We start from the raw sequence: 144,179 nt of genomic DNA on the forward strand, positions 1-144,179 counted from the left end.
TAATGCAGAATGAAACAGTGATCAAGTTGCGCATCTAGTTCCCATCTTTGGTCACGTTGGAGATATATAGACATAAATATCTCATAGACTTTCTAACATGGTTGTTCCATAGTCCAAACCATAAAAATAAAATAATATAGTTCCCCCCCAAAGTATAGCTTTCTTGTTACTCTGCTTTGTTAAGTCTTGCCCAGTGATCAAAACCAATATCAATACATTTCTCTTTTTTTTTCCCAAGTAGAATTTAATTCATATTTTTAATTTGTTTTTTCTGTTGCAGGTTTACAATAATGACTGATTTTTTTAAAATAAAACTTGATTGTTTTTAAATCACTGTTGTTGAGTGTGTGTCTGGTTTCTAGATCTTTGTAACATTCTTCTATTTATACTCAAGAGTGAAACTAATACTGCAAGCATGAAAGCTGTATTATGAAAGAAAATAATTTCTTGTTTACCTTTAAAAAAAATCTTTACTTCTAACTTTTTAAATTTTTAAAAATTTTGAACCTCAACATCTATCTGAGCCTGACTTTGGATATTGGTTTTGCTAATCTTATATTTCCTAGTTTTCTGACCTTAGACTGGTTTTTGGGCATGGTATTCTGTCTTTCTTGTATCTTATGCCACAGTTCTCTACCTTATCAATTTTTATCCCAGGTTCTGTCATTTCTTTAAGACCTACTCTTGTATAACTACTGATATTAGGTGAAAATGCATTCTGTTCTCATGTACATTTTCTCATGTACAGGATAACACTGATTATTTATGTGAATCGTTACTATCAAATTTTTAGATAAACAAACTTATTAGAATCCCATCTCCCACTTCTACAATTGATTCCTATTTATGTGCTTAGTATAATATGAGACAATTTTTTAAACTTAAACATCCAAGTTTTCTGCAACTGACGACAGTATGTTTCTTTTTTTAACATTGTGAAATAACACAGTCAAGCTAATTAACATATCCATCACTTCACATAGTTATCTTTGTGTGTGTGTGTGTGTGTGCATGTGCACACATGCACAGACATGCTGAGAACACTTAGGATTTATTCTTTCAGCAAATTTCAAGTATAGAATACAGTATTGTTACATGTAGACAGCATGCCGTACATTAAATCTCCAGGACTTACTCATCTTGAAAAACTGAAACTTTGTACCCTTTGACTAACATTTTCTTCTTTTAGTTCTTCTATTTTTTTCCTATGGAGGAAAAATAATCTATTTCACTTCTGTGAAGAAGTTATTAAATTTTTTTCTTTTCTATTTCCTCTAAAGAATAATTTATATATGAAAAAAAGAATTTAAGTGTTTATTTAAATTAATTGTTACAGTTTTATACACCCGTATAACTACTACTCAGAACAAGATTATCCCCAGAAAGTTCTCACATGCCTCCTTCTAGTCATTATCCCCAACTCTATTGAAGGCAATTATTTCCTAATTTCTATCACCATAGTTTTGCCTGCGCATGACCTTCATATAAAAAGAATCACACAGTATGAATTTTTTTGTGTTTGACTTCTTCTACTTGGTAATTTTTTTTTACTGTGGTAAAAATATATGAGATCTACCTTCTGAACAAATTTTAAGTGTACAATACAGGATTGTTAACTATATGCATTGTTGTATAACACATGACGAGAACTTCTTTATCTTGCATATACCCATTGAACAGAAACTCACCATTTCGACATTCCCTCCCACCTCCCAGTCCCTGGAAACCACTTTTCTGTTTTCTGTTTCTATTAGTCTGGCTACATTAGATACCTCTTATTGGTGGAATCATGCAGGGTTTGTTCTTCTGTGATTGGCTTATTTCACTTTCCCTGCTGTCTCCCAAGTTCATCCATGTTGCCGAATATGGTAGACTTTCCTTCTTTCTAAAGGCTGAATAATATTTCATTGTATTTTTCTTTATAGATTCATCCAGAGATTAACATATAGGTTATTTCTACCTCTTGGCTATTGAGAATAATGCTGTAATTAACACGGGAGTGCAAATATTTCTTTAAGATCCTGTTTCAATACTTTTGTATAAATACCCAGAACTGGGATTTTTGGATCATATGGTAGTTCTAGCTTTAATTTTTTGAGGAAACTTTAAACTGTTTTCTATTGCAGTTTTACCATTTACATTCCCAGCAACAGTGTACAATGATTTTGATTTATCCATATCCTCACCAATGCATGTCATTTTCTTTTTTTGTTTATTCATAATGGCCATCCTAACAGGTATGAGGTGATAACTTTTTGTGGTTTTAGTAAGTATTTATGCATAGGGTTGTTGAATATCTTTTCGTATACCTATTGGTCATTTGCATGTCTTATTTGGAGAAATATCTATTCGAGGCCCTTGCCCATTTTTAATCAGGTTAGTTGGTTTGTTTGCTATTGAGTTGTAGCAATTAATTATATATTAACCTTCATCAGATATATTATTTGCAAATATTTTCTCTCATTCTGTAGGCTATCTTTGCAGTCTGTGGCTTGTTTCCTTTACTGTGCTGAAACTTTAATTTGATGTAGTCCCACTTTTCTAATTTTGCTTTTGTTGCTTGTGCTTTTTATGTAATATCCAAGAAATTTCCAAAACCAATGTCATGAAACTTTCTCCCTATGCTTTCTTGTGGATTTATAGTTTCAGGTCTTACATTTAAGTCTTTAATAAATTTTAGGTTAATTTTTGTGTATGGTGTAAGATATGGGGCCACTTTCATATTTCGCAGGTTGGATATCCAGTTTTCTCAACATTTGTAGAAGAGGCAATCTTTTCCACACTGTTTAAATTGGCACCCCTGTTGAAGGTCACTTGACTGTATGTGAATGATTTTATTTCTGGGTTCTCTATCAGTTCTGCTGGGCTGTATGTCTGCCTTTATGCCAGCTTTTCTTTCTCAAAAATATTTTGGCTATGCTGGGTTATTTGTGGTTCTATATAAATTTTGCATTTTTTAAATTTCTGCAAAAAAATCAAAATTTTAACAGAATTTATTGAATCTTAGATTGCTCTGAGTAGTGTGAACATTTTAACAGTAATGCATCTTTCAGTTAATAAACACGGGATGGCTTTCCATTTATTTCCATCTTTAATTTCTTTCAGCAATGTTTTAAAGTTTTTGGTGTACTTTTTTGCCTTCTTGGATAAGTTTATTTTTAAGTATTCTATTATTTTTATGTTATTGTAAGTGAGATTGTTTTCTTAATTTCCCCTTCAGAGTGTTCATTATTAGTGTATAGAAACACAACTGATTTTTGTCTGTTAATTTTGTATCCTGCAATTTGCTAATTGTTTTTATTAGTCCTAATAGATTTTTGGTGGAATCTTTAGCATTCTCTACATATAAGATGATGTCCTCTGTGAACAGAAATAATTTTAGCTCACAAACCCTCATTGGTCACCCAAAGGCTCTGATGGAGATGTACAAGGTTAATGTTGTTTTCATGTCTTCAAATACAACATCCATTCTGCTGCCTTGGATGAAGTAATAATTTTTACTTTCAAGTCTTCTTATTTATTTTTTTAAGAAATACATTGCATAAGGCTATAGCTGCCACAGATTGTGATTCTTCTGCTGAATCTTGGCAAAGTGTAGAAAAAATTCACCATTTTAGATGCCATTAGGAACATTTATGATTCATGGGAGGAAGTCAAAATATCAACATTAGCAAGAGTTTGGAAGAGTTAAATTCAACATAACCCTTCTAAACTTTACTTTGAGGGTTTGAAAACTTCAGTGGAGAAAGTCACTACAGATGTTGTGGAAATAGCAAGAGGAATAGAAGTGGAGCTTGAATATGTGATTGAATTGCGGCAATCTCATGATACAACTTGGATGGATAAAACTTGGATAAAGTGCTTTATGGATGAAGCAATAAAGTTCTTTTTAAAAAAAATCTATTCATCGTTGGGTACAGTGGCTCACACCTGTAATCCCAGCACTTTGGGAGGCCGAGGCAGGTAGATCATGAGGTCAAGAGTTCGAGACCCTCCTGGCCAACATGGTGAAACACCTTCTCTACTAAAAATACAAAAATTAGCTGGGCGTGGAGGTGTGCGCCTGTAATCGCAGCTACTTGGGAGGCTGAGGCAGGAGAATTGCTTGAATGCGGGAGGCAGAGGTTGCAGTGAGCCAAGATCATGCCATTGCACTCCAGCCTGGGCGACAGGGTGAGACCCTGTCTCAAAAAAAAAAAAAAAAAAAATCCATTCATCCACTGATGAACACTTAGGTTGATTCTATATCTTGGCTATTATGAATATTCTTGTAATAAATATGAGACTTCAGATCTCTCTTCGATATATTATTCAGACATAAAAAGAATAAAATACTGTCACTTGCAGCATCACAGATAGAACTGGAGTTCATTATGCTTAGCGAAATAAGCCAGACCCAGAAAGACAAATATCACCTGTTTTAACTCGTATGTGGGAGCTAAAAAAGTGTGGCTCTCATGGTGATAGAGAGTGGTGGTTATCAGAGGCTGGGAAGGAAACAGGGGAATGAAGGATGAGGAGAATTTGGTTAATGGATACAAAAATAGAGTCAGAAGAAATAAATTCTAGTGTTTGATAGTGCAGTTGGGAAATTATAGTTAACAGTAATTTATTGTATATTTCAAAATAGCTAGAAGAGAAAAATTTTTATGTTCCTAACATAAAGGAAAAATAAATGCTTGAGGTGATGGATATCCCATTACTCTGATTTGATCATTACACATCATGAACATGTATCAAACTTCACATGAACCCCCAAAATATATACAACTATTATATATCAAAAAAATTAAAAATTAACAAGAAGAAGAAGAATGGTTTTTTTTGAGATGGAATTTACTGCTGGTAAAGATGTTATGAACTTTGTTGAAATAACAACAAATCATTTAGAATATGACATAGACTTAGTTGATTGAACAGTGGCAGGGTTTGAGAGAATTGACTCCAATTTTAAAAGAAATTCTACTGTGGGTAAATGCTATCAAATGGCACTACATGCTACAAAGAAATCTTTTGTGAAAGAGTCAATTGATGAAGCAAACTTCATTATAATTTTATTTTAAGAAATTGCCACAGGCCTCCCCAGCCTTCAGCATCTACCACTCTGAGCATTCCACAGTCATCAACATTAAGGCAAGACCCTCCATGAACAAAAAGTTTATGACTCACTGAAGGTTGAGATGATCATTAGCATTTTTTAGCAATAAAGTATTTTAAGGTAAGCATGTATTTTTTTAGACAATGTTAGTGCACACTTAATAGACTCTAGTATAGTGTAAACAAATTTTATGCACACCGGGAAAACAAAATTAGGGTGACTTGCTTTATTGTGACACTTGCTGTATTGCAGAGGTGTGGAACTTAACCCATAATGTCTCTGAGATATGCCTGTAGCATATATTCCACAAATACTGTAGCATATATTCCACAAATACGAATTTCTCTTTATTTATTTATACTTATTTTTATTTTGTATTTATTTTTGGAGACAGAGTCTTATTCTGTCACCCAGGCTGTGGTGCAGTGGCATGATCTCGGCTCAGTGCAACCTCTGTCTCCTGGGTTCAAGCGATTCTCTCTTGCCTCAGCCTCTAAGGTAGCTGTAACTACAGGTGCACACCACCACGCTCCGCTAATTTTTTGTAGAGATGGGGGTTTCACCATGTTACCCAAGCTGGTCTTGAACTCCTGACCTCAGGCAATCCGACCGCCTCACCCTCTCAAAGTTCCAGGATTACAGTCGTGAACCACCACGCATGGCCAATTTATTTATACTTATTTATTCAATCTATAGGTTTTCCCTTAGTATTAAATAATGATTGTAACCATAAAACCATTTTAATTAATATGATGTCTACTTCTTTCTCAAACAGTTAATTCTTAATACTACATTATTAAGCAGAAGAATCATTGAATAGGTTTACTTTGCCTAATGGAACTGGAACTGGAATTTTAATTAAAGGAACATTAGTCAACTTTCAGTCCAGAAGTAACAAAAATCTTTTGTAAAGAACAGAAAGATCTTTTCAATTTAGTTTGCTTTTCCTTTCAAATTGACTTTATAATAATTTTTTTCCATATGCAATGTCGATGTCCTTGAATCAAATGACAAACTGATGAATTTTTTTCACAAAATAGGGAAATGAGTATTTATATTAATTAGGATTATGCACAACAAGTAATCAGGTGACTTCAGGATCTCAAGTGTTACATAAGGAATCCAGTTTAGAACTACAATATGATAGAATTCCTAACTATAATATTAATTTTAAAGTTAAACAGAAAGAAGAGGTCACAGAGATTTGTTTTTTCCAAAAAGAGATGAATAACGAAAGAAGGAACCTCTATTAAAACTTGACTTTAAAATGTTTGAAGCCCACCTAAAATGAAGTAGACTTCATTGGGAACGTGTTTTTGTTTTAATTATAGTAATATTTTTTCCTTTTTATACTTTACACACATCTATATAAAATTTTCCTGCATCAAATAAATGTTAAGACGGATAGGATAGCAATATCCAAAGCAATAGTTGAACTCTAGAAAATATTTTGCTCTATGGAGTTACATATATTTAGGTCGAACACATAGTGTATTTTGCAATTAGTTCTAGAGTAGCAATTAATAAGTTATTTTTGGGCTCTTCTGACACTCAGTTTTTACCACAGGAAAGCATGTTGCAGTTCTCTGATAGTTTATTGCAACTTGTTTAATTCTTTTTTTTCTTGAATGGAAATTACATTCAAGAAGATAAGCCATGCTGAATATACTGTTGTGATATATTTTCAGTGCACATTCTAGCAATTTACCATGAGATCCTAAAGAAGCAGGCTCCTGATTTGTGACAAGAATGTAAGTGAGCTGATCCTCTAAAGCATTTGGGGGGAAATTTTTCCTTTTCCTACTGTTTTGTTCTATATGTGAGTATGTGGTTGTATTTACCTAAACAACTTGTCATAGCTATGGTAATTAACCAATTTTGATTGACAATGTTCTCTTAGAGATGATTAAAGGTTTCTATAGTTCATAGGCTTGTAATTTATATTTTAATTTTGGGGGGCTATCAAGCTACTTGGTTTCTCAGAATAGATCTTATGATTTTCATTCTTTGGCCCAAGCTACAAAAAAAAAAAAGTTTTTTATTTTATGCATGAAAACAAATGCAATTATGCAATTCATCAAACTTCTGAACATGGCTCCTGAATGACAGTATTATGTTTTAGTTGGGTGGATTATTTTAAAAGGTAGCTATAGCAAAAATAAAAATTATTTGTGTAGAAATAGCCTGATATTGCAAATATCTGGCAGTGCCCACCCTATGTAAATTAATGATGTTCATCAAATAGGTTTTTATTTGAGAAGTTTTCCAAAATTTATCTTATGAAGGAAAATATTCTAAAGCTTCTAATTTTCAGCAGAAAGTAAGGAAAAAAGACAGTGTTAATTTTGCATTTATCAAATACCTGATAAAAGACAGATGCATTTTAGGTTACTTTTACTTAGGGATTGCAAGAAATGAAAGAAAAACCTTTTCTCACTAAAATTTTATTGTTTAGTAGGAAAAATGAGGTATATATAAGTAATTAAAGGAATAATTTAGGACAGAATGTTATAAGTGCTATAAAACATGTATATCATAACTAGGAAGAAGAAAGTACATTTGGAAGAGAGAGATCAGGAAAAGCTCTACAGTGGAGATTACACTTCAAGTGGGTTTTAAAAAGGAAGTAGAGTTTCAAAAAAATAGCATTGTCTCTTAAGTATCAGTCCTTCACAGTCAGGATATTCTTTTTTCTTTTTAAATGATAAAATCCCAACAAAAACTTAGGACACCAAATAACTTATTTGCTTTTATGACTATAAGATTTATGACTATTTACCTAGCTTCAGACATTGCTGGAATTTAAGGGATCAGAAGATGTCATTAGGCCATCTCAATTTTTTTTCCCCTGCATTTCTTTATGTAACCATAATTTTCAGGCAAGTGGCTCAGGGAGCTTTAGATTTACATCATAACAGCTTTCTACCTCCAGAAGAAAGGGAGGATAAAACTTTCAACAATCTCAGTATAAGTAGCAGGATGAAATTTCGCTGGTCTGGATTAGATCATGTGCACATAAATAAACAAGCCACTGTGGCCAGAGGCGTGCAATGCTCTGATTAGCTACACCTGTGTTATATGCTACACCTTGGGGCTGAAAGTAGACGTGGAAACATCATCGGTTAAACCATACTGAAAATCTATTACTAGAAGAAAGAGTACTGAAAACATAGTAGAGAAATAAAAGTCAGTACATAGTGGGATATTGGACAAGTTACATAACACTTCTGAACTCTAGTTTTCTTATCTGCAAAAGGAAATGATAAAATTAACTTCATGAAGTTATTATTAGAATGAAATCTGATGTTGTGTATAAAGTTTGTGGCACTTAGTATGTAGTGATCGATGTTAGTCTCCCCCTTCAGCATTCTAGGATTCTGGTTTGGTTTAATATTAATGTGGGCAAATGCACACACAAGAGGCCCACACCTGTACATACAAAAACATAACAATACACATAGAGATCTCTCTGGATGATGTGGTGGTACATGGAGGTAGTGCTATAATAGATGGCTAAGAAGTTTTATCTCAGGCAATTATATGAGCCATTTCCTTAATACTTAATCAAATTGAGGCAAAATGGATAGTCTCAGTCTCAAAAATCTCAGCTTTAGGAACTGCTACTGGTTTAACACCAAAAAACTTACAAAACTGTTAGCAATTCTCAAGTTACTCTTAAAATTGAAATTGATTCCATAAAAATAGTTTCATCTGCTATGATTAGGGACAATACTATTTTAACCTATAATATAGAAACCATGGAAAGGCATATTAAGCCTGAGAATCTCTGTACATTAGGTGCTAAAAAGAGGAGAATGCATACTGAATCTTCATTTAGGAGGGTATAATCAAAATTGAATGGATACTAGACAGAGTAGAAATATCTATTCCTGTTTCCTCCTGGGATCTGTTGAGGTAAGACCAATGCATTTCTACATTTAATGTAGCAGGGCATGTAGTTAAGAAACTTATAAATGGAAAGTGACCTCACAAATTACACTGAAACAACAGCAAATTATTCAAATCCTATCAGAATTTGAGTAGAAATTTTTCACAAAATCTTATATGTCAGGCACAGATGCATTCCAAAGTATGATTAGGAACAATATTGGAACCAATGATCTTCGGTGACCTATCACACTGTGTATCACACTCTACAGGTAGCTTTTGACTGTGCTTCTGTTTAGGACATGTCTCGTTAGTGAATCCCCAGGACTGCCAACTAAACAGGCAGCCAGGTACAGAGAAACAGGTATTTTAATGTAAAATCTGCTCAATCAAGCACAAAACATAAATGAGGAAAAACAGTCAAAATAGCGTATAAAGAAATGACAATAATAAAAAGATTACAAAAATAAGTCATCAGTAAATATATCACTGATTATGATAAATATGAATTGGTTAATGTCACATGTTAAAAAACAAATACTCTCCAGTTGGTATAAAACAAACAACAACCAGTAACATGCTGTTTACAAGTAACATACTTAAAATAGGATGGTTGAAAATGACAGCATAAAAAATACCTGGCAGGCAAATCTTAACAAAAGGAAAGCAAGTATACTAATATTAATAAGAAACAAAATAGAATTCACAGCAAAATAATTAAGAGTAATTAAGTGCAGCAAGCTATAAAACATTTACAAGATCTTATGAGTCCCTACCAATAATAACTAACCAATTAAACAAATAAACAACCAGATAAGGAGAGCAAGGGTTCTTGCTTACAGCAGAATGGCAAGAGCTGGAAAATGTGGAGGGAGTACTGGAAAAACACTATTTCTCAACCATTAGAGTAAATATTGGAGCAGATAAGACTCATCAAATAATGGTAAATTCAGGAAAAAAAGTTCATGGTGAGCAGGATATTTCTGTGGTCTTAAAGTCTCTGTCCACAGACTTATTAATTAAGGAAAACATAGTAACTATACAATGGAGAAATTGCGCAATATTTTGACTGGGTGATCAAAATTAATATCAAAATTACATCACCAGTGAGGGGCAGATCAACATTGTGTGCATCCAGATGTGATCCCTGGCTAGTACATAGCATCAACTATGTGGTGTTTTGATTGAGAATGCATAACTGGAATTGAATCATTAGCAAACATCAGACAAACTCAACATGGGCATCATTCTATTAAAACAAACAGTAAAAACAAAAAAACAACAGGTAGAGTGAGTGGGGACTGTATTCCTCAAAAATGTTGATGTCAGAAAAAAGTAAGAAAAGATATTCCAGATTAAAGAAAACCAAAGAGACATAGCAGCTAAATGTAATACCTAACCCTAGACTGGTACCTTATTGGGTCAATTGACAAAACTGGATACGAATGTTAAATTGAAGGAGTATATCAATGTTAAATGTGCTGAGTTGACAATTGTACTGTTGTTATGTCAAGGACCAGGATATATGTAAGTTATCCTAAACTGATTTCAAAAAGAAATACACAAACACATGTGTGTTGTGTGTGTATGTGTATAAAGAGAGACAGTATAAAAGCACATGGATGTTTATGAATTATTCTTATTCTTGCAAGATATGTGTAAAGTTGAACTTATTTTCTTAAAAATTTTTAAAATTAAAAAGTGATAAAGAACAAGGTTATACGTGTAAAAGACATAATGCAAGACAAAGATACAAAACACATGAATCTTCATGTAACTTATGAAATAATATTGAGATATGAAGTTACCACTATTTTCAGGTCAAAAAAGAATTATTGACATGAAATTATTGTAAATGTTATATTGTTCAACTTAATGCATTAAGTGAAAAACATGTATTTTCTATTCTTATTTCCACATTAGCGACTTTTGCTAGATACACACTTCTGGCAGATTGCTTACTTCTTTCCACAGAAAGTGGAATAAAGAGAGTTTGGAATAATAATCATCATGCTTAGTCTCTCTGTCTGTCTCTGTCCCTTTCTCTTGTCTTTGTGAGCTATATTTTCTTTATACAAACACAAGTGTTCTAATCCGTCCTGACGCATAGTGGGGATTCGCCCTTGCCAGTGTGACATACAGTTGTCAAGCTGCGCCTCAGACTGGGTGGAAAATGTGTCTAAAGCAGAGACAAGATATTACAAAAATCACTTGGCTGAGGGTCTAAAGCCACATTCTCCTATCAGTTCTTTCAGTAATAATCATTTCGATCTTCATGTTAATGACTTGTGACTGTCTCTTAATTGGTTCTAAACTCAGGCAGGAAAGGTGGGGTTTTGTTTGTTTATTTATTCCCTGAAATACCAAATATATAACACAGCATATGAAACAAAAGCTTCAGAAGAAATGGATCCATACAGAGTTATAGTTGGATCTATTAACCTTTGTTCAGACAGCAACTGCCAAGTAGGCAAAGAAAAATGAAGTATATAGTGTTTGAATTAAATAACCAATAAACTTTAAATTTAATTGGACAATTTATTTTCTTTTCAAACAAAATGGAACACTTTTTAAAAAAGGATCATCTGCTAAACTTTTCTTAACATTATGAAATTGAAGAGGTATAGGCATTTCCTTTCTCTAATCCTTTGTAATTACCACATATTAGATGAAGCCCATTACATGCTTCTTCCCCAAGTTTGACAATATGGAGAAAGTGAATGAAAGGTGCTGGGAGAGTTGTAGATTGTGTAAAGCCACTTTACTGGAGTTTAGAATCCAGAGATGGTGGTGGGGAGTGTTGAATTGTGGCAGACCCAGGGACGTGACTGAAAGTGCCCAAGTGTTTCCACCTGCTTCCTGTTGTTCTTGTCTGTTGTCTAAGCATTGCTCTCTAGACTTCCCACTGTATAGGCTCCATGATATCCTCATGATCAATTAATTTTCTTCTTAAATAAGGCAGAATTGATTTTTGGTTTTACCAACTAAAAGCTTGCTTGGTATACCATTAAATGGCAAATAAAAAGATATGAAGATAACCAGATCACCTTACAACAATAATGTGAGAGATAGTGGAATAAAACTCTAGGGAAAATTGACTTGTAAGGATGGATGGAAACAGTCTAAATAAATGTATGCAGCTCAAACCTAAAGGTGATTTAAAAGAATAATGTAGCCGGGCTTGGTGGCTCACGCCTGTAATCCCAGCACTTTGGGAGGCTGAGGCGGGCGGAGCACGAGGTCAGGAGATCAAGACCATCCTGGCCAACATGGTGAAACCCCGTCTCTACTAAAAAAAAACACAAAAAATTAGCCGGGCTTGGTGGTAGTCCCAGCTACTCGGGAGGCTGAGGCAGGAGAATGGTGTGAACCCGGGTGGTGGAGCTTGCAGAGAGCCGAGATCGCGCCACTGCACTCCAGCCTAGGCGACAGAGCGAGACTCCGTCTCAAAAAAAAAAAAAGAATAATGTAAAACAACTATATCATAGAATCCTGTGTTTCCTATATATTTTGATATGAGCTACTGAAGCAATGTAATTCATTATGTTAACAGATTAGAAAATAAAAATCATATGACCATCTTAATATGTGTTGTTGAAGAAAATAGTTGAAAAAATCCATTCCTCATTTACTACAAAATACTATAATCAAAGAATAAAACAGAATATCGTTAACTTGAAAAATAATATCTAAAAAATGCTAGAACAAACACCATTGAAACAAACCAACAAAACCCATAAAAACCCAAACATTAAGGAAAAAAACTGTGTTAAAAATTATTGAGTCAAAAAGAAAAAAAAACCTGAAATTATAGAAAATTCAGAGAATAATAATAGAATTGCATATAAGATCCTAATAAAGCTATACTTAGAAGAAACGTTATAGCATTAAACACTATTATTGATAAATGAACAATATTAAAAATACATTAATTAAATATTCAACTCAAGAAATTAGGGGGAAAGCAGTAATGTAAACTCAAAGAGACCATATAGCGTAGTGGATAGGAACACAGAGCTGACTTCGTATCCTAGTTGGTTCTACCATTCATTCCACTAACTGCATGGCCTTAGACAAGTCACTTAACCTCTCAGTGTTTCTTTCCCAGTCTGTAAAATGAGGAATGTCAACCTGTAAAATGGGGATACAAGTAATATCTACCTTCTAGAGTTGTTATAAGGATTATATGTATTAATATAAGTATACTATTAAAAGCATTTGGCTTAGTTATTACTAATATCAGAGGAGCAGAAACAAGAAATTAATGAAGATAAAAGCTAGTATTGATGAATCAGAAAACAGAAAAAATAGTGAAACTAATGACTAAATCCAAAAGCTTTTCCTTTAGAAATAATTAGAAAATAAATAAACCAGCAGCTAATCTAATCAACAAGATTGGGAAAAAATACAAACAATTAGAACTGGAAAAAGAGAAAATTATCACAGATTCAGAAAAATGCAAAATAATTAGATATGATGATGACATTGCTCAACCTTGTGCAAATAAATTTAAAAATCTGGATAAAATACATAATTTTTAATGAAAATATAATAACCATAAATAGCCTCCAGATGAGATTTTAAAAAAACTAAATAAACCAACTGCCATTAAAAAAATCTAGTCTTATTGAAGAACTGTGCCCTTTCTCCAAAATAAGCATCAGTTTCAAATAGATTTACAATGTAATTTCTCTTAAACTTCCAAGAAATAAATCATTCTGAAAGTATTCAAACTGTTCCTCATAATAGAAAGAGGAAGGTCCTAAACTCTTCTTATAAAGCCAGCAATAACATTGACATCAAATCTTACAAAGACATCTTCAAAAAGAAAACTAAAATTTGATCTCACTTATGTATGTACACGTAAGAATCCTAAAGTAAATATTGGCAATTAGAATCTATATGTAAAGAATAATACACCAAGATGATTTGGGTTTCTTTCTAGGAATTCAATAGTGTTTAATATTAGGAAACATTAATATAATTTATCACATTAATAGGTATGGCAAATAATGTATAATTTGGTCCTATTTTGTTGATCTCATTTGCACAGACATGTACAATTTCTAGAAAGATACAACATAAACAGTGAGACTGAGAAATCAGTGCCAGGTGAGGGAAGCAGGATATGCTAATTTTTACATTAAAAAGACATGTTTAACAATGTACTTCTTCTATTGTCAAGGTTTGCTCCTTTCTGTACTTCCATTGGAGACCTTAGGCTTTTTTACTTTTACTAGCCATTTGTGAGAAAACACGAGCAGTGTGACTTGAGCAACAGGTAAAAAATTACTGCAAAAATGTCACCCCAGTTCCTCCTGCAGTTTGTGCCTTAAAGTCCATTATTAGAGATTGATTTGTTCATCTCATATGCTCCTTAGCTCTGTCTTATAAAATGCAAATACTTTGGGGAAATATAATATGCTAAGCCAATTGACAAAATGATGTCAGTAATAATAGAGTGTTAAATGAGCATTGGGAGTGGAGTTGAGTGGTTAAGGGATGGGAGTTCATAGTAAACAGATTTAAATCTTGCCTAACACTCACTAGCTGTTTGCCCTCTTCGAGCCAAATGAAAATAAAAATTGTTAATCTGCCTACTTCATGAAATTGCTGACGTATTAATGAAACAATGCAAGTATTTAGAACAATGCTTTGCATACATTAAGCTTTTGGTAGATATGTGATAAGTATAAACTATTATTAGAAATGAAAAAAATTAAGAAATATTCCTTGAACACACTGTGTGAAATAGGCAGGGTGCAGAATACACAGGCATATAGGATATGTTCTCTGTTTTCAAGGAGCTTATGATAACAGCAGATCTGTTTTTCTCCTAATTGTAAACTCAGAGCATAGAAAGACATGCTAAACACTGGCAGAGAGAAGAACTACTAAAAGTGGGAGACAGCATGCAGAGAATAAAAATGGGGAGTCCAAAAAGACATTTCAGTCCTGCCTCATACATGAAGTTAAAACTTAACTCAAAAAAAGAGCCAGGTATTAGAGAGGAATGAAAGTATATAGAGTTCTGATTTCTTTGTCCATTTTTTTTAAATGAAAGACAGCAAGGTGGGTTAGAGATAGCAAGACATGATTCCAGCTCACAACTTCCACAACATCAGTATCATTGCAATACAAATCTGTGACTTTTTTTCAGAGCTTACTTCTCATAGTCTTTATCTAAAGCTGTTAGCATTTAGAAGCAGATTATTCAGTTTCTTCCCTCTCAGTATGCAAAGTATTTCATATGGCAATTCCATCATCTCTACTGTGAGAAAATATGGTGTTCCTAATAATTATCTTTTAAACTTACAGACTAATATAAATTATAAATGTCTAATTTACACTGTGTGCCATTTGATATGGATTTATCTTTTCACTGATGATGAAGAACAAAGGTTTGCTTTAACAATATAGACAGGAACAGGTTTTTCTGCTTATAATTCTTTGCTCCCATTTAAGCCTTTTAATATTTTTATGTCAAGGCATGTGGCACCATCAATACATCAGTTTTACAGAAAGGTAGAAGAATATCTATGACCCATTTTTAATGTACTTGCACATACTCTCAGCTAGACACTGATCAGATGTGTACATAAGAAATGAAAATGATGGAGATGGAGTTATCTGTAATCGGAATACTAAATCCAATGCTAAGAATTATTTTCAGATGCTGAGATGGTGAGAATGGGGATGCTTCTGCTACTATTAACTCAGTACTTGTAACAGTACTATGCCTAAACATAGAACCCATCAGTGAGGCCAGTTTCAGGGACTAAGGGAAGACAAAGGCAGGGGAAAGTAGGAAGTTGCACAGTAAACGTTACCTCCTTTAGAAAGATTTCCCTCCTCCTCATAACCATATGTGAGCCCTATATCCTCTGAATCCCCATAAAATTGTGTTTATATAGCTAGATAGCAACTCTGATTACAAATTATGTGCCATTCGCTGAACTATGCATCATATGCTTTATCTAAATTAAGCCTCTTAACAATAAGATAAGTACCACTTCTATTCCCACTTTGCAGATGGAGAAATTGAGGCTTAGAGCAGATTAGTAACTAGCCTACCCCTTCCACAAACTAAGAAATTACAAAGTGAGGGTTATGAATCCAAATCTGCCTATAGAGTTAGTACTTTTAACTCCTACAGCATAAGCTGCTTCCCAAAGTTAGTCAACTTGACCTTACACTACGTTTGTGTGTTTATTAGTTCCCTTCTTACAGGATTGTAAACACTTAGGGCAAGGATTATCATCAGACCTATTTATACTGTGAAGCTGGCTGGGAACTTTAAATACATTTAGGCCTTTATTAAAACATGGCATTTAGCGTAAATCCCTGAAAAGCAAGAATTATATCTCTTCATAGATTCAAATGAATACATATTCTTTGAATGACTGAGTGAATGAAAACATTGGATAGTCAGCTAGTCTCAGCAAGAAAGCAGAAGTACAATGCTATACTGGCCAGTCGTCATAGCATTATGGGAAACTGGAATCAAATCAGCTTTCCCTCACCATTTGTTTTTTATTTCAGCCTAAAAATAAAACCAAATTGATTGTATTATGGAATTAATTTGTGCTAAAATAGGTCAGTAGGATGAACAATGAGAAAAACTTTAAAAAACAATTTATTTAGAGAGCAATGAGCTAAAATTGAGGTAAAGAATTTAGCTTATTTTAAATTTTTTACTAATGCACCAACCAATATATGTGTTGTCTCTTTTTTTAAAAAATATATACTTTATTTTATTATTTTTAATTTCAATAATTTGGGGGGTACAGATTTTTTTTGTTACATGGATAAGTTATTTAATGATTTCTGAGATTTTGGTGCACCCGTCACCCAAATAGTGTACACTGTACCCAATATGTAGTCTTTTATCCTTCTCCCCCTTCCTATTCTTCCTCCCAAGTCCTCAAAGTCCATTATATCATTCTTATGACCTTGCGTCCTCATAGCTTAGCTCCCACTTATAAGTGAGAACATATGACATTTGGTTTTCTATTCTGGAGTTACTTCACTTAGAATAATGGCCTCTGACTCCATCCAAGTTGCCGCAAAGGCCATTATTTCATTCCATTTTATGGCTGAGTAGTATTCCATGTTGTACATATACCACATTTTCTTCATCCACTTGTTGGCTGATGGACATTTAGGTTGGTTTCATACTTTTGCAATTGTGAATTGTGCTGGTATAAAAGTGTGTGCATGTGTCTTTTTCATATAATGACTTCTTTTCATATAGGTAGATGCCCAGTAGTGGGATTGCTGGATCAAATGACAGTTCTACTTTTAGTTCTTTAGGGAATCTCCATACTGCTTTCCATAGTGGATGTACTAATTTACCTTACCAGAAGCAGCGTAAAAGTGTTTTTTTAAATTACATTCATGCCAACATCTATGTTTTTTTGACTTTTTAATTATGGTCATTGTTGTTGGAGTAAGGTGGTATCTCATTGTGGTTTTAATTTGCACTTCCCTGAAAGTTAGTGATGTTGAGCATTTTTTCATGTGTTTGTTGGCTGTTTGTATATCTTCTTTTGAGAATTGTCTATTCATGTACTTTGCCCACTTTTTGATGGGATTATTATTTTTTTTATTTTTCTTGTAGATTCTGGATATTAGTCATTGGTTAGATGTGTAGTTTGTGAATATTTTCCCCCATTCTGTGGGTTGTCTTTACTCTGCTTATTATTTCTTTTTCTGTGTGAAGATTTTTCGTTTAATTAGGTTCCATTTGTTTAGTTTTTGTTGCATCTGTTTTTAGTTTCTTGGTCATGAAATTTTGCCTAAGCCAATGTCTGGAAGAGTTTTTCCAATGACGTCTTCTAGAATTTTTATGGTTTCAGGTCTTAGATATAAGTCTTTGATCCATCTTGAGTTGATTTTTGCATAAGATGAGAGATGAGGATCCAATTTCATTCTTCTACATGTGGCTTGCCAGTTTTCTCAGCACCATTTATTGAATAGGGTGTTTTTCCCCACTTTATGTTCCTGTACACTGTGTCAAAGATTAGTTGGCTGTAAGAATGTGGCTTTATTTCTGGGTCCTCTATTCTGTTCCATTGATCTACATGCACATTTTTATACCACTACCATGTTTTTTTGGTAACTATAGCTTTGTAGTATAATTTGAAGTCAGGTAATGTGATGTCTCCAGATTTGTTATTTTTGCTTAGTCTTGCTTTGGCTATGTGGGCTATTTTTGGTTCCATATGAATTTTAAGATTGCTTTTTCTAGTTCTGTGAAGAATGATGATGATATTTTGATAGAAATTGCATTGAATGTGTATATTGCTTTGGGCAGTATGGTCATTTTCACAATAATGATTCTACTCTTCCATGAGCATGGAATGTGTTTTCATTTGTTTGTGTCATCTATGACTTCTTTCATTAGTGTTTTGTAGTTTTCCTTATACAGATCTTTCACCTCTTTGGATACATATATTCCTAAGTATTTTATTTTTTTGCAGCTGTTGTAAAAAGAACTGAGCTCTTGATTTGATTCTCAGCTTGGTTGTTGTTGATGTATAGTGGTGCTACTTATCTGTGTGCACTGATTTTGTATCCTAAGACATTACTGAATTTATTTATCAGGTCCAGGAGCTTTTTAGATGAGTCTTTAGGGTTTCCCAGGTATATGATCATATCATTGGTGAACAAGGGCAGTTTGACTTTCTCTTTTCCAATTTGGATGCCCTATATTTCTTTCTCTTGTCTGAGTGCTCTGGCTAGGATTTCCAGTACTATGTTGAATAGAAATGGTGAAAATAGGCATTCTTGTCTTGTTCCAGTTCTCAGAGGGAATATTTTCAACTTTTCTCCACTCAGTATTATGTTGATTGTGGGTTTGTCATAGATGGCATTTATTAGAGCAGTTTTAGGTAAACAGCAACTAGAGTGAAAAGTACAGATTTCCCATCTATCCCCTGCTCCCACATACACAGAGCCTCCCCAGTAACAAAATTCTCCAGCAGAATGGTACATTGTCACAATGAGCCTACATTGACACATCATTATCACCCAAAATCCATAGCTCACAGGGTTTGCTCTTGGTATTGTACATTCCATGGATTTTCATAAATGTATAATGACATGTGCCCACCATTATAGTATCATACAGAGTAGTTTCACTGCCCTAATAATCCTTTTTGTTCCACCTATTTATTACTCCCACTCCCATAACCTCTGGAAAATGCTAATCTTTTTACTCTCTTCATACTGTTGTCTTTTCCAAAATATCATATACTTGATATCAGATAGTATGTAGCCTTTTCAGATTGGCTTCTTTCACTTAGTAATATGCATATACGGTTTATCCATGTCATTTCCTGGCTTGATAGCTTGTTTCTTTCTAGCCACTGAATAACGTTCCTTTGTCTGAATGTATCACAGTTTTTTTATCCATTTAACCCCTGAAGGACGTCTTGGTTGCTTCCAGGTTTTGGTGATTATGTATAAAGCTGCTATAAAAACTTGTGTATAGGCTTTTGTGTGGACATAAATTTTCAACTCAAGCATGAAGGAACTCAATTGCTGAATTATATGGTATGAGTATGTTTAGTTTTGTTAGAAACTGCTAGACTGTCTTCCAAAATGGCTGTACCATTTTGTATTCCCCACCAACAATGAATGAGAGTTTCTATTGCTCCCCATCCTTACCAGCATTTGGAGTTGTCAGTGTTTGGGATTTTGGCCATTTTAATAGGACTGTAGTGGTATTTTATTGCTGTTTTAATTTGCAATTCCCTAATGGCATATGATGTTGAACATCCTTTCATATGCTATTTGCTATCTGTATATTTTCTTTTGTGAGGTGTATATTAAGGTCTTTGGCCCATTTTTAAAATTCAGGGTTTTTTTTTGTGCTCTTACTGCTGAATTTTAAGAGTCTTAGCATATTTTGAATAACAATCTTTTATCAGATATGATTTCCACAAATATTTTCTCCAAGTTTGTGTCTTGTCTTCTCATTATTTTGACATTGCTTTTTTGCTGAGAAGTTTTTCATTTTAATGAAGTCTAGTTTATCAATTATTTCTGTCACAGATCTTGCCTTTGGTGTTGCATCTAAAAAGTAGTCATTATACCAGTGGTTGCCTAAATTTTATTTTATGTTACCTTGTAGGAATTTTACAGTTTTGAATTTTGCATTTAGGTCTATGATCCATTTTGAATTAATTCTTGTGAAAGGTATAAATTCTGTGTCTAGATTCACTTTTTGCTTTGGCATGTGTATTTCCAATTGTTCCAGCAAAATTTGTTGAAAAAATCATCTTTTCTCCATTTTACCGCCTTTGCCGCTTTGTCAAAGATCGGTTGACTATATTTATGTGGTTCTATTTCTGGGCTGCCTATTTCATTAGTCTAATTGTTTATTATTTTGCCAATACCACACTTTCTTGATCACTGTAGTTTATAGTAAGTCTTGAAGTTGGATGGTGTCAGTCTTCTACTTTGTTCTTTCCTTTCAATATTGTGTTGGCTATTCCAGATATTTTGACACTCCACATAAACTTTAGAATTTATTTGCTGATATCCACAAAATAACTTGCTGGAATTTTGATTGCGATCAAATTGAATCAATATATCAAGTTGGGAAGAACTGACATCTTGATAATACTGAGTCTTCCTATCCATCAACATGGAATATCCTCATTTTTTAGTTCTTGGATTTCTTTCATCGGAGATTTGTATTTTTCCTAATATAAATCTTGTATATGTTTTGTTGGATTTATGCCTATGTATTTGAGTTTTTTGGGCACTAAGGTAACTGGTATTGTGTTTTCAATTTTAAATTCCACTTGTTTTCTCCTGGTATATAGGAAAGTGATTTTTTTATATCTTAACCTTGGATCCTGCAACTTGCTATAATTGCTTATTACTTCTAGGTGGATTATTGTCAATTTTTTGGGGTTTTCTACAAAGACAATCATGTCATCTGTGGAAAAAAAAATGGTTTGATTTTATCATTCCCAATGTGTATAACTTTTATTCTCTGTCTCATCTCATTGCATTAGTACAGATTTTCAGTATAATGTTTAAAGAGAATGGTGAGAAGAGACATCCTTGCTTCTTTTCTGACCTTAGTGTTTCTAGTTACTCACCATTAAGCATAATTTTAGCTATAGTATTTTTGGAGGTATTTATTATCAGGTTGAGGAAGTTCTCTTCTACTCCTAGTTTTCTGAGTGTTTTTTTATCCCAAATGGGTGCTGGATTTTGTCAAATGCTTTCTCTGCATCTAATTATATGATCATGTAATTTTTCTTCCTTAGTTTGTTGATCTGATGGGTTGGTTATATTAATTACTTTTCAAATGTTGAAACTGCCTTGTATAACTTGGATAAATCCCACTTGGTCATGGAGTATAATTCTTTTTATAAATTGTTGGATTTGATTTGCTAATATTTTTCTGATGATTTTTGCATCCACATTTATAGAGACAATGGTCTGTAATTTTCTTTCCTTGTAATGACATTGTCTGGTTTTGGTATTTAGGTAATGCTGGCCTCATCAAATGAGTTAGCAGTATTTCCCTCTGCTTCTATCTCTGAAAGAGATGGTAGAGAATTGGTATGATTTAGTCCTTAAGTATTTGGTAGAATTTCCCAGTGACCACAACTGGGCCTGGTGCTTTCTGTTTATGAAGATTATTATTCATGGGTTCAGTTTGTTTAATAGATATAGGTCCATTCAGATGGTCTATTTACTTTTGCATGAGTTATGAAAGATTGTGTCTTTCAAGGAATTGATCCATTTCATCAAAGTTATCAAATTTGTGGCCATATAGTTCTTCATCATGTTTCTTTATTAGCTTTTTAATGTTCATGGGATCTATACTAATGTCTCCTGTTCCATTTCTGACATTAATAATTTGTGTCTTCTCTCTTTTATTCTCAGCTCTCCAGCCTAGAGGATTAAGGACTTTATGATCTTTTCAAAGAACCAGCTTTTGGGTTTATTGATTTTCTCTACTGATTTCCTGTTTTCAATTTCATTCATTTCTGCTTTTATTTTTATTATTATTTTTCTTTTGCTTATTTTGAATTCAATTTGTTTTTTTGTTTCATACATTATAAGCTTATATTATTGATTCTAGATTTCTTTTTTCTAATATATGCATTTAATGTTATAAATTTCTCTGTAAGCACTGATTTTATTGTGTTCCACATATTTTGATGAGGTGTAGTTTCATTTTCATTTAGTTGAAAATATTTTTGAAATTTCTTCTTTGACTCATGTACTATTTAGAAGTCTGTTGTCTAATTTTCAAGTGTTCAAGGGATTTTTAGCTATCTTTTTGTTTTTGATTTCTAGTTAAATTCCATTGTGGTCTGAGTGCAGGCGTTATATAATTTCTATTCTTTTACATGTGTTGAGATATATTTTATGGGCCAGAATGTGTTGTATTTTGGTAAAGGTTCAAATGAACTTAAGAAGAATGGGTACTCTGTTGCTGTTGAACGAACAAGTCAATAGACGTGTTATATCCAGTTAATTGACAGTGTTATTGAGTTCAACTATGTCTTTACTGATTTTCTCCTTGCTGGATCTGTCCATTTTTGATAGAGGGGTGTTGCAATCTTCAACACTAGTATTGAATTCATCTATGTCTCCTATAGTTTTATTAGGTTTGCATCACGTATTTTGATGCTCTGTTGTTAGGCACATATACATTAAGGATTGTTATGTCTTATTAAGAATTGACCCCTTTATCATGATGTAATGTTCCCCTTATCCTGGATAAAGTTCCTTGTTCTGAAGTCTGCTTTTTCTGAAATTAATATAATACTCCTGTTATTTGTAAAAATTGTGGGTGGCATAGTATATCTTTCTATATCCCTTTACTTTTAATCCATATGTGTTTTTATATTTAAAGGGGGTTTGTTGTAGACAATATAAAGTTGGATCTTATATTTTAATGTACTGTAACAATTTCTGTTTTTTAATTGGTGAATTTAGACCATTGAAATTTAATGTGATTATTAATATACTTGAATTAATATCTACTAGAATGATTACTGCTTTCTATGTATTATCCTTCATCTTTATTCCTGTTTTTCTTCTACTCTTTTCTGTCTTTTTTAATTTTAATTGAACATTTTATATAATTTCATTTTATTTTCTTTCTTAGCATATCAGTTATACTTCATTTTTTCACTTTTGTAGTGGTTGTCCTATAATTAGCATAAAACACAATTAATCAAATTCAACTTTCAAATAACACCATTACACAGGTAGTAAAAGTACCTTACAATAACAAAATAATTCTGATTCCTTTCTCCCATCCTTCGTATTGTTGCTATCATTCGTTTCACTTATGCATAAGCATATATGTCCCTCTACCTATTTTTTTATATGCATACCTCATTAATACAACATTGCTGTTATTATTTTTGAACAAACTATCTGTTGTATCAATTAAGAGTAACAAAAATAAATGTTTTAATTTTACCTTTAGTTATTCCTTCTCTTTATGTAGATCCAAGTTTCTGACCTTCTCTCTGAAGAATTTCTTTTAACATTTGTTGCAAGCCTGGTGTACTGGCAACAAATTTCCTATCATTTGTCTGTATGAGAAAAGCTTTACTCACTTTCATAGGATAATTTAAGTCTACAGAAATCTAGGTTGGTGTTTTTTTCCCCTCAACAGTTTAAATATCTTACTCCATTTTCTTCTTGTTTAAATAATTTCTGAGGAGCAGTCAGATATAATCCTTATGTCTGCTGCTCTATGAATAAGGTGTTTTATTCCTCTGATCTCTTTCAAAAATTTTTCTCTGTCTTAGTTTTCTGAAGTTTGAATATAATAGGCCTAGGTGTATTTACTTGCTTGGTTTCCTCTGACCTTCTTGGATTTGTCATTTAGTGTCTGTGTTAGTCCATTCTCACATTGCTATAAACAACTACCTGAGACTGAGTAATACATGAAGAAAAGAGGTCTAATTAACTCACAATTCTGCAGGTTTAATGGGAAGCATGACTGGTAGGCCTCAGGACAGTTACAATCATGGTGGAAGGCAAAGGGGAAGCAAGCACCTTCTTCACATGGCAGCAGGAGAGAAAGCAAGCGAGGTGGGGAAGTGCTACATACTTTTAAACCATCAGATCTTATGATAACTCACTCACTGTCATGAGAAAAACATGGACAAATCCACCCCTGTAATCCAATCACCTCCCACAGGCTCCCCACTCCAGCATTGGGAATTACAATTCAACATTAGATTTGGGTGGGGACACACAGCCAACCCGTATTATTCCCAAATCTCATGTCCTTCTCACATTTCAAAACACAATCATGCCTTCCCAGCAGTCCCCCAAAGTCTTAGCTCAATTTCAGCATTAACCCAAAAGTCCAAGTCCAAAGTCTCGTCTGACACAAGGCAAGCCCATTCTGCCTATGAGCCTGTAAAATAAAAAACAAATTAGTTATTTCCAAGATACAGTGGGGACACAGGAATTGGGTAAATGCTCCCATTCCAAAAGAGAGAAGTTGGCCAAAACAAAGGGTCTACAGGCCCCATGCAAGTATGAATCCTGGAAGGTCAGTCATTAAATCTTAAAGCTCCAAAATGATCTCCTTTAACTCCATGGCTCACATTGAGGCCACACAGACACAAAGGATGGGAACCCAAGGCCTTGGGAAGCTCTTTCCCTGTGGCTCTGTAGGGTACAGCCCCTGCAGCTGCTTTCATGAGCTGGCATTGAGTGCATGTGGGTTTTCCAGATGCATAAGCTGTCAGCGGTTCTACATTCTGAGATCTGGAGGACAGTGGCCCTCTTCTCACGACTCCACTAGGCTGTGCCTCAGTGGGGACTCTGTGTGGGGGCTCCAACCCCACGTTTCTCCTTTGCATTGCCCTAGTAGAGGTTCTCTCTGAGAGCTCTGTTCCTGCAGCAGCCTTCTGCCTGGACATCTGGGCATTTTCATACATCCTGTGAAACTTAGGCAGAGGTTCCCAAACCTCAACTTTTGCCTTCTGTGCACCCGCAGGCCCAACACTACGTGGAAGCTGCCAATGCTTGGGGCTTGAACCATCTGAAGCAATGGCTTGAGCTGCACTTTGGCCCCTTTTAGCCACAGCTGGAGGTAGAGCAGCTGGGACCCAGGGCACCATGTCCCAGTGCTGCACAGAACAGCTGGGCACTGGGGCTGGCCCATGAAACCATTTTTCCATCCTAGGCCTTTGGGCTTGTGATGGGAGGGGCTGCTGTGAAGGTCTATGAAATGCCTTGAAGACATTTTCCTCATTGTCTTGGCTATTAACATTTGGCTTCTCTTTACTTATACATAGTTCTACAGCCTTGAATTCCTCCCTAGAAAAAAAGGTTTTCTTTTCTACCACATGGTCAGGCTGTAAATTTTCCAAACTTTTATGTTCTGCTTCCCTTTTAAACATAAGTTATCTTTGTTTATGCAAATGAGCATAGGCTTGTAGAAGCCAGGCCACATCTTGAATGCTTTACTGTTTAGAAATTTCTTCCAATAAATACCCTAAATCATCTCCCTCAAGTTCAAAGTTCCACACATCTCTAGGGCAGGGGCAAAATGCTACCAGTCTCTTTTGTGCATTGATTTTGTATCCGAAAAACTTTACTGAAGTTGTTTATCTGTTCTAGGAGACTTTCTCTTGAGTCCTTAAGATTTTCTAGGTATAGAATCATATCATTATCAAAGAGAGTGTATTAGTCTGCTCTTGCATTGCTATAAAGAAATACCTGAGACTGGGTAATTTATAAAGACAAGAAGTTTAATTGGCTCACAGCTCTGCAGTCTGTACAGGAAACATGTTGCTGGTATCTGCTAGCCTTCTGGGGAGGCCTCAGGAAACTTACAATCATGGCAGAAGGGAAAGGGGGAGAAGGCATATTACATGGCTGAAGCATGAGCAGAAGAAAGGGAAGGGAGAGGTGTTACACACTTTTACATTATCAGATCTCATGAGAACTCACCCACTGTCATAAGAACAGCACCAAGAAAATGGTGTTAAAACATTTATGGAAAATCCAGCCCCATGTTTCAACCACCTCCTACCAGGCCCCACCTCAAACACTGGGGATTATAATTCAACATGAGATTTGGTGGGGATCCAGATCCAAACCGTATCAGAGAGATAGTTTGACTTCTTTTCTCATTTGGATGCATTTTATTTCTTTTCTTGCCTGATCACTCTGGCTACAGCTTCTAGTACTATGTTGAACAGGAATGGTGGGAGTGAGTGTTCTTGTCTTTTTCTGCTTCTCAAGGGTAATGCTTCTAGCTTTTGTCTGTTCAGTATTACATTGGTTGTTCATTTTTCATAGATGGCTCTTATTATTTTGAGGTATGCTCCATTGATGCCTAGTCTATTGAGAGTCTTTATTATGAAATTATGTTGGATTTTATGAAAAATATTTTCTGCATCTATTGAAATGATCAAATGTTTTTTTGCTCTTAATTCTGTTTATGTGGTGAATCACATTTGTTCATTTATATATGTTGAACCAGCCTTGCATCCCAGGAATAAAGCCTACTTGATTGTGGTGTATTAACTTTTTGATGTACTGCTGAATTTTTTTGCTAGTATTTTGTCAAGGATTTTTGCATCTTTGTTAATGAAGAATATTGGTGTGTATTTTACTTTGGCAATTGTTTCTGCCAGATTTTGCTGTCTGGCTGTTGTAGAATGAGTTAGCAAGGAGCCCTTCCTCCTCAATTTTTTGGAATTGTTTCAGTAAGGTTGGTACCAGTTATTTGTACATCTGGTAGAATTTGGCTGTGAATCTATCTGGTTTAGGGCTTTTTTAGTTTGGTAAATTAATTTCTAAATTACTGATTCAATTTCAGAACTTGCTATTGATCTTTACAAGTTTCCATTTTCTTCCTGGTTAAATCTGGGGAGTTTGTGTTTCTAGGAATTTACTACTTCTACATTTTCTAATTTTTGTCTATAGAGGTGTCCATAATAAGGCTCTGAGGATCTTTTTAATTTTTGTGGGTAACTTGTAGTGTTATTTTTGTAATTCTGAGTGTAGTTATTTGAATCTTCTCTCTTTTGTTCTTGGTTAGTCTAGCCAACAAACAATCTTATTTATTCTTCTGAATAAGAAACTCTTTGTTTCATGTATATAAGGATTTTTGCATCTGAATTTCACTCAATTCTTTTCTAATTTTAGTTATTTATTTTCCTCTGCTAGCTTTGGGATTGGTTTGTTCTTTTTTTCTAGTTCTCCTAGGTGCAAAGTTAGATTGTTAGTTTGAGATATAACTTCTTGATGAGGGTGTCTAGTGCTATAAACTTTCCTCTTAACACTGCTTTAGCTGCATCCCAAGGATTTTGGTAAGCTGTGCCTGTGTTTTCATTAATTTCAAATAATTTTGGGATTTCTGCCTTAATTTCATTGTGCACCCAAGAGTTATTCAGAAGGAAGTTGTTTAATTTAGCATGTATTATGGATTTGTGGAGTTTTGAGAGATCTTCTTGATATTTATTTCTCATTTTATTGTACTGTGGTCCAAGAGTGTGCTTGGGATGATTTTGATTTTTAAAAAATTTAATGAGACCTGCTTTATGACTGACTGTGTTCGATTTTAGAATATGTTCCATCTGCAAATGAGATAAACGCATAATCTATAGTTTTGGATTGGAGACTCCTGTCTGTTAGTTGCCATTGATTAGCTGTCCAGTTTAAGTCCAGAATTTCTTTGTTTTTAAAGATCAATTGTTTTAAAAATCAAAATAAGCTGGAAAATGTCAGCTTACTTTCCAGTTATTAAAACACAAACTACGCTTTTGGATGTTTTGCCAAACTTCAACTAAAAATTGGCTGACTTAAAAAAATGAAAATTTTTCTGGTTGCCAGGTAGTTATTTTTCGATGTGAAATACTGTCTTCAGGGGACATTTTGAATTAACAGAGTTGTTTAAACAAAATAGTCACTAAGCATAGCCAGTAATTACTTATCACGATTTTATTTCCATTTCTTTTACAATCCTGACTTCCTGTGCAATTTAATCTGGAGTTGCCATCATGTTAACTATCTCACAATTTATTCAATGAAAGTCTTCAAGGACCCCAATATGATGCCATTATAATGAGAGATTAGAATGCATAAGGATACAAGTCCAAAAAGGATCTATTATGATGCCAATTTGATGTCTCAATGAATATGATGGCAGAACTATTACAACACTATCTTTGAAGAACCCACATTGAGGGATAGGATTATAAAGAGATGACAGACATATTATAATACATATTTGAGAGTTATGTCAAGTTATGAAAAAGTCAATCATGACTCCTATATTAATTCATGAAACACAGAGATGCCAAGGCCAGCCTCTTTCTAATGGTGTTAGTAAGCATCACTGAAGAATGATATGCTCAACAGAGAGTGGTATGTGAGCTGATCAACAGTGCTACCGATGTCAGTTAGTCATTAACATAATGGCTGGTATATCCTTTATAGTGGCGTATCTCTATGCAACACGGATAGCCTGTGGAAAGCAGTGTCCTTTTCTTCACTGTTAAAGATCAAGAAATCATTTCAACATACAGTTCTTGAAGTAGTTCCCCTGTTTTACTGTTTTCTATAAATTTCTCAACCTGTCAGTTCCTTCTATTTTCTAGGTATGGATAATTTACAAGTCAATTTTTAAAAACTGAATATTTTATTTAAATATTTTAAATTAGGCTGAAGTGGGAGTATGGAATAATATTGAGGTTCACAATCTGGAGTTAAAATCTTATATTTTAAAAGGTTCATGAACTTCCTGAAATTGTGTACTGAATTGTGTGTAGAAATACAGCTAGACATTTGGAGTGATGGTGCAATTCTCAAAGGGTTTCTGATTCTAAAGGTTTACAGCAATGGTGCATGAGAACTTGTCTATTATTTTACAAAGTAAGCAATAAAACTCCTGGATATCTAGAGCAATAAATACTCTCATTAACTATGTGCTCATATCTAAAAGGAGGGGAAATTGTAAGATTAGTGTGAATGCTAGGGTAGGAGCACATTTAAATAACAACATGCCATTTTTTTATGAACACTATTTCAAGGTTTTTTTTTTTTTTAAATATGGAGTATGAATTACCTTACAAATACCTCTTGATTTGTGATATGGTTTGGCTGTGCCCCCACCCAAATCTCAATTTGAATTGTATCTACCAGAGTTCCCACATGTTGTGAGAAGGGCCCAGAGGGGAGGTAATTGAATCATGGGGTCCAGTCTTTCCCATGTTATTCTCATGATAGTGAATAAGTCTCACAAGGTCTGATGGCTTTATCAGGGGTTTTTGCTTTTTCTTCTTCCTCATTTTATCTTGCCACCTCCATGTAAGAAGTGCTTTTCATCTCCTGCCATGATTATGAGGCCTCCCCAGCCATGTGGAACTGTAAGTCCAATTACACCTCTTTTTCTTCCCAGTCTCAGGTATGTCATTATCAGCAACATGAAAATGGACTAATACAGTAAATTAATACCAGTAGAGTGGGGCACTGCTGAAAAGATACCCAAAAATGAGGAAGCAAATTTGGAACTGAGTAACAGGCAGAGTTTGGAACAGTTTGGAGGGCTCAGAAGAAGGCAGGAAAGTTTGGATCCTCCCAGAGACTTGTTGAATAAATTTGACAAAAATGCTGATAGAAATATGAACAATAAGGCCCAGGTGAGGTGGTCTCAGATGGAGATAAGAAACTTGTTGGGAACTGGAGCAAAGGTGACTCTTGTAATGTTTTAGCAAAGAGACTGGCAGCATTTTGTCCCTGCCTTAGAGATTTGTGGAACTTTGAACTTGACAGAGATGATTTAGGGTATCTGGTCAAAAATTTCTAAGCAGCAAAGCATTCAAAAGGTGGCTTAAGTGTTGTTAAAGCATTGTTTTAAAAGAGAAATAGAGCATAAAAGTTCAGAAAATTTGCAGCCTGACACTGTAGTAGAAAAGAAAAACCCCTTTTCTCAGGAGGAACTCAAGCCAGCTGAAGAAATTTACATAAATAGCAAGGAGCCTAATGTTAATCTCCAAGACCATGGGGGAAATGTCTCCAGGCCATGTCAGAGACCTTCACGGCAGCCCCTCTGATCACAGGCCCAGAGGCCCAGGAGGAAAAAGTGGTTTTGTGGGCTGGTCCCAGGTGCAGTGTGCAGCCTAGGGACTTGGTACTCTGTGTCCCAGCTGCTCCAGCTGTGGCTGAAAGAGGCCAATGTACAGCTTGGGCTGCAGCTTCAGGGGGTGGATGCTCCAAGCCTTGGCCACTTACACATGATGTTGAGCCTGCAAGTGCACAGAATTCAAGAATTGAGATTTGGGAACCTCCGCCTAGATTTCAGAAGATGCATGGAAATGACTGGATGCCCAGGCAAGTGTTCTCCTCATGGAGAATCTCTGATAGGGCTGTGTGGAAGGGAAATGTGGGTTCAGAGCCCCCACACAGAGTCTCTACTTGGGCACTGCCTAGTGGAGCTGTGAGAAGAGGGCCACTGTGCTCCAGACCCCAGAATGGTAGATCCACTGGCAGTTTGCACTGTGTTCCTAGAAAAGCCAGAAACATTCAATGCCAGTCTGTGAAAGCAGCTGGGAGGAAGGCTGTACCCTGCAAAGCCACAGGGGCGGAGCTTCCCAAGATCATGGGAACCCACCTTTTGCATCAGTGTGACCTGGATTGTGAGACATGGAGTCAAAGGAGATCATTATGGAACTTTAAAATTTGACTGTCCTGCTGGATTTTGGACTTGCATGGGCCCTGTAACCCCTTTGTTTTGGCCAATTTCTCCCATTTGGAATGGCTGTATTTACCCAATACCTGTACCTCCATTGTATCTAGGAAGTAACTAGCTTTCTTTTGATTTTACAGAGTCATAGGCAGAAGGGACCTGCCTTGTCTCAGATGAAACTTTGGACTGTGGACATTTGGGTTTATGCTGAAATGAATTAAGACTTTGGGGGACTGTTGGGAAGCCATGATTGGTTTTAAAATGTTAGGACATGAGACACTTTCTTGTTATGTCCTCAAAAGGGTTTTCCTTGGTGTGTAAACATGGAGAGAGAGAGAAAGAGACAACTCCCTCTTCTTACAAGGCCACTAATCTCATCATTAGGGTCTTACCCTCAAGACTTTATCTAACTCTAATTATCTCCAAAGGCCCCATCTTCAAATTCCATCACCTTGGGGATAGCACTTCAATATATGAATTTCAGAGGGGACACAATTCAGTCCAAAACAGAGGCCCAAGTTCATGTAGCTAGTAAGGGAGACTTCCATCCTCAGTTATCTCTCTTTCTGCTTTAACTCTTTACTTCTATCATCTATCTCTATAGGGTCTTTGTTTTAATAAAAATCCTCCTTATTAATGTTTCTCCTAATTTTGTTGGATCCTACTGCTATATTTATATTTGAAGTTGTTGATGCTTTTATTATTCAGTCAGTATCTGCAATAGAACAAATGTTTGTGTCCTTGCACTCCCAAATTCATATGTTGAATTCTATCCTCAAGGTGATGGTATTAGGTGTGACTTTTGGGAAGTGATTAGGACATGAGGGTGGAGCCCTCATGGTAAAAGATCAGTGCCCTTATAAAAGAGACCCCAGAAAGTTCTCTCCTCCTCTTTCTACCACATGATGACATAGGAAGTTGGCAGTCCACAACCTAGAAAGGGGCCCTCACCAGAACTCAATCATATGTAGTCCCCTGCTCTTGGGCTTCCAGATTCTAGAAGTGTGAGAAATAAGCTTTTATTGTTTATAAGCCACCCAGTCTATGATGCTTTGCTATAGCTGCCTGAATTAAGACAGTATCCTTTTAACATGTGCCAAACCTTAGGCTACATTTGTTAAAGTTACCCAAATGAATGAGACACAGTTCTTACCAACAAAGTGGGGGGTGGATGGGGAGGAAGGAAATAAGAAAACTGGAAGAAATTGGGTACAATGTTTAAAGGGTGCATTCCCTCTGATCAAGGAGCTCATTGTATTGCAAATGAAGTGCAGCGATTGACTCACGTTTATGAGATTCCTGGTCTTATTTCATTTACCACTACCCTGAAGCAGCTAAGCTGATAGAACAAAGGAATGACCCTTTGAAGATTCAATTATGATACCATCTGGATAGTAATACTCTGTGAAGTAAGAATAGCACTCTCCAGTATGTAAATTATGTGCTACATCAGTGACCAATACATGGTCTTGTTTTTCCCATAGCCAAAATTAACTGGTCCAAAAAACAAATTACTTCTAGTAATTTACTAGCAAAGATATTACTTATGTTCTTATCATTTTGGAGTCTATTTGAAGTTTGTAGTCTACCAAATGTGCAATGGCATTATGTCTAAAAAATAAATACATATTTTAATTTAAAAATATTTTATTGTGAAAACCACTAACAATCATCTGAGCCTTCAGTGAGTCACAATCTTTTTGCTGACTGAGGGTCTTGCCACCCTGTTGACGGCTGCTGACTGATCAGGATGGTTGTTGCTGAAGGTGTGGGTAGCTGTGTCAATTTTTTAAAGTAAGACTACAGTGAAGTTTGCCACATTGATTGACTTTTTTTCAGAAAAGATTTTCTCTGTAGCATGCAATGTTGTTTTACAGTATTTTACACACAGTAGAATTTCTTTCAAAATTGAAGTGAATTCTCTCAAACCTTGCCACTGCTTTATCAACTATGTTTATTTCATAGTCTAAATCCTTCAAACTTCAAAGCATCTTCACCAGGAGTAGATTTCATCTCAAGAAACCAACCACTTTGCTTACCCATAAGAAGTGACTCATTCAAGTTTTATTATGAGATTGCAGCAATTCAGTCACATCTTTGGGCTCCACTTCCAACTCTAGTTCTCTTGCTGTTTCTACTACATCTTTCTCCACTAAAGCCTTGAATCTTTCAAAGTCGTCTATTATGATTGAAATCACCTTTTCCAAACTGCAGTCAATGTTAATATTTTGACATCCTCCCATGAATAACAAATATTCTTAATGGCATTTAGAATGGTGAAGCCTATCCAGAAGTATTTACAAATGATAGTGGAATAATGTGCTATTGGTTTTTTTTTTTTTTTTTTTTTTTTTTGACGGAGTCTCGGTCTGTCACCAGGTTGGAGTGCAGTGGCACGATCTTGGCTCACTGCAACCTCCGCCTCCCTGGTTCAAGCAATTCTCCTGCCTCAGCCTCCCGAGTAGCCGGGACTACTGGTGTGCACCACCATGCCCAGCTAATTTTTGTATTTTTAGTAGAGACGGGGTTTCACCACGCTGGCCAGGATGCTCTCAATCTCTTGACCTCGTGATCTGCCCTCCTCAGCCTCCCAAAGTGTTGGAATTATAGGCATGAGCCTCCGTGCCCAACCTATTGTTTCCATATGAAAGACAAATATTGTTAACAGAGATGCCTATGGATGCCAAATTGACAAGGGTCAGATTTTGGTGATTTTGTATTGTATAAAGGAAAACCTTTATTATATTATGTGTCGGCTCTAAGTTAGAATTGGCCTCTTGGCAAATTTTGGGAGATTTTCAAGGTGGAAATGAAGCAGCAGCCATTATGCTTTAAAGATTTGTGTAGGTATTGTGGTCCAGGAATCATTGCAGTTCATGAACATCATCACTGAGCTATTGATTTGTCAGCTTAAAGCAGCAGCCGGGCACATAGGTTCTCCAGCTCCTACCAGTTATCTTTCAGCTTCTCTAAGTTCTGAGCTAGGCATATGTTCAGCTCCACGGCAAAAGTTACCATCTTTTTCTGGAGGTCACCTACACTGATGGAGACAAAAGCTGTGATAGACAAGCATGGGTTCTAGTTGGTCATCTTGGATTTTGGTTTGTCCCTGTGGGTTACAGTCTACCCTGTCTCTCTTCTGCTTCAGGTCATAGTTTTCTTCTCTAATATTGATCCTGCTGACCCTTAGTGACTTTAGACTCATCACCTGGTGCAGAGGCAACAGCTTTTCAGTCTTCTTCATTGGCTACCACAATTGCATAAGATCCAACACCTATAAGTTTTTATATTTCATGTCACTCAGAGAGGTTCCAGTTCTCTGATAAAATCCTAATTGATATACTCTGCTTGGCTTCTCAGCCTCCTCATAGCCACTTTCTGCTAGGCATCTATACCTGTGCCATTTATTATTTGGTGACTACCTCGAGAGGAAAACCTGCTTGAACTCTCAGGTTTACTCCTCTGCTCTTCAGTTTTCTTTGGGATCTTTGTTAGTCACCTATAGGCTCCTTTGGTAGCTGTGAACTTCATTTTTTGTTTTTTTCTTTCAGTTTCATGAAACTGACAAAAAGCTCTGCTCAACCTCTCTGACTCTTAGCAACCATTTCTACACAGCTGTTTAGCTTATCAGCCTCTCTGTTTAAGCCACATATGAGTCAGCAAATCCCTTTAGGGAAATGTATATTAAAATGTTTGCCAGATGCAGAGTACATTTTCTCTTTTCTGTTAAAGCTTGGTTCCTCCAGTCCTGTCTTCTTCAATAGCTCTCTGATACTTTTAACAAGGCTTTTGTGGGTTTATTTGTATTTTTCAGTGTTTCTAGTTGTTCTCTTTCTCCATTTTTCAAGATTTTGAACAAATAGCATTTCCGCTATCAAACTCTCCTTAACAACTTCCTTTCCAAGACTACAGGCAAACAGCGGTTCCATTATTTATATATCAACAACACTTTGTACGCAGCTCTGTTGGCACTTACTCTAACGTTATTATCAGTTAACATTTCTATATACCCTACTAGAATGTGTGTTGCTTGCAGGTGAAAACTATTAATCCACACTCTGTATCTTATGCACAGTATCTGGCGCATTGAGGGACTCATTGTTTACTGAAGGAACGGGTAAATTATGTATAAATGCTCTATAAATGCTTACTCGCTTATTCCAGAAGTTCAAATTTTTTGTCCTTTTTGATATTTATGATTGTTCTTGATAATATACAGTTTTTAAATACAGTGATGCTTGAGGGAGGCAGTATTTAAAATTACTTACTTTTATCTATCTATTAATACCTATTGATTCTTTGGTAGTTTACACAGTTTTGCAGTTAACCAACACAACGTTTATTCCAAAAAAAAAAAAAATAGGATTTCAAGAAGTAAACAATAATGTTAATGCTTCATTATTCTTTTAATGATATCACAAAAAGGACAGCAATCAACTTTGAGAATTGTTGAGAATAAAATAATCATCTAACCACTCCTTCCTCTATGAAGTCTCATGATCCATCTTCTATCTTCTGACTGTCTGCCTCCCCAGAGTGCCAGATGGAGTAATCTATTCACGTTAACTGTGAAGGTGAGCAATTCAGTCAATCATTTGAAATCTTTGTCTAACCAACACAAAGCATCTGGATATTTAGAAACCTCTAGATGACTGACTACATTTTTCACTTTACATCCAGATGTTTTGGTGTCATGAAGACACAGTCTATCGCTCAGAAAAATGGAATTGTGGTAAAAGCATTAACACACGGTCTTTTCTCAAACAGTTCTGATTTACATTACTCATTTTCTTATGACTAAATTTCAATTTATGCATGTTTCTAACATTGGCCAAATATTAGTAAACCGAAACCACACTATGTACAGAAAATAACAACTTTCTGAATATATAACCAGGAAAGAAAATTTTGTTTCCTTAGACACTTTTATAAATCAGACTACATATGTCTTTGCCACATATACATTGTCATATATTGAACTTACCCAAAATATAGAAAATAACACAGTAGGGATACATTTACTACAAAGAAGAAATCATCCAATGGGTGCAACATGCCTACAACCTCAAACAGAAAGGACCTGTAAGAATCTCAAGTTCATGGGAAAATGAGTTAATGCATTCTGGAAACATTATACTACTATAGTTCAACTTATCAATGGAAAAGAGTTAAATATCATTGAAGGAATAGCTTTAAGGTATTCATGAGGTCAAACACTTTCACAAACTAGCATGTTGTCTGTGCCTAATTCATGTACATTTTTAAAAGCAAGATCCTTTCCAATTTATTTTTTAGATCTTCAAAGCAGAAACATAATTTGTGATAACTCTGATTTCCAACTTTGTAACCTTTCCTTGGATTGACTTCCTGTTAAAGTACTTACAGTAAGGCTGACCAAATCTGTCATGTAGGCAGTAGTAATAGCTGTATATAATGAAGTTCACTCATTCAAGTGTCTAGGTATATAAATTCATCTTTAATCATATGAAAAATGATCTCATAATTTACAGTGTTTGCAGCATACCGTTTTAGATTAATTTCATAATTTTATATTGTTTAAAGGTCTTTTGTTCTCAGTGATTATGTATCTACCTAGCAAAATCTATAACATACGACTTTGTTCTACAAACCATTAATTTATAATCATTTTGCATAAGTCAGTTCTGATAATTATGGTGCTGTACAATCTGTATGAGTTGACAGTATTTTGGCAGAAGCAGCCAGTTTTTTTTTTTTTTTTTTTTTTTGAGACGGAGTCTTGCTCTGTCGCCCAGGCTGGAGTGCAGTGGCGCAATCTCGGCTCACTGCAAGCTCCGCCTCCCGGGTTCACACCATTCTCCTGCCTCAGCCTCTCCGAGTAGCTGGGACTACAGGCGCCCGCCACCACGCCCGGCTAATTTTTTTTGTATTTTTAGTAGAGACGGGGTTTCACCGTGGTCTCGATCTCCTGACCTTGTGATCTGCCCGCCTCGGCCTCCCAAAGTGCTGGGATTACAAGCGTGAGCCACCGCGCCCGGCCCCCAGTTTTTATTATTATTATTTACATGGCAATTTCAGCTCTGTTTGAATTTTCATTGCATTTACAATTATCCTTCTGGGTTATTTTCATACCACTGAATAAAAATGGCTACCCTTTCTTGATCTGTTTCAATACCAGTGACTCTAATATCCTTTAACAATTAACTTTGTACATTTAAAATATTATTTTTTCACTGACTGGGAAGTTTTGTTGAATTCATATAAACTACTTAATATTGCATTATACTATTTAACCGCCTTTGGCCATCCTCCTTTAAATTACATTTTGTCAGGATCTCCCTATTAGAAATTTCACTGCAAACGCTCAGTGAAGTTAGGTTTTGAGATGCAAATGAGAATAAGGAAAAGACAAGCAAAACAAGCTGTTTGTCTTATTATTTTTCTACAAGTTCACATTCTGCTGATGAAATAATTCATGCATTTTAATGTTCATCATTACCTGAAGCATATTTTTATGTATTAGGTTATTACTGATTATTATTTATATAACACAGTTTACTAGATTCAAGCAGAAGTAGAAGACATTATAAATTGAATACATAATTATTTTTGGTTAGAAAGATGATGGATTATTTTATATGCATAGTTGTCATATGCAATAGTGAAAATTAAATATGAGTTGACTAACTCTTCCAAGGGTGAGAGCTTCCTGTAAGTCCTCCAAACTTAGACTGTAATGTTGAAGGGCAAGTAGGCTGGGTGTGGTTTCTTCCTTGTAGGAAAAGGTGAACTCTTGACAGCTTCAAATTCACAAAAACTAATAGAATTTCAAAATTGGCTCTCAGAACAATCAAATCAAGAGGAAAACCACAAGAGTCAGTCTAGTTATTTGTTATCAAGCAAACAAAATATTTGGGATTGTAAAGGCACTTCTTGGATCACATGTTCCAGAGGATTCTGCTGTTCTGCTGTCAGGAATTATGTCTTAAACACACACACACACACGCCTATCTGACCATTACTTATAGACACACTGAACAGTGTGCTCAAGACTAGGGATGTCAAATAGTGGCTGTCTCCAATTCCTATGTTTTACTGCTAGATCTAAAGCTGATGTACTGTGCTGCCACAGTAGAACGTTTATCATGATCCAGCCCACAGACATCTTGGTTACACTAGTGGTTAGCAAAGTACTTCATGATCTTTATGCCTAAATGATGCCCGACAGTCAGGTTTCACTATCATTGCAGGAAGCAACTTCTTCCTACTTTTTTCATGACCTTGGATGATAAAAGGACATAAAGGGGAGTCTAACAACCTTCTTCATCTAAAAGGAAATGACATCTTTAAAAATGATCTCATCTCTTTCTGCAGAAAATAGAGTTATTATCCTCCCTTCTCCTCCCTTCAGCTGCAGCCATTTTCTGCCCTCTAATATGTGAGGCCACCCATGACATGTAAAATTTAGTGAAGGTAAATTCAACTCACTTGGAGAATGACAAAAAGAAAAGAGAAGAAAAGAAAAGAAAAAAAAAAGAAAAGAAAAGAAAAGAAAAGAGGCTGAACAAGCCCACTGACTGCTGGTGCACTGAAGCTTATACAGCCAGGAGAAAGGACATCAAGCAGAGTGCATTTCCACACAAGTGACAGTGAGGAGTGAGACCTGCCAGTGGGCAGAGGGGAGAGGAAAAAGTGAGGCAATTTGGACTTCCAACCAGGGAAATGTGGCCATTAAAGCTAACTGTTGGATAAACAAAGGAAATGGAAATTTACTTCTAGATTAATCTGAATTAATTTAATTTGACAGCATGCATGGTTGAGGGGATAGAGCACTTGTCTAGTAGTCAGGAGCCTTGGATTTGCAGCTCTGCTACCAACTCTAGTAAATTGCTTTGCCATCCTTCACAGAGATAATGGCAACTGTCCTTTGCTTTGTTTTCAAGATGTGCAATAACGTCCATAGAGTGTTTGAAGCTCTATAGAGCAAAGCTCCACGTATAAGCATTTGATCCATTTGAAATTAAGTATATATTTTGCAAGTATTTTTGAGCTGTTACTAAGTATACAGTACTGTGCTAGGTGTGGGGAAATAGGAATGAATAAGTCTAAATTCTAAATTCATGTATTCATGGAGCTAACAATTGAGTAGCAGGACCACTCACAAATACAAGTAACTTAGGCAATATGGAGCATATGCAATAAAAAGAGATAAGAATAGAATTCTGGGGGCCTGTGTAAAGTAATAATCACTTCCTGCCAAAGGGAAACAGGGAAGACATTTCAGAGAAAGGGAACTTTATGTGAAACATGAACGCTGTCTAGGCTATTGAAAAACAAAGATGTGAGAGGGGCCTTTTCATAGGGGAAGAAAGCATAGGTAGAAAAATAGTGCCTGATTTGAGTAATGCCAAGTAGCCTAGTTTGGCTATAGCAGAATGTGTATGCAGGAAAGTAGCTGGGGATGAAGTTAGAAAATCTAAGTTCGGATGAGACTACAAGAACTTCCATACCAGGATAAGAAATTTGTGTTTCATTTATGGTAAGGGAAAGCCACATAGGGTATCTCATTGTACTGAGCAAAATGGCTGGAGCTTTATTTTGTAACTGAACAGATTGGAGTGGGGACACATTAGAAGTTCAAGCATCTAAGGTATTGGAATAAGTCCAAATGTGAGATATTAGAAAGCTGAATAAGATAGTTGCAGTGAGAATGAAAATAAGAAATCAGAAAGGAGTAAGTAGAGAAAGGAGGGGTGGGGGAGAGAGAGAAGGAGAAAGAGAGAGAATGACAGAGAGAGAGAGATTTGTTTTACAGATTGAATTGATAATAAATTCTGACTAATTGCATGGTTTGAGGGGAAATGAGTATTTAAAGATGACTCCTATATTTATGAATCAAGGGGATTTGTAATATGTAAATAAGCAGAACATTTCTGAAAATAACAATAATGGGTAAAATTCTGAATGTGTTAAGTTTCAGATATCAGTACTTATCTAGGTGAAAATATTTAAATATTAATTCAACATTTGAAACTGTAGTCCTGGGAGCCAAGGAGGGAAGTTGTTTCTGAAGATACAGATTAGGAAAAATCATTTGAACAGAAATGATATTTGAAATCATACATATGAATAAAACCACTGTAGTGGAGATTATTAAAAGAGAATTGAAGACAACAAAAGACAGAATCTCAGGTAATACTTACAATATAGAAAACAGAAAAAATAAATTAGGCCAGCAGAAAAGACAAAGACAAATGATCATATAGTAGGACTATCCAAAAGGCTGAGGAATCATGCAAGCCAAGATGGCAGACCATTTCAATAGAGAGAGGTCAGTATAATGAATTGTGTTAAATGTTATGGAGAGGTCAAGCAGAGTGATGGCTATGAAAAAGCTGAAATTTAGCAGTTAAGAGGGTCATTAGTGACCTTCAAAAAACAGTTTCAATAGAGGAGTGGGGAGAAGCTGCTTGACTGCAAGTGGGTCAAAAAGTGGGTGGTGATAAGTACGAGGTGACTGCAGACAATAATTCTGGAATGGTTGGTGGTGAAAGAAAGGCTAGATATATGCCATAATCTTCAGTGAATAGCTGTTCACAGAAAAAAATTATTAGTTTAATTATTTGTCTTCCTTTTGGTGTCTCCTAGAGCAGAGTATGTTAATGGGCATAAGGAAACATTAGAGATGCAAGAGAGATGGGGCTAATGGATGAAATAATCATACCAAAAGAGAGGAGAAGAAGACAAAGGTATTAGCTTTGGAAAAGAGGAGGGACATATTTTTCTCACAGACAAAAGAAGGAAAAGATAATGAAGAGAAAAACAGAGAAACTTTGAGATGGATAGAAGGTAAGTCAAGGGAGTTCATGCAGGGTAGTCTTTTACTCGACAAAATAAGAAATTAAGTTATTTACTGAACACAGAGAATTTTGGCTGAAAGCTTAAGGAGAGTGGAAATGATTTAGAATAACTATTGTAGAGATTACAGAATGGCCCCAAGAAAATATAAATTAAAGAATTGCTGAGCAGCAGCAAAGGACCAAATGAAGGTAAACTTAATCAGTACAGTTTCTTGATTTTCATCAGCAATATTCAGCAGCCTGTATAAGAGTGTGGAGAAAACAGACATTGGGAATTTATTCAGGATTTAGGACTGGATGTGGAAAAAAGCCAAAGAGGCTAAGAATTCTAAGAGGCTATGAAAAAAATCACAATTAAATATTTGACCATGGCTTTTAGACTAGGGATAGTAGCAATTAAAACCAGTCATAATGATGATAACTGTTGGTTTCGTAAATATGTGGAAGTTAAACATAAGGCGGTATTAATATAAAAGGGAGAATTTCAGAGATAAGCACTTAGAGGTCACAGCATTCTAAATCATGACTGATAACGAATTTTACTGACTTGATGAATAGCTTACCAGTCATGAATTATATATGTATCATTATTATTACCCCTTAAAACATAGAATTATTGAGACATAAGTCCAAAGTTAGCATTTTATAAACAATGACATAAATCTAGTGGTATGGAAGTCAGAAAGAAATCATTTATGGAAGGCTCATGATATACCAAGCACTATGCTAGTATTATATATATATATATATATATATATATATATACACACACACACACGCATATATATGTGTGTGTATATGTATATATATGTGTGTGTGTGTATATATATATATATATATATATATATATATATATATGTATATAATGGGCATAAGAAAACATTAGAGATGCAAGAGAGATGGGGTTAATGGATGAAATAATGGTACCAAAAAAGAGCAGAAGGTATTAGCCTTGGAAAGAAGGAGGGACACATTTTCCTCACAGACAAAAAAAGGAAAAGATAATGAGGAGAAATTCAGAGAAACTTTGAGTTCATGCAGAATAGTCTTTTACTCAACAAAGGAAGAAGTTAAGTTATTTACTGAACATGGAGGTAGAATTTTAGCCAAAGGCTTAAGGAGAGTGAAAATGATTTAGAGTAACAATTGTAGAGATTACAGAATGACTCCAAGGGAAAACAAATATATATATATAAAATCCCTTTTACTCTTTCACATACTCCTATGAGATTGTTATTTCATGATTTTCCCAATCCTGCCCCCTTTTGAAAATTAATGAACTTAATTTCATTAATTATAGCTGTTGAGTGGACAATGAAGAGCCAAAATAGTTTTGAGCAAGAACAAAGATGGCGACATCACACTTTCTGATTTCAAAATGCATTACAAAGTGAAAGTAATAAAAACAGTGTGGCACTGTCATAAAAGTAGACACATAGGACAATAGAACAGAATAGAGGTATAAACCCACAGATATACAGTCAAGAATATACAGTGGGAAAAGGATAGTCTCTTCAATAAATGGTATTGGAAAAACTGGATATCTACACCCAAAAGAATGAAATTAGACCCTTATCTTACACCATACACAAAAATTAACCCAAAATGCATTAAAGACTTAAATGTAAGTTCTGGAACCATAAAACTCCTGAAAGAAAACAATGGGGAAAAGCTTATTGGCATTGGTCTCAGCAAGGAGTTCTTGATTATGGTACACACACACAAAAAAACACAGGCATAAAACTCAGTAGTAAACAAATAAATAAAAACAAAAACACCTAATAATCAGATTTTATACAATTGCAAAGTACCTGAATAGACATTTCTCTAAAGAAAATATACAAACGGCCAACAGACATACAAAAAGATGTTCAATGCTAATCATTAAGGAAATGCAAATCAAAACCACAATGAGATGTCATCTCTCACACCTGTTATGATAGCCATTATCAAAATAACCCCCAAAATGCAAACAAACAAACAAAACAAAAAATAACAAGTGCTGGGAGGTTTTGAAAAAATTGGAATCCTTGTACACTGTTGGTAGAAGTGTAAAACGATGCAGCCACTATGGATAAGAGTATACAATTTTCTCAAAAAATTAAAAATAGAACTAACATATGACCCAGCAATCTCACTTCTGGCTATATATCTAAAACAATTGAAATTTGTATGTCAAAGGGATATCTGCACTCCCATGTTCATAGCAGCACTATTCACAACAGCTAAGATATGGAAACAACTTAAATACCCATGGACAGATGAATGGATAAAGAAAATGTAGTATCTACATACAAGGAACATTGTGTATACATAGAAGGAAATGACGGAAATCCTACCATTTGTGACAACATGGCTGGACCTGAAAGATTATGCTAAGTGAAATGTCAGCAACAGAAGGATAAATACTACATGCTTCATTTTATATGAGGCATCTAAAATATCAAATATATAGAAGGAGAAAATAGAATGATGGCTAACGGGAGATAAGGAATGGAAATAGGAGGAGTTGTTGTTCAATGGGCAAAAGTTAGTTATATAAAATGAATAAGTTCCAGAAGTCTTCTGTAAAATATAGTGCTTATAGTTAAAAATAAGGCATTGTGCAATTAAACATTTATTAAAAGGATAGAACTTGTGGTAAGTATATTTAACACACACACACAACCACACACACACACACACACACGCACCAAACAAACAGAACCCAAAGAAACACAAGAAAATTTTGGAGATGATGGATATGTATATTACCTTGATTGCGGTGATGGTAAAAAGAGTGTATACATATGTTCAAACTCATCAAATTATGTGAAGTTTTTATATGTTAATTATACCTCAAAAAAGCTGGGAAAAAGATAGGCAGAAATTAAAAATTAAATAAATAATGAAGATAAGTAACTTAACCAAAGTCCTATAGCTATTGAGTGGACAATGCGATTTGAGGTCAGGTTGGAATTTATGTCATTTTCTGGTCACTAGGTTATGTTTTCTCCAAGAATTTACCTTGGCATATAGTGGTTATAAATAGTCTAATGAGACCATTATGGTTTCTCTTCCCAATGTACTGGTTTATACAGTAGCTGAAGGATCTATGGTCAGTATTTCATTTCCTTGCCTCACTAGGAGACATATGATAACCTAATGTAACCTGTAAATATGAGCTTTACTATGCTTGCAGGTCATGGAGAGGGATACTAGTGAATTGAACTTGGCAAATAAGTGATTCTCCAGAGAATTACTTTGAACTTTGAAAGTGGATTTAGATTATGACTTAGGTAGATGCTCATTTTCATTCTTTGTCTCACCCTATTTAAATTTATCCTGCATCTACACAGCCCCAGAGACAAGAGAAATCTGAAAAGTTGTCCAAACACAGTATTCTGTAAACCAAGCAGCTCAGTTCCTCAGCATGTTAGCATGGCAGAAAAAGCAAATATTTCTGGATTTTCAGCTGATCTTGCACTAAGACAGAAGGCCATGCTGATTGATTTGACAAAAGGATATGATCAAAAATCCTAAACCTACAATGCTTCATTGTCACATGAACAGTCACAGATTTAAATTCATAGAACTGCATTAATTTTCACCTGACGTGGTCTCAATGACATGTCAGATTTTAATGCAATTGACATATATATATATTATATATATACACATATGTATGTATGGTCACAAAAATGGTTCAATGTTAGCCATGTTTTATTTTATCGGAAAGCATTATACTAGGTCGACTCTATCTTGTGCTTTCAGAGCAACATCTCTGATTCAACTGGTCAATTCAACTATTCCATCATTACAGTAAAATTATTGGCTTAAAGATGTTTTCTTTCCCCATTTAACTGACTTGTTATTTGACTGGAGTCATTAAATCGATTGGTATTTCAACATTGGTTGGACAAATTTGTGATGATTATCTAGGCAGAGCAAGAAAACTACCCTGATATTTATGTAAAAATGTTATTTATCAAAAGCAGCTAAATAAATGCTAAATAAATCCCTTAAATGTATCATTGTAGGAATAACCTTTGTTTCAGTTTATACTATTTAAATTCATTACCACTTTTAACTTTGATAACTTTACATTTTTCAACTATATATTTGGCAGCCAGAAGAAGTGTCATATTTTATGAGCATTTACACAGTCATAAATTATGGGCATTAAACACATGCAATGATGCCAAATTGTAGAAAGTCAACACCACAATTGGCATATTTATCTGAAGTTTTTGCACCAATAGTAAAAAGTAAAGTTATTTGCACACATGAAAAATTTATCTTAAAGTTAGGAATACACCAGTGCTTTTACTCATTCTGGTGACTGTTCCATTCATTAAATGCCTTCTAAATGGTCTGTGTTTCTGGTTGCAAAGTCATCGTGTACCATTAAGCATTATGAAAAATGTCAGCATGCAATGATTCAACAACATTAAAAATGCTAAAAACAAGGACAAGTAGAAAGATAAAATTTGAAAGAAAGCATGTGGTATACATTTGAGATTCTAACTTTAATTAACTTTAACCAAATGATATGAAGAAGATTTAGGTTTGTGGGCACTATGTTGAAATTCCAGTCTCTGAGAAAATGTAGTGATTCTTCCTGGATTTGACCAATTTAAATGGCTTCTTGAATAACAGAATGTTGAGATAATAGCATTCTTCATTCACAATGCCAGATACAGGTTTTGTGGCTTATCTAACTTCCAGATCTTTGGTTCCTTTCAGACTTTGTTGTTGACATGTATTATCTATCCAACTCAAATTGCCCCTGAACCAGAAATGGACTTGTGAGCATTACAGAGCTGTCTTTGAAGTCCTCCTTTATTGCTTTGTATTTTATCTTTTTCCTCTTTTTGGTGTTCTTTTCTCTCTAGAACTGCACTGTGCAGTACAGTAGTGACTAGCTACATGGGACTATTTAAAGTAAAATTAATTAAATTGAAATAAAAGTAAAAATTCAGTTCCTCAAATGCACTAGCCATGTTACTATTATTACAAAAGTTCTACTAGAACTATTATTACGAAAGTTCTACTAGTGTTGCCCTAGAATCTTTATGTTGCATGTGCATTGTTCAGGGCTGCTATATTCTCTACTAAGGTGGAAACGGGGTATGTTAACATATTATTTGCATCCAGATATATTTGCACCATCACTAAAAAGCTACTGAAATGCCAAATGGTCTTTATACGTAAAATAAATTTGGATTGCAAATAGTGGCAATTCAGATCCTAACCAAAGTAGGTGAGAGAATTATTTTAGGGAAGAGATTTCTTCTAACACCATTCAAATCATATCATCATATCATAACAAAGGTAGCCTTGCAGTCACTGATTCACTGATAGATATGTGGAACTGTTTGTTTGTTTATTCATTCCGTCATTTTTTTTCCATTTGATTCATTCCATTTACTGTGTGACTGTCCCTTTCTGTGTGCTGAGTATACAGTATGATCAAAACAGATATGCTTCTATTCTCCATGGGTTTATACTCTAGTAAGGGATAGCAACAATTAAAGAGGTAATTGTATTCTATGGTAAGTGCCATGACAGCAATAGTAAAAGGAACACATAAATGCAACCAGCACGGACTTGGAGCAACAGGATATGAAGGCAGCCAGTGAAGGATGTTGTCTTGTTGCTGTTGTTACTGTTGTCATTGTTGTCATTCTTTGAAAGTGAAACCTAATCTGAGACTTGAAGGATGTGCAAGAGTTAGTAATGGCAGAAGAGAAATGGTGTTTTAGACAGAGTATATACAAAGTCTTAGAGGCAAGGCGACACTCAATCTATCAGTTTGTGGCTAAGTTGTGTTGGGAAAGTTCACTGGGAATATGGGGGAAAAGGCACCAGATATTGCTTTATTTCATTCTATTTGATGGTAAGGTGACATGTCCCTTTCCGTTTATTTTGACATCTAGGAATACTGTGTCTAGCAGACTTCAGAGTCATAGATTTATTATTTATCTCTAATGTATGTATTATGCCTATAATGGTCCTATATTATCTATTATAGAAATTGCTTCTAAGAGCTGACTGCTGAAAGTTGGGACTTTTTAAAAGTTTGAAGAACCTTGGAATAATCTGCCACCAGCTCTTTCTCCTTACATATTGAGATGTTGCCATTTCCCCATTTCCTGACCTGATCAAATCTAAGAAGGTGTTTCCTTTTCTTCATATTTTCTGTCTTTTCATGCCCTTTGAATATATTTTTGTTTTATGAAATAAGCCAAACACATGATTTCATCATAAGCCACTTCAGAGTTCTTTTTTTGTGATGCCATTAAATAAAGAAAAAATAAATTTTCTTTCTTCATGAAGTTACCAGAAGAAAAGTTATGGGGTTGCAAATTATTTCGGAGACTTTAAATATCGTTTTCTCACTCTACTTGCATTTCTCTCCTGCCTAGAACGTCTATTCTACTCCTAGCTTCTCCACATTGGAGTCCTGCTACACCTGTCCTCCTAGACCATGCCAACATTTTTCAAACTTGCCTGATGCCTTTTCCCTTCCTAGTCAAAATTTGCTATTATTTTGTCTTGTTTTTTCACGGCAACTTTGTGAACAGTCAAATAATGCAATTATGGATACAGGGATTGAAAATAGCCTAGTTGATTATGCTTCTAATATAATGTATGCTTCTAAAAGTGTACCTGTGTTGTAGACTGAAGAGGGACTCATAAAATGGGATTTTATGCAAATCATCTTTATAACAGACTAGATAAGTGATTTTCAAGCAGTGTTTCATAAAACTTAGGGTCAGTGGAGGTGCCAATGGGCATTCTGAGATGAATGGGGGAAAGTGTATATGGTTTAATGTTCTCTCATTACCTGTTTAACTAGAGATGGTCCCCTTTTTTTCTGTTTCTGATCAGGAGTCTATGCGAGATTTTATGAAATTCACAAACCCCCGGACCATAACACTCTTAAGTGTACAGAATTTTGTTTATATTATGTTCTTTCCATGCTAGCACAGTCCCTTGAGCATTGCAAGTACTTAAGGAACATATATTTAAAGAGTGATTGAATGAGTAAATGAATAAAGTAAATGTATAAGAATTTCAGTTTCCTTCCTGCTTATTTCAAGCACTGGATTCCCACTATAGTTTCTATGAACTTTAGGCAACATATTTCTTCTTTGATTTCATTTTCTTGAGTTTTTTTCTATCAACATTTTAGCGACTTTAATTTATTTTTCTGTACCATTTCAGATCTTAATAAATTTGGAGATAATCAATTTCATTATCATACATTTTAATTTATCATTAGTAGTCTTTCTACTCATACATTAATAACAAAATATTATTGAATGCTTATTTTACACATTCTACCTCAAATTATTTTCATCAGAAATCAATTGGGTCATGGATATGTCCATTTTATAAAGAAAAAATAAAGATCAAATAATATGCCCCAAGGTACCCATAGCTAGTAAGAGAAGGAACTGGGATACACACCCAGATTGATGTAATTCCAAATTGCATGCTTTAAACTATTGCAGTAAACTAGCAGTCTTCCTCTAAACTTTTTAGATTTCCTCATGTCTCTGCTTAAATAAACTGGCATAATCAATAACGATATTCACAAAGCTTTTTGTGTAAGAGGAAATCTACACTCCCTGACCTCGTGGTCTCTGCCTTGCTGAATCATAATGCCTATTATTATAGGCAAAAGAAAAGCTTCTTCAGTTCTAAATGACTGCATTTCTTAACCGCAAGTTTCATTTCGGCAAGGTTGGCTGAGTACCACTTTAAGTAAGACAAAGGTGGGAATGATGAAAGTTCATAGTTAAGTAAGTTTATCAGGTAATGCCATATACAGCCATGGGTGCTACAATTTTGATGCTAAAATATCTAACAGTTCCTTCATAGTTTCACCTTCTGATAATTGGTTAAATTCTTTCAAAAAACAAGTTGTGTGCTTTTTCAGGTGGACTATGCACTTGCATGGCATAAGATGATCCAAAACTGACAATGGAAGCCATTTATTCACCTGTAAACTGAATCTAGTATGACTGTGTGTATGCTGTAGATAGTGAAGGTTAGGTCAGGACACTTTAAATAAAACATTAGCAGTAGCTTCAGTCAACTAAGATATTGCAAAGGGTAGTCTGTAAACTTAGAAATCAAACCTGTATTATATAAAGAAGCTCTAGACAAATGGGGAGCTGGATAAGCTCAAATAAAAGAATCACTAATAAGGCAAAATATACCAAAACAAGAAGCAAAATTCTAAGAAGAGAAAGTGACCAGAATGCTAAATATTAACTTGAACCACGAGACACTATCATTTTTTAAGTATAAACTAGTTTAACATCAGCAATTTCATATGGCTCAACATAATCACAGTTTCGTCAGAGATAGATAAAGAAGAAGAAAATAAACACAGTGGAACCTAGAAAGGCTTCAAAATGTGAAACTGAAGATTACAAGAGGGAAGGAGAACAAAGAGTGTGTAATTTGTTTTCTGACCCTTAGACCTACTCTAAACATTATACACTTTTCCTGAGAAAAATATCCTGGTGGTTTCTGAAAAAAGAATCTCTTCTTTTGGTCTCTGTGGTCAGAGAATTGTATATAGTTGATTGGAATGGAAAGCGGATAAAGCAAATTGTTCCTGGATGAATTCAGTCACTGTCAGATTTTTCTGAAAGTCATTTTGATTTTGCTTAGCTATACTATGTGTGTGGTCTGTGTCGTGTTTTAATATGGGATCTACAAATGTTTTATGTAGAAGGCCAGATAGTAAATATTTTAGATTTTGTGGGCCATGTATGGTCTTTGTCACATTTTTTTAAACAACTCTTTAAAAATTTATAAACTATTTGTAGCTCAAGGGCTGTACAAAAACAAGCTACAGGCTGAATTTGGTTAGTAGATTGCAGTTTGTTGAGCCCTGTCTCAGATTTTTAAATTTGTACATATTAAGTTTTTTTTCTGATTCACAATTTCCCTTTGTTTTCCCATTTTTCATTCTACTTCTGTCTCTCTTTGTCATTTTTCACATTTCATGCTATTTTCTAACCTTATCTCTGCTAACAAAAACTGAAAGAACCTGGGTAAGTCAATTCTGTAGACAGGACATCTTCATCCGGAAAATAGTTTGGACTCTCTGATCGCTAAGGTTTTTTCCCAGCTCTGACACCCTTTGATTATATTTTCAGCCAATGATGGAAAAAATAAACATAAACATTGTGGAGACTTCTCCTGGGACAGCCAAAGTTTCTAAAGGGGAAAATAGATGATTTTACCAAAGATTTAACCCCTCTATTGTATTTCTTTCCTCACACATGGGATTCGAAAATATTTGCTCTGCTAAAGCAAAAAGGAAGACAATATATTACTTTATTCTTTAAATAGACTACAACATATACCCTTATCTTAAGCATGTTGCGTTCTTTCAATATTTAGTGGAAGTCTTCCAGTTGGACTCCTTCCATTTTCCATTTACCATGACATCCAAAAAGAAAGAGAAAATTAGGTCATATGTCTCTCTCCTCCATCTGAAAGCAAAACAAAAATGCACTTCTAATGATTTTGGACAGATATCCCAACATCCATTTTTTGCATTTGGAACTATGTTACTTGATCAGAATGTAAAATTAGATCCTATTTAATCAGTCGTATCTTCAGTTATCCTTGAAGCAATTACTTCTTTCTATTTGGCTTCTAGGCTATTGTTCCCAGTTTTAATCATATCACTAGTTGATTTCTGCAATATTTGACTTCAAAAGTGGTTATATCCTATACTGTAGAATAAATTATGAAGACATTGATAAGATAGAACGAAGAAACAGACATTTCCTTTCCTTTTACTGACCCTCTGATCACTGACAAATCCCATATGGTGGTAACTTCACATGTAGTCCCATGGAATATTAAAACTGAAAAGTATTTAACTCCAGTTTCTTAATTTTGAGACAATACTAAAGTCCAAATGTGAAACCACTTGTTCTAATTAACTAGCTATTTAGGGTCTGAGCCAAGAATAAAATCCAGTCCTTCTAACTTTTAGTCTGAGCTCTTCCCATCGTACAATACCTCATGACCACTTAAAGTAATTTAATAATGTTTCTAAAAGACCCATAAGTCTGTAGCTGTGAGTAGCAAAGAGCCTATCTATGTTTATCACTTGGGCTTTAATAGAGGTGAAGAAATCTGCTTCAAAGATTGTGGGGTTATATACACAGGGTGAAACTGCCTTTTCAGGCAATCAGCCCTAGGCCTCCACAAAAATATACTTCTCTTATTTTTTGATTATGGCAATTCTTTCAGGACTAAGGTGGTATTGCATATGCTGAAAAGGGAACACAGCTGGTGGGAATGTAAAATAGTACAACCACTGTGGAAAACAGTATGGAAACTTCTTAAAGAAATAAAAATAGAACTACCATTTGATCCCGCAATCTCACTACTTGGTATCTACCCAGAGGAAAAGAAATCATTATATGAGAAAGGTACTTGCACATGTCTATTTATAGCAACACAATTAGCAATTGCAAAAATATGGAACCAGCCCAAATGCCCATCAATCAATGAGTGGATAAAGAAATTGTGGTATCTATATATACCGTGGAACACTATTCAGCCATAAAAAGAAATAATGGCATTCGCTGCAACCTGGATGGAATTGGAGATCATTACTCTAAGTGAAGTAACTCAGGAATGGAAAACCAAACATCGTATGTTCTCATTCATAAGTGGGATCTAAGCTATGAGGATGCCAAGGCATAAGAATGATACAATGGACTTTGGGGACTTAGGAGAAAGGGTGGGAAGGGTGTGAGGGATAAAAAACTATAGTGTATGCTGCTTGGGTGATGGATGCACCAAAATCTTACAAATCACCACTAAAGAACTTACTCATGTAACCAAACACCACCTGTTCCCCAAAAACCTATGGAAATAAATGAAGGACTTCTCTTAGCTGCTGATGCTAACCAGAAACAATGTATAGAATTTCTAGTTCAAGCTTCAGATGCTTAGATACTTATGCAACTAGTTAGCAGAAGAAAGGCACAAAGAGTGCACTTAGCACTTCTCCAGTGTCTCCTGCCCAGCCCAGCATGTAAAGAGAAACTTCAATTACCAATCCTTGAGGGAGACAGATAGAACTTCATGATCTGATTTTGCTGTTTTAAGCACTCTGCTGTATCATCTGAATTGAAGGAAGATGTAAACTGGCAGAAGCAGGGACCACATCTATTTATTTAATTTGTATTGTATAGTACTTAGCATGGCGCCATGTATATATGGGTACTTGATAAACATCACTGGAGGAGAAATGCGTTCCAAATGTATTTGTTGGCAATAAGCTTAGTTTTCATCCCCTTACGTGTTGGGGATCTAAATGTCACATTTTTCTCACTTTATGCTTCTTTAACAAAGACTTCATTCTTCCCCTTGGTAAAAGAGAAATTTTTAAATAAGAGTAGACCAGACTTCCAAGTGAGAGACCCTCACAAACGGGCAGAATGAGAATAAATCCTAAAAAATCTGTCTCAACTACAGACCACCCAAAACAGAAGAAAGATTTAGAGACCCTAGCTAAGATCTGTGAGGATAACATTTTCTTCCTACTTTCTCAACAAGACACTTTCCCAGTTTCAACGTATAGAACATGACTTAATGAATCAAATTTTATTCTCAAAGGAGAGATTTACCAATTCTACTGAGCTCCTTTCTTTCTTTGTCTTAGATACCTACATCTATGAGTTTGAATGGGAACTCTGAATTGTAAGCAAGTACAGAATAGGTTATATAAGTGAATAAAAATCTTTTCATGATAGTTTATTCTTAAAGCTCAACAAGTCAGTGTGGATCAGTATGAAGAGACCAAAACGTAATGGCATCATACTAAATGGGCCCTGAAATCTAAAAAGAAAAAGTAAAATGAATAATTAATCTCATTTCATTATTCAACCCCAAAAGAGAACAAAATAGTCACAAGTTATTTTGATTTAAAGCACACCTGCCCTAGTAATATAGGCAGGAACACTTTTAAATATAGGCTTTTCATCTTATTTGTATCTGTTTAAGTAGCTTTCGAAAAAAATAAGTGAAATAACTTTATCAATTTTGAACAAATAGTTTTTTTTTTTTTTTTTTTTTGAGACGGAGTCTCGCTCTGTCGCCCAGGCTGGAGTGCAGTGGCACAATCTCGGCTCACTGCAAGCTCTGCCTCCCGGGTTCACGCCATTCAAACAAATAGTTCTTAATCCCAAGCCAATGCTTGCAGAGGCAAGTCATGCCTTCCATTACATTCATAGGAGTAATCTAGATATATACAACATTATATTGTTCTCTGTAATATTTATTTATTTATTATTAATTTAAAGTTCTTTTGCAATCAGTAGCTGACACAAAAATTATCTTACATAGAATATAAATCAGTAGCCCCATGTGTTGGTTAGACATACAGTTCAACAAGCATTACGGATGATGTACCAAAGAAGTTTAGAGGTAGAGAAGAGCAGAGGACAAGCTTACCCATGGGAGAATTTCTCATTCTAAGAGTCTGTAGAATGGAGAGGCAGTTTTCAAAGCCTTTTGCCCAGAGTCATCTATTCCCCAGTATATATTAGGTATAAAACACATTCTAATAGCCTATTTTATAAATGAACCAACCTCACTCATTGCATGGCTAGAAATGAAACCACAAGGGTGATGCTATTTATCAAAGCCTTTTTTTCTTCTAGGAATAAATAGTAGGTCCCCCTTGCAACTCATGGGGGAAAATTAATCGTAAAAGGATGCATGTGCCAGTGAACAGACTGAAGAAAACTGTGAAATGTGTCAAAAATCCAAAAGGAAAAGTATAAAAGTTAAGTCTACTTTAGCTGAGTGCACAGCTTTAATTGGCAATTTGAGCCAAATATTGTCCATTAAGAATATATTTAAAGTATCTCAGCAGTATGGCATGGTACACAATCATGGGATGTGTTCTTTAAGACATATTTCCAGCTTTGTGAATTTCTGCATTTGCAGTGCAGGATGCTCCTTTCATCTCTGGGCTGAAGTTTCCAAATCCCATGCAATAAAGCTTAGAAAGCTGCAGTTCCAAAAAGCCAACTCGGGAGGCAATGTTTGAGAATCAGACACAGGGAAAATAGTACCTGGCTGTATCTCACCAGTAGAAAATTTACTAGAATAATTAATAGAGTGCCTCCCTGACATCCCTGTCTGTCAGAGGTACAACTGACATCCTATTCGTTACTAAGACTCAGAACCATGATCTAACTCTGTCTCTATTTCATCTTTCCTACTGAGGTTATTTAACAATTTCCGTTGATTTTTTTTTTATTTTTTTTTCCTGAAATTTTTTTTCTTATTTCCACTAACACTTTAATCCAGAGTCTTGCTATCTTATGCCTGGATTACAAAAAAAGATTTTATCTTCCTTCTCTGACTAAACTTTCCCCACCACTGTTTCAATTTAACTGTGTCCCTTACTATTCATCCTATATCTCACTGGTAGACAGAATTTTCTAAAACACTGCTGTTCACCATGACATTCCCCCACTCAAAAAAAAATTTCTTTTTGATGCTCAAAATGTTTTTATTATTATACTTTAAGTTCTAGGGTACATGTGAACAACGTCAGGTTTGTTAGATATGTATACATGTGCCATGTTGGTTTGCTGCACCCATTAACTCGTCATTTACATTAGGTATTTCTCCTAAAGCTATCCCTCTCCCATACCCCCACCCCACAACAGGCCCCAGAGTTTGATGTTCCCCACCCTGTGTCCAAGTGTTCTCATTGTTCAGTTCCCACCTATGAGTGAGAACATGTGGTGTTTGGTTTTCTGTCCTTGTGATAGTTTGCTCAGAATGATGGTTTCCAGCTTCATCCATGTCTCTACAAAGGACATGAACTCATCCTTTTTTATGGCTGCATAGTATTCCATGGTGTATATGTGCCACATTTTCTTAATCCAGTCTATCATTGATGGACATTTGGGTTGGTTCCAAGTCTTTGCTATTGTGAATAGTGCCGCAATCAAAATTTTTTTTTTGCCAAATGGTTGACCCAAACCTCTCTGCATAACTTTTAAGGTCCTTGATAGTATGTTTCTGTAAAACTTTATTCTCAGTAGTGTATATATGGTGCATCTAGTCAGGCTTACATTCATAGTTAAGAAAAATATGTAACTTCATTTCATTTCAGGTCCTAGGCCAAGCTTTCACTTCAGCTCCTAATAGGTCCTGGGCCAAGGTGAGTAGCCCCTGTGAATCATCACTTCCTCTCCTGATTAGTCCCGGGTCAAGGTCCCGGACCAAGCTGAGTCACAGTTTCTCCAAGATAGCCCACAGACTAAGCACATTCCTTCCCCTTCCAAGTCCATAAAAACCGCAGACCCTAGCCTCACAGTGGGCAACACATTCAGCACCCCCCTGCCACCGGCACCTCAGCTGCAGAGAGCTTTCTTTTTTTGCTTATTAAACTTTTGCTCCATCCTCACCCTTGTGTCCATGCTCCTTAATTCTCTTGGATGTGAGACAAAGAACTCTGGGTACTATCTCAGAAAATGAGAGACTACTACATTTTGGTGCATTGGCAGGACTACAACACTACCTAAGGTAATAATACAATTTATTAATGGCTAATAAATTATGTGTAGCTAATTTAATAGTGTGTCTTCTATTGTTATTACAAAAAGTCCTTGTTGCTATTTTTGTAAAATTCTCAGTTAAAGAGATTTTGGTGAAAAAAAGAATAACTGAATCAGGTAGACTCAACTGATAGGGGCACCCTAGATTCTAGTACCCTAAGGAGTCCATCTAGGTAAGCAGTATACCTCAAGAATAGTGCCTAAAGACAGCTTGTTTCTCTTGGATGAGCCATAAGTGACATTTCCACAGGATCATTCCCTATCTTATATCTTTAGAGTAACAAAGAAATCAGTTTTACTCTATCTTAGATATTTGATCTGTGACGAAAGCAAAATATGCCTATTTCTCATTAAAAAGTATATGTCAGGCTGGGGGTTAGCATAAAGGCAAGCAGATTGAAAAGGCTCAGTCATGTGCTGCCTGCTTGTTTTAATACTTTTGCTCCAAATAAGCTCATGCATTTCCACAGTATAAAATTCCACATGTGTCTTTGGATGGGTGTTTTCCTCAAGAAAAAATCAAATAGAATCAGAAAGAATGTACCCCACACACACACATGCACATGTATTACTCCTTTTTTAGTCTCAGTTGTATACTATGGCTATTACTGGATGGCTGCCAGTATTCATATTGGTGAGATGCAATGTTTGAAAAAAAATTGAAAAGATATTTCTCCATATTGCTAGAGGAAATAAATGATCTAATGATAAGCAATGGGTAAAGATCTTTCCAGGAGTATATATACCAACTTATAAAACATTAGGCACCCCATATCTATAACAAACATGACCTCACACTGAGACAAAGAGGGAGAGTTGCAGGAGTTTAAGTCCTAATATAGTCCTTGTCATGCTTATGTCTCCACACCAGGTCACTGTTGGGAATCATTTTCCCTTTTGTGATCATGATTGGGTAGTGATTTTCTGTCTTATATCAATTTTTTTTTGTCTTATATCAAATTTTTTTTGTCTTATATCAGAAAACTCAATAAGCCATTCTGCTATTCAAAAGGGGGCTTCAGAGAAAGCAGTTATTTCCTCACCAAAAGTTAATAGGAGTCATTTAAGAATATTATTGACTAGACTTTGATAACAAATTACACTTAGGATAAGTTTCAAATATGTCCAAAACATAAATGTTAGAAAACTGAACCATTCAATTTTATACACAAGAACCACAATCCATCCACAGAAGTGGCCTGCTCAAGTAATTTTCTCAGGAGATATAGCAGACAAGAAATTTCTTAGTTAAATTTCATTTCTAGTCTATAAATCTTTTATATAAATATAGGTAGTACATTAATCTTTGGCATAGTCTTGGGTATTTAAGAAGGCCCCACCTAGAAATAAATATAGTACTTCTTCACGTTTGGTCTATTTACATGCCTGGAGAGTTTATGTTATGGTGGACCGGGCTCAGCCTTTTTCTGAACACCAAGAAATTTCAGTACCATTATAAAAACAAGTTGCTCATCTCTGGGCTCAGCTTTATGATTATCATGTTTATTTATATGCTGCTTTTCTGCCAAATATATGTAAGAAGGTATGCACAAATATGAGCAGTGCAATAAGATTTTCATTAAGTAAGTAAAAAAATCATGGTGAAGAATTAGAAAGGTTAGTAAAATAAGATTAATCCAAAGGTGAATATCAAAAAAATTACGTGCTATGAGGTACAGAATGAAATGTAACATGTAACATTAGCTGCAGCACATAATATTTTTAAAATTTTCAAGAGAATTAAAATTATTTTCAGAAACACAACCAGAGAGAAATTTCTATTGCAATTCCTTGTATATTGTAGTGAATAATATCTTCAACAACTTGAAGTGTATAATGTAGTCAATAATATTTTCAACAACTTTATAGAAAACAACCAACATCTTAAGGCTGTTTTACAATATCGGTCAATGTATGTCAATGGTATTATGCCATTATGACTAATCTTAGTGCCATTAAAGAAATTTTACATGTGTTTAGGACCAGATGAGGTGTGTCATGCAGCAAGCTAGGTCTGGCTTAAACCAAAGTCAAACTGAAGATTATCTAGAGGAATAAATTTTCTTTAGGTATTTCAGGTAATCTTCCAGAGATAATCTCTCACCTAAATTTTGATATGTATTTTGTGGCAGACTTTTAAGTAATACTCTTTATCAAATCTGGGAGTGCAGCTAATCCATATTGCTTCTTAGGTGTAGACAGATGTACTTTAATAAGCGGATCACGAGGTCAGGAGCTCAAGACCAGCCTGGCCGACATGGTGAAACCCCATCTCTACTAAACATACAAAAAATAGCCAGGCGTGGTGGCAGGTGGCTGTAATCCCAGCTACTCAGGAGGCTAAGGCAGGAGAATTGCTTGAACCTGGGAGGTGGAGGTTGCAGTAAGTCGAGATCATGCCACTGCACTGCAGCCTGGGCAACAGAGCAAGACTCATCTTGAGAAAACAAACAAACAAACAAAAACTGAAATAAGATTGAGTCTATGCCTTCTTAGTAAAATTGAGGACACTTACCTAAGGAGGTGTTCACTGAATTTATTTATGAAAATGAGCCAAGAGACTACCTGCAGAAAGGAGCAAGATTTATCACCCAAATAGTTAAAGTCAGCTTCATCTCATAAATGAACAAGAATTCAAGTTCCCAGAGTTTTGTATCATAATGTATTTCCTCATAATTTTTAACTCAGATTATTTTTAACAGAATATAATCAAATATCCTACTTATCTTTAAAATAAAACTAATTAAAAACACTCATAAAACTCAAGCAATGTAATTCTCTAGTGATCCCTCTACGACTAGCTGCTTGAAAAACATAATCCTAGTTAACTGAAGAAATCTGCCAGTTGTGTAGGGTGATTATCAATATACTAGTCAAATATTGCAAAATGCCTACCAAAAATTATGACTTTTGCAATAGTGGATCTTAAGCCACCTTTTCTGGAAGTAATTGGATAGTAAGACTAGTCATTAATTACAGCCACAATTATATTATTACATTAAAACTCTTTAATCTGCATACTAGAGCACATTTATCAGCTTGGCCTCTTTAGGGTTAAGAGGGTATACATTTAAGCATTATGAGCAAGTATAATTTGTATGCCTAACATAGTACTTTGATTGTCATATGCATGAAATGTCATAGATGATTAAATAATTTTTTGAGATAATCTACTTCCATAAAAGATTTAGTTCCCCATTTTGGGCCATGTTATCTGTAAATCTATCATAGGGGTTGGCTCCCTTAGGTCCTTATTACCTAGGGAAAGAGAATACCATATGACTGTAGTTCACAGACTGTATTTTGAGTTAAGATTTCCTAGAGCACATTACAAAGGCAGATTCTGTACCACATTCTCAGATCTTCTGCTTTAGAAATTCTTGGGTTAGACCCAGGGAGTTCCATTTTAACAATAACCTTAGAGATAATTCTGATGCAAAGTATCAGCAGATCTCACTGTGAGAAACACTCCTTAGGACATTATCCTCTAGCACCATAATTAAGGGGATTATTTGATGGCCATACCCTGAAATAATAGGACACAGAACACCCCTAGAGTATGAGAGTAGTGAACACTCACAACAGATATGGAAAGGTGCAAATGGTATCATCTACTTGGTAATGTAGCTCAGGGCCATCCCTGGTTGCCTGCCCATCCAAGGTTTTACCATTACCAAGAACTATAGGAATTTGAAGCATAGTCTTTCTGGGAATTTCCATACACTTTGAAATTAAAGAGCACAGGCATAAATAGAATAGTAGCATCAAAAATTAAAGACCAGAAATTTCTGTACTTCACAATAAGCAGTGCTGTAAGAAAGAGTTGGTCATGATAGTGATTTCTAAAAAAGTATCTTTTCCCCCTTACCTTCTAGAATGCAAATCAGTTCACTTATCCCTTAATCAGAGGATAGTCTTATGTTTTCATTTTCTTCAGTGTAGTAAAAATATTTAATGACATATCCTATTAGATGTTTCTTTTGGAATTCACATGACAGAAATCAATGCAGCTAAAATATTGTCTCAGCAGGTCTATCTACAACACGTATTCACTCTTTAATCCTTGGACTATGATGTGAGACATAAATACACAATAAAAGAGAGGAGTGGCATTATCGTTTGTCACAGCAAAAACACATTTAGCGATCAAGTAGTTGGTGTAATATACCTAGTGATTCGGAAAATTAGATGTTAAAAAAGAATAGAGTATAATAGAAAGAAGAGAGAAAGAATTCTTAGATGTTTTCAGATAAAGTGCATTTTAACAGGAACAAAGACTACATAGAAGCAGATGCACATTTGACAAGATCAGAATCCTTAGGCTATAGCATCTCGGGGAGAACCGAAGAAAGAGAAAACACAAAACATAAGTAATAATAATAAAAATGAACAATAATTTCTTTAAACAATTACCAAGTTACTACTCTTTTTCAGGTGCAGCCATAGGTCCTAGGGTTACAATAAACAAAGAAACAAACAAACAGGACTTTTGCTGCCAAACAGCACACAATCCAGTGGAAGAGACAAAAAGCTGGCAAATAATCACAGTACAGTGAATTTAGTACAATAATAGATATTCAGAACTTGTTTAAGAGCTCAGAATGGGGAGATAATAATCTTGTCTGTGAAGGGAGAGGTTAAGGAAGACTTCATGGAGCACCTGGCTTTTCAATGTTGAACAGGAATTTTTAAAGTGTACAATATTCCCCTGTAGCATTATAATGGAGAATAAATGAAGAATAGGACACAGAACACTCGTAGATTTTGATAAAAAATGAGCACTTGTAGGTTAAATGAGAAAGTGCAAATGGCATCACCTACTTCATAAAGTGGCCCAGGCTTACAGTATTCAGAGACTTTATCACATTGCCAAAAGAAGCTGTATTATTATTTTTTAGAGTTAGTACATATTATATAGCTTCCCAGAAGTAGTAAATGACTAAATCTAGATTTCCACCACCCCAAAGCATCAGTTTTTAACTTGATAACAGTGTGTGTGTGTGTGTGTGTGTGTTGAAAGGCTTTTTATTCTTCTATTTTCTGGATAGAATATTCTATTCTTCTATACTCTTGGAATTCCTTTCTGTACTCTGTAGGAGCCTTGTGTTTTATCTTCTCTGACATTACCATAATCCTCTTTATAATATTTTTTCCATGTCCTTCCTTTTTTCCTTAATTGTCCATCTCCAGCCAAATTAATTCTCCCTGAGGAAACTTCCAAAAGTCTCTGCCTTTCCAAAAATCACAAGAACATCAGCAATGGAGGAGGATAATAGGCTTTTTTGAGTGGGGAAAGGTAGGAAGCAGGGCAGGCTGGCTAGGATAAGGGGGAAGATTCCATTAGAATGGGTTCTAAGGGGCTGAGTGGGAAAAAGGTTCTCAAGGGAATTCATGCAGCAAGTACATCCAGAGCATACCAGATTATTTCACCAATGCAGCAAAGGGATGCTCTCTTAGTGGTGTCTATTATCACTAAATTAAATCCTTTAGATACCTGGTGTTTTCCTCTCTATGGGGAAAAATCTTTTATATGAAATATCCCTGCCTCTCTCCAAATGCTCTTCTTCTCCTCCTCTACACTCCAAATATTGACCATTGACCACTTTCCATTCATTTTTCTGTCTTGATTTAATCCAGTTACAAACTTTTCTTACCTACTTAATTTGCTGGCCCTCAAATAATCAAGAAACATTGTAAAAACTTCACATAATCTTTAGAAGGACAGATGCTTTAATTCTTATCCTGGTATTGCATGTGCCTAGAGGAAACAGGAAAATGCTTAAAATGGTTCCAGCTAATTTCAAAGAGAAAGGCGCAAACTGCTGCCTGAAGCAGAAGGCTGGAGAAGACTGCCTATGTCATCACAAGCAGCTGTTCTTATCCCAAACAGGGGAATGAGGAAGGACTTGGATACCAGCTGGGTAACGGAAGTGGAGAGAGATGAAATACATAATTTTGATTAAAATCTGTCTTCTGTAACTTTCACACATATTTCTGCATAAACATTTTCCTTTTTTAGCCCCAAATAAGAGTCAATGTGGCTCAGTGAGGAAACACATACATATATACACACACATAATAACTGAGACTATGGGTTTTAGCCTCATGCAAGATTCTTCTTATGACCTTGGACAAGCATCTTCACCTCCATGTGTTACATTATTCTCATTTGAAAAAACATTGTAAGACAAATTCTGAATAAATTGTGGAATTGCTTTGTGAAAGAAAAAATATGATTTTCATTATTCTGATAAAGGTGGGTTTTATAAATTCATAAAGAATATTATACTTTTACTTTTAGATAAACATGGACTATTAACTAAAAGTAGAGCAGTAGCATGTGACATTTAACAGATTAGAAATGATATAATTAGGGAGTGGCCAAGATGGCCAACTAGAAGAAGCTAGGTTGTGTTGCTCTCATGGAGAGGAATGGAAGGGGTGAGTAAAAACAGCAACTTCAACAGAAACAACCAGGTACTGGCACTGGGGACCAATTGAGGAGAATGTACTGGCATTGGGACCAATCAAGAAAACAATGCAACCCACAGAGAATGGAGAAAAGCAAGGCAGGACAATGGCTCACCCAGGAGTGACACAGAGCCAAGAGAACCTTCCCTACCCAGGGAAGCAGTGAGTAAATGTGCAACCCTGGGAAACCATGGTTCTCCCACAGATCTTTGCAACTCTTGAGTCAAGAGATTCCCTCATGAACTTACTCCACCAGGGCCTTCAGTCTGACACACAGAGCTATGAGAAATCTCAGCAAAACAGCCACTCAGGCATGTGCAGAGACCTGGGAGCTTTAGATACTCCATCTCTGGGCTTCCTGTCAAATGTAACTGTAACTCCAGCAAAGTGGGATATTAGACCCCCATACATATCCCTAGGAAAGAGGCTGAATCTAGGGGGTCAAGTAGCCATGGTCTGTAGGCCCCACTTCCATGAAACCTCACAGAATAAGACTCACTGGCTTAGAATTCCAGCCAGTCACCTGTAGAAATGTTGCAACTACCTGGGCCGGAGCTCCCGTGAGAAGAGGAAGGCTGTCATCTTTGTGGTTTGTACATTTAAACCAGTCCAGTCTGTGGACTTTGGAGAATCCAAACCAACCAGGGGTGGAAGGAATTCCCCAGTGCAGCATAGCTGGTCTACCAAAACATGGCCAGACTACTGCTTTAAGTCAGTCTCTGGTCTGTTCCTCCTCACTGAGTGGGACCTCCAAATGAGGGCCTCCAGCCACCCCTGCCAGTGTTGTTCAGCCTGCAGAGATTTGAAAACTTCTTGGGATGGAACACCCAGACACAGGGGCAGACAGCTATCTTTGCTGTTTGGATGACTTAGCAGTTCCAGCCTTTGAGATTTGGGGAGCCCAAGCCAACCAGGGGTGGAAGTGGTACACATGCACAGCACAGCAGCCCTACAGAAAATGTGGCCAGACTGCCACATTTTTTAAGCAGGTCCCTGACCACATTCCCCATCACTGGGTGGAGCCTCCCAACCAGCGTCTGGCCACCTTCATTAGTGATCTTTGACTGACAGAGGTTTCAGGTCTTCCTGAGATGGAGCTCCTAAGAGGAGGGGTGGTCCACCATCTTTGCTATTTGGGCAACTTAGCCACTCTGGCCTTTGGGCTTTGGAGTGTCTGAGGCAACCAGGGGCTAAAGTGGACCCCTAGTACAGCACAGCTGCACTACAAAAACATGGCCAAACTACTTTTTTAAGTGGGTCCCTGATCCTGTTCCTCCTTACTGGGCAAAACCTCCCATCCAGGGACTCCAGCCACCTCCTACAGATGCGTTTGGACCAACAACATGTCTGTATCACCCTGTCATGGAGCTACCAGAGGAAGGGGCAGGCTGCCATCTTTGTTGTTTTTCAGCCTTCACTGGTGAATACCTCCAAGTACTGGAAAATCTGAGGTGACTAGGGACTGGAGCAGACCCCCAGCATACCACAGCAGCTCTATGGAAAAGTAGCCAGGCTGTTAAAAAAAAATGCAAAAGTCAGCACCCTCAAAGATTGAAGGTAGATAAGCCCATAAAGATGAGAAATAATCACCACAAGAATGCTGTAAACTCAAAAAGCCAGAATGTCCTCTTTCCTCCAAATGACAGCATCACCTATCCAGCAAGAGTTCGAAGCCAGGCTGAGGCTAAAATGCCTGAAATGACTGAAGTAGAATTCAGAATATGGATAGATAAAAGTTTACTGAGCTAAAGGAATACATTGTAACCCAATTCAAGGAAGCTAAAAATCAAGATAAACCATTGCAGGAGCTGACAGACAAAATAGCTACTTTAGAGGAGAATGTAACCAACCTGATACAGCTGAAAAACACACTATGAGGATTTCATAAGGCAATCACAAGTATTAATAGCAGAATAGACCAAGTGGATGATAGAATCTAAGATTCTGAAGATGGAATTTATTAAATAGGACAGGCAGAAAAGAATACAGAAAAAAATGCAAAGGAATAAACAAAATATAGAATTATATAAAGAGACTAAATCTGAGAAATATGGGATCATGTAAAGAAAATGAATCTATGACTGATTGCTGTATCTGAAAGAGATGGGGAGAATGGAATCAATTTAGAAAACATCGACAGGATATCATCCATGAGAACTTGCCCAACCTAGCTAGAGAGGCCAACATACAAATTCAGGAAATGCAGAGAACCTCAGTAAGATACTGCATGAGAAGATAATCCCAAAGACACATAGTCATCAGATTCTCCAAGGTTGAAATGAAAGAAAAATTGTTAAAGTCAGCAAGAGAGAAAGGCCAGATCACCTACAAAGGGAAGCACATCAGACTAACACTGGATCTCTCAGAAGAAAACCTACAAGCCAGAAGAGATTGGGGGCCAATATACAACAATCTTAAAAGAAATTCCAACCCAGAATTTCATATCTAGTCAAACTAAGCTTCATAAGCAAAGAAGAAATAGGATCTTTTTCAGACAAGCAAATGCTGAGGAAATTTTTACCACCTGACTTGCCTTACACGTGCTCTTGAAGGAAGTGCTAAATATGAAAAGGAAAGACCATTACAAGCCACTACAAAAACATACTGAAGTTCACAGACCAGTGATGCTGTAAAGCAACCACGTAAACAAGTCTGCAAAATAGCCAGCTAACATTATGATGACAGGCTCAAATACACACATATCAATACTAACCTTACATGTAAATGAGCTAAATGCCCCAGTTGAAAGACACAAAGTGGCAAGCTGGATAAAGAACCATGACCACTGGTATGCTGTCTTCAGGGACCCATAGCACATGCAATGACACACATAGGTTCAAAATAAAGGGATGGAAGAAACTGTACCAAACAAATAGAACATAGAAAAATGCAGGGTTTGTAATCCCAGTTTCTGACAAAACAGGCTTTAAACCAACAAAGATAAAATAAGACAAAGTAGGTCATTATATAATGGTAAAGAGTTCAATTCAACGAGAAGATTTAACTGTTATAAATATATATACACCTAACTCAGGAGCACCAAAATTCATAAAGCAAGTTCTTAGAGACCTTCAAAGAGACTTAGACTCCCACACAATAATAGTGGAAGACTTTAACACCCCAGTGACAATATTAAACAGATCATCAAGACAGAAAATTTAAAAGGATATTTAGGTCCTGAACTTAGCACTGGATAAAATGGACCTGATAAATATCTACAGATCTCCCCACCCCTCAAAAACAGAATATACATTCTTCTCATTGCTGCATGGCACATACTCCAAAATCAATCATATAATCAGAAGTAAAACACTCTTCAGCAAATGCAAAATAATTGAAATAATAACAATCTCTCAGACCACAGTGCAATCAAATTAGAAACAAAGACTAAGAAATTCACTCAAAACCATACATGACTTTTGGGTAAATAATGAAATTAAAGCAGAAATCAAGAAATTATTTAAAACTAATGGGAATAAAGATACAATGTACCAGAATCTATGGGACATAGCTAAGATAGCAATAAGAGGAAAATTTATAGCACTAAATGCCCACATCAAAAAGTTTAAAAGATCTCCAGTTATCAACCTACTGTCACAACTAAAAGAACTAGAGAACCAAGAGGAAACAAATCCCACAGCTAGCAGAAGACAATAAGTAACCAAAATCAGAGTTGAACTGAGGGAGAAAGAGACATGAAAAACCATTCAAAAGATCAACAAATCCAGAGGGTTTTTTTTTGAAAATAATAAAATAGCTAGCTACACTAATAAAGAAGAAAAGAGGGAAGATTCAAATAAACACAATCAGAAATCACAAGGGGAATATCACCACTGACCTCCACAGAAATACAAACAGCCATCAGAAAATATTATGCAAATAAACTAGAAAATCTAGAGGAAACGGATAAATTCCTGGGCACATACACCCTTCCAAGACTGAATCAGGAAATAGTTGAATCTCTGAACAGACCAATAATGAGTTCTGACATTGAGGCAGTAATAAATGGCCTATCAACCAAAAACAGGCCAAGACCCGACAAATTCACAGCTGAATTCTATAGATGTACAAAGAGGAGTTGAGGAGGAGGGACACCTCTCCAACTCATTCTGTTAGGCCAGAATCATCCTGATACCAAAACCTGGCAGAGATACAACAAAAAAAGAAAACTTCAGGCCAATGTCCTTGATGACCACTGATGCAAAAATTCTGAACAAAATACTGGCAACCAAGTCCAGCAACACATTATAAAGCTCACCCCACAGTATCAAGTAGGCTTCATCAGTGGGATGCAAATTTGGCTTCACATATACAAATCAATAAATGTGATTCATCACATAAACAAACCTGAAGACAAAAACCACATCATTATTTCAATATATGAAGAAAAGGCTTTTGATAAAATTCAAAATCCATTCATGTTAAAAACTCTCAATAAACTAGGTATTGAAAGAATATTGCTCAAAATAATAACGGCCCTATATGACAAACCCACAGTCAACATCATACTGAGTGGACAAAAGCTGTAGACATTCCCCTTGAAAACCAGCACAAGAGAAGGATGCCCTCTCTCACCACTCCAATTCATCATAGCATTGGAAGTCTTGGCCGGGGCAATCAGGAAAGAGAAAGAAAAAAACGGCATCCAAATATGAAGACAGAAAGTGAAACTATCCCTTCTTGCAAATGACATAATTATATATCTAGAAAACCACATAGTCTTAGCCCAAAAGCTTTGTAAGCTGAAAAACAACTTCAGTAAAGTCTCAAGATACAAAATTAATATGCAAAAATCACCAGCATTCCTATACACCAACAACAGTCAAGCCACAAGCCAAATCAGGAACGAACTCCCATTCACAAATGCCACCAAAAGAATAAAAACCTAGGAATACAACTTACTAGGCAGGTGAATGATCACTACAAGGATAACTACAAACCACTGCTCGAAGAAATCAGAGACGACACAAACAAGTGGAAAAACATTCCATGCTTATTGATTGGAAGAATCAATATTGTGATAATGGCCATACTGCCCAAAGCAAGTCATACATTCAATCACATTCCCGTTAAAATAACATTGACATTTCTTTACAGAGCTAGATAAAGAATATTTTAAAATTCACACGAAACTAAAAAGGAGCCTGAATAGCCAACGCAATCCTAAACAAAGAGAACAAAGCTGGAGGCATCATGCTACCCAACTTCAAACTATTCTACAGGGCTACCATAACCAAAAGAGCATGGTACTGGTACAAAAACAGACATATAGACCAATGGAACAGTATAGAGAACCCAGAAATAAGACTGCATACCTACAACTATCTGAACTTTGGCAAACCTGACAAAAAGAAGCAACAGAGAAAGGATTTCCTATTCAATAAATGATGCTGGGATTACTGGCTAGCCACCTGCAGAAAATTGAAACTGGACATCTTCCTTCCACCATATACAAAAATTCACTCAAGATGGATTAAAGACTTAAATGTAAAACCCCAAACTATGAAAACCTGGAAGACAACCTAGGCAATACCACTCAGGACATAGGCATGGACAAACATTTTATGATGAAGATGCCAAAAGGAGTAGCTACAAAAGCAAAAATTGACAAAGGGGATCTAATTAAACTAAAGGGTTTCTGCGCAGCAAAAGAAACTATCAACAGAGTAAGCAGATAACCTAGAGAATAGGAGAAACTTTTTGCAAACTATGCATTCAGCAAAGGTCTAATATCCAGCATCTATAAGAAACGTAAAATTACAAAAACAACATAAAAAAGTAGGCAAAGGGCATGAACACTTTTCAGAAGAAAACATACATGTAGTCAACAATCATATGAGAAAAAGCTCAACATCACTGATCATTAGAGAACTGCAAATCAAAACCACAATGAGATAGCATTTCACAACAGTCAGAATGGCTGTTCTTAAAAAGTCAAAAAATAATAGATGCTGTCAAGGTTGAGGAGAAAAGGGAACCCTTATACACTGTTGCTGGGAGTGTAAATCAGTTCGGTCATTGTGGGAGACAGTGTGGCAAAATACCATTCAATGAAACAATCCCATTGCTGGATATATATCCAAAGGAATAGAAATCATTCTATTATAAAGACACATGCACATGTATGTTCATTCCAGCACTATTGGCAGTAGCAAAGACATGGAATCAACATAAATGCTCATCAATGATAGACTGAATAGAGAAAATGTGGTAAATATACACCATGGAATACTATGCAGCCATGAAAAAGAATGAGATCATGTTCTTTGCAGGGACATGGATAAAGCTGGATGCGATTATCTTTAGCAAACTAGCACAGGAACAGAAAACCCAATACTGCATGTTCTCACTTATAAGTGGGAGCTAACTGACGAGAACACATGGACACATAGAGGAGAACAACACACACTGGGTCTTTTCAGAAGGTGAAGGGTGGGAGGAAGAAGAACATCAGGAAGAATAACTAATGGGTACTAGGCTTAATACATGAATGATGAAATAATCTGTATAACAAACCCCATCATACAAGTTTACCTATGTAACAAACCTGCACTTGTACCCTGGGACTTAAAAGTTAAAAAACAAATGATATAATTTTGAGTGTATAATTATTATAAAATTAAATCCTCACAGAGAAGTTTTTCACAGACAATATGCAGTTGTTGGCTGCTGTAATAAATGATGAGTTTCAAAAAACTAAAAGAAATTAGAATAATAGAAGAAATTCAAATGACATATAGGAGAATAAACTTAGAATAACAAAGTCATTCCTAAGCAAGAGAGAAAATCTATAAGCCATAAAAGTTGATTAATCTGATTATAAAATTTTTAAATTTCTGTATGACTTAAACACTATTAGCATAGTTCAGTGAGAAGTGGTATAACTGGCAACTATAGTTTCATAATATACAACAAAGGGAAACAAAGTTCCTATATATATAAAGAGTTTTTTATAATTCAATAAAAATAAATTACCTGAAAGAAAATGTATCATGTACAAGAAAAGAACATTTGCAGAAGAAATACAGTCAAGAACCATGACAAGGTAATCAGTCTCACCAGTAGTCCGGAAATTAATATTAAAACAAGATAAAGTTTTTCAACTATAGGCAAAGTGTTATTCTCATAATGTAGTGACAGATGTGTAAATGATTACATCTTTTTTGGCCCATAAATGAGTGTATCTAATAAGGAGAATTTCTATCACCAAAAAGTCTCTGTCCTACAGAAACACTCTCATATGTGCACAAAGATATATGGATACCGATATCTATGTCTCTGTTGTTTCTCAGGGGGAATACTTTCAACATTTTCTGGTTCAGTATAATGTTGGCTGTAGTTTTTTCAGAGATGGCTTTTATTAACCTGAGGTATGTTCCTTCCATGCCAATTTTGCAGAGGGTTTTAATCATAAAGGGATGCTGGATCTTGTCAAATGCTTTTTCTGCATCTATTGAGATGATCATATGATTTTTGTTTTTAATTCTGTTTATGTATCACACTTACTGACTTGCATATGTTAAACCAGCCCTGCATCCCTAGAATGAAACCCACTTGATCATGGTGGATTATCTTTTTTATATGCTGTTGGATTCAGTTAGTTAGTATTTTGTTGAGGATTTTTGCATCTATGTTCATCAGGAATATTGTGTGTAGTTTTCTTTTTCTGTTACATCCTTTCCTGAATTTGGTATTATGGTGATACTATCTTCATAAAATAATTTAGGGAGGATTCACAATTTCTCTATCTTTTGGAATTGTTTCAGTAAGAGTGCTACCAATTCTTTGAATGCCTGACAGAATTCAGCTGCAAATCCATTCTGTCCTGGACTTTGTTTTTGTTGTTGGAAATTTTTTAAATTACTGTTTCAATCTTGCTACTTGTTATTGGTCTGTTTAGAGTTTCTATTTCTTCCTGATTTAATCTAGGAGGGTTGTACATTTTCAGGAATTTATCTGTCTCCTCTAGGATTCCTAGTTTGTTTGCATAAAGGTGTTCATAGCAGCCTTGAATGATCTTTTGTATTTCTGTGGTATTGGTTATAATATATCTTGTTTTATTACTAATGGAACTTATTTGACTCTTCTCTCTTCTTTTCTTGGCTAATGTAGCTAATGGCCTATAAATGTTGCCTATCTTTTCATATAGCCATCTTTTTGTTTCATTTATCTTTTGTATTTTTTTGTTTCAATTTTATTTAGTTCTGCTCTGATTTTTGTTTTTTCTTTTCTTCTGCTGGTTCTTTGTGTTTTTTTTTTTCTCCAGTTCCTTGAGGTGTTACCTTAGATTGTCTATGTGTGCTCTTTCATTTTGATGTAGGCATTTAATTCTATGCACTTTTCTCTTAGTACCACTTTTCTGTGTTCCAGAGGTTTTGATAGGTTGTGTCCTTATTATTGTTTAATTCAGATTTTTTTTTTAATTTCCATCTTTCATTGTTGACCCAAGGATCATTCAGTAGCAGATTATTTAATTTCCATGTATTTGTATCATTTTGAGGTTTCCTTTTTGAGTTAATTTTCAATTTTATTCTTCTGCGGAGAATATTTCATTTGCTGTTGGAAAGAATGCATATTCTGCATTTGTTGGGTAGAATGTTTTGTAAATATGTTAAGTCCATTTGTTCTAGGGTATAGTTTAAGTCCATTGTTCCTTTGTTTAGTTTCTGTCTTGATAGCCTGTGTAGTGCTGTCAGTGGAGTACTGAAGTCCCCTACTATTATTGTGCTGCTGTCCATCTCATTTATGTGTCATAATAATTGTTTTATAAATTTGGAAGCTTCCATGTTATGTGCATATATATTTACAATTGTGATATTTTCCTGTTGAACTGTTCCTGTTTTCGTTATATAATATCTGCCTTTGTCTTTCTTATTAATTATTGCTTTACAGTCTGTGTTGTCTGATATAAGAATAACTACTCCTTCTCACTTTTGGTTTACATTTGTATGGAATATATTTTTCCACCCTTTACCTTAAGTTTATGTGAGTCCTTATGCATTAGGTGAGTCTCTTGAAGACAGCAGATACTTGGTTGGTGTATTTTTATCCATTCTGTCATTCCGTATGTTTTAAGTTGAGCATTTAGGCCATTTACACTGAACGTTAGTATTGAGATGTGAGGTACTGTTTTTTTCATTATGCTAGTTGTTGCCTGAATACCTTTTTAAATTTGTGTTATTGTTTTATAGGTCTTGTGAGATTTATGCTTTAAGGAGGTTCTATTTTGGTGTATTTTGAGGTTTTCTTTCAAGATTTAGAGCTCCTTTTAGCATTTCGTGTAGTGCAGGCTTGGTAGAGGCAAATTCTTTTAGCATTTGTTTGTTTGAAAAATACTTTATCTCTCCTCCATTTATTAATCTTAGTTTTGATGGGTACAAAAATTTATGGCTGGCAATTATTTTGTTGGAGGAGGGTAAAGACAGGACCCCAGTCCCTTTAGGCTTGTAGGGTTTCTGCTGAGAAATCTCCTGTTAATCCGATAGGTTTTCCTTTATAGGTTAGAATTACTTCATTTTCACTGTCATACTCTTATGATCGTTTTTCTAATTAGCTCTCTAGTTTTCTATATTATTTCCCTTATATTAACAAGAAAATTAACACACACCAGCACTATAGATGTCCAAGAAGTAGAGACAGCATGAACTATTTTACCTGACTTTAGATAAACTGATGACTATGTGGTGATGAATTTCTCAGGTGTTCTTTGAGCTTTTTCTATTTGGATGTCTAGCTCTCTAGCAAGGCTATGGAAGTTTTCCTCAATTGTTCCCTCAAATATGTTTTCCAAACTTTTATATTTCTCCTCTTTCTAAGGAACACCAATTATTCTTATGTTTGGTCATTTAGCATAATTCCAAATTTCTTGGAGGCTTTGTTCAGTTTTTAAATTTTCTTTGTCTTTGTCACATGGGGTTCATTCAAAAGTCTTGTCTTCAAGCTCTGATATTCTTTCTTCAACTTGTTCAGTTCTAGGTTTGAAATTTTCCCATGCATTTTGCATTTCTCTAAGTGTGTCTTTCATTTCCAGAAGTTGAGATTGTCTTTTTTCATGATATTTATTTCTCTGGAGACTTTAAAATTAATATCCTGTATTTTTTTTAAATTTCTTTAAGTTGGTTTTTATGTTTCTCTAGTATCTCCTTGAGTAGCTTAATAATCAACCATCTGAATTCATTTTCTGGCAATTCAGATATTTTTTCTTGGCTTGGATACATTGCTGGGGAGCTGGTGTGGTTTTGGGGGGTGTTATAAAACCTTGTTTTGTCAGCTGGTGCAGTGGCTCATGCCTGTAATCTCAGCACTTTAGGAGGCCGAGGCAGGTGGATCACGAGATCAGGAGATGGAGACCATCCTGGCTAACATGGTGAAACCCCATCTCTTCTAAAAATACAAAAAATTAGCCAGGCATGGTTGCGAGTGCCTGTAGTCCTAGCTACTTGGGAGGCTGAGGCAGGAGAATGGTGTGAACCCGGAAGGCAGAGCTTGCAGTGAGCCGAGATTGCACCACTGCACTCCAGCCTGGGTGACAGTGCGAGACTCTGTCTCAAAAAAAAAACTTGTTTTCTCATATTACCAGAATTACTTTTCTGATTCCTTCTAATTTGGGTAAACTATTTCAGTGGAAAAATCTGGAACTCAAGGGCTTCTATTCAGATTATTTTGTCCCACTGAGTGATCCCTTGATGTGGTGCACTCCCTGTTCCCCTAGGGATGGGGTTTCCTGCAAGCCAGACTGCAGTAATTGTTATTGCTTTTCTCAGTCCAGCCACCTAGTGGGGCTATTGGGCTCTGGGTTTGTGCTGGGGAATGTCTGCAAAGAGTCCTGTGATGTGATCTGTCTTCAGGTCTCCCAGCTGTGGATATCAGCACCTGCTCTGGTGGAGGTGGCAAGAGAATAAAGTAGACTCTGTTAGAATCCTTTGTTTTAGAGATGTTTTCTGGCTTTCTCAGATGCTGGTTATGCTAGCAGTAAAGTTGTCACGTAGACAGACTCAAGATCACTGGCCAGGATGTTGCAGGCAAAGAGATTAGCTGTTGTTTTTTTTTTTTTCTCCTTCCTTGGAGCAGGGCAGTTCTGTCAAAAGTTGCTGTAATGGCCTGAGTTGGTTGGCCTCCAGCTAGTATGTGGCACATTCAAGACAGCACCAGAGCTTTTTGCCTGTCTCATGGAATTTGCAGCAGCCTGCTGCTTCTTTCAGAGGATCTGTGATTTTTTTTTTTTTCTGGTACACTCCTGTGTGGGTTCCCGGAGCAAAAGTCAACAGTGTGTCTCCACACGCTGTTCTGTCTGTCCAAGTGGGAGTTACACATCATCCCTGTCTCCTGTCTGCCATATTCCCTCTACCTCCCCAAGACTGTTTTCCTTATGAACATTTTAAAAGGGGTAATCCTGAACAAAAGCCCCGTTAGTGCTACTGCTCCTAAGTTTTGTAAAACAAGAGACTTACGGAAAATTTTCTACCAACTATGTACACCCTTTGTTTCCACACCATTTTGGTATCCGTCAAATTTTCCCATGAGTATGCTACTACATCAGTGACTCTGATTAATCTGATCAACAGGGTTAAGATTAAATATATTTACTTTGTTTCATATGTCATTTAATTAAGTTTACTATCAAAGGGTTCCAAGTCTGAGCAATTGAATAAATACTATAAACCATCAGGGCCTAACTTTGAAAGTGGCTCAGTCTGCTTGCACTGCCATGACAGACTGGATGGCTTAAGCCACAGAAGTTTATTTTCTCACAGTTATCTAGTCTGGAAGTCCAAGATCGGGGTTCCAGCAGATTCAGAACACTAATCTTATCAGATCAGGGCCCCATCTTTATGACTTCATCTAACTTTAATTAAGTATTTCCCTAAAGTTCCTATTGCCAAAGACAATCGCATTGGGGGTTAGGGCTTCAACATAGACATTTGGGAGGTTGGAGTAGGGCAAACATCATGTTCATAATGGAAAGCCAAGTGGATTTATGATTTTTTTTTTTTTTTTTTTTACTTTTTAAAAAATTGCCAGATATGCTGATTACCTGGGTGACAAAATTGTATGTACACCAAACACCCGAGACAAACAATTTACCCATGTATAAAACCTGCACATGTACCCCCTGAATGTAAAATAAAAATTGGGGCCAGGCACAGTGGCTCATGCCTGTAATCCCAGCACTTTGGGAGGCCGAGGCGGGTGGATCATGAGTTAAGGAGATCGAGACCACCCTGGCTAACACAGTGAAACACCGTCTCTACTAAAAATACAAAAAATTAGCCGTGCGTGGTTGCATGCGCCTGTAATCCCAGCTACTGGGAAGGGTGAGGCAGGAGAATCGCTTGAGCCTGGGATGGGGAGGTTGCAGCTAGCCGAGATCGTGCCACTGCACTCCAGCCTGGGTGATAGGGTGAGACTCTGTCTCAAAAAAAAAAAAAGAAAGGAAAGAAAAAAAGACAAAATTGTATGTACTTCTCATGTACAACATTTTATGTTGAAAAAGTATATATATACATATATATATAAATATATTATGGAACGGCTAAATCTAGCTAATTAACATATGCATTACCTCACAAAGTTATTTTGTGGTGAGAACATTTAAAATCCACTCTATCAGCATTTGTCTACACTTAAATTGTTGTTGTTTTTAACTGAATTCTCCACCTGCCTCAAGGTATTAATACAGGTACAAGAGGATGTATTAGTGATTGAACAGAATCTACCATGATATATAAAGAAGAACCTAGTACAATTCTATATTCTATAATAACCCTGGCTTGTGAGTCAAGACTAAACTGAATACCTTCCAGAGCCAAGGCAGTGGTTCCTTAAAATACTTGAAAGCTTCTTATAGCCATTACTTTGTTTCCCCTCTCTGATGATGGATGTATTGTCTGTGGAGTACTATGAGAGACTCATACAGTATCAGTGGGTAATCTGATCAGTATAGACTTGAACAGAAGCTTTATTCACATCAGTCTTATCAGAGAATGGACCCTTACCTGGCATCTATACACATGACTCTGACAGTTTGGTCAGTAGCGAGAACTGCTTTCAACAGCCTATAGTACCAAAAAGTAAGATTTTCAATCTGTCAGTCTCTAGATTTCCAAGTAGCAAAGAACTAGGCCATTAGCAACAGTAATAACAAAACAAGATTCATTAGGAAGAATAGTAGCCAGATCTATGGGAATGGGCTTGAGTTCTGTCTTTGAGCAGAGTGGCTATGTCCATTTTTGTTTCTGTATAGCTAGAGCTAAGGTTGAACAGCTGCCACAGACCAGTGGACAACACAAGTTTAAGATTATCTTATGAGTGAACCAGGACAAGGAATTTAAGAAAAAATTTTTGAGTTGAGGGCCCCATTGTATCAGCACCTTTGCTTCAGGTGGCAGAGTGAGTGATACATTTTCTCCCAAAAGGATAGCTGCCACTTTTCATGTAAAATCAAGATACTAGTGGGGCAAGGATGGCTGCATTCTTAAATAAACTATTTTCATTTAAAAAGTGAGGCTTAGTAGGTCTTTCCCACCTTATTAGTCATTGAGTCTTACTTGATTCATACCAAAATAGAAATAACAAGTTAACAGTCACAAGGTAGTTTTAGGTCTGGTGTCCATTTCATAAGAGCCCAATAGCAAGCTAATAGCTGATTTACAAAAAGGGGGATAAACACTACTGACCATTAGAGAAATGAAAATCAAAACCACAATAACATCTCACATAAGTCAGAATAGTGATTATTATAAAGTCAAGAAACAGATGCTGGTGAGGTTGTGGAGAAATAGGAACCCTTTTACATTGTTGGGGGGAATCTAAATTAGTTCAACCATTGTGGAAGACAGTGTGGAGATTCCTCAATGATCCAGAACCCGAAATATCATTTGACCCAGGAATCCCATTCCTAGGTATATATCCAAAGGAATATAAATCATTCCATTATAAAGATACATGTAAGCATATGTTCATTATAGCACTATTAACAATAGCAAAGACAGGGAATCAACCCAAATGCCCATCAATGATAGACTGGATAAAGAAAATGTGGCACATATACACCATGGAATACTGTGCAGTCATAAAAAGGAATGAGATCATGCCTTTTGCAGGAGCTTGGATGGAGCTGGAAGCTGTTATCCTCAGCAAACAAATGCAGGAACAGAAAACCAAACACTGCATGTTTTCTCTTATAAGTAGGAGCTGAGCGATGAGAATATATGGACACAGGGAGGGGAACAACACACACTGGGGCCTGTCAGTGGAAGCAGAAGGAAGGAGAGCATCAGGAAAAATAGCTAATGTGTGCTAGGCTTAATACCTAGGTGACGGGTTGGTAGGTGCAGCACACCACCATGGCATACGTTTACCTGTGTAACAAACCTGTACATCATGTACCCCAAAACTTAAAACTTTAAAAAAGGGCAGGATAAGTTCAAAATCCCAAGGTTGCCTCCATGTGAAGGCTGCCTCCCTGTTCCAAAATACCTAATTGGAAAAAAATCATCAGTTATAGAGACTTGTAGATCAAAGTTGTGAATAGGGTTTTGAGTTTTAAAGGTACTAGCACTTCTCTATATGTGGCTTCTTTCCAATTCGGATAATCTTCTTCAGTATAAACAGATAAGAAAGTACAGGCATATAAGATCAATTTCTACTATAAATTCAAATGTAGAAGCAAGAGCAATAATAAATATGCTGAAAAACCTCACTCACAAGATTGCATTAGACTTTGCTTTCCTACTTTGAACTCAGTCCAAAGTCCATCAGTTTAAACGGGTCTCACCCTCTCCTCCAATGGGATTAGATAGGATGCTGATGTAAGAACTATATCCAACAGTCTTCAAAGTTTCAATTCTTTTTCTTCCTAAAATTATCTAGCATATTCATTTAAGTACATATTAGCCGTTGGCCCCTGTATTAGTCCGTTTTCACACTGCTGACAAAGACATACCAAAGACTGGGAAGAAAAAGAGGTTTAATTGGACTTACAGTTCCACATGGCAGGGGTGGGGGGCCTCAGAATCATGGTGAGAGGTGAAAGGCACTTCTTACATGGCAGCAGCAAAAGAAAATAAGGAGGAAGCAACAGTGGAAGCCCCTGACAAACCCATCAGATCTTGTGAGACTTATTCACTATCACAAGAATAGCATGGAAAGACCAGCCCCCATGATTCAATTACCTCCCCTGGGTCCCTCCCACAACACATGAAGATTCTGGAAGATACAATTCAAGTTGAGATTTGGGTGGGGGCACAGCCAAACCATATCAGTCCCTCCTGAGGACAAGCTCCACATCTGATCATCTTTGTATTTAAAGTAGATGAGGTCAGAATAACAGGGGGGTGTGAAGAGGACCTGGAGGGAAGGCGTGGCTCCATTCCAGTAAACAAGACACTATCAGCTTTGAGAAGCCTGGCAGCTCCTCATGGCTTAACTAAATGAACTTTAATGTTGTAGATCCACCAAAAGTTCTATATATTCAGGCTGACACCATTTATTTCAGCTTTGGGTACACCTTGACTCAGTTCTTGCATTCACATTGCCTTTTAGCTGAAGCTTAGGGGTTATGGCTCCATTGTCATGACTAAAACCCTCCTTTCTCCCTCCTCCAGCAGAGTAGAAACAATCAAAACACCATTTGAGTGCCTTGTTTTAATCCTTTCACTCATTGCTCAGCTTTTTAACATTCAGTAACAGGTAGGACAACTAGAGCCCTTTACTTCTCTCCCCCCATCACTTTTGCAACAGCATGCACTAATGGATCTCAGATAGTCATTTTATATTCCTAGCCTGGCTTGTAAGGCCCTCATCCTCTCTCCTCCAGAGAGCCATGTCTCTGTCAGCATCCTATCCTCATAATCAATAGCTGTCAAGAACTGTGAAGGGTCAGATATTATATTCTACTGGCCAAATAACAAGTTAGCCTGCTACAGTTTCACGGATGTTGGTTGGAGACATGAGACTCCCAATCAGAGACAAATAAATCTATTACTCACAAGGCAGCAAGCAGCATACTTTCATGTTTGTGTCTGTTTTTCTTGACCCCAAGGCTCACAATGTTAATACAAAGAAGCACAAGTGGATGCTGTGCACAGTAGGTTTGTGTCACACCTGAGGAAGCTCAAGTTTGGGGAACCATTATCTATTCTAATGAGCTGTAAACAAAACTGATTGAAATTTGCTTTGGAGGGAGACATCTGCATTATATTGGAGGGTAAAAATACCGATCCTTTGCTCTGGAAAAAGATAGTTTCAGTATATTTCAATGCTCTTTGCTTTATAAACATCCTTAAAAAGATAGTCCAGAACAAATGGCAGTTAGTGTCCCCTCTTTTCACAGAAACATAAGATACCCGTGGAAATATGTCTCCCAACAAGTATATGTGTTGTAATGTAACAATATACAAGTCATAATGTTAAATAATGAAGTCTCAAAGGAATATGCATAATATGATTTTACTTATGTAAAGACATACGATGTTTGGGTTGTGTTCCTCTACATGTTACTACAAAATCTTAAACAACAAAAATATTCTCAGGTATTATTTATATATTAACAAACAAAAAAATTGAATAAAGAACCTATAAAATACTAAGGATATATTAAAAATGTAGGAATGTTTCTATTATGTTATTATAATAAACATTATTAATACATTAATTAAATTATTTGAAAACCATGCTCATAAAAATCTAGGTGTTCAAATGAGTTCTGTTTCAAGTTATAATAATATGTATTTTGCTGAATCATGCTTTGAAAAGTTGCCGCATTTCTAGAAAGTCTGGGAGCTTAAATTTTAAGGAATCCAATAGATACAATGCAAGTATCTGCTGTTAAGGTTTCTTTTTTTCCCTCTTCTTTATGTATATATATATATATATATATATATATATATATATGCACAGACACACACATTATATGAATTTATGTGTTTGTATATATATATATATGTGTGGGGGTATGCTTTGTACCCACACACAGAGACATGTAATGTGTTTTATATACTTTCAGTCTGTTTGTCTGTGTCCACTTTTATTTATGTGAAAAATAACAAAGAACTTTGATAAATCTAACATTTTTGTAAAATGACTTCAAAGTTTCTTCACCGTTTTTCATTCATTCACTGATCAAGTATTTATTCAGTACTTAAAATATAGCAAGCACTCTTCTACATGCTAGCCATACAGAGGTTAACACAACAATATGTCATCATGAAACTAATATTCTAATGGAAAACAAACAGTAAACAGAAAAATATACATTCTAATGTACTACAAAAAAATAAAAAGTAGAATAAGGGAATAGAGCTTTATAAATATGTTCCTTTAGGTAGAATAGTAATGGAACGGCTCTGTTTGGAACAAACACATGAAAAAAGTGAGAGAATGAACCATGCAAAGTCGATAGTGAAAGAAGGCAGTCACGCAAAAAAAAAAATCTTAAACTTAAATTTTCACTGTTGACAGGTGTAAGAAAACACAGAGGTTTTAAATGTTCAGTAGTTTTTAAGTTGTATATAAACATATCAACCTAATAATTATCTCTCCCACATAGGGTTGAGACAGTTAGACGAGAATATTAAAATAAATAGTAAAGATAAAAAAGGAATATGTTGAGCCATGATGATTTGAAAGGAAATAATCTATAAAAAGTTGTTTACCTTTTTAAACATTACTGACTCTGTTTTTAAATTTTATATTGAAATATTTCATATTGAATATCATAGAAAATATTATTAGAATAATATAAGAAATATTTATGTACCACTCAGCTTTTACATTTTTTAACTTTTTTTTTTAACATTTTGCAATTTTTAACATTTTATTTGCAACTCATTTCCCCTACGTTCTTTAGATGTAATCATTATCCTGCATTCTGTATTTGGATGTAAGGGGTAGACTCTATGCAACACCCATGATGGATTCCTCTTGGCCTCACCTTTTTCTTATTTCTGCCATTGCTGTGAATACCATTATTGTGCCAGTTCTGACTGGTTTCATGCAGATGCAATTTCACAGCATCTTACCTCAGACACAAACAGTGTACTTCTTGCTCCCATCCCAGGGCTGTTTTATTGCTGTTGTGGCCATAAGACACTACAAGAACCTATTCAAGTTTCCTGCAAATTTCATACAATATCGAAGTGCAAAAGAGTGAATATCCCATAGGGCAAAATTTTGACCTTGATTATGGAAGCTAGCATAAAAACCCCATTCCTTTATTATCCCTAAATAGAATCCTGGGATGTGCTTCATATGGCTAATCAGATGGTCCCGTGAGATAGAGGAACCAGTGGCTTGTAGAGGTTTCCAATTTGATAATGTATCATTTTCTTGGCTCCCCCACCTTTCCTGCTTTGTTTTCCCTGTCCCGCAGTCCTGCTCCCTGAGACCATACACCCTGATAAACTATTTACACATAAATGTTTGTATCATGCTTTACTTTCTGAGGAATTCAGATGTCTTTTGATGTAACAGAGCTTTTCATTTCAATATTTTAATATTGTCAGTTTGTACTTCTTTCATGTGTTTTGTCGTTTGCAAGAAGTTTAAGACCTCCTCTCCTGCTCTAAAGGCACAAATATATTCCTCTATATTTTCTTCTAAATGTTTAAGGTAAAGCAAGAATCTATTTTTTTCCAAGTGGACAATCAATTATCTCAGTAACATTTACTAAATAATCTATACTTTATCAACTTTTTATTATGAAAATTTTCAAACATACAGAGAAGTTGAATAAATAGTATTCTGTTCCTACAAGGTAAATGTTTATGTCCTCCCCAAATTCATATTTTAAAACTGAATCCCCAATATTATGGTATGTGGAAAAAGGGCCTTTGGGAGGTGATTAGTGCTCTGACAAAAGAGACCCTACATAGCTTTCTTGTTCCTTCTGTCTTGTTGAGGACACAGTGAGAAGATGGTCATCCGTGAACCAGGAAGCATACCCTCATCCGACATCAAATCTTTTGGTGCCTTGACATTGTACTTCCTGGCCTCCAGAACTGTGAGCAATAAATTTCCATTGTTTAATAGTCACCAAGTCTATGGTATTCTGTTATAGTCACCTGAAAAGACTATGACAGTGTGCAATCATATAATTACCCATTGCTAATATATTGGTATACTGGATTGATCTGTAACTCTCTGTATGCATAAATGTCTTTCATAACTGCTTTTTAAAAACCAGAGTCCAATCAAAGTAATGCATTTTAAAGCTTTAAATCTAGGGAATTTCTATCATCTTTTTCTTTCTAACGACAACGATATTTTGAAAACATCAAGCCAATTATTATGTAGAATAACTCCATTCTGGATCTGATTGTATCCTCTGGATGTTGTTTAACATGGTCTTTTACCCACTGTATTTTTTTCTAAACTAGAAGTTAGATATAAAGGCTTTATTTTAAACGAGTTAAATATTTTTGTCAAAAAATTGTAAGGGATACTGTGTGCTTCATATTGTATCACATCAGTATGTCTGCAATGTTAGGTTTTGCTACCATTCATGATACTAATTTTGATTACTTGGTTGAAGTGATGACTACCGTTTCTAACAATTGTAAAGGTAATTTTTTCCTGTCATGATTATCAATGTAACTTTCTCTTTGTGAATTACCTTCCTTACTCTTAGAGAATAACGATTATCTTGTATACGCTGTATATTATTTTCATGTGTTTCCCCAAATATTTACTATATCTTCATCTTTTTAAACAATGGGTAGTATTATACACATTGTAACAAATAGTATTTAAAATTTTACACAAATTTTATTATCCTTTATGTTTTCTTCTGTAATATGCTTTTTGAATTGAATAGTTGTGAGATTAATCTATATTGAAATATAAGAGCTTTCATTTATTCGTTTTTACTGCTGTATAAGATTCTACTATAGAGATCATTAACAAATTGAATGTTTATTGTGGCACTATTCACAATAGCAAAGACTTGGAACCAACCCAAATGTCCATCAATGATAGACTGGATTAAGAAAATGTGGCATATATACACCATGAAATACTATGCAGCCATAAAAAGGATGAGTTCATGTCCTTTGTAGGGACATGGATGAAGCTGGAAACCATCATTCTCAGCAAACTATCACAAGGACAGAAAACCAAACACCACATGTTCTCACTCATAGGTGGGAATTGAAAAATGAGAACACATGGACACAGGGTGGGGAACATCACATACTGGGGCCTGTCTGGGGTGTGGGGCTGGGGAAGGGATAGCATTGGGAGAAATGCCTAGTGTAAAGGACGAGTTGATGGGTGCAGCAAACCAACATGGCCCATGTATACCTATGTAACAAACCTACACATTGTGCACATGTACCCTAGAACTGAAAGTATAATAATAATAGTACAAAAAGAAACTGCCAAAAAAAAAAAGAAAGAAAATTACCTAGGAATGATAATGTATTAGGGCTAGGCATGGTGGCACTTGCCTTTAATCCCAGCACTTTGCGAGGCTGAGGCAGGTGGATCACTTGAGTCCAAGAGTTCAAGAACAGCCTGGACAACATGATGACACCTCATCTCTAAAAAAAAATGCAAAATATTAGCTGAGTGTGCTGGCTCACGCCTGTAGTCCCAGCTACTTGGCAGGCTGAGGTGTGAGGATTGCCTGAGGCTTAGAGGTTGAGGCTGCAGTGAGCCAGGTTCGCACCACTGAACTACAGCCTGGGTGAAAGAACGATAGCCTGCCTTATTTATAATAATAATAATGTACTAGGTTTTAGTACATAAAGAAATTGATCATTTTCCTTGTCCCCAGAGGCAAGTCCAAAAGAGAAGGCTTTGAGGATTCCTGTTTTAGTCTTGTTACTGCTTACTGTCTTTGAGTAAACTTTTGGCATCCAATATGCAAGGGTAAGATAAGAGACAGAGCTTTTCTTCTCCAAAGACAACATACATGAGTCACAAATTTCCTATTCACTCTCCTGTGGTATAGATTTCTCTGTCTCATCCATTTTAATTCTATTATTTACAGTCTGTTCCATGGCAATCCTTGTTTTGGGGATTCAAATTACATCAAATGTTAAAGAAGACAACCACAGCACTTTGGGAGGCTGAGGTGGGTGGATCACAAGGTCAGGAGATCAAGACCATCCTGGCTAACATGGTGAAACCCGTCTCTACTAAAAATACAAAAAAAAAAAAAAATTAGCTGGGCGTGGTGGTGGGCACCTGTAATCCCAGCTACTTGGGAGGCTGAAGGCTGAGGCAGGAGAATGGCGTGAATGGCGTGAACCTGGGAGGCAGAGCTTGCAGTGAGCCGAGATTGAGCCAATGCACTCCAGCCTGGGTGCTGGGCGACAGAGCAAGACTCTGTCACAAGAGAAAAAAAAAAAAAACAGAAGACAACCATTTTTTTTGTACACTAAAAACTGTAAAACATTGAAATATATTGAAAAAGATACCAATGAATTGAAAGACGTCCTATGTAAATGAATTTGAAGAATTAAAATTAATATGTTTATACTTCCCAAAGCAATCTACAGACTTAATGCGATCCCTGTGAATATTTCAATACAGTTTTTCATAGAAGCAGAAAAAACAAACTTAAAATTTGTATGGAACCATAAAATACCCCAAATAGCCAAAGCAATCTTGAGCAAAAACAACAAAGCCAAAGGCATCACAGTACCTGATTTCAAAATATACTGCAAAGCTATAGTAATCAAAATAGCATGGTTCTGGCATAAACATGGACACATAGACCAAAGGAACAGAACAGAAATCTCAAAAATAAATCTATGCATTTATGGTGAATAGATTCTCAACAAAATCACCAATAACACACAATAGAGAAACAAAAATGTCTTCAATAAATAATGCTAGGAAAACTGGGTATACATATGCAGAAGAATTAAATTAGAACCTCATCTCACACCACATACAAAAATCAACTTAAAATGGATTAATGAGTAAAATGTAACTATAAAATTACTAGAAGAAAACATCATAGACAATTTCATGACATTGATCTGAGCAATGATTTTTTTTTTTTGGACGTGACCCCAAAAGCATAGGCAACAAAAGCAAAACTAGACAAACGGGATTACATGAAATTTAAAAGCTTCTGTACAGCCAAGGAACTGATTAACACAGTGAAGAGTCAACCCTTAGATTAGGAGAATATATTGCAAAACATACAGCTGATAAGGGGTTAATGTCAAAAATATATAAGAAAAACAAACAATTCAATAGTAATAAAACAAAAATTGGAAAGCACATAAAATAGACATTTCTTAAAAGAAGCCATAGGGAAAGTGGGCAAAAGGCATGAACATACACTTTCAAAAGAAGACATACATGTGGCCAACAAACATATGAAAAAATGTTCAACATCACTAATCATGAGATAAATGCAAATCAAAGGGCCAGTGAGATACTATCTCACACCAGACAGAATGGCTATTAGTAAAATGTCAAAAAATAATAGATGCAGGTAAGGCTGTAGAGAAAAGGGAATGATTATACACTGTTGATGGGAATGTAAATTAGCTCAACCACTGTGGAACACAGTTTGGAGCATTCTCAAAGAACTTAAAACAGAACTACCATTTGGCCCAGCAATTTCATTACTGGATATATACCAAAAGGAAAATAAATCATTCTACCAAAAGACATATGCACTCATACATTAATTGTGGCACTATTCAGAATAGCAAAGACATGGAATCAACTTAGGTGCCCATCAACAGTGGATTGGTTAAAGAAAGTGTAGTCCATATACATTATGGAGTAGGATGCAGCTATAAAAATTAAGAAATCATATTCTTTGCAGCAACATGGTTGCAGCTGGAGGCCATTATCCTAAGTGAACTAATGCAAGAACAGAAGACCAGTTACCACACATTCTCACTTAGAAGTGGGAGCTAAATATTGGGCACACATGGACACAAATATGATAACAATAGACACTGGGGTCTCCAAAAGGAGGGAGTGAGGGAGGCTGGAGTGTGGGAGTATTTGGGAGGTATTGGTCAAAAAAGACAAAATTTCAATTACACAGGAAGAATAAGTTCAAGAGCTCTATTATAGAACATAGTGACTACAGTAAATAACAATATATTGTGGCCATCAGAGAAATGCAAATCAAAACCACAATGAGATACCATCTCACCCCAGTTAGAATGGCGATCATTAAAAAGTCAGGAAACAACAGGTGCTGGAGAGGATGTGGAGAAATAGGAACACTTTTACACTGTTGGTGGGACTGTAAACTAGTTCAACCATTGTGGAAGTCAGTATGGCGATTCCTCAGGGATCTAGAACTAGAAATACTATTTGACCCAGCCATCCCATTACTGGGTATATACCCAAAGGATTATAAAGCATGTTGCTATAAAGACACATGCACACGTATGTTTATTACGGCACTATTCACAATAGCAAAGACTTGGAACCAACCCAAATGTCCAACAACGATAGACTGGATTAAGAAAATGTGGCACATATACACCATGGAATACTATGCAGCCATAAAAAATGATGAGTTCATGTCTTTTGTAGAGACATGGATGAAGCTGGAAACCATCATTCTCAGCAAACTATTGCAAGGACAAAAAACCAAACACTGCATGTTCTCACTTACAGGTGGGAATTGAACAATGAGAACACTTGGACACAGGAAGGGGAACATCACACCCCAGGGCCTGTTGTGGGGTGGTGGGGGGGGAGGGATAGCATTAGGAGATACACTTAATGTAAATGACGAGTTAATGGGTGCAGCACACCAACATGGCACATGTATACATATGTAACAAACCTGTACGTTGTGCATGTGTACCCTTAAAGTATAATAAAAAAAATATATATATATAGTATATTTGAAAGTTGCTAAGAGAGTATATTTTAAGCATTACCAGCACAAAAGAATGGTAACGGAGGCAATGCCTATGTTAAATAGCTTAATTTAGCTACTCCACAATGTGTACATAGATCCAAACATCATATTGTGCATCATAAATGTGTACAAACTCTACTTGTTAGTTAAAATAAGACAACTACCATTTCTCTCAGATTAGAATTATCTTTATATTTTTATTTAATCAACATTGCAGATTTATACTACTCCATTTTTATCACTGGGTCACCCTTTAACCACAATTGTCTTTTGGAAAATATTTGGGTGAAATAAAACCTAAAATGCTTAAAAGTATCAGAAAATACTTATATTAACTACCTATTGCTGCGAAAAAAATTATCCTAAGATTTAACAGCTTAACACAACAAACATTTATAGTTTGGGGTGGGGAACAGAAGTCCAGGTGAAGATTTTCTGGCTCTTCCATTTTAGTCTATCATGATGGTGAAATCAAGGTGTCTACATGGGCTGGGCTTTCATCTGAAACCTTGACTGGAAAAGGTGCTGCCTCTAAACTCACTTATGAGATTGTTGTAAGTGTTCAGTTTCTCACAGGATGTTCAACTCAAAGCTTCCTCTTCTCATTGGCTGTCAGTTGAATATCACCCTCAAATCCTTGTTTTATAGATCTCTCTATAGAGCAGATCACAACACGATACTTAGCTTCATCAGACTGAGCAAGCAAGAGAGAGCCAGAGAGAGAGCAAGACAAAAGCCCTAGATTTTTTAACCGAATCTTGCAAGTGATATCCCATACCTTTTACCATAGTCTATTTATTTCATGCAACTCACTTGACTCAGCATACATTCAAGGGGAAGGGGTTACACAGTGACACAAGTATCAGGAGTCTGGAACCATTGGGAGCCAGTTTAGAAGGTAACTACCACAATGTTCTATGGTAAACAAATAATTTTGTCATTTTAAATGTATAATTCTAAAGCCTTGACCAGTAAAGTCTATATTTAGAGAGGATAGTTAAAAATATTAAATTTTATTAAAAATGTGTTCATTTTCTGAAGTTGGAAAATACAGTACAGGGAAATAGAAAAAAAAATCACCTCTGTAGTTCCACTACCCAGAAATAGTCACTGCTCCTTTCACATATTTACTTCTAATATATTTTGTAAGTAGGGTGTTTGTTTTTGTTTTAGTAATAATATCGAATATTAAATATTAAATCATATAGCTTGCCTTTTCTATTTAACATTATAGCATAAGCATCTACATGGTTTTTATAAACTTTGCAATTATCATTTTAATAACTGTAACAATGAGTAAACATTTCATTATTTATTTAAACCAACATCTATGTCTTATATTCATATCATTTTCAGATTTGCTATTATAAATCAACCTATGATAGAAGCAACAATTTTCAGATAAAGATATACTTCTTAGTGGTAGAGGATTCTATATATTAAAAATAAATAAATCCAGCAAAAAGGCAAGAAAGAAGGAGAACTTTTAATTGGTTAAAATATATATGTAAGGAAATATAATACAAATAGGAAAGCCACAGAAAATAGGAAACAAATCATTAGCAGAAGTACAAGAAACACCTCTCACATCTGTAATCCCAGCACTTTGAGAGGCTGAGGCAGGAGGATTGCTTAAGGCCAGGAGTTAGAAACCAGCTCTGTCAACATAGCAAGACTCTGTCTCTACAAAAATACAAATAAATAGTCAGGCCTGGTGGTGTGTACCTGTAGTCCCACCTACTCAGGAGGCTAAGGTAGAGGATCACTTAAGCCCAGGAGTTCAAGGCTGTCATGATCACAGCAATGCACTTCAGCCTGGGTGACAGAGCAAGACCTTGCCTCAAGAAAAATAAACAAACAAACAAACAAAAAACTCACCTAATCATGTAGTTTTGAGGAGTTAAAGTAAGAAACATTACTAGTGATACATAAGACGAGTATCTAATGCATACTGAATGTGGGAAATAAAAAATTGAGTCTTTGACAGGCCTACCAGGGAAAACTAAATTAAGAATGGCTAGAGCTTGATGGAAAAATCACTTAAATAAACCAGATTAATTTAAATATGTGGGCACTCATTGATTATATCTGTGGCTATTTAAGAAACTGACTATTACAGTCCCATTCTTGATGGGACTCAAGAAGATGGGAAACTTCTTGTTTTCAAACATACATCTTCAAGAGCCAAAAAAATACCAAATGATTATCTTCTGAAAAAATTATAGGTTATTTCATATGACCTTTGTTCCTGTATCTGAAAAGGTTTTTATAAAATTAATTTTTAAAATGAAGTTTTTAAAAAATAATACTGATTTATACTAGGCATAATATTATATAGTGACCAAAATAATCTAACTTGCATTATTTCACATACATAGGGAGACAGAGAAGACAAATATCTTTGGAAATAACAGAACAAAGATTTACATATATCAGGAAAAACAAGATGTTCCTGATACATTAAGGTGTATCAGGAAAGATAATTAAATATAATTATTTTTATATGTTCGCTTCTGTGAACCAAATATATTATTGTGATACTCTAGTCTAGACAATAAAAAATAACTTGGTTTTTACTAAGGTTGTATCTTAATAAGATAAAGAGACACGGAGAGAAAGAGAAAGAACACTAAACTCTAAATGCTTGAAAGACCTATTTTAGACATAAAAGTTGTCTTTTGATGAGAAGCATCAAGTGATTATTCCTTTATTTTCTCCTTTACACTCTGAAATTATTGTATGAGGAAGGGTGCATTTTGAGTCAGAAATATGCTCTGTCGGGGAAGTGTCTTTGGCTTTCTAGAACTTGGAAGAAAAACTAGGAGGAAAGAATGTCAATGCAGGCAGTTTAAGGCTAGCTCTGGCTCTGGAAGGAGCTTCAGAACAGGCGGGTAAAGAAGATTATTAAGCTTCCTGCCTGGTCCATCTCAGTTTGCAGACTATGAATGCAGACTAGTATATAAAATAGAAAGAAATTCCGGAAACATTTTTCTCTACCTTTCACTGTTGATACTTCATCTTTGCTCAGTTGCCACATCAGGGATGTCTTTTCTAATCTTTCTAAGTTAAATTCACCTATTATATAATAGGAGTAAGTAAGTAAGAGGTATTACATGCTGTCATAGCAGAATATACCTCTTACTTTTAGCACTTACCACATTTGCTAGTTTGCATGTATTATAATTTTTCACACCCACTAGCCTGAAAGGCAGGAGTCTCGCCTTTTTTTTCTCATCTTCTCTCCGTTTCTTCATTCCTCCTTTCCTTTTTCCCTCACTTCCTTCCATCTTCATTTTTTTCCTATTTTCTCTTTTGTCATTAGCACAATGCTTGTGACATAGCACAGAGTTAATGTTTTTTGAGTGAGTGAATGCTTGTGAGCTGTACTCGGGCCCCTCCTATTATTGGATCTCCACAATGTAACAGAAAAAGAAATCACAAGGAGTAACAAATAGCCAGGGAAAAGGTGGGACACCTACAGTAATTATCCCAGGTAAAGTGAACACACAGCCAGTTTGTAGATAGTACTGTGATTATAATTATCAGTGATTTGTCAGCCTGATGGATTTTAATCACTAGTGTTTTATTTTGTTTTGCAAAGATTAGTTCCAGGTTCATGTTTTTTTCTATAATGGAGATACAGAATAAAGAGCACATTCATTTCAGTTGGATTGGAAATCTGGTTCCTGTCTCCCTCAAACACAACTTATTGTTGCCCAGTATAAAAGAACTACATTTTGAAGTCCCATCCAAGTATAGACATGTTTCAGGAGGCATGGATAAGTCCAGATTTTGGTTTTTTCTTTGCACTTATCCTAGATACGTGGTTGATGTGGTCTTGCCATAAGTCAAAACGTTTTTTTTTTGAGACGGAGTCTCCTCTGTCGCCCAGGCTGGAGTGCAGTGGCGCAATCTCGGCTCACTGCAAGCTCCGCCTCCCGGGTTCACGCCATTCTCCTGCCTCAGCCTCTCCGAGTAGCTGGGACTACAGGCGCCCGCCACCACGCCCGGCTAGTTTTTTTGTATTTTTAGTAGAGACGGGGTTTCACCGTGGTCTCGATCTCCTGACCTCGTGATCCGCCCGCCTCGGCCTCCCAAAGTGCTGGGATTACAAGCGTGAGCCACCGTGCCCGGCCAAGTCAAAACATTTATGAGAAAAATATAGGCCCATCAAGAATTCCTAGGTTCCTCCTTCTTCTTTGGCATAATGTAATTGTTTTCTCTATCAGCTCTTAATATTTTCTCTCCTACATGCGAAAAACTCACCTTTAGGCTGAACTTCTCAATTATTTTGCAAATAGCTTACATTTTCCTACATAGAAAATGGACAAGCCATCCTCTGTCATCCTTTGTGATCATCAGGGATTTCTTTTTTCCTTTGAAAGTAACCTTTGCTGAGCAAACAAGATTGCCAGAAAAAAAAATTCTTTGGGGAAAAAAAGGAGGGAGGAGAGGTTTTGAACTTCTGTATAAGGAACTAAATCAATATAAGGTCAAATATAAACAGAGGCCTTTTTCCTCCTGCAAACTAATGAATAAAAGCCAATGTAATCCTTGCTCCATTGCCCTCTTGGCTTTCTTAACTTAAGAGAATAAAGTAATAATGTATTTTATGTTTAAAGCATTCATTTTATTCATTTAATTTCTTTTCATTGGTATTCTCATGTTTACTTCACAATTAAAGTGGGTTTTACATTCTCTTTATTTTGTTCTTTATTCAGCTGAGTATCTAAAATCAATCACAGCTATCTGGGTTTTTATAAAAATATAAAATTCTTGTGATTCAGATAGGTTATTTGCCCTTATAGGAACTTAATAATATATGGTCTCATCCTTGCACAATAATGTAACATTTCAGATGTAAATACCAATACTAAAAGCAAAATAAAAATATATGAAAAAGTTTTTACTAATTTAAATAGCTTTATTTTTGCAATGTTCATATTTTATTAAATTTTAAAACCTCCAAAAATATTGTCAGGTTTTGCTTTTGTTTTTATGGTCTGTGATATATGGAGCCTCTCTGGCTCACATAGTTTCATGGGCCTCTTCCTTGGCCCGTTTTCCCATGTAGACTTTAACTGCTTCTCATTGGAACTTCACAGAGCCTAACTGATATGTTTGTCCTGTCCACTTTATCTATTCAACACGTACAGTCATTGATGTAAAAAACTAAAGAGGGATACAGAAAAGGGAGGGAAGTGGTAATTTATTCAATACAGCTCCAAATCCCTTTAATTTATTTTAAATCAGCAATCTGGCTACCAAATAATAGCATGGCTTAAAATGTTTCTTGTCAAGTGCAGAGCATTTAATTGTACTTAACAAAATATCTTATTGATCAGGAATGTTTTTGTGTTCCCAGAAACTTCACTATTAAATGCCAGTGAGGAAGACTCATTTAGAGACATGTAAATGTCAGATATAAGAATGGAGTTCTGGAGATGTATACAAAGTGGATTGGTATCTGATCTCTTCTGTGAGACTAACCTCTAGCTCACTATCATTTACACCACTTTTTCTGGCTCTGGGGTTTGGAGACTGCTGTGGCTGGCTAGAAAGCCCTAAGCAAATTTTTCTATCATTTTACATAATTCCCAGGAACCAAGGTGATCATATTTCCCAGTCTAAATAAGGCCTAGGGATCTGATAAAAGATAGTTTGGTCTACTTTCTGAAAATATTGTTAATACACAAATATATTGTAATTTATGTGATTTTCGATGAAATATGGTGACAGTCCCCATTTCAAATATTCTATCTTGGAAAATTCATAATGAATGACCTTATTACCAGTAGTACTTCTGTTAATCTGCATAAAATGCATTCAATGAACACACAGTAAATGTCACACGTGATGAAAGTTTGCCTGTGATAGCTTGTTCAATCCTTACCAACCACAGAGTACATTTTACGACTTCCACTCTACTCTTGATTTTATAGAGAATGTTCTCATGTAGAGAAGCTAAGTAATTAATTATGTCAATTACCAGTTTTAAGGGCAACTTTACTGAGTGCCTGCCATGACTGGTGGTCCTCTTTCACATACACTATGCTGCAGGAATTCTGAGTCTAATTTTACAAATGAAAAAAACAAGGCTTCAATAAGGTTAAGAATCACATCTAAGGTCACATTGCTGCTTGTTTAGCCAGAATGTAAACCCAGAGTTTATTTGTTTTAATAGCATATGTAGTTGTTACACCTCATTGTCTTCATAAAAGGCATAGTATAGTATAGTTCTGTATGCAGAAAAATGAACTAGCTTAGGTTATAAGTAATGTTGTTGGATTTAATTGGACACCCATGGCAGTCAGAAAAGGAAGAAAGAAAATAAAAAAAAAGAATGGCCTGGGTGAAAAGGGGATTGAGAAATAGAGGGGAAAAAGAGAATAAAGGCGTATGTGGACAATTATCACTAAAAGTTGTTTCAGAGACACATAACATAGCTGGTAATTTCCTAGTATACCTTCAAGTCCTAGAATTCTGTGATATAATTTTCTTTCACTGAACACTAGCATAACAGATGAACTAAATTTCTAATAGATAACTTCTTTTATTGTGTATACTATGTATAACATGGATGCCTTTTGCATTTCAAAGAGATATTCAAAGGTTGAACAGCAGTGCTCAGAATCAGGAAAACTTACCTAAATGCCATAAACATGTTACTCCTAAGGCATTTAATGATTCATCCATAACCCTGTAATGGAGCAAGTTAGCTTCTCACACCTGGACAAGTTCTCTAGTGGAATGAACATTTCTCTCTAAGGGTGATAAGGCTGCACTGATTAACTGAATAGTTGATGGAGATAAAAGAGCTAGTGGAATAAAATCGTTCAATACAATTCCCTCTCCAGTTCTTCCTGTTAAAATAAAGTGAATAGGCTGAGCGTGGTGGCTCACGCCTGTAATCCCAGCAATTTGGGAGGCCGAGGCAGATGGATAACCTGAGGTCAGGAGTTGGCTAGGACCAGCCTAGCCAATGTGGGGAAACCCCGTCTCTACTAAAAATACAAAAAATTAGCCGGGCATGGTGGCACATGCCTGTAATCCCAGCTACTTGGGAGGCTGAGGCAGGAGAATCGCTTGATGCCAGGAGGGGGAGATTGCAGTGAGCCGAGATCTCGTCATTGCATTCCAGCCTGGACAACAAGAGTGAAACTCCGTCTCAAAAAACAAACAAACAAACAAAAAAATAAAGTGACTCACAAGCATAATGGCAGCCAACCTCTTTTGGAAAGCAAACGACATATTTTTGAAATCAATAAGTGATCCTGCAGCTAGCAGCACACAATCACCCTCTCATGAACCAAGTTCAGGTGGAACTATTCTTAAACCACAACTAGGAGACCAGGTGGCAGGATTCTCACGCAAAGGTGGAGCACTTCCCACTGAGCAGGCTCTCTGAGTCTCACCACAGGGTGATGGAATAGTATTGTTTAGTTACTTAATAAGGAGGCTGTAACTGATCCAAACTTGAAATGGCAAAGATATAAACTTATTTTAAAACCTAAAGAAATAAACCTGAATTGTTAACAAAGTAAACAATTGCAAGGTAAGGGGGAAAAAAGCCTTTGCCACTGCTTTACTCAACAAATCAGCTTTACTTTCTGAGATGCTCTCAATGCCTAGAGCAGTGGTTTTTAAACAGTGCTTTATGTTAGAATTATCTAGTGGTACCTGTTCACACAACAGGTTCTATCAGAATCATCTGGGGTAAGATACCTAAGAAATTGATAGAGGGGTGGTAAGGCTAGTTAATCTACATTTTAAACAACTTTTTAAGGTAATCCTGAGCTAAGCACTGTGAATACCATCCTCTGGAAATACTATCTTATAGAAAAAAAAAATCACTTCGCTGGGTTTTTTTATGTCAATTTCCCTCAACCAATAAAACAAAAAAATATGAGGGAGAATTATTTTACTCAATAAACTTATTTCATTTCCATAAGTAATTATCCTGACAGTGCATTGTCGGTAGTTTACTCTTTAGGGAGTGTAGACCTGACTATCTTCAGCTTAAAACAAGAATTAGAGAGCCACTTTGGATAGCATGATTATTACTGAACTTCTGACATTAAGGTCATTGCACAAACTCAAGTCTGCCCCTGTGTTATTAAATAATGCTGTGTTATAGAAATACAAGCTTTTATTCAACCTGTGCTTAGTTTATAATCAAATTTTTGAGTGGTCATTGTGATGAGTTTGCAACCTCATGGTAGTGTACTGGAAAGCCTTGGATATTTCTAGTAAAACTGAGCAAGGAGGACAACATCTCATGTATCCTCTGGAAAGAGCACCACATTGAGAATAATTGTGAAATTGTAATAAATTACATTTCCACAGAACAGAATTCCCACTAGGTCTGTCTCGGGCTCCTTGTATGTTTTCATCAGTACTGACATAAACTGAGAACTAAATAAAGTTAAAAGATGGAGGCTATTGCCACTGTTCAAGGCATGATTTCTCTGGAATGACCCAGCTTTGCTGTGCGGCATGGATGAATCTGGGTAGAACATTTAGGAGTAGATTATAAAGTTTGCTCAAAAGGCATAAATAGAACACAGCTATAATTATTTTAGGGAAATGCAATGTTTGAGAGCTACATACTAACTCTCAGGGAGTCCACCTCAGCAAGGTTCCCTCTTGTGTTGGAACAGATTGCTGTGTCTTCTGCTGAGCACCAGATTAAGTAGTTGGATTGCAGTTAGGGACCATACTGCATGAAAAATACATACTGTGAAAAGCAAGAAACACATGGAGCATGGTGAGATGTTTGCATTATAAGAAGCATGTTGAAACTTAGACTAACTAAGAGGACAGCAGATCATATGTACCATCTCACAGTCACTCCAAGAAATATATTCATTGAGTAGAATGCAAGCAGAATTGTTCATTCAATTTAAAGTCTCTATTCTCTAAATCCAACTCTTCAACAAGGAGCAAATTGCATTTGTATAGGTACGTAAAAGATTCAACTCCAATGTAGAAATGAGGTTATAAATTGAGAAGTTCCTATGTGAATGAAATGTTATCTAGTTGAAATTGTATAAAATATACATTTATATATTATACAGTAGAGGTGAGGTCAGTTTGATAAAGGGACATGTCCAAGAAGTATGTGGATAGTAGAAATCCGAAAATGCTTTAGTAGGAAGTCTCTAGTAGAGTCCTACAGAATATTGCCAATTTGCACCTTTTTAAGGTAAATCAAATAGTTTAATTAATGATTGGGATAAAGACATTTAGGGCATATCTGAAAGATACGATGCAATCAACATATAAAAATAATTCAATAGGCTACAATAATAAGATGAATATAACAAGATGGAACAAAAAAGTATAATACTTTGTCTTTAAAATCTAGCTGAGAGGCATGACTTTTAGAATGATGGAGTGAGGACCCATAGAAATCTACTGCCTCATAAAACCCATGAGAACATTTATAGCATTATAAAAATTAACATTTTTAGAAGTTTGGAAATTAACCAAAGTCTTGGAACAATCTGAAGGAAGTTTACACAAGAAAAACCAATTAAGCCCAGTAAAAACAAAAAAGTTTGTGGCATTTCTTTAAAAATTATACTTTAAGTTCTGGGCTACATGTGCAGAATGTGCAGTTTTGTTACATAGTTATACATGTGCCATAGTGGTTTGCTGCACTCATCAACCCATCACCTACTATCCCTCCCCTAGCTCCCCATCCCCAAACAGGCCCCTGTGTGTGATGTTCCCCTCCCTGTGTCCACGTGTTCTCATTGTTCAGCTCCCACTTATGAGTGAGAACATGAGGTGTTTGGTTTTCTGTTCTTGTGTTAGTTTGCTGAGAATGATGGTTTCCAGCTTCAACCATGTCCCTGCAAGGGACATTAATTCGTCCTTTTTTATGGCTGCATAGTATTCCATGGTGTATATGAGTTTGTGGCATTTTTAACTTGGCCTACTCACATGTACCTCCCCCCAGCTCCATGTAGCTGTGAAAAACAGTAGCCTTTCAATCACTGTGGGGTTGGGGGATAATAGAGTTTGAAGCTACTAAAAAGTAAAAAACTTCCATCCCCAGAGCATTTCCACAATTTGACCTGTCTGGAAGCTCCCTGTAACAGCCTCATTTGCAAGGTATTCTTGTTATTTGGTCTGGCCCAGAGCTTGTCCCCTGAGAAACTCCCTATTCCCAGGGTGTTTTCTGAAAACAAACACTACAATTGTTTAACATTTTAGCTTCATAAAGCTATTATATTAGTTGAGGCAAAGAAGAGCCCAGCCAAATACTCAAGACGTATATCTGGAAAGGAGATGTCCTTGGAGCTTTGCAAAGATCTGACAAGTCCCTGGGGACTTACAAGGATATGCAAATGGGCAGGACCATGTACATGCCCAGAAAAGACCCAAGAAGACTCTAACATCACAACCCTGGCTGATCTTGAGGCCCTGCATAAACAGGAAGTGAAGTTTAAAGCATCTTTGAAAATCGCATGCCAGAATGTTGAAGACATACCACAGCACAAACACAGAGCCTCTCAGCAAAGTGTACAAGACTAATTGATTCAAGGTATATGAGAAAATTTCTGAATGATCATTAGGTGACCACTTACCTAACTGAACAGAGATTTCAGTAACTTCAGACTACAGGGAATACTGACTTTTGACAATCAATCCAAAATAATTACTGAATAAATAAATAGGACAAAAAAGAAAAAAAAACCAGCAAAAACAATAAGCGTGTGTGAGACGGAAGATTTGATTTATAGAGTTGCTACATCATATTATATAAAATGTTCAGATTTTGTCAAAAAAATTATGACACACACACAAAACCCAGAAAAGTATGACCTATATATACATAAAAAAGTAGTTAATAAAAATTGTCACCAGGGTTACCCAGATAATGGACTTACTAGACAATTACTTTAAATTAGATATATAAATATGTTCAAAGATTTTTTAAATGTCTAAATAATTAAAGCAATTAAAAGAAAGATGCCTCACCAAACACAGGATATGAAGATATAACAATTATGAAACAAAATCAAATAAAAGTTTTGAAGTTGAAGCAGACTGACATCAACAAGATGGCAGAATAGAAAATCCCAGTCCTTATTCTCTCACAGGCACATCAATTTATCAATGATATATGGACCCAAATACCATTATGAAAAGTCCAGACTCCAGTTGAAAAGTTGTAATATCCAATACAAACAGTACAGAGAAAGCCACAGTGGACCAGAGGGAAGAACAATTTCACTTTACCTACAACAGTCCTGTCTCGGCTGTGACTTTTCCCTTGGGAGTGAAGAGAGAGTGGAGAATGTGTCCAACATCTCCAGCCCTTTGGTACATTGCCCACAGAATTTGCTTTTATCTTGCCTTACCTGGAATATTGATTGAACTGGCATAGTTAGGATATCTAGGATAGCTGAAAGAAATAAATTTTAGAAAATGGCGGGGGTGGGGGGATAAGTAGCTTGTAGTTGCCACACAAGTCAGTGCAATCAGAAGAATACAAACAAATCAAGGCTTTTTCCCAAAGCAGAAGGGGAAACCATAGGAGCACACCTCCAACATCCAAGCCTATAGTCCAATAGTCAGACACCAGAAAGAGATACAGTCATCTGAAAAAAATATATGTATATATACAGAGAGAAACCAGTAAATCCTTCTAATTAGGAATCTCCATACAAAAGTTTAGAAAAGACACATCCATGTAAAAGGTTTGAGAGGCACCAGTAATTCCCAGCCAAGTTGACTGGTGAAGACTGTCAGAGCCAGTCTGTGAAGACTGAGAAAGGTGATTATTTCCTCAAATGCCTAGATACAAACACAAACCTATAAGAAACAAATAAACAGGAAAAATGACTCGATTAATAAACCAAAATAAAACTCCAGTAACCAACTCTTAAAAAAACAAAGATCTATAAGTTATCAGAAAAATTTCAAAATAATTATTTTAAAGAAGCTCAGAAAGTTATAAAATAACAGAGTATACAATTAAATTAAATATGAAAAATTAAGTGTGAATCAAATGAAAATATTAACACAAATAGGAACTATAAAAGAGAAATTCTACAGTTGAAGAATACAACAACTGAATTTTAAAATTCACTGAAGGATTTAAGCAGCATATTTAATCAAGGAGGAAAAAGAATCAGTAAACTCAAAGATAGGTCATCTGAAATTATTCAGTCAGAGGAGTAAATATTAAAAAGAATGGAAACAAGAAAGCCTAGTGGACTTATGGAATACCATAAAGTAAACAAATATATGCATTCTGAAAGTCCCAGGAGGTGAAGAGAGAAATAAAGGAAAGAAAAAGTCATTTGAAGAAATAATAACTGAAAACTAGGGAGGGAAGTAGATATTCAGGTTCAAGTAGCCCCAGTAAATGTCTAATTAGGATGAATACAAAGTCTAAACAGTGACACATTATCATAAAATTGTTAAAAGTCAACAACAAGGAGAGGATTTTGAAAGCAGCAAGAGAAGAGTGAATAGTTACATACAAGGAAGATATCAGCAGATATCTCAGCAGAACCTTGCTACATAGAAGAGACTTGGATGATATAATCAAAATGTTGAAAGAACAAAACTGCCAGACAAGATCAAAATACTTAGCAAAATTGTCCTTCAAAAGTAAAGAAGAAATAAAAACTTTCCAAAATAAACAAAAGCTGAGAGAATTTATTCTAGACCAGCTACACAAGAAATGTTAAAGAAAGTTATTCAAGGTGAAACAAAAGGAGACTAAACAGGACATCAAAAGCATGGGAAAGTATAAAATTACTGCTAAAGGTAAATATGTAGCAAGTACAGAATAGTATAATGCTCTAATGGTGGTATTTAAATCACTTTTATTTCTGGTATAAAAGACAAAAATGTATTAAAATAACTATAGCTATAAAAGTGTGTTAATGTATACACAATAAAAAAACATGCAAGTTGTGACATCAATAATATATACTGTGTTTGTGGTAGACATAAAAGTGTAGAATATTTATATATAATAGAAGTTAACTTGTTATAAACTTAAAATAGACATATCTACTGTAGACTTAAAAAAGACTTAACATCTTATAAGATGGTTTATATAAGGCTAATGGCAACCAAAAAGGAAATACATATTAGAAGATAAACATTCAAAAAAGAAAAAGAATCAAAGCATATTAGTACAAAAGAATCAACATAAAGGAAAGCAGTAAGAGAAGAAAAAAGAGAGAAAAGAGAGCTAAAAAACAGAAAACAATTAACAAAATGGCAATAGTAAGTCCTTCCCTATCAATAATTAGTTTATATGTTAATAAACGAAATTCCACAATTGAAAGATATAAAGTGGGTGAAAGGGTAAAAAAAAAAAAGATTCAACTATATACTGTCTAAACAGACTTACTTTAGATTTAAGGACATGCATAAGCTAAAAAAAAGGGATAGAAATAAATATTTCATGTCAGTGGTAACCAAAAGAGACAAGATTTTCTGCACTTATTTCCAGATGAGAAAAACACAAAAACTGTCACAAGAGACAAGAAAGGACATTATATAAAGATAAAATGTTTAATTCATCAGGAAACTATAACAATTACAATACATATGCACTCAACATTAGAGGACCTAAATATATAAAGCAAGCATTAACTGAACTGACAAGATAAATATAGAAAGCAATATAATAATTGTATAAAACTTCAATACCCTACTTACAATAATGGATAAAATATCCAGACAGAATATCAATAAGAAAACAGTAGGCTTAAAGTGATGTAGATAAAGTGGACCTAATAGACATGTCTGTAATATGTTAATTGTTTTCTGTCTTACAGGTTTTTTCTCTTTTTTTCCTTCTCTCTGTCTTCCTTTATGTTTTTATGTTGTTGATTTTTTTTGGTACTAATATACTTTGATTCTTTTTTTTTTGAATGTTTATCTTCTAATATGTATTTTCTTTTTGGTTGCCATGAGGCTTATCCTTTGGATTGGAAAACTTAATATTGCTAAAATGCCCATATTATCCAAAACAATATACAGATTCAATACCATTGCCATAAAAATGTCAAGTTAATTTTTTACAGAAATTTTTAAAATCCTAAAATTTGTATGGGACCACAAAAGACCCTGAATATTCAAAGCTCCTTTGAGAAAAACAACAAAGATGGAGTCATTACACTTTTATTTCAAAAAATATTACAAAGCTACAATAATTAAGATAGTATGGTACTGGCATAAATGCAGACACATAGACCAATGGAAAGGAATAGATAGCCCAGAAATAAACCTAGTCATATATGGTCAAATGAGTTTTGACAAGGATACCCAGAATATGCTATGGAGAAAGGATAGTCTCTTCAATAGGTGGTGCTGGAAAACCTGAATATCCACATGCAAAAGAGTGAAATTGGAACCTTTTCTTACAAAATACACAAGAAACAACTCGAAATAAATTAAAGACTTAAACATGAGACTTGAAACTGCAAAACTCTTAGAAGAAAACTGGAGAAAAGCTTGTTGCTATTGATATGAGCAATGGTTTCTTTGATATGAGCCCAAAAGCATAGGCAGAAAAAGCAAATATAAAGTAAGACTACATCAAACTAAGAAGTTTCTGCACAGCAAAGAAAATAGTCCACAAAATAAAAAGGCAAACTATAAAAAGGAAGAAAACATATTTATATTTCTTTTTTTGTACTTTTCAACTTAATAATTTTATTTTTTAAAAACAGATTTAAAATATAATTTATGTACAAGTAACTGCACATATTTAAAATATCCAATTTGATAAGCTTTCACATATGTAAACAGTAAAAAAAACACAATGGAATTAAAATGGTACACTAGAAAATTTCTAATTAATACAAAAGAAGGCAGTCATAGAATAGCAGTGAGAAAAAAGATATAAGACATACAGAAAATAAATAGCAAAATGATGAACACCTTAAAATAATCACATTAAATGTAAAGTGATTTAACATATTGATATGGTTTGGCTGTGTCCCTGCCCAAATCTCATCTTGAATTGTAGTTCCCATAATCCCCACATGTCATGGGAGGGACCCAGTGGGAGGTAACTGAATCATGGGGGCAGGTTTTCCCGTGCTGTTTTCGTGATAGTGAGTAAGTCTCATGAGATCTGATGATTTTATAAAGGGCAGTTCCCCTGCACATGCTCTCTTGCCTGCCACCATATAAGACACGACTTTGCTCCTCATTCACCTTCTGCCATGATTGTGAGGCCTCCCCAGCCATGTGGAACTCTAAGTCAATTAAACCTCTTTCCTTTATAAATTACCCAGTCTCAAGTATGTCTTTATTAACAGCATGAGAACAGACTAATAGACATATTAATCAAAAGATAGAGATTGGAGAAGAATTTAAAAACAAGCAAACAATTTGGCTGGGAGTGGTTGCTGATGTCTGCAATTCCAGCACTTTGGGAAGCTGAGGCAGGTGGGTCACTTCAGATCAGGAGTTTAAGACCAGCCTGGCCAACATGGTGAAGCCCTATCTCTACTAAAAATACAGAAAATAGCTGAGCATGGTGGCAGGCACCTGTAATCCTAACTACTCCGGAGGCTGAGGCACCAGAATCACTTGAACCCAGTAGGCGGAGGTTGCAGTGAGCTGAGATCGCACCATTGCACTCCAGCCTGGGCAACAGAGCAAGACTCCATCCTCCAAAGTAATAAATAAATAAATAAATAATACAACATAATCCAATCATATGCTATTTGTAAAGAGACCAGGACTTGCATCATTGGTAATCCCTAGTTCCTAGGCCTTCAGACTTGGACTGAATTACATCATCAGCTTTCCCAGTTCTCCAGCTTGCAGACAATAGATCATGAAACTTCTCAGCCTCTATAATTGTGCAAGCCAATTCCCACTGTGTGTGTGTGTGTGTGTGCATACACACATATACATATACATATACATATATATATACACACACACACATACACAATACACTTTTGGTTTTGTTTATCTGGAGAACCTTGACTGATACAGATTTTGATATCAACAGTGGTTCTAGATGAACAGAATTTTAAGGATGAGCTTTCTGAATTGGTTGTGGGGATTGTGGCATTGTTTTTCTAGTCTGATTCGATTTAAATTTGCTAATGTCTCTATTTTCAGTAGTAAAGGGGGAACTGATAGTCCATAGTGTGAAGTGTTTATAGATATATGCAAAAATCTGTATCGGATACTTCTAATTGATCACTTACAAGAAGCAAGGAACTAAGTAACTCTATATATGATCACTTTTGGAAAACTAAGGAACATAATGACATTGGACATTGGTTGGTTGCTTCTAATGCCTCTGGATAAAGTGGTGAAAAGAAAGATGAGTCAGGCATTTGAATTCCCAGCTCAAGCACTGCATAAACGACCTAAGATCTTCTAACTATGCACTGGAGAGGAGCCTTATCTCTTGTAGCTGCAAGGCTAAAATGGCCAGAAATCAAATGCAGAAATTAATTCTGTGATTGGCTGACTTACAACACAATTTGAACTCTCAGTCTCAAGGGGTGTCTACTATTAAATTAAGAGCATTGGTTGGGAAAAAAATGAGATCCTGTAAGATGAACTGGGGATGTGTAGGAAGAACCTGATGAAGCTAGGGACATTAAATCCCTAAATTCTGAGGAGTCTTCTTTGCTAATGACAGAGGTCTCCTCATCCCTATTGAAAGTGGTCTTCCCATTGTCTATGCAATTGGTCTCCCCATGCTTAGCAAAGTAGCCTCTTCAACTGGCAGAATTGGCCTCCCCACCTTCAGAGGCAGCCGCATCCCCACCCACAGTGGTATTGGCCTCTTCACCTCCATCTGAAGGTATTAATCTTGCATTGCCTAAGGAAGCAATAATAGCTTTCTCTGAGGCAGTTACCATGCAAGACAATGCTAATTCTCCTCAGGATTTCCCTCTACCACTCCTCTTTGCTTCTATGTCTATAACTGGACTCAAGTCTCAGCAGGCCCCTAAAGGTGAGGTGGTGTAGTTACTGTAAGGGAGGACATAGTCAAAGCAGCAAGCTGAATAGCATGACTTGGGAAGGTCCATAGCATTTTCTAATTAATCATGGTGTTTCTGGAAGTGAAAGAAATAGGAAGTTTACTATATTTTTACTTAATTTATATAAACAAGAAAGTTCCAGGTCAAATGAAGAGATGTCTAACTTGAATTATAAAAACAGAGAGTGAAGGCTTCTTAATCAATTCCCATATTGGAGCCAGTTTATGTACCCCAAACTCCTTGAATGAAGCATAAGCTACATTCTCTAGAGGAATACCTCTGGTACACTAATGAAAATTTATACTGCTAATATTTCTCTCAGCCTTATTCAAAGGGAATTACAGCCTTTTACCAGGGTAACTCTGCACTGGGAAAATGAAAATAATCAGATCTTTTAGGCACTACTGGACACTCAACGCTGAACTGGCACTGACTCCAGGAGACCCAACATATCACTGTGGTCTTCCAATCAGAATAAGGGCTTACTGAGTTCAGATGATTAATGGAGTTTGGCTTAGGTCCATCTCATAGTGGGTCCCTGCATCCTTGTACACAACCTGTGGTTATTTCCCTAGTTCCAGAATGCATACTTGGAGTAGATATGCTTAGAAGCTGGCAGAATATCTAAATTGACTTTCTGACCTATGGAGTGAGGGTTATTATGGTGAAAAAGGCCAAGAGAAAGCCATTAGAACTGCCTCGACTAGATAAGTAGTAAATCAAAAGCAATACTGTATTCTTAGAGGGATTGAAGAGATTAGTGCTATCATCAAAGATTTGAAATATGCACCACATTCCCATTTGGCTCTCCTATCTGACCTATGCAGAAGACAAATAGATCTTGAAGAATGACAGTAGATTATTGGAAGCTTAACTAAGTGCTGACTCCAATTGCAGCTGCTATACCAGATGTGTTTCTCTTTTTTTTTTTTTTTTTTTTTTTTGCCTAGGAAATTAACACATCCCCTGGTACCTAATATAGAGCTATTGATCTAGAAAATTTCTTTTCTACATTGCTGTCCATAAGGCCTACCAGAGGCAGTTTGCTTTCAGGTGTCGTGGCCAGCAATACGTGTTCACTGCCCTACCTCGGGACTATATCAACTTTCCAGCCCAATGTCATAATTTAGTTTTCAAGGATTTTGATCACTTTCCCTTTCACAAGATATCACATGGTTTGCTATATTGATGACCTTATGTTGATTGAACACCAGTGAGTGTGAAGTAGCAAATACTCTAAGACATATGTCAGGGTTTGAGAAATAAAGCTGACTAAAATTCAAGGGCCTCCTACTTTATTGAAATTTCCAGGGGTCCGTTGTAAGTTGTTCTATCTGGCTTCTCCTAAAACCACGAATGTACAATGCCTAGTGTGCCTATTTGGATTTTGGAGGCAAAATATTCCTCATTTGTGTGTGCTACTCTGACTCTTTAACCAAATGACCTAAAAAGCTACTAGTTTTGAGTGCGGCCCAGAATGAAAGAAGGCTCTGAAACAGGTCCCAGGATGCTGTCTGTACAAGCTGCTCTGCCACTTGGGCCATATAATCCAATGGAGCCAATGGTGCTTGAAATATCAGTGGCAGATAGGGATGCTGTTTGGAAACTTTGGCAGGCCCCCATAGGTAAATCACAGCACAAGCCTTTAGAATTTTTGAGCAAGGCCCTGCCGTAATCCACAGATAACTATGTTCCTATTGAGAGACCACTCTTAGACTGCTACTGGGCTTTAGTAGAGACTGAACTCTCCACCATGAATCATCAAGTTACCATGAGATCTGAGCTTTCCATTGTATACTGTGTTATCTGATCCAGCAAACCATAAAGTTGGGCATGAATAGCAACTTACAGTTATACATGATAATATACATATACACATTCATATACCTGATCAAGCCTTGAACAGCTCCTAAAGGCACAAGTAAGCTACATGAAAAAGTAGTTGAATGCCCATGGCTCCCAGCCCTGTTTTGCTGCTATCTTTCTCCCTGCCTGGACGTATGACCTCAAGGGGAGTTTCCGATGTTCAATGAACAGAGGAAGAGAAGACTTGGGCGTGATTTACAGATGACTTTGCACAATACGTGGATACCATTTGAAAGTGGGCAGCTGAATCACTACAATCTCTCTCTGAAAGACAATGGCAAAGGGAAATCCTCCCAGTATACAGAACTTCAGGCAGTGTACCTGGTTGTGCACCTTGCTTAGAAGGATAAATGGCCAAACATGATTTGTGCCGATTCATGTGCCATGGTCAAGAATTTGTCTGGATGGTCAGGGACTTGGAAGAATCATGACTGGAAAATTGGTGACAGAAATTTGGGGGAAGGAGTACATGAAGAAACCTCTCCGAATGGATGAAAAACATGAAGATATGCATGTTTCATGTGAATATTCACCCAAGGGTGACCTCAACAGACGAGCACTTTAATAATCAGATGTATAAGATGACCTGTTCTATAGATAGCCATCAGCCTCTTCTTCTAGCCACTCTATCATTGTCCCCCCCCCGCAAAAAAAAATTAACCATGAGGGCAGGTCATGAGGTTAGGCATGGGCTCAGCAACATGGACTTCTAGTCGCCAAGGCCAACCTGGATATGGCCACTGCTGAGTGCTCAACTGGCCAGCAGTGGTGACCAACATTGAGCCCCTGATACGACATCATTCCATGGGGTGATCAACCAGCTACCCAGTGCCAGGTGGATTATATTGGACCACTTGAATCATGAGAGAGGTAGTATTTTGTCCTTACAAGAATAGACACTTACTCTGGATGTGTATTAGCCTTTTCTGCATGTAATACTTCTGCTAAAATTATTATCTTCAGACATATAGAATGTCTTATCTGTCATTGTGGTATTCCACACAACATTGTTTCTTATTAAGAAAATCATTTCACAGCACAAGTAGTGGGGCATAGACCCATGTTCATGGAATTCACTGACCTTACCATGTTTCCCACAATCCTGAGGCTGCTGGCTTGATACAACAGTGGAATGGCCTTTTCAAGACTCAGATATAGTGTCAGCTAGATCACAATAGTTTTCAGGGCTGGGGCAAGGTTTTCCAGAAGTCTGTATATGCTCTGAATCAGCATCAAATATGTGTTGCTGTTTTTCTGATAGCCAGGATTCATGGGTCCAGGGATCCGGGGGTGGAAATGGCAGTAGCACTACTCACTATTACCCTTAGTGACCAACTAGCAAAATTTTGCTTCCTGTTTTCATGACTTCCTGCTCCACTTGCCTAGAGTTCTTAGTTTCAGAAGGAGGAATGCTTCTACCAGGAGACATAACAATGATAGATTTCATTGAAATGGAAGTTAAGACTGCCAGAAGACCACTTTATGCCCCTTATTTCTCTAAGTCAACAGGCCAAGAAGGAAGTTATGGTATTGGTTGGGGTGATTGATCTGGACTACCAAGAGAAAATTAGATGACTACTCTACAATAGAGAAAGTAAGAATATGTTTGAAACACAGAAGATCCTTTAGGATGTCTTTGAGTATCACCAATCCTGTGATTAAGTTCAATGGAAAACTGCAGCAACCTAATCCAGGCAGGACTACAAATGGCCCAGAGTTTTAGGAATGGGGGTTTGGGTCATTCCACAAGGTAAACACCAATGATCAGCTAAGACACTTGCTGGAGGCAAAGGGAATATAGAATGGACAGTAGAAGAAGTTTGTTATAAATATCAGCTATGACCATGGGACCAGTTACAGGAACAAGAATTGTAATTGTCATAGAATTTCATTTTTATTTTATTATGCCTTAATTTGTGTGTATATATAAATAATAAATATTTTTTCCTCTTTTATCTCCTCATCATGTAACATAAAATATATTGACTTTATATCAGTATTTAAGTATTGTTAATATTACATCACAGTACTTAAGTTATAGAATATTACTTAAGGACTTTTCCTTCTCTTCTGGATAAGGGTTTGGTATGTTTTCAATTGTACACAGGATAGTTTTAGCAAGTTGGGTGGAATTATAACCATATAACTGTATTGCCTTTATTTGAATTAAGTATGATTTAAAGAGATGTGTATGGGTGCCAAATTGACAAAGGGTAGACTTGTAATGATTAATCTTAGTTGTCAACTTGACTGAGATAAGGAATGCCTAGATGACTGGCAAAACATTATTTCTAGGTGTGTCTGTTAGGATATTTGAATCAGTAGACTGAGTTAGATTGCCCTCACTAATGTCAGTGGCCATCATCTAATCTGTTGAGAGCCAGAATATAACAAAAATGCACAGAAAGGAATGTTCTCTCTGTTTGAGCCGGGACATCCATTTTTTCCTGCTCTTGAACGTTAGTGCCCCCAGTTCTTAGACCTTCAGACTTGAACCAAGACTTAAACCATCAGCTCCTCTGGTTCTCAGGCCCTTAGACACACGTGGAATTACACTTCCAGCTTTTCAAGTTCTCCAGCTTACACATGGTGAATGGTGGAACTTCTCAGCCTCCACAATTGTGTGAGTCAACTGTCATTAAAAAATCTTGTTTATATAGATATAGATACAGAAATCTCATTAGTTCTGTTGCTTTGGAGAACCCTGACCAATGCACAGTTAAATTAAAAAATAATCTGCATTTTCTGACTTTATATGTGACTTTCTATCTTTCATACAAATACACACACACAAACACACACACACGGTTTTTATTACGGCACTTCAACTTGTGGTCTTATGCTCTTTGTCCGGGAGAAGTACTTTTTATTTCAACTTCAAAGCATAAAAATAATTGCTTTGGAGCAATCATCCAAACATATCCCTATTTCCTTGAATTGTAAGAAGCATTTGGGACTGAAGTACCTAGCAGAGGGGCATCATATTGTGAAATGATTCATATGCTATAAACATTAAATATTTGAAGGCCTTTATTTAGTACCATTATATGGTGTTGTGCCAAGCTCTATACCATGATAAACACATGGACACAATATCTTCCTTCTGAGAGAGAAATTTTCCTTCCTTATATTATTTTAATCACCTAAGTTTTCATTGATGGAAAAAATGCATACATGGAGATAAAATTGAGACCCATACATATCGCTGAATGCTTACCAAGAAAGTATCGTCATCAAACCTCTGAAACCATTGCTTATTTGCTGAACAGTTCATGCTTTGCAGCCATTATGTGAAAATTGCACTCTCTCACTTATATGTAAATAAAAGGGAAATAACCACAAAACTAAGAACCCCTGTGGGTTGTGATGTTAGCAAAAGTGCTGATAAAACCAAATGCTTCATAGATTTTTGTGTGACTTTAAAATCAAGTACACTAAAGGACTGTTGTTTTACATTTTGGAAAGAGTTAGATAAATGACGTAATGTTTTTACTGACCCAAAGTGAAGGTTGTAGACAGCAGAATTCCTAAACTTTCTTGTTTCTCATGTAAATAAGAAATTATAATAAAAACATTAAATGTTGGAGCTGGAAAGTGCATCAGAGGTCACCTTTGTCCACTTGTACCTAATTGCTAGTACCAGAATGGATTCATAAACATCACCTAGGTGTTTTTTCAAAAGTAGCCAAGCCCCAAAGCTCCATATTATGACACGCTGATTCATTTAGTTTATGGTAGAACCCAAAAATCTATATTTTAAAATAAGATGCTCAAGATGATCCTGTCATACAGGTTTGACAAATGCTGACTTGTACTGAGATATAATCACTTGTGGCAGATAAACTGTCCTGGAAAGAACCAGCGGGAAATTAATTTATATATAATCTTAATTTAATCTTAATTTATATATATATATAATTTTAATTTTAATCATATATATGATTTAAATTAAGTTAAAATCTATAAAATTTATAAAATTTAGATTTAAATTAAAATCTATAAATGTGTATACAGATTAGATAGGTAGATAATCTGCATCTGAAAGCCCCTGAGGCAACCAGCACTTGCAAAGATAAAGTTCTAGAGAAAGAAGAACTGCATAGAAGTGAAGTAACATTCTGAAACTATATATTTTTTCCTCCAGGTATTTGCTAGTATTGGGCACCAGGGAAAAAGGTTGAGATTGTGGATCTCTACTCCCCTATCCCCCACCCAGGTAGTGTACCTCTACTGTGAGGCAAAAAACAACAAAACAAAATAAAAGAGCAGAATTTTTGGTAGTTTCACTGGGCCATAGGGGGAAAAGGATTGGAGACTAAACGGTCCGGGATCTCACTGAAAATAGAATGAGGCTGGTTTACCTCTAATAACATTTGCTAAGTTTTGAAGTTGTATAGGGCAAGAGATTAATTAGCTAAGCAGAAAGCCTCTGGAAAAGCAGTCCAGCGTATTCAGCAATCTTATGATGCTGTGAAGACAAATACTTGCTGGGTGGAGAGGGTTCCCATTCAACCCTTGTCTCTCAGTCTCTCAATTGAAACTACCAGTGGGCTATGTTGGAACATAAGTGACTCAGAAGCAGTTGGAGTCTTACACATACTGCAACATAGCCTCAAGGCAGCTCAGTCTTTGATTTAATTAATGTTATTATCCTCTACTTGATTTTTCCAGCAAAAGTTGACCTCTTCCAGATGGAAGATCATATCATTCAGATCATCTACAAATTTTAATACACAAAGTCTGACACTTAACAAAAACATAAAGGCCATGCCCAGAAACAGGACAAGATCACCAAAATCCAAGATTAAAGAGAATGATAGAAAAAGACCTAAAGATGATTCAGATATTGGTGATAGAAGAAAAGGACTACAAAATAACCATGATTAATATATTCAATCAGTTAAAGGGAATGGTGGAGAAAATAAGTAAAACTATAGAGAATTTCACCAGAGAATTTGAATCTGTTTAAAACAAAAATCAAATGGAAATTATACAATCAAAAAGTGCAGTACTTGAAGTTAAAAATATAACACTTGACTTTAGCAAAAGATTAGAGAAGATTGGTGAGGTGGAAGACAGATAATAGAAAAGTACAGAGAAGAAAACAAATGGAAAATTCTAGAAAGAGGATAAAGAGACACCTAAGATGGGATGGTTAGGAATATGTGGGAAAATAACAGCTCGCACAGTGATTCAGGAATACTCGTGTTTTGATTTTTACTGTAGTAAACAGTACTATACATTCTAGTAATCTTCAAATTGGGCATAGGTATACTCAAGTACTACATAGATAATTCAATGATGTGCAGAAAATATTAAAATTTCTACTTAAAGCTATTATTTTAAAATGTCTATTTTTACACTTTTTATAATATACATAAAATCATACATAGTAGTATATGAATATACATAAGTAGAAACAAAAATATTGGATATTGGATGCATTAGCAAACACTTTTTTAATGAATGATGCCTAAGATCAATATTTTGGAAATGGTTGACCTGTTAAATATGGGAGTGGTGTCCTAGATATTAAGTATTAGCATAGTAACTTTTCCTGATATTTTCCTGAGATTATGCTTGTTGAAGAAGCTTATTCATGGGTTCTCTCATTATACCAGGTGTTAAGCAACTCATACGATACATTTGACAATGGTGCTTTTCATTGACATAGAGGTCCATGTGTAAAATGGTAAAGTGGGCAAAGTTTGTTCGTTAGAAGCACATTTCTATTTTTCTCTTAAACCCTCTTACATATCTAAAGCCACCCTCACCATGAGGGACACTTATTTTCTCGTTTTTCACGGGCCTTTAGAAAACACATTTTGCAGTTCTTTTCTTCCCACTAAATCAATCGAAGTTCAGTCTCTCAAGTTTGGCTTTACAGCTAATTTCAAGTGCTTGCTACTTAGGATGAAAGCATTTTGACTTTCTAATAAAACTTGGGCATAGATAATTCATATTTCATTTAGTACAGGTATAAAATTTTCATAGAAGTTTGTTAACTCAATGTAGTATAAAGACATGAACCTTGAAGTGAGAATTACCCTTATCAAACATCCACTTCTCTTGCTTATAAATAATGAGATCTTGAAAATCTCATTTAAATTATTTGAATCTCTTGTATTCCCATCCATAAAATGGAAGTTAGGATACCTGTGGAATGATAGAGAAAATATCTTTTATGTTTTCTGCACAGTAGAGCTTTCTTGAAAAATTTTACTAGGACCTGGGTTAAAGAACAAGCCCTGTAACTTAAAGGATGACTGAATAGATAACAGGAGATTTACCTCCCCAGAGATTTGTGCTTACATTTCATAACTGGATGAGATTCAGAGCCATTATAGGAGTTGCCAACTCTGAGAAAATTGTCTTACTGGTATTTCTAAGGTAAAAAAAACCCAGGGTCCTGCCCTTCTTTTCCCAAGGAGAATTTGTTTACATTAGGGAGGTTAATTGTTTATTCCACTCTCAAGAGAGGATGGGGAAAATGTATATATAAGCTCCCATATTCGTATTTTGGGGTTCTTCTCCATTATGTGGAAGGACACATCTGCCTTTTACCATATTGCACTGAGCATAAATATTTGGGGCAGAGAATCAGTCTGATAATTCCATGGCTATAAGTAAGACTAATCAGCCCTGATCCAGGGATTGTATGCTAATTTTCAGGTTAATGTGAACAAATATAGATAAAATTTTATCAATATCTGCCTTACCAACTACACAAGGGAAGGTCAAATGAGATACATGATACAGAAATGCTTCAAAAAGAACTTAGAAATATCAGGAGATAATTTTCTCCGATTTTATTTTGCTGCTGTTCTTTGTATAGTAAAATGTTCATAATAATGAAAAGATATCCAGAACACTATGCTTTTTTTTTTTTATTTTATTTTATTTTATTTTATTTTATTTTTTATTATACTTTAGGGTTTTAGGGTACATGTGCACAATGTGCAGGTTTGTTACATATGTATCCATGTGCCATGTTGATTTCCTGCACCCATTAACTCGTCATTTAGCATTAAGTGTATCTCCTAATGCTGTCCCTCCCCCTCCCCCCACCCCACAACAGTCCCCGGAGCGTGATGTTCCCCTTCCTGTGTCCATGAGTTCTCATTGTTCAATTCCCACCTATGGGTGAGAACATGCGGTGTTTGGTTTTTTGTCCTTGCGATAGTTTACTGAGAATGATGGTTTCCAGTTTCATCCATGTCCCTACAAAGGACACGAACTCATCATTTTTTATGGCTGCATAGTATTCCATGGTGTATATGTGCCACATTTTCTTAATCCAGTCTATGGTTGTTGGACATTTGGGTTGGTTCCAACTCTTTGCTATTGTGAATAGTGCCGCAATAAACATACGTGTGCATGTGTCTTTATAGCAGCATGATTTATAGTCCTTTGGGTATATACCCAGTAATGGGATGGCTGGGTCAAATGGTATTTCTAGTTCTAGATCCCTGAGGAATCGCCACACTGACTTCCACAATGGTTGAACTAGTTTACAGTCCCACCAACAGTGTAAAAGTGTTCCTATTTCTCCACATCCTCTCCAGCACCTGTTGTTTCCTGATTTTTTAATGATGGCCATTCTAACTGGTGTGAGATGGTATCTCACTGTGGTTTTGATTTGCATTTCTCTGATGGCCAGTGATGAGGAGCATTTCTTCATGTGTTTTTTGGCTGCATAAATGTCTTCTTTTGAGAAGTGTCTGTTCATGTCCTCTGCCCACTTTTTGATGGGGTTGTTTGTTTTTTTCTTGTAAATTTGTTTGAGTTCATTGTAGATTCTGGATATTAGCCCTTTGTCAGATGAGTAGGTTGCAAAAATTTTCTCCCATTGTGTAGGTTGCCTGTTCACTCTGATGATAGTTTCTTTTGCTGTGCAGAAGCTCTTTAGTTTAATGAGATCCCATTTGTCGATTTTGGCTTTTGTTGCCATTGCTTTTGGTGTTTTAGACATGAAGTCCTTGCACACGCCTATGTCCTGAATGGTATTGCCTAGGTTTTCTTGTAGGATTTTAATGGTTTTAGGTCTAACATATAAGTCTTTAATCCATCTTGAATTAATTTTTGTATAAGGTGTAAGGAAGGGATCCAGTTGCAGCTTTCTACATATGGCTAGCCAGTTTTCCCAGCACCATTTATTAAATAGGGAATCCTTTCCCCATTTCTTGTTTTGTCAGGTTTGTCAAAGATCAGATAGTTGTAGCTATGCGGCATCATTTCTGAGGGCTCTGTTCTGTTCCATTGATCTATGTCTCTGTTGTGGTACCAGTACCATGCTGTTTTGGTTACTGTAGCCTTGTAGTATAGTCTAAAGTCAGGTAGCGTGATGCCTCCAGCTTTGTTCTTTTGGCTTAGGATTGGCTTGGCGATGCGGGCTCTTTTTTGGTTCCATATGAACTTTAAAGTAGTTTTTTCCAATTCTGTGAAGAAAGTCATTGGTAGCTTGATGGGGATGGCATTGAATCTATAAATTACCTTGGGCAGTATGGCCATTTTCACGATATTGATTCTTCCAACCCATGAGCATGGAATGTTCTTCCATTTGTTTGTATCCTCTTTTATTTCATTGAGCAGTGGTTTGTAGTTCTCCTTGAAGAGGTCTTTCACATCCCTTGTAAGTTGGATTCCTAGGTATTTTATTCTCTTTGAAGCAATTGTGAATGGGAGTTCACTCATGATTTGGCTCTCTGTTTGTCTGTTATTGGTGTACAAGAATGCTTGTGATTTTTGTACATTAATTTTGTATCCTGAGACTTTGCTGAAGTTGCTAATCAGCTTAAGGAGATTTTGGGCTGAGACAATGGGGTTTTCTAGATATACAATCATGTCATCTGCAAACAGGGACAATTTGACTTCCTCTTTCCCTAATTGAATACCATTTATTTCCTTCTCCTGCCTGATTGCTCTGGCCAGAACTTCCAGCACTATGTTGAATAGGAGCGGTGAGAGAGGGCATCCCTGTCTTGTGCCAGTTTTCAGAGGGAATGCTTCCAGTTTTTGCCCATTCAGTATGATATTGGCTGTGGGTTTGTTGTAGATAGCTCTTATTATTTTGAGATACGTCCCATCAATACCTAATTTATTGAGAGTTTTTAGCATGAAGGGTTGTTGAATTTTGTCAAAGGCCTTTTCTGCATCTATTGAGATAATCATGTGGTTTTTGTCTTTGGTTCTGTTTATATGCTGGATTACATTTATTGATTTGCGTATGTTGAACCAGCCTTGCATCCCAGGGATGAAGCCCACTTGATCATGGTGTATAAGCTTTTTGATGTGCTGCTGGATTCGGTTTGCCAGTATTTTATTGAGGATTTTTGCATCAATGTTCATCAAGGATATTGGTCTGAAATTCTCTTTTTTGGTTATGTCTCTGCCAGGTTTTGGTATCAGGACGATGCTGGCTTCGTAAAATGTGTTAGGGAGGATTCCCTCTTTTTCTATCAATTGGAATAGTTTCAGAAGGAATGGTACCAGTTCCTCCTTGTACCTCTGGTAGAATTCAGCTGTGAATCCATCAGGTCCTGGACTCTTTTTGGTTGGTAAGCTATTGATTATTGCCACAATTTCAGAACCTGTTATTGGTCTATTCAGAGATTCAACTTCTTCCTGGTTTAGTCTTGGGAGGGTGTATTTGTCGAGGAATTTGTCCATTTCTTCTAGATTTTCTAGTTTATTTGCATAGAGGTGTTTGTAGTATTCTCTGATGGTAGATTGTATTTCTGTGGGATCGGTGGTGATATCCCCTTTTTCGTTTTTTATTGCATCTATTTGATTCTTCTCTCTTTTCTTCTTTATTAGTCTTGCTAGCGGTCCATCAATTTTGTTGATCTTTTCAAAAAACCAGCTCCTGGATTCATTAATTTTTTGAAGGGTTTTTTGTGTCTCTATTTCCTTCAGTTCTGCTCTGATTTTAGTTATTTCTAGCCTTCTGCTAGCTTTTGAATGTGTTTGCTCTTGCTTTTCTAGTTCTTTTAATTGTGATGTTAGGGTGTCAATTTTGGATCTTTCCTGCTTTCTCTTGTGGGCATTTAGTGCTATAAATTTCCCTCTACACACTGCTTTGAACGTGTCCCAGAGATTCTGGTATGTTGTGTCTTTGTTCTCGTTGGTTTCAAAGAACATCTTTATTTCTGCCTTCATTTCATTATGTACCCAATAGTCATTCAGGAGCAGGTTGTTCAGTTTCCATGTAGTTGAGCGGTTTTGAGTGAGTTTCTTAATCCTGAGTTCTAGTTTGATTGCACTGTGGTCTGAGAGACAGTTTGTTATAATCTCTGTTCTTTTACATTTGCTGAGAAGAGCTTTACTTCCAACTATGTGGTCAATTTTGGAATAGGTGTGGTGTGGTGCTGAAAAAAATGTATATTCTGTTGATTTGGGGTGGAGAGTTCTGTAGATGTCTATTAGGTCCACTTTATGTAGAGCTGAGTTCAATTCCTGGATATCCTTGTTAACTTTCTGTCTCGTTGATCTGTCTAATGCTGACAGTGGGGTGTTAAAATCTCCCATTATTATTGTGTGGGAGTTTAAGTCCCTTTGTAGGTCACTGAGGACTTGCTTTATGAATCTGGGTGCTCCTGTGTTGGGTGCATATATATTTAGGTTAGTTAGCTCTTCTTGTTGAATTGATCCCTTTACCATTATGTAATGGCCTTCTTTGTCTCTTTTGATCTTTGTTGGTTTAAAGTCTATTTTATCAGAGACTAGGATTGCAACCCCTGCCTTTTTTTGTTTTCCAGTTGCTTGATAGATCTTCCTCCATCCCTTTATTTTGAGTCTATGTGTGTCTCTGCACGTGAGATGGGTTTCCTGAATACAGCACACTGATGGGTCCTGACTCCTTATCCAGTTTGCCAGTCTGTGTCTTTTGATTGGAGCATTTAGCCCATTTACATTTAACGTGAATATTGTTATGTGTGAATCTGATCCTGTCATTATGATGTTAGTTGGTTATTGTGCTCGTTAGTTGCTATAGTTTCTTCCTAGCCTCGATGGTCTTTACAATTTGGCATGTTTTTGCAGTGGCTGGTACCGGCTGTTCCTTTCCATGTTTAGTGCTTCCTTCAGGAGCTCTTTTAGGGCAGGCCTGGTGGTGACAAAATCACTCAGCGTTTGCTTGTCTGTAAAGTATTTTATTTCTCCTTCACTTATGAAGCTTAGTTTGGCGGGATAGGAAATTCTGGGTTGAAAATTCTTTTCTTAAGAATGTTGAATATCGGCCCCCACTCTCTTCTGGCTTGTAGAGTTTCTGCTGAGAGATCAGCTGTTAGTCTGATGGGCTTCCCTTTGTGGGTAACCCGACCTTTCTCTCTGGCTGCCCTTAACATTTTTTCCTTCATTTCAACTTTGGTGAATCTGACAATTATGTGTCTTGGAGTTGCTCTTCTCGAGGAGTATCTTTGTGGCGTTCTCTGTATTTCCTGAATCTGAATGCTGGCCTGCCTTGCTAGATTGGGGAAGTTCTCCTGGACAATATCTTGCAGAGTGTTTTCCAACTTGGTTCCATTCTCCCCATCATTTTCAGGTACACCAATCAGACGTAGGTTTGGTCTTTTCACATAGTCCCAAATTTCTTGGAGGCTTTGTTCATTTCTTTTTATTCTTTCTTCTCTAAACTTCCCTTCTCTCTTCATTTCATTCATTTCATCTTCTATCAGCGATACCCTTTCTTCCAGTTGATCGCATCTGCTACTGAGGCTTCTGCATTCTTCGCGTAGTTCTCGAAACTTGGCTTTCAGCTCCATCATCTCCTTTAAGCCCTTCTCTCCATTGGTTATTCTAGTTATCCATTCCTCTAATTTTTTTTCAAAGTTTTTAACTTCTTTGCTACTGTTTTGAATTTCCTCTCGTAGCTCAGAGTAGTTTGATCGTCTGAAGCCTTCTTCTCTCAACTCATCAAAGTCATCCTCCATCCAGCTTTGTTCCGTTGCTGGTGAGGAACTGCGTTCCTTTGGAGGAGGAGAGGTGCTCTGTTTTTTAGAGTTTCCAGTTTTTTGGGTCTGTTTTTTCCCCATCTTTGTGGTTTTGTCTACTTTTTGTCTTCGATGATGATGATGTACAAATGGGTTTTTGGTGTGGATGTCCTTTCTGTTTGTTAATTTTTCTTCTACCAGACAAGAGCCTCAGCTGCAGGTCTGTTGGAGTTTACTAGAGGTCCACTCCAGACCCTGTTTGGCTGGGTGTCAGCAGCGGTGGCTGCAGAACAGCAGATTTTCGTGAGACCACAAATTCAGCTGTCTGATAGTTCCTCTGAAAGTTTTGTCTCAGAGGAGTACCCGGTTGAATGAGGTGTCAGTCTGTCCCTACTGGGGGGGTGCCTCCCAGTTAGGCTGCTCAGGGGTGAGGGACCCACTTTAGGAGGCAGTCTGTCCGTTCTCAGATCTCCAGCTGCGTGCTGGGAGAACCACTACTCTCTTCAAAGCTGTCAGTCAGACAGGGACATTTAAGGCTGTGGAGGTTCTCGCTGAGTTTTTGGTTGTCTGTGCCCTGCCCCCAGAGGTGGAGCCTACAGAGGCAGGCAGGCCTCCTTGAGCTGTGGTGGGCTCCACCCAGTTCGAGCTTCCTGGCTGCTTTGTTTACCTAAGCAAGCCTGGGCAATGGCGGGCGCCCCTCCCCCAGCCTCGTTGCCGCCTTGCAGCGTGATCTCAGACTGCTGTGCTAGCAATCAGCAAGACTCTGTGGGCATAGGACCCTCCGAGCCAGGTGCGGGACACAATCTCCCAGTGTGCCGTTTTCCAGGCCCGTTGGAAAAGCGAAGTATTAGGATGGGACTGACCCGATATTCCAGGTGCCGTCTGCTTCCCCTTTCTTTGACTAGGAAAGGGAACTCCCTGACCCCTTGCGCTTCCCGAGTGAGGCAATGCCTCGCCCTGCTTCGGCTCGCGCACAGTGCGCTTCACCGACTGTCCTGAACCCACTGTTAGGCACTCCCTAGTGAGATGAAACCGGTACCTCAAGCAGAAATGCAGAAATCACCCGTCTTCTGTGTCGCTGGGGCTGGGAGCTGGAGACCGGAGCTGTTCCTATTTGGCCATCTTGGCTCCACCCCCTATGCTTTTATATTTAAAATTTTCCTGTGAATTTTTTTGCTATACTAGGCTTTTGGTGAGAAGAATTTTGAAGGGTGTCAGAATACCTATTAACTATAACCTGAGAGTTTAAATGGATACCCCAGCTATTGGGGATAATTACAGCAAGTATGACAGTTGGAACTCTTAATATGTTATATTATTGCCAAAATTTTTGAAACAATGATTATCACCTTAAAGGGGTAGACAGATTTGCTTACAAATTATAGCACCAAGAGACAAAGTTAACATTAGCAGCCCAGGATGTTTCTTGCTGAGATGTTACATGGTAATAAAAGTAACACAAGAACACATTGAGAAATGTCTTCCATAAAATGGGATATTATCTTTTTGGTAACATTTTTTAGATCTCAAAGCCTTTCAATTTTGTTTCAAATATTTAGTTGAAAATATTTACTTCCCCTTTAAATTTGGACAGAAAATCATTTACGCAACTTTAAAAATTCAATAGTTCAAAATAATTCACCTCATAAATAAGGCAGTAGTCATGAAAATTCTTTGTATATCTGCCCTTCCAAAAGAGACAATTGTAATGTTAGAGGGCACTCCAAAGATAGTGCCTCCCTTTCAAGGTAATGACACATACGTTTATTCAACAAGGCAGCTCTCTCCAAATGTCAAAGTTTCAGCCCCAAGGCATTTCTCTGGACACATAGTAGAAAATACAGTTATTTAAATAAAACCTTCATTTCCTTTGGCATTATTTTTTACAATCCATCTCTTACAGTGGGAGTTCCCACTAATTTGATAGTGCTGGGTCTATAATAAAGGAAAAGCAAAGCCTATGCCTTTATTTTTTACGATTTTTCCAGTCTTTAATTTTTCTGTCACTCTATAGATAGTCTGGTTCTCCGATGTATTAAAGAAAAAAGTTATTAGTGTATACTACTTGGCAGATGTAGCTTATGCAAATATATATGTAAGTTGATATATATCGACACAATCATATGCATATATCATATATACATATATATTTATTTATTGAGCACTCTGTGCCACACTCTGTACTAAGCATTCTATATGCGTTAGCTAATTATCATGACAGATTTATATGATAGGTGTTATTGCTGTCTCACTTTACAGATGAGCATTTTGAGACTCAAAGATGTTAAATTATTTTCCCAGAGTTAGTAAATGTGGAGCCAATATTTGGACTAAGTCTATTAAACTTTAATACCCAAATTATGGAAAACTATGTAAATGCAACCAAAATGATAGAGAAAAATCATTTATGTTTTAAGTTATGGTAGCCAAAGAAGTGTATTTAAAATATGTTGAGCAAGTTGACGAATATATTGTTTCTTATTCTCAGTTTTTAATTGAGAGACAATGTTGAATAGTAGGAAAAGCACTGTATTTAGATGAGAGAAAAGTGAGTCACTAAATTGTGTGGCATTGGGCAAGTTATTTGACTCCTCTAAGCAGAAGTAATGTAAATAATCTTTAAAGAGTACTTTGCACAAAATAGCTGTGCAATAGTTTTGAACAATTTTTGGTAGATTGCAAAACTTTTCAGCTTTCCCCATAAAGATATGGATAACAGACTTGTCTGGTATTTGGCCTGTCCTTTTGACTTTCTTTGTCTAATAGAACATGGCAGAAACAACGTTAAGCCAGTTCTGATCGCAGGCCTCAAGCAGTCTTATATATACCTTAATTCTTACTTTTGAAATCCCACCAGGTCTGTCTGCTGGATAATGAGAAACACATAGCCTAGTTACCCGTATTGTACCCTCATTGCCCAAGCTGACAGCCAACTAACCCCCAAAAGCAGAGTTGCCTGCTTGACTGACAGCTGATTGCGTACACATGATTGAACCCAGTAGAATCAGAACTTCTCAGCTGAGCCCAGTACAAATTGCCAACATAAGGAATCATAAATTAAACTAATAGTTGTTCGTTTAAGCCACTAAATTTTGCAATGGTTTCATCTAATATAAGCCAAATGGTACAGTATTTCCATCATTCTCTTTATTAATCAACCAAGCCAAGTCCTCACTGAACATTTGAATGTGAAACACTATGCCATTAGTTCGGAGTGAGAAGATACAAACAAAAGAAATATAAGGCATGTTCCCTGTTCTCAAAGAGCAGAGTCTTGCAGGTAAGATGAGAGTGACAATTAAGGAATAATTACAGAGCCAAAAAATAAAATCAGAGCCCCTGGGTGAAAACAAATTAGATCATTAAGGAGGCAATATCATCTTTCAAGGATACTCAATCGCTACTTAGTGGAAGCACCTGTAGACAATTGTCATCATTGTCACTGCTTCCATGGCAATAAATTAAGAGAGCTGGATTTGTGGCAGCTGATTTGAGAAAAAAACAAATAAAAAAACTGGAGAGCGTGGAGAGTGAATGAAATCCTTCTTTGTTCCCAATGAAAAGTTCCCCATTGGGTTGACTTTAGACTTCACTACTGAAAGGAGTATGTGAGTAATAGAGATGAGCTGGGAGAAAGGAAGATAGTGGGTTAGGGGAACCATTTCCATCAGTGAGCATGTGGTGATCTTTTAACTACACACACGCTGACAGGCTGTTGTCAATAGTCACTAATGTGAAAACACTGATGTCTGCAACAGCCATACTGAAGAAGCAAACGAGTATTGGAGTCAGCCTGATCCAGGTCCAAATGAAAATTCTCTCATTTTCTTACTGTGTGACCTTAGAGATGTTAAATAACCTATATACAGTTCACAGTCTTCATCTGTAAAAAGATTATAATGATGGCTCATCCTCATAGATTTGTTGTGAGGATACAGAGATATGCACGTGTGCACACACACATACACACACACACACACCATCTAGCCCAATCACTGGTATATTGTAGATGCTCACTAAATACAAAAAGACTTACATATGCCTACTATTGTTGGTGTAGTTTTTTGCCCTAAATTTATGCAAGATAAAATCATTGATGTAGAAGACCCACACATAAGATTTTGAACAATTTACCCCTAGAAAAATGCATTCAAAATTGTCTTTCCACTCACTCAAAAATCCTAGGCTGATCTCAATTGTATATAAGTATTTGGAAAGTTTAAAATATTACAACTCTGTTACCTTGCTGCTTTTCCTTTTTTTTTTTTTTACATGAAGATCATCCACCTTTGTCATTGTCTGAAATGCAAAACATATAGAAATAGAAGAAAATTTACCGTGGTCAATTGTGCATTTAGTATGTGGGCTGAGGAAGGGCTTCCAAAGCATAATGGGATTCTTTCAGTTGGCTCCCTATTATGTAAACAGTAAGTGGTGTTAACTAATGGGCAAGCCTCTGACTTACAATTCTCTAAGCAGCACGCCCCACTGTCAGTTTCTCTTCTCTATGAAATACTGGCTAAGAGCAGGATAATGAGTCCCTTGCCTCACACACTCTATCTCTTTTACAAAGAAAACTATGAGAGGCTGCTCAGTTTTGATTATATTCTCCTTAATGGATTTGTCCATTTCTTTTTTCCTCTTTTTGCTTTCTTGTTTTCTGGAAATGATTTTCCTTTCTAAAGCACCTTATCTCTGGCTATGTTTTTATTTAAGCTGCAGTCACAGTTCTTTGACTAGAGTTCTTTCTTTTCCCAAATGTAAAAGAGACAGGATTTACAGCTCATCTACTCAATTGAACTCAGGAGTGTTTTGTTGGTTGTGGGTGATTGTTAAATGGACAAAGAAATTTTAGAAACACTGAAACATTGATTGACAGATCTCTCTTATTCACGCCTTATTTCTCAAATGCTGGCAGCTTTCTCTCCACTGCATGTATTGCATCTCCCTGATGTCCCTCCATTGCACAGGTTCTTCAGCCAATTTCACATGGAGACACTTTTGAGAAGCTAGGACTTAGAAAGGGTTAATTCACAAACTATTACATCCTTCATTCTTTCTTGTACTTCCCTTACAGATCTTTGATTTGTATCCTGGGAAATGCACAATGGTTGAAATGGAAATGATTCACTCTAAAAATCCTGACAGGATTGCTGTGAATTTATGTGTGTGTTCTTAAATGACTTATACTAATGAAGTCAGGAGGTCTCAGAGCTCTTTACATTCTATCTGTGTCCCCTTCACTCTTCTCCCCTCTTTTACCCTGGCCCTAATTTTCCTGATTGCATACAATCAACCTTTCAATCCTTTCACTCCTCCTCATTCCAGGCTTCATTGATGGCAGCAGGAACAAAAAGTAGACACAGAGGAAAAAACGGAAAATATGCATGTCTGGCTGTATTCTTAAAAAAAAAATAAAGACATTTGGAGCTCACTCATTATTTTCTATTATTTCTAATTCCCCTGATAAGGATTATCAAGCAGCGGCTGTATAAAAAACTTAAAGCACGGGGCTAAAATTTGCTAATTAGACACTCTTTGAGGTTTTGCAGGGATTATATCCATTAATAATAATAATAGTAAACATTTCTGGGGCACTTAATATTACTGGGAACATTATGTGTGCATTGTCTCAATTATTTCTCATAACAACTTGACGAGAAAAGTACTATCATTATTCTTATTTTATGAATTAGGAAACAGGGGCTAAGAATGTCTGTATGAATTGCCTAAAAGAAGACAGATTATAAGTAAAACAACTGTGAGTTAAACTCATTTCTACTTGACTCCAGTCAGAGCTCACAGAAATATGGACTGTGCCTAAAATAAGTATACTTAGATTCAAGCACTACTTTTTACACTTTATAATACACTAGGAAGAATGCTAGGCTATTTAATTCACATCAACTCCGCTAAAGTGAGCATTATTTCCCCCATTTTTATGTATTTAAAAATTAATAAAGGAAAAGTAATGAAGAAACTGAGTAGTGGAGCCAGAATTTAAAGCCTAGGTTTTCCAGTCCTTCTACAGAGTGTCAATGAAGGGTATGGACACTACTACATCAGTTTATGGGATCGCCTATACTACCTTATGACAGCATTTATAGATCTAAGGTATTTATAGAATCTCTGTACTAGAGTTCTCCAGAGAAATGGAACCAATAGAATATGCATTTTAGAGAGAGAGAGAAAGAGAGGGAGAGGTTATAGGCATTGGCTCACATAATTATGGAGAATAAAATACTGTAAGATCTGGAGTTGGCAAGCTGGAGACCCACCCAGGAGAACCAAGCCAATGATATAGCTCCAGGCTGAGTCTAAAGTCCTGAGAAGTAGGAGAGCTGATGGTATAAATTTCAGACTGAGTCTGAGTTCAACCAAAGGAGAAGGCTGATTTCCCAGGCCGGAGACAGGCAGAGAGAGCAAATTTTTCCTTACTTCACCTTTTTTCTCTATTTAGGCCTTCAGTGGACTGGATTAGGCTCACCCACATTGAGAAGTACAATCAGCTTTACCCAGTCTATGGATTCTACTATTAATATCATACAGAAACACTCTCATAGACACATGTAGAAAAATGTTTAACCAAATATTGGGCACCTTGTGGCCCCGTCAAGTTGACTCATAAAATTAACCATCACAATGTCTTTGGAAAATACAAAATCAAAGCAAAAAAATGCAAACAAACAAAAACCCTTTTTGAGACCTGGGTAAAAAGTATAAAAGATCTGGTAATAGAGAAAAGTACAAACATATATGGTGGCAATGTTCTTTCAATTCAAAACTGCTCACAAATCAATTTTTACCTTTTCAGCCACATCAAAATTTGTCAGGGCAGGCAAAGATTTTTAACGGTAATCTAGTCCAACTACCTATCCAATTCATGAATCTCTTCCTCAACATTCTTCTCTTTAAATACTCCCAGTGACTATAAACTTATCGTTACTGAAAGTAGCCCATTTCCTTTTCACAAAACATCATGCTAGAAAATTCATTCTTGTATTGAGCAATGTCTCTTACATTATAAAAAATAAAAGCAAAATGAGATCTTAACCATCAAGTTAAATGTTCCCATTTTACATCTGTAAAATGAACAACTCTGTTATGAATTTTATCAGCACTAGGACTAGAACCCAGTTTCTCTCACTCCTATTCTAGAGCATTTTCCATTATAATATGCATCCACTCTCTGGTAGGAAAAAAACACACAAATTGTTTTTCCTCTGCTCTCATATCACAACAATCAGCACAGACTACTTCTGTGGCCAAAGGTGTGGTGCCTTTTTTTTTTTTTTCCACACACCGAGCAGCAGACACCAGCTGAGTGTGAGTGTCCTCTAATTTAATTCAATTCTGACACTATCTATCTGGTTATAGTCTCAGATCCTACAGGTTGAGGACTCAGTCCCAGAAGACTACCCCCTCTTCAGATGCCAATGGCAAGTCTAGGCCTCCAGAACTTCTTGAAACTTGAACAGTTTCAAGTTGGGGTTCTCACAACTCCCTATTTGGGTTCAACTAATTTGACAGAGCAACCCACAGAACTCAGGAATAACACTTCATTGGTTTATTGCAAAGTATACAGATAAGAGATGCACAGGGCAAGATATGGGGAAAAGGTCACAGAGCTTCCATGTCTTCTCTGTGTGGACACCTCTCCCAGAACCTCCATGGGTTCGGCTGTCTATAAGCTCTCCAAACCCTGTCCTCTCGGGTTTTTATGAAGGCATCATTGATTAAACCATTGGTCATTGATGATCAAGGGGTGTCAGCCCCTCTCCCCTCCCCATGGGTCAGAAGATGAGACTGAAAGCCCCAACCCTCTAATCATAGCTTGGTATTTCAAGTGACCAGCCTCCATCCTGAAGCTACCTAGAGGCTGCCAGCCACTAGTCAACAAAGTGACAAGACTTTGAAGATTCCAAGGATTTTAGGAGTTGTATGCCATCAAATGGAGTTGTAGACCAAATATATATTTCACAGTATCACACACCCATTAGGCTCAGATATGGAAGCCTTCTACCTGAAAGTCCTTCTGAAATTTAAAAGCAATATTTATGTTCCCCACCTTTCCCCCACTCTTTTTCTAGGCTTTCCCAGGGTAACACTTCCAGTTTTTTCATGTGGCATAATTGTTGAAGATGAACTCTCTCTCTCTCCCCACTAGTCTCCCAGCTTTGGTTTCCCTATGCATGCCTCCTTTAAAGCATAGTATTTATACATTAACACACTATTCCAGTGCAGTGTAGTGTATGAGTAAGCCTATCACCTCATCTGAACACAGCCTGAGATTACACTGATTTTTTTTTTTTTTTTTTTTTTTAAGGAAAGTACTAAAAAGCTTCTTTTTTTTTTTTTATCTTTTTTTTTTTTTATTATACTTTAGGGTTTTAGGGTACATGTGCACAATGTGCAGGTTTGTTACATATGTATCCATGTGCCATGTTGATTTCCTGCACCCATTAACTCGTCATTTAGCATTAGGTGTATCTCCTAATGCTGTCCCTCCCCCCTCCCCCCACCCCACAACAGTCACCGGAGTGTGATGTTCCCCTTCCTGTGTCCATGAGTTCTCATTGTTCAATTCCCACCTATGAGTGAGAACATGCGGTGTTTGGTTTTTTGTCCTTGCGATAGTTTACTGAGAATGATGGTTTCCAGTTTCATCCATGTCCCTACAAAGGACACGAACTCATCATTTTTTATGGCTGCATAGTATTCCATGGTGTATATGTGCCACATTTTCTTAATCCAGTCTATAGGCAACAAAAGCCAAAATCGACAAATGGGATCTCATTAAACTAAAGAGCTTCTGCACAGCAAAAGAAACTATCATCAGAGTGAACAGGCAACCTACACAATGGGAGAAAATTTTTGCAACCTACTCATCTGACAAAGGGCTAATATCCAGAATCTACAATGAACTCAAACAAATTTACAAGAAAAAAACAAACAACCCCATCAAAAAGTGGGCAGAGGACATGAACAGACACTTCTCAAAAGAAGACATTTATGCAGCCAAAAAACACATGAAGAAATGCTCCTCATCACTGGCCATCAGAGAAATGCAAATCAAAACCACAGTGAGATACCATCTCACCCCAGTTAGAATGGCCATCATTAAAAAATCAGGAAACAACAGGTGCTGGAGAGGATGTGGAGAAATAGGAACACTTTTACACTGTTGGTGGGACTGTAAACTAGTTCAACCATTGTGGAAGTCAGTGTGGCGATTCCTCAGGGATCTAGAACTAGAAATACCATTTGACCCAGCCATCCCATTACTGGGTATATACCCAAAGGACTATAAATCATGCTGCTATAAAGACACATGCACATGTATGTTTATTGCGGCACTATTCACAATAGCAAAGAGTTGGAACCAACCCAAATGTACACTGATTGTTTACGTGGCAGTCACACGTGCTGCTTTTAGCCACATCTTTCATTTTTCCTTTAGCTAATTTACTGATCTAATTCTAAGACATCACATTTATTTCTGCCATATATCACATCAGACTTCCAATATGGTGATATCCCTTAATTCTATATCTATCACCCAAAAGATAAGCTTCCCTTACTACTTTCCTCCTCTTTTCTCTAGAGAATATTATCAATTTTTTAATTCTAGCAAAGAATGAAATATATACTTACTAAGATAGAGATCAAGAGCACCACCCATATTATTGCATATCCAACATTCCCACTACTCCCAATTTGAAATATACTCCCCTGATCTCTTTTAAGGAATTATTGAATCAGTCAAGTTGTGCTAACCCTAACACGGGGGCTGGCTGAGAGGTTTCATGATGACCTAGTGGCCAATTTAATGCTTACAAATTCATTATTTATTGTGAGGCTTTCACGCATCAACAATCATGCAAATATATCCAACACTCACAGGCAATAGCTCAGGAGACCAGCATTTTGACCAACAGGCAGGTTCAGTTTTTTTCCTGGGAGTACCAATCCATGGTGGTGGGGAAAGGGAAGGGTCACTGCGTTTTTCCCAACCAAGTCTCTGGCGACTGCAGCTGTGGAAAAGGAGGCCTCAAGATTTTCACTGGCAGAGATCCTGGAGACATTCACCATGATCAGTCACATTGTGGTTTTTATGGCCCTCTGCAGAAGTGTCCATGGCCATTATCTTCATTTGCCTTTTGGCTTATTTCTCTTCTGATTTCAGGGGTGCCTGGCCACAGTAGGTGTCATCTTATCACCTAAATCTACTATGCATATGCTTAACATTCAGAGGGGTCAGCAATTTCACCATAAGCTGTATCACTTGTCATAAGTGACTCCATTTAGAGACATTTAGGATTATAAAACATTATTATATATCAGACATTCAGGGAGATTCTTCAGTCTAACGCTCCTGATTGACTACTCTCAAAGGGTGCCTGGGACATGAACAATTAAGTAATGACTGAGGAGACTTGCAATGTGGAACACATATGGTAGAAAGTGCTTAGTTGAAACAGGATAAATTTCAAATAAAGGTTTTTCAAGATCTATAGATTACCAGTTTGAACATCTCCTTGGAGAACAAATGGGGTACTATCATAAAGATACTCTTGGTACATAAATGTGAGTACTTCATTAGCAAGCATAAACTATTGTTTCACTAAGACTACCATGGCAAATAAAATAAGATACAAACAAATTAAGATGATACAAGTTTAAAGAAGATGGTTCTCACCCAGGCATTATATCTATAAAGTCCTTTCTAGATAGACCCCCAGGCACTATTTTTAAGCTTAGCCATCAGGAAGCTCTTAAAACCTGTCTGGATAATATGTTGAGAAAAGTAAATAAAAATAACTTTATAAACACTGCAGAATTGCCATAAAAGAAAGGAAGCCTCAGAGGTTAAACAGAAAGTAAAAGCAGGAATCCCAAGCAGAAGAGGAAGCCAAAGCTAGATTTTGCTCTGTGTTTCTTGTCATTGTTGTTTTTGTTAATGCTGTGGAAAATTTTAGCTTAGGCCACAGTAGCTGTATAAATTCAGGGACATAAAATGAAGTATAAGGCCTGCTCAAGATTGTATGTCTAAGAAGAGATCTCCCACATAAAACTGGAGCCTTAAAGTTTACATCCAGTAAAAGAGTAAAAGAGAAACCTGTCATATGGAATGGGTTAGAAAGGAAATTGTCTACCTCAAACCTGGTATTAGGAAAGTGAAGACAAAACATCCCCTGAAAGAATTCACATCCACCAAGAAACCATCATGGCAGATGAAGTCCAAATTCAGCTAGGTGTATGATACAAAAATCCTCAAGCAAACAATTTAATTGAATAGGCTGCTATGTTGGCAGTTTCCACAAGTGAATGATAAAGGCAAAGATGAATTCTTGGGGAATAAAGGAAGTCCAACACATAGTTATATTAAAATAATCAGTATACTGTCCAAAAATCATAAATCGCAGTATAAGGTAGAACTAATAGGAAAAATAAAATAGACTACAGAGTTAAACCTATAATAACTGGATTTATCTAATACTAGAAAACAAAAAGAAATACATGTATTTCATGTATATAAAGAAATAAAAAGAGAAATTTGAAAATAGGAGAGAGAAAAAGGAGATATTATAGTGTTCAAGCATATTTTTAAAACTATAAGTAAAGCTTCTGAAAATTAAAAATAAAACAATTGAAATAATGAAATGTAAACTTTTGGGTTTAAAAAGCATATTAAAAAGTGTATATGTATAAATTCATATTAAATGAAGATGATAGGAGAACTACTGGCCTAGAATATGTCTTAAAAAATTATCTAGAATTGTGTTGTATCACCTGAGAGAGAAAAGAGTTAAAATTATATCAAGTAGGTTTCCTAACTTAATAAAATAAAACAAGAAATAAATAACTACAAAATACTTGGAAAATTTGCGAATATTTTGAAATTAAATAACAGGAGTCAGGTAGAAAATTTGAAAGGAAATTAGAAAATATTTATCTGGATTAAGCAAAATGATAATGTATCAAAACTCATGAGAGGCAGTTCAAGCAGTATTTTGTACTTGTGCAATTCAAGCAGTATTAAGTATTTCCCCTTATCTTCTGTTGAGAGAATTATACTTATATAGGAGAGCATGATTTATGTAGATATGGTATTACAGAGACTGGATAAAGGATGTATTATTCAATTAATGATTCTGGGGAAAATGGATATCCATGTGGAAAAAGTAAAATTATATCTCCTTCCCACAACATAAAAAAATCAATGTGGCCGGGCACGGGGCCCACACTTGTAATCCCAGCACTTTGGGAGGCTGAGGCAGGAAGATCACTTGAGGTCAAGAGTTTGTGACCAGCCTGGCCAACATGGTGAAACCCCATCTCTACTAAAAAATACAAAGATTAGCCAGGCGTGGTGGCAGGCGTCTGTAATCCCAGCTACTCAGGAGGCTGAGGCAGGAGAATTGCTTAAACTCGGGAGGTGGAGTTTGCAATGAGCCAAGATTGTGCCATTGCACTCCAGCCTGGGGGACAAGAGCGAAATTCTGTCTCAAAAAAAAAAAAAAAAAAAAAAAAATCAATGTGAAAGCCAAAAATACAAATGGTTTTCAAACTTTAGTGTGTGTCAGAATTATCTAGAGACCTTGTTAAAACACAGATTTTTAGGCCTCTTATATGGAAATTCTCTTTGACTAGGCTTGAGGTAGGACTGAAGTATTTGCATTTTTAACAAGTTCTCAGGTGATGCTGATGCTGCTGATCTAGGTATAACATTTCAAAAACCATTGCTTTGGCCAGGTGCGGTGCCTCATGCCTGTAATCCCAGCACTTTGGGAGGTTGAGGTAGGTGGATCGCCTGAGGTCAGGAGTTCGAGATGAGCCTGGCCAATATAGTGAAACCCCGTCTCTACTAAAAATACAAAAAATTAGCTGGGCATGGTGGTGGGTGCCTGTAATCCCAGCTACTAGGGAGGCTGAGGCAGGAGAATCACTTAAACCCAGGAGGCAGAGGTTGCAGTCAGCCGAGATTGTGCCATTGCACTCCAGCCTGGTCAACAAGAGCGAAACTGCATCTCAAAAAAAAAAAAAAAAAAAAAATCCAAAAAACATTGCTTTTAAACTTTTATAAAAATGGGAAAATATCTTTACAACCTTGAGATAGGGGAAGAACTTCTTAACTAGAACCCAAATGTCAAGCCATAAAGGAAATGATTGACAAGTTCAACTATGTTAAAACATAAAAGCAGATTTGTTTATCAAAGACACATGAGAGTTAAAATACAAGCCTAAATCTATGAAAATATTTGCATTATATACAACAGACAAATAATTATTATTCAGAACATTGAAAGAACTCCTATATATTAATTTCTGAAAGCCTGTCAACCTATTGGAAAAATGCAGAGAAAAAATGAGTAGATATTCCACAGTAAAAAAAAAATTAGCCAATGAAAATATGAAACAAGATCAACCTTATTAATAACCAATGTAATAAAAATTAATCATGGTAAATTATAATTTAAACCCACAAGTTTGATGAAAATCTAAATGTCTGACAACATCAAGTTTTGGCAACAACACAAAGCAATGGGAAATTTCATACCTTGCTAATGGAAGAGTAAATTTTTATGTAATAAAAGGTTGACACTATTTGGTAAAGTTAAACATGTGAATGCCTTATGACCCAACAATACTGCTAGGCATTTCTCTCAAGATATACTACCAGAGGACACAAACAAGAAAGTTCATAACAGCAATGTTCATGACAGCAAAACGTGAATACAATCCAATAGTTCATCAACAGTTGACAGGTTAAAGAAATTTTGTCATACTCATATAATGGAATACAATGGAGCAGCGAAACATTTTAATGAATCACAGCTACAGCCATCGCTATGCATGAATCTCCAATATATAATTTTGAGCAGCAGAAGCAAGTCACTGATGGATATATATAGTATTGCAATATTTATATAAAGTTCAAAGTCAATTAAATATGAATAATATGTTATTCAGGATTGCACTTATAAGTATTAAAATATTTTTAAAAACCAAGAGAATCACTAATGTAAATTTGAGGATTGTGGTTTCCTCTGCAGTATAGCACATGTGATGTGATTAGGAAACAATATAAAGGAACATTCATTCAAAATGGCTGACTAGAGTCATCTCTTGCTTTCCTCCTTTACTGAGAAGAACCAAAATAGTTACTAATCATAACTCAAATATATTATCCAAGAGAGAACACTGGAATTCGATAGATTAAAAAAGTGACTGGAAACACCTAAAACAAGGAAAGAGAGGGAAGAGAGGTAACCTGCTTGGCTGGAATTGGCTGGGAGCCGGGAAAGACTCCTCAATATAGGGAAAAAGTAAGTGAGACTTCCAGAGTGTTCCACATTCTCATCCTGGACTCCTGCAATCCTACTCATGGAAGAGCCCCTTGACTCTTGTGGGCCCTAAAACTAACATAGGGAGCTTCCAGGAGATTATGCAATGGCATGGCTACAGAAAAAGAGGTCACACTGGGTCCCAAATACTTCTCAAGGCTGAAACAGCTACAGCAAGATACCATTTTGAAGCCTAAACCCAAGCAGACTGCACGGTCCTGTGGCTCATTGGCACTGGGGCTGAAGCACTAGCAAAGCATAGGCTGCTACTGCTTGAGCTGAGGCATGAGCTAGGAGTGGGCTGTACAGATGGAAGAGAGGTGCAAAGAAACAAGTTGTAAGCTGTCACCACTAGGGATGATGAGTGATCACCACTGAAGCTGAGGCACAGGTGAGTTGTGCATTCCCCAACAGCTGGACTAGGCTGCCAACACTGAAAGCTGCACTGGCCTATTCAGTGGCAGAGCTGCAGCATGCCTGCTACCACCCCTAATCCAAGCACTCTACCTGGTAGCTGGGGATAGTCCAGCCCATGCCTACAATGGCTGGTGCCTGCACACACCACCAGGGGCCTGAAGAAAAGTCTGCTGGCCCAGCCTCACTTTCATGCCATAGCACACAGTCCAGAGGCCTGTTGATTGCCCAGACCAGCCTGCCACCATTGGCACCTGAGCAATCCACCCATGGAACTGAGGCTGGGCCTACTCACCCACCAACTACCAACACAACTGGCATCTACCTTCATATTACACCTGTGGGCCTGGAGACTGGCCCATATAGTCCATGGCAGCCACCACCAATACCATTATGCACAGTTCTAAACTCAGAGGTTCACCTTGACACTGCTGGTGCCATTACCCACACCACACTGTCTGCCCAGGGGTCTGAGAACACACTCACTCACCTGGCCTACTGTTGCCAATACTGGCATGCAATCAAGCCACCTAGAGGCCCAGGAATCTGCCTGCCTGGACCAACTGAACTTACTGCCAGCATATGACTCCCTGGGGCCCAAGAATAGGCACACTCAGCTCACTGTAGTCACCACTGCGACCTGAAGACTGACCCACCTGGTATCCTAGTCTCCAGAAAAACTTCACTTCAGCCTCCACTAATAACTGCACCCTAAGTCACCAAGGAAATTGCAGATGCTACTGACACTGTTTAGTCAAATGAATCACACAAATACTGCACTACTGCATGAACCCAGAATCAAACCCAAAGTGCCCTATCCAACCAACACCATAGATACATCTTGAGAAAAAAAAAATCTTCCTCTATGAAAGCAAATTTAAAAACTTGGAAGAAGTGACAATTGCAACAGATGTGCAGATATCAATGTAAGGACATAGAAAACATTCAAAAAATAGAGAAAATATAATATATCCAAAGCAACAAAATAATTCATCAACAGATTCTAATCAAAAAGAAATTTATGAAATTCTGGAAAAGTAATTCAAACTATTGCTGTTAAAGGAGTTAAGTAAAATACAAGAAAATTGTGAAAAATAATAAAAAGAAATAAGAAAAAACAATTCTACATATAAATAAACAAATTACCAATAGCGATCTCTATTTGATACACACACACACACACACACATATATATATATCTCATAAAAAAGAACCAAATAGAAATTCTGGAAATGAAGAATTTATTGAATGGAATACAAAATATATTTGAAAGCTTTAACCATAGACCAGATCAAGTAGAAGAAAAAAATTCTCAAACCAAAATATAGGTCTTTTGAAACAACCAAGTCAGGCAAAAATAAATTTTAAAATACTAAAAAGAATGAGCAAAGCCTTGGAGGCATATGAGACACCATAAAGTGATAAAATATTCAAATTATCACTATCCTAGCAGGCAAAAAGAGAACAAAAGATTTAGAAAACCTATATAACAAAATAATAAATAAAATTTCCCAAGTCTAGCAAGTAATTTAGATATCCAGAAATGAGAAACTCAGATATTCCAAACAGATACAATGAAAAAGAGGATTCTTTATGGCAAATCATATTCAAACTGTCTAAGGTCAAAGACAAAATAGAATTTTAAAAACAGCAAGAGAAAAACAACTAGTCACCTATAAAGAAACCCCGATTAGGCTAAACGTGAACTTCTCAGCAGAAAACTTACAGGTCAGGAGAGAATGAGATGATGTATTCTAAGTGAAAAACAAACAAACAAACAAACAAAAACACTGCCAGTTAAGGATACTATATCCAGAAAAATTATCTTTCATAAATGAAGGAGAAATACAATCTTTCCCAGACAAGCAAATACTGAGAGAATGCATCACCACTAGATTGGTCCAACAAGAAATGCTCAAGGGTATCCTAAACCTGGAAGCAGAACAACATTTACCATCATAAATACACATAAAACTAAACTATAAAGCTAACTGGTAAAGAAAAAATACAAATAGGTACAAGGAAAGACTGAAATGGTACTATTAAAGACAATCACGAAATCACAGTGATAAACAACGAGAAAAAGAAAGTTACAAAGTACATAAACAACAACCAGAAAATAATCAACAATATGACATAAATGAAACCTCACATATTAATAATAACCTTGAGTATAAATGAATTAACTTTTCTCCACTTAAGATATAGACTGAATGTATAATAGGACAAGATGCAACTACATGCTGCCTACAAGAAATGCAGTTTACCTGTAAAGACACATATAGACTCAAAGTAAAGGGATGGAAAATGACATTTCATGCAAACACAAACCAAAAGTGAGCAGGATTAGCTATACATATATCAGATAAGACAGAATTTAAGTCAACAACAGTAAAAAAAAAAAAAAAAGGACGAAGAAAAACATTATATAGTGATAAAGGTATCAATTCAACAAGAGAATGCAACAAATCTAAATATATATGTACCTAATTCTGGAACACCTAGATTCATGAAGCAAATAGTCCTAGACTCAATAAGAGAGATGGACTCTAATACTATAATAGAAGAGACTTCAACGCCCTACCTTCAGCATTAGACAGATTATCTACACAGACATTCAACAAAGAAATATTGTATTTAAACAGAACTTTAGACCAAATAGACCTAGCAGACATTTACAAAAAATATTAACCAACAACAGAATACATATTCTTCTAACCAGCACGTGGAACATTCTTCAGAATAGACTATATGTTAGGCCACAAAAAAAATCTGAACAAATTTTTAAAAATCAAAATCACATCAAGTATAGTCTCAGACCACACTAAAATAAAACTAGAAATCAATACTGAGAGAAATGTTGGAAACTCCAAGTACGTGCAAATTAAACAACATGCTCCTAAACAGCCATTGGCTCAATGAAGAAATTAAGATAGAAATAAAAAAAAGCGTTGAAACAAATAAAAATGGAAACAAGATATATCAAAAAATATGAGATATAGCATAAGCCGTGCTAAGAGGGAAGATTATAGCAATAAACCGATACATCAAAAAAGTACAAAGATTTCAAGAAAACAGTGTAATGATGCACCTCAAGGAACTAGAAAAGCAAGAATAAACCGAATCCAAATTAGCAGAATACAAGAAATAATAAAAATCAGAGCAGAACTAAACAAAACAAGAAATGAAAATAAAAAGGATCAATGAAACAAAAAATTATTTTTTCAAAAAGACAAAATTGACAAACTGCTGGCTAGACTAAATTAGAAGAGAGAAGACCAAAATAAACAAAATCAAAAATAGAAAAGGCAATATTTCAACGGATACCACAGAAATACAAAAGATTTTTAGACACTATTATGAGCAATTATCTGCCAATGAACTGGAAAACCTAGAGGAAATGGATAACTTTCTTGATGCATACAACCTACCAGGATTGAATCAGGAGAAATATAAAACCTGAACAAATAAATAATGAGTAGTGAGGTTGAATCAATAATATAATGTCTTCCAACAAAGAAAAGTTCAGGATCAGATGAATTCACTGCCACATTCTACCAAACATGCAAGGAAAAAATAATAGCAATCCTGCTGAAACTATTCCAAAAAAATTGAGGAGGAAGAAATTCTCCCTAACTCATTCTAAAAAGCTGGCATTATCGTTATACCAAAACCAGAGAAGTACACAACAACAACAAACTACAGGCCAAAATTCCTGATGAACATCAATGCAAAAATCTTTAGCAAAGTACTAGAAAGCTGAATCCAACAACAAATCAAAAAGATAATACACCATGATCAAGTGGGATTTTTACCAGCAATGCAAAGGTGGTTCAACATGCAAAAATCAATGAATGTGATACATCACATCAAGAGAATGAAGGTCAAAAACTGTATCATCATCTCAATAGACACAGAAAAAGCATTCGATAACATTCAACATCCCTTCATGATAAAAACTCCCAACAAACTAGGCATAGAGGGAACCTACTTCAAAATAATAAAGGCAACAGATGACAAATCTACAGCAAACATCATACTGAGTGGGGAAAACATGAAAGCCTTTCTTCTAAAACTAGAACAAAACAAGGATGCCCACTTTTACCACTACTATTCAACATAGTACTGGAAGTTCTAGGAAAAAAAAAAAAAAAAAAACAGGCAAGAGAAAGAAATAAAAGGCATCCAATAGAAAAACAGTAAGTTAAATTGCCCCTCATTGCAGATGACATGATCTTATATTTAGAATAACCAAAAAACTGTACTAAAACATTCTTAAAACTGATAAATTTAGTAAAATTGCAAATTACAAAATTCACATGCGAAAATGAGTAGCCTTTCTTCACACCAATGTTGAAATAGCCAGAAAAAAGTAATCAAGAAGACAGCTCCATTTACAATGAAACAAAAAGTAAAATATTTAAGGATAAAGTTAACCAAGGAGGAGAAAGATTTCAACAAGGAAAACTACAAAATGCTAAGGAAAAAATTTGAAGATGACACAAAGAAATGGAAAGACATCCCATGCTCATGAATTCAAAGAATTAACATTATTGAAATAACCATAGTGCTGAAAGCATCTACAGATTTAATGCAATTCCTATTAAAATACCAGTGTCATTTTTATAGAATTAGAACAAAATCCTAATTTTTTATAAAATAAAAATAATTCAGAATAATCAATGCAATCCTGAGGAAAAAGAACAAAGCTAGAGGCATCACACTATTTGATTTTGAAATACAAAATAAGGCTACAGTAACCAAAACAGCATAGGATTGGTATGAAAAAGACACATAGATCAATGGAACAGAATAGAGAGCCCAGAAATAATGCCACATATTTACAGCCAATTGATCGTTGACAAGCCTGTCAAGAACATGCATTAGTGAATGAGAAAGAAATAGAAGGTACCCACTTCAATAAATGATGCTGGGAAAACTGGAAACCCATGTGAAGAAAAATGAAAATGGAGATAGAGATTCGAATGATAGATACTAGAGGCTAGGAAGGGGGTGTGGATGGCAGGGGGATGAAAAGAGTTTGGTTGATGTGTAAAAGTGTACAGCTAGACAGAATAAATAAGTTGTGATGTTTAGTAGTAGAGTCTACAGTTAGCAAGAATATGTTGTGTATTTCAAAGTAAGTAGAAGATTTGAAATGTTACCAACATGTGGAAATGATACTCAAGGTGATGGGTATTCCAAATACCCTGACTTGATCATAATACATTTTATGCATGTAACAAATACTCACAGGTATCCCATAAATATGTAAAATATTATGTATCAATAAAAGAAAAAAATAAAGGGACACTACATTACTGGTATTCTTCAGTTTCTTAAGCTGGAGCAGGAAACTTGGACGTTCTTGATTTTTATCATTCTACAGACTACACAATGCATTGCACTTTTTGCATTTAATAATAAAATAAAATTATAGTATCCACCTCTTGCCTTCCAATTCAAATCAAAAGTTTCTGGCATGTTTTCTAGGCCCTAAATAATCTGATCATTCTCTACCAAATTATTTTCTACTATTTCCTGGCATTTAGTTAGCCTTCCATGTATTTCTTATGCTATTTCTCTTACCTTGAATATTCTCAGTTCATTTCTTCCCGTCTAAACCAAACCCACTATACTTTTATGAAACTATTTTTAAAATTTAAAAATATAGATCGCAAAATGACAGACTAGACATAGACAGGAAGAGCTTCTCTCACCAACAGACAAACCATGAATAAGACTGGCACATTCTGAACAGATATTTAAAAAGAGGCATTGAAAATGGACAGGTGGAGGCTGGAGTACCTGAGCTGAAAGGGGAAGAAACTGGGAACTCTGCAGAGGGTTGTGGAGCACCAGGATTATTACTGGCCCTGAGTGGCTCCTGGGGAAAGGGTGAGTAAAATAGGCATGGAGTGGCACATTCTCACCATGGACGTCTAGAATTATAGCTACAGGAGACTCCATAACTGCCATGGACATTTGAGCTGGCATGGAGAACTTACTGGAGAGTTGGCAGAGACAGATCTCCAGCCTGCATGCAGCTCAGAGGGGTTCATTTGGAAGAGTTCCAGTGGAGCACAGTCATGAATGCCCATCCCCCAAGGCTTGCCATATTCCTCTAAGTAGCTTTAGACTTCGTTTGCTGCCAGACCTTGACAGAGCAGGGCTATCTTGCCTACGAGATGAAGCCATGCTGATTTGAACACTTCCTGGTCTCCTGGTCTATCCCAGGATCCCTGGTGGCTGCACAAGCTTGCAGCATGGCCTCTGCTCCTGAGGTGAGTCAAGTGCCAGTGGCTACCACCATAGCTCATTCTCCAGCAGACCCCACCTAACAGTCAGAGAACTTCTGCAGGTATGCCTCTTCTGGTGCATACTCACCTGCAGCCCTCCACTGCCAGTGTGCACTCACCCACAGACTCTCCTTCCATGGTTTTGCTGGTGCACAAATATGCACTGAACCCACTATGCTTTGTCACTTGACTACCCTGTCAAAGTGCTTTTGCCTGCATCCCCCATTGGAGTGTTGTTACTACCAGACTGGGAACAGTTTGGCCCCTCAAGCACAGCAGGTGCTTAAACTCAAGAAGCCAGAGGAAAAAACCATGGGCCTTGTCCCAGCCCTCCACGGTTAGAGCGTGCAGCCCAGGAGTGCTGAGCTGAGCCTTGGCCGCTTGAAATCATCCAGAAATTAAGCCAATTTACTAAACCCATCTCATACCACTGTTAAACCCTCAAGGGCATCAAAGAAAATAAAAGCAAAAAGCCCCATCCAAAGGACAACAACTTCAAAGATTAAAGGAACATCAGCCCACACAGATGACAAACAACCAGTGCAAGAACTCTGGCAACTCTAAAAGGTAGCATGTCTTCCTGTCTCCAAATGACTGCACTAGTTCCCCAGTAATGGTTTTAACCAGATTGAAATGGCTGAAATGACAGGAATAGAACTCAAAATCTGGATGGCAGTGAAGATCATCTAGATCCAGGAGAAAGTTGAAACCCAATCCAATAAATCTAGGGAATCCAATAAAATGATATAAGAGCTGAAAGATGAACTAGCCATTTTAAGAAAGAATAAAACTGATCTTCTAGAGCTAAGATACTACAGGAATTTCATAATAGGATAAGAAGTATTAACAGCAAAATAACCAGGATAATTAAAGAATCTCAGAGCTCAAAGACCAGTTCTTCAAATCAACTTAATGAGACAAAAATAAAGAAAAAATGAACAAACCCTCTGAGAAATATAAAATTATATTAGAGACCAAACCTAGGATTCATTGGCATCCCAGAATGAGAGAGAGAGAGATCAAACAACTAGGAAAACATATTTGAGAATATTGTCCAGAAAAATTTCCCCAACCTCACCAGAGAGGTTGACATGCAAATCAGAAAATTCAGACAACCTTAGTGAGACACTACACAAGACAACCATCTCCAAGAAACATACTGGCCAAATTACACAAGGTCAATCTAAAACAAAAAAATATTAAAGGCAGTTAGAGAGAAGGGGCAAGTCAGCTATGAAGAGAACGCCATCAGGCTAACAGTGGACCTTTTGGTAGAAACCTTACAGGTCAGAAGATTTGGGGTCCATATTCAGCACTTTGAAAGAAATAATATTCCAACCAATAATTTTAATAATATTCAGTCAAACTAAGCTTCTTGTGTGAAGGAGAAATAAAATCTTTTTCAGATAAGCAAATGCTAAGGGGATTCATTACCACCAGACCTGCCTTGTAAGAGAGTGAAGTAAGGGACTCACTCAAGGGAGTGATAAACATGGAGGTAAAAGACTGTTACCTGCCATCACAGAAATACACTTAAGCACATAGCCCACAGGCAATATAAAACAACTGTACAATTAGGTCTACATAGCAACTTGCTAAAAACATAATGACAGGACCAAATCCTCATGTGTCACTATTAACCTCGAATGTAAATGGGCTAAACACCCCACTGAAAAGTCACAGAGTGGCAAGTTGGATAAAGAAGCAAGACCCAACTGTATGCTGTATTCAAGAGGCCCATCTCACTTGCAATGACACTGATAAGGATCAAAGTAAAATGATAAAGAAAAATCTACCAAGCAAATGGAAACAAAACAAAACAGAAAAACGTAAAATTGCTATTCTGATTTTAGACAAAATAGACTAAATCAACAATGGTAAAAAAGGACAAAGAGGGGCATTACCTAATGATAAAAGTTCAATTCAATAAAAAGACTTAATTATCCTAAATATATATGCACCTAATGCTGGAGCACCCAGATTCATAAAGAAAGTTCTTAGGGACCTACAAAGGGACTTAGATAACCACACAATAATAGTGGCAGACTTCAAAACCCCACTGACAGTGTTAGATAGATCATTAAGGCAGAAAACTAAGAAAGATATTTAGGATCTAAACTTGACACTTGATCAAATGGACCTAGCAGATATCTACAGAACACTCCATCCAAAACATCAGAATATACATTTGTCTCATCTGCACACAGCACATACACTAAGATCAACCACATGCTGGGCCATAAAGCAATTCTCAACAAATTTAAGAAAACCAAAATCATATCAACCACAGTCTTGGACCACAGTGCAATAAAAATACAAAGCAATGCCAAGAACATATCTCAAAACCATACAATTGTATTAACATTAAATAACCTGCTCCTGAATGACTTTTGAGTAAAGAATGAAATTAATGCAAAAATCAAGAAATTTTTTGAAACCAAGGAAAACAAAGATACAGCATACCAGAATATCTGGGACACAGCTAAAGCAGTATTAGGGAGAAAGTTTACAGTGCTAAACACATCCATTAAAAAGAAAGTTCTCAAATTGACAATCTAACATCATTCCTACTGGATCCAGAAAAACAAGAGCAAACTAACCCCAAATCTAGCAGAAGAAAATAAATAACCAAAATTAGAGATGAACTAAATAAAACTGGCACATGAGAATCCATACAACTAACCAATGAAACCAAGCTTGGATTCTTTAAAAGGATAAAATAACATTGACAGAGAGATAACTAGAATAATAAAAAAAGAAAAGATCCAAGTAAAGACAATAAAAAATTACAAAGGTGACTTTACCACCAACCCCACAGAAATACAAAAATCCCATATAGACTATTACAAACACCTCTATGCGCACAAACTAGAAACCCCAGAAGAAATGGATAAATTTCTGGAAATATACAATCTATTAACATTGAATCAGGAAGAAATGGAATACCTGTACAGACCAATAACAAGTTTTGAAATTGAATTAGTAACAAAAATCTTACCAACCAGGAAATGTCCTGGGACACACAGATTCATAGCCAAATTCTACCATGTGTATAAAGAACAGACTCTCTTTTTGGACTCAGCCCGCCTGCACCCAGGTGAAATAAACAGCCATGTTGCTCACACAAAGCCTGTTTGGTGGTATCTTCCCATGGATGCACATGAAATTTGGTGTCATGACTCGGATCGGGGGACCTCCCTTGGGAGATCAATCCCCTGTCCTCCTGCTCTTTGCTCCGTGAGAAAGATCCACCTACGACCTCAGGTCCTTAGACTGACCAGCCCAAGAAACATCTCACCAATTTCAAATCCGGTAAGCGACCTCTTTTTACTCTCTTCTCCAACCTCCCTCACTATCCCTCAACCTCTTTCTCCTTTCAATCTTGGTGCCACACTTCAATCTCTCCCTTCTCTTAATTTCAATTCCTTTCATTTTCTGGTAGAAACAAAGGAGACACGTTTTATCCGTGGACCCAAAACTCTGGCGCAGTCATGGACTGGGAAGGCAGCCTTCCCTTGGTGTTTAATCATTGCAGGGATGCCTCTCTGATTATTCACCCACCTTTCAAAGGTGTCAGACCAGGCAGGGATGCGTGCCTTGGTCCTTCACCCTTAGCGGCGAGTCCCACTTTTCTGGGGAAGGAGCAAGTACCCCAACCCCTTCTCTCCTTGTCTCTACCCCTTCTCTGCTTTTCTGGGGAAGGGGCAAGTACCCCAACCCCTTCTCTCTGTGTCTGTACCCCTTCTCTGCTTTTCTGGGGGAGAGGCAAGTACCCCTCAACCCCTTCTCCTTCACCCTTAGCAGCAAGTCCCACTTTTCTAGGGGGAAAGAACCCCCAATCCCTTATTTCTGCACCCCGACCTCTTATCTCTGTGCCCCAATCCCTTATTTCCACGCCCCGACCCCTTTCCCACTTTTCTGGAGGGTAAGAACCCCCGAACCCCTTCCCTCTGTGTCTGTATGCTCTCTTCTTTCTGGGTTTGCCTCCTGAAGGAGGCAACCTTCCACCTTCCATTCCTCCTTCTTCTCCCTTAGCCTGTGTTCTCAAGAACTTAAAACCTCTTCAACTCACACCTGACCTAAAACCTAAATGCCTTATTTTCTTCTGCAATGCTGCTTGATCCCAATACAAACTCGACAGTAGTTCCAAATAGCCAGAAAATGGCACTTTGAATTTTTCCATCCTGCAAGATCTAAATAATTCTTATCGTAAAATAGGCAAACGGTCTGAGGTGCCTGACATCCAGGCATTCTTTTACACATCAGTCCCTTCTTAGTCTCTGTGCCCAATGCAACTTGTCCCAAATCTTCCCTCTTTCCCTCCCACCTGTCCCCTCAGTCCCAACCCCAAGCGTCACTGAGTCTTTCTAATCTTCCTTTTCTACAGACCCATCTCTACTCTCCCCTCCTCGCCAGGCCAAGCTAGGTCCCAATTCTTCCTCAGCCTCTGCTCCTCCATCCTATAATCCTTTGATCACCTCCCCTACTCACACCTGGTCCAGCTTACAGTTTCATTCCGTGACTAGCCCTCCCCCACCTGCCAAGCAATTTACTCTTAAAAAGGTGGCTGGAGCTAAAGGCATAGTCAAGGTTAATGCTCCTTTTTCTTTATCCCAAATCAGATAGTGTTTAGGCTCTTTTTCATCAAATATAAAAATCCAGCCCAGTTCATGGCTTGTTTGGCAGCAACCCTGAGCTGCTTTACAGCCGTAGACCCTAAGAGGTCAAAGGCCGTCTTACTCTCAATATACATTTTATTACCCAATCTGCTCCCGACATTAAACTCCAAAAATTAGAATCTGGCCCTCAGACCCCACAACAGGATTTAATTAACCTCACCTTCAAGGTGTACGATAATAGAAAAAAGTTGCAGTTCCTTGCCTCCACTGTGAGACAAACCCCAGCCACATCTCCAGCACACAAGAACTTCCAAACGCCTGAACCCGCAGCAGCCAGGTGTTCCTCCAGAACCTCCTCCCCCAGGAGCTTGCTACACATGCTGGAAATCTGGCCACTGGGCCAAGGAATGCCCACAGCCTGGGATTCCTCCTAAGCCATGTCCCATCTGTGTGGGACCCCACTGGAAATTGGACTGTTCATCTCACCTGGCAGCCACTCCCAGGGCCCCTGGAACTCTGGCCCAAGGCTCTCTGACTCCTTCCCAGATCTTCTCGGCTTAGCGGCTGAAGATTGACACTGCCCAATCACCTCGGAAGCCCCCTAAACCATCACGGACGCAGAGCTTCGGGTAACTCACAGTGGAAGGTAAGCCCGTCCACTTCTTAATCAATATAGAGGCTACCCACTCCACATTACCTTCTTTTCAAGGGCCTGTTTCCCTTGCCTCTGTAACTGTTGTGGGTATTGATGGCCAGGCTTCTAAACCTCTAAAACTCCCCAACTCTGGCGCCAACTTAGACAATACTCTTTTAAGCAATCCTTTTTAGTTATCCCCACCTGCCCAGTTCCCTTATTAGGCCGAGACACTTTAACTAAATTATCTGCTTCCCTGACTATTCCTGGACTACAGCCACATCTCTTTGCCACTCTTCTCCCCAACCCAAAGCCTCCTTCGCGTCTTCCTCTCATATCCCCCCACCTTAACCCACAGTATGGGACATCTCTACTCATTTACTGGCAACCGATCACATGCCCATTACCATCCCATTAAAACCTAATCACCCTTACCCCGCTCAATGCCAATATCCCATCCCACAGCACGCTTTAAAAGGATTAAAGCCTGTTACCACTCGCCTGCTACAGCATGGGCTTCTAAAACCTATAAACTCTCCTTACAATTCCTCCATTTTACCTGTCCAAAAACCAGACAAAGCTTACAAGTTAGTTCAGAATCTGTGCCTTATCAACCAAATTGCTTTGCCTACCCACCCCATGATGCCAAATCCGTATACCCTCCTATCCTCAATACCTCCCTCTACTACCCATTATTCTGTTCTGGCTCTCAAACATGCTTTTTTTTTTTTTTTTTTTTACTATTCCTTTACACCCTTCCTCCCAGCCTCTCTTTGCTTTCACTTAGACTGACCCTGACACCCATTAGGCTCAGCAAATTACCTGGGCTGTACTGCTGCAAGGCTTCACAGACAGCCCCCATTACTTCAGTCAAGCCCAAATTTCATCCTCATCTGTTACCTATCTTGGCATAATTCTCATAAAAACACATGTGCTCTCCCTGCTGATCATGTCCGATTAATCTCCCAAAACTCAATCCCTAACAAAACAACTCCTTTCCTTCCTAGGCATGGTTAGTGCGGTCAGAATTCTTACTCAAGAGCCAGGACTGCACCCTGTAGCCTTTCTGTCCAAACAACTTGACCTTACGGTTTTAGCCTAGCCCTCATGTCTGCATGCAGCGGCTGCCACTGCTTTAATACTTTTAGAGGCCCTAAAAATCACAAACTATGCTCAACTCACTCTCTACATTTCTCATAACTTCCAAAATCTATTTTCTTCCTCATACCTGATGCATATACTTTCTGCTCCCTGGCTCCTTCAGCTGTACTCACTCTTCATTAAGTCCCACAATTACCATTGTTCCTGGCCCAGACTTCAATCCGGCCTCCCACATTATTCCTGATACCACACCTGACCCCCATGACTGTATCTCTCTGATCGACCTGACATTCACCCCATTTCCCCATATTTCCTTCTTTCCTGTTCCTCACCCTGATCATGCTTGATTTATTGATGGCAGTTCCACCAGGCCTAATCGCCACATACCAGCAAAGGCAGGCTATGCTATAGTACAAGCCACTAGCCCGCCTCTTAGAACCTCTCATTTCCTTTCCATCCTGGAAATCTATCCTCAAGGAAATAACTTCTCAGTGTTCCAT

This window comes from Symphalangus syndactylus, chromosome X (assembly GCF_028878055.3).
Source record: "Symphalangus syndactylus isolate Jambi chromosome X, NHGRI_mSymSyn1-v2.1_pri, whole genome shotgun sequence".
Classification (NCBI taxonomy): Eukaryota; Metazoa; Chordata; class Mammalia; order Primates; family Hylobatidae; genus Symphalangus; species Symphalangus syndactylus.